This window comes from Biomphalaria glabrata, chromosome 7, assembly GCF_947242115.1.
Source record: "Biomphalaria glabrata chromosome 7, xgBioGlab47.1, whole genome shotgun sequence".
Taxonomy (NCBI): domain Eukaryota; kingdom Metazoa; phylum Mollusca; class Gastropoda; family Planorbidae; genus Biomphalaria; species Biomphalaria glabrata.
Window position 1 is genome coordinate 46,491,895 of NC_074717.1, and position 144,179 is coordinate 46,636,073.

Sequence of the window (144,179 nt, forward strand, 5' to 3'; positions counted from 1 at the left end):
TATATATGTATTTAGTACTAAAAAAAAAAAGGTATTTATTTTAACATAAAATTAAAAAAATCCCATTAAAATGTATGCTGATAAGTTGAAATCACACCTCCAAAAAAAAAAAATTAGAATTCATCTCTCCTAACCATTTAAATGCAACTTTTTAATACATTACAACAAACACAAAAGGATGGCTGCCTGGTCGTGCGGTTTGCACGCTGGACTGTCGTTTGGATTTATCGATGGTCACGGGTTCAAACCCTGCCTGCTCACATCCCCCGTCGTCCTGCGGGAGGTTTGGACTAGGAAGTAAACTATTTTCAACTCCGAAGGAACATCCGAAACATGTAAAACAAACAAACATTTACAAAAGCTTGCAATACAGAAGAATAACGTTTTAAATATATTTGATGTAATTAGATGTTTTTTAAGGATGAAATATATGTAGGCCTTTGTTACTTTATTTTGGAAATAATAAATATTTTGCCAACATCCCACTTAGAACAGAAACAATGTCATTAGCTGTGGTATGTCCACAGAAAATGTAATGAAAGTTATCTTTTAATCAAATAACAACTTAATTGACTGTCATCCCAAAAACCTCAAGCAACCATTTTTTTTTCAAAGATTTATTAAAGATTACAAATGGTTACTATTCCATTTTTTTTTCTTAAATAAGACACATTTTAGAGATGCCTTCATAATGTGTACTCTCTGTGATGGAAATGTACATTCTTAGTTCCTATATGTGTACCCTATTTCATAGATACTAGAGTCATGGTGGGCATTTGAGGTAATGTTTTATTTATTCTTTGATTAACTGAACTTAAATTAAATCCTCCGCATAAACAGAGCCTGTAATATACAGGCCTATTTCTATGTTTAACCCTTAAAGTGCTGAGCTGTTTTACTACGAGTGCATAAAAAATGGAATTACAATTCTGATTTTTAGAGGCTAATCTACCACACGCGTTTAAAGGGTTAATTGACATTTGCTTACTAAATAATGGGGGGGGGGGGTATTATACCTATTTGGTTTTTTTTCCAAGCAGAATTTCTTTTCAACTATATCTATGTATAGTTTCCCTGCCTTTAACGACGGATATAACTTTTTTTTTCGGACTTTTCACAGCTGTGTACGAAATATTTTCGTTATATCTACAGTAGGTCTAGACTGTTGATGTAAGTCGAATCACTAAAATTCACGAACTTTTCTCGTTTGTGTGCGAATTATCTTCGCTGAATCTATCGTAGATCTAGAATCTATAATTGACTATAGATTCTAACTATAAATCACTAAAATTCGCGGACTTTTCACGGCTTCACACTGTAGGCCTACACAGGGTTAGTAATTATCTTCACTAGATTCTAGTGATTTAGCGTAAGTGCCGTAAGTCTAGATCTAAAATTTAGACTAAATTCGCGGCTGTGCGAATTATCTTCACTGACTCTAACGTAAATCTAGAGTTTAGATCTAAGTCACTAATTTCGCGGACTTTTCACGGCTGTGTGCGATTTTATCTTATCTGACTCTACCGTAAATCTAGACTCTATACTCTAGATATAATTAAGTCACTAAATTCGCGGACCTTTCACGGCTGTGTGTGAATTACCGTCACTAGATTCTAGTGATTTAGCGTAAATGTAGAATCTAACGTATTTCTAGAGTTATCTATACATTAGGATTAGATGTCCTTCTTCCCTAGTGCTATTAGAGCATGGAATGGGTTGCCTGAGCTAGCCAGGAAAACCAGTGACTTGGCAGAATTTAAGTCATTGGTTAATATGCATGACTAAATGCATGACGCGTAGGACGTAATCATCTTCTTTTTTGAAGTAACGTCTGTATTATATAAGATAAGATAAGATGTATCGAGATCATTAAATCGACTAAAATTCATGGAGCGTTCAGGTTAGGTGCAAATTATCTTCACTAAATCAAACTCTAGATAGGCTACTATTAGGTATTCTAGATCTAGAGTAGATGATTTACGCAGTTTCCACGCGAAGTCACTTACTGTTACAAAAAGATTTTAGGTGAGGGGGGGGGCGGAGGGGGATGTAGCCTACACATCATGTTGGTAATTGCTCTAATACTCACTACACACTAAATCTAGCGCTGCCTTTAAAAAAAATAATGCCAGTTGAAATGCTTGATTGGTGTAAGCGAAAAAAAACCCCGAAGATTACCGCAGTGATAAATAGCGAAAATAAATATCAGGTATCGAGAGGGGAAAAAAACTAAAGGTCCGGTTGAAAATTCAAGGTTTTTTCGCCTTTTTTTTTACGAAATTTAGGGCTTTTTCAAGGCCTTGAATTTCATTATTAAATTTTCAAGGTGGCCACGAATCCTGATTATCATTAGTAGATTTATTTTAATAGATTAAGTGGAATAGATCTATTGTTCTAGAACTTGAGAATCTACATATTTTTTGGCATCTCGTACAGCACAGCAGACAAATTTACAAAAGCCGTCAAGTCGCAATAGGTTCTGCGTATATGTATACAGTTCACGCCATTCACGGTTCTGCGTATATGTATAGGCCTATAGTTCACGCCATTCACGGTTCTGCGTATATGTATAGGCCCATAGTTCAGCGCGTTGATATAGTTTGACTGTATTACTATTACACACACGAGGGCCTGGTCACTACTACTGTGTAGCGAATGCATAGAATGCTGGGTTCGTGCTTCCTGGAGTAGCCTACTCTTGACACGTGACAAACATGGATACTACAGATTGACTAAGTCCGTTTCAGCAGACAACATTTAAAGTTTTTTTGATAACAATAATAATAATACTACACTCCTTGTCAGTTACACAATAATAATAATAATAATACACTCCTTGTCAGTTACACAATAATAATAATAATACTACACTCCTTGTCAGTTACACAATAACAATAATAATACTACACTCCTTGTCAGTTACACAATAATAATAATACTACACTCCTTGTCAGTTACACAATAATAATAATACTACACTCCTTGTCAGTTACACAACAATAATAATACTACACTCCTTGTCAGTTACACAACAACAATAATAATACTACACTCCTTGTCAGTTACACAACAACAATAATAATACTACACTCCTTGTCAGTTACACAACAACAATAATAATAATACACTCCTTGTCAGTTACACAAGTCTATAATAAACAATCCTATCCGCATAACAGCGGTATCACATATATCCAATACGTTAAACTCTCCAGAGTATATTACAAATCACGTCCGCATCTCAGCGGGTAACACCGTGCAGAATAATACAGAATAACTACTAGAAATACATGTCTCAAAAGACCACTGGCATCAACTGCTCAAAAGTTACTACCTAACTGAAATTACTACTCGACTTTCTAAGTCGCTACTATCCGTCCCGGACCAAAAATACTACTTGACTGCCAGGTCCAAAGGATACCACTTGACTGCCTTGACTGAACTAAAAGTCAACTTTATTCATTCTACTTCCTGTTTTCTACATCAGGAATTCCACGTGTCTTTTAACCTCTTAATATGACGTGAACATTAATTCAGGCAATGTCAACTGAGACTGTGACAATGATGTAGGCGTAGTCATATCACCTCATGGGTACATGTGATTCGTAAAACGTTAAAATACATACTAAACACTGCACTCATCATTAATCTTCTGAATCACTGACATTGTCATTAAAGTAGACTCTATATCTAGATCTGCATTTCAGATCGAATCTAGTTTAGAAATCTAGATTCTATCTTGAGACTAGATTGTCACTAGTCTAAATCTAGCTCTACCTCACGAAAGTCTATTAATTAGGATAGGCCTACATCTAATTTCTAGATTATTTTATATAGAGTCTGTATCTAGATCTATAATAATTCTATAGCTAGTCTAGATCAGACTCAGTAGATCTACTATCTATACAATAATGAATATATTTCTACTTATAGATCTACTTTTCAACGCCAATATAATAATAATAAGGCTTGTCATCGAGTCTGAAGATTTATGAGGATCTCAAATGCAATATTTCCCATCGATATGCAGCCCCAGCTGTAACTTACATATTTCACCACAACCAGCAAGCATAACCATTGTCCGCCTATGGTTGATTAAGATTTTCTTTTCGCCGCCTGCGTCTGTCTTCGGTAGGGGAATTCTTTTTGGTCTCAAATGTGAATTCCGCGGCCTTAGTGAGTGACCTCCAGCTGTCTGTCTCGCTCACCAAAAAAGAGTGCCTTTGGCATACGTTCGTCCCAGTGGTGTAGCAAGGTACCCGTGGGCCCGGGTTCAAGAATATGTTGATCGGTCCCTCCCCCCCCCCCCGACATGACAAAAAATGTGTGTGGCAAATAAATCCAGTAGTTTGTATGTATCAGTACATTTACTAAAAGACATTCCAATGCAAGCTCATGAGCACAGCTGACAGAATTATTGAAGACCATGTTTAAGTATTGTTTAGCAAAGTGCGTAAGTGGCTGCTTTTGTTGAAATAATACATGAAGGCCATTCAGTGGCGTAGGCAGGGAGGGGGGGTCCAAATTAGAAAATACCCCGGGCCCCCACTTGAGGGGTCTCCCAAACGAGTGTAATAATATATTACGCCTTTATCTGTCATCATGTCGAATGTCAAAATGAAGGGGCCCCTAAAGAGGTCAAGCCTGGCGGGCCCCCAAATCCCTAGCTACGTAAGTAATTTAAAGAGTGATGGTGATATTTTATTCCTTAAGAGTATTTGTTCAGTCAATCCTGCAGACTTCTGGTTTTCGCAAATATGAAAATCTACAAATGACTCTCTGGTTGCAATTTCTTTGGGTAGTTCGTCATCATTTTTTTAAAAACAAAGCTAATTTGATAAACTTTTAATTCTCTTTGAATGCTCTCAACCATGATTGAGAAAAAATGGCACAGATTGGATCTCCTTTAGGTGTTTTGCTAAAATTGCTTTGCCCAAGTATATTATCTCGTTTTGAAACTGGGGGTCGAAGTAAGGGGTTGTGTTTTTGTTTTCTTAAGAATGTATGTAGGCCTACTGCTTTAAACATTGTCGTTGTTACTTGTATCACCTAAATGATACTCTTCGCGATGACCAATAAATGAAAGGTTGTTGCATGCTTAAGTTAAAACTAACATTCACTATGCGGTGAATTACTTTCAGTCAGTGATTGGACTTCTTCAATGTGCTCTTTGTTTGCATCACCCCACCCCCCCCCCCCGTTCTCAGTCGTTCATGTTGTCTGTACGTTTGGCAAACTAGTTGATGGACTTAAGTAATTATATATAGCAGGCCAATCTTTTTTTTTTTTTTTTTACGATTCGGTTGTAAAACAAACAACATTGATGCTATCTCGAGGTATAAACCCAAGACCATCAGAACGACTTTCCAGTGCCAGCCATTCAAATGAAAGGCATTATTCAACGATGAATGTAATTATTGCTATATCTTAAAATTTTGTGTTAGGCCTATAAACCTCGTAGTGTTTGTTGTTTTCTGTTAATGCCCATGTCTCAGATCCATATACAATGATAAAGGCACATTCCTCATCCCATATGCTAGGACAAATTTGTACAAATACTTCTTCTTCCCTAGTGCTATTAGAGCATGGAATGGGTTGCCTGAGCTAGCCAGGAAAACCAGTAACTTGGCAGAATTTAAGTCATTGGTTAATATGCAAGACAATGGCCTAGTTAATGCTTAATTACGTTTTTTTTTTAAAAAAGTTATTTAACATTTTTTAATTTATTATCAAAAATACCCCTTTTTGTTTTTACCAATACAGTGTCCAGGAAAATGATCAAACATTTTTTTTTTCTATGCTAGATATCATGACTGGATATAATTCTACCAACTTTTATCGCTATGTAATATGGCTATATGCCCATTATATGAAAAGTTGAAAATACGGTTAGCATTGTTGGCTATGGGATTTTCCAGTTTTTGATAAAGTTTGATAAAGAAATTTCGTAAGTTTAAAAAAAAACGCTTTAGGCCATGTAAGGCCTAATATTCTGCTATTGTACTAAAAATACGCCTATTAGTGTAAAAGTGCATTTGAAGAAACAGTTGTTTCCTAAATATTTTGATTACAATTTTTAAATTCTATTTACTCTATTTACTTCCGTTAAATTTGCTATGTCATTTCTTTCGATTAAAGTAGATCTAAGATCTAGATCTAGTAATTTATCTTCATCTGTTATTCGCTGTAATTCAGCTTTAAAACTCTAAAACTGTTTAATACTAATCCAAACTAGGTAAATATGAACTTTTATGAAGAGTCTGAGCTATAGACCATTAAGATTAGATCTAGTTTTTGTGACTAGAATTAGAAACAAACGCTAAATAATCAGGTTTCTCTTAAGTCTTAAGTAGTTACTCTTAACTGTCTTAACTAATAACTTGTCTTAGTCTTAAACTTAAGTCAAGTTAAGTTATATTTATATATTTTAAGAATTCAATATGCAGAAAAAAAATGCAGATTACAAATTGAAATATAGACTCTATGTATAATTACCGTTATAATGATATAAATAAGGCAATTTCCGCAATGAGCGTCAATATTTACAAACTGCAACATTTGCCAGATAGGCTTGGTTGGTTACCGATAAATTAGATATATACCACTCAAACCAAAAAATAAAATAAAATGAGTTCTCTTTTGTTGCCAACTATAAAATATAGTTCTGAAAAAGTTTGATAGCGTTTGAAAATGTAGATCTATTTTATTTAAACAACCCATACATTTACTAGATCTAGTGCAAATTATAGAGCCAATGTAGATTATTTCTAGATCTAACTTTTTTTTGTAATGATTTTTTTTCTTTACTCTTAAGAATTAATATGTCTTAATAAAAATATAAAATGTTATGGATCTGTCTTTGTGTGTTTTTTTTTAAATTTCTGTTATATATGTTGATGCATTATTTCATTAGCACTTGAACGTGTGTATGGTACACTGGTACTGGTATGTTTATTATTAAAATTGGATTTATTTTTTTTCTTTACAAGAGTACAGTATAGAAGACTTGCGTCAACAGTTACTGGCACAACAATCAATAGTTTCAGATAGATGTAGATAAGCCTTATAGGCTAGTATAGGCCAATTGAGATCTCAACTTTATTTCATTTAAATCGTAATCAAAATATTACTAAATAGATCTATTTAAAATGTAATCATTAGTCTTTATAGATCTAGATGGTCTATTTAAATTCGGTTTTTTCTTTCACACACACACACACACAAATCTAAACCTAGTCTATATCAAATACCGGTACTATGTTATAGATTTATACATTTTTTTTATTGATCTATATCCACTACTGTATGTAAGGGGCAAACTTGGAGATGTCTGACATGGCTAAACACATGTACCCCCATTCGGCTGTTAGGGGTTAGCATGGGCTCAACTAAGGGGCAGTGATGAAACCTGAAAGGGCTTAATTTATGGGCCCCATCTGGTGAACGAACATTGACACAATCAGGTGCCCTTAGGGGTGAGCTTGGGCTCAGATAATGGGCCTGACCATTAAGGGGGCACAGATTGAGAAAGCTAAAAGAGCTGTAACTCATGGTCTCTATTTGGGGGATGAATAATTGGCCCAAACAACAAGGGTTCTTAAGAGTGAGTTTGGGTTCAGATAGGGGGCCCAGATGAATTCAGGATAAAACACATTCAGGGCCAGTAAGAGAGGCGAACATTGAGGGGTCTAAAGGGCTAAACACATGGGACCCATTTAGCGATTAATGTTGGCCCAAAAGGATGCCCTGAAAGGTGAGCCTTGGCTCAGATAGGGGGGTTGGATGAATTCCGCATAAAACCCAGTAAGAGCGTTGAACATTGAGGGACCTGAAAGGGCTAAAAACATAGCCCCCATTTCGGGGGATCATTGTTGTTCAAATGGGGGTCCTTAAAGGGCGATTCTGGGCACTATCATGGGGCCCAGATGGAGCCCTAGTGGAGGTCAGTAAGGAGCAAACTTCAAAGGGCTAAACACAATGGCCCTAATCGAAGGCATACGTTGACCCAAGCAGGCCCTTAGGAGTCAGCTTGGGCTCAGGGGGCCCAGATGAAACCCTTTTAGGGACAGTAAGGGGGCAAACATTGAGAAGCCTAAAAGTGCTATAACTCATATATATGGGCTCCATTTGGGAATGAAAATTGGCCCAAACAACAGGGGTTCTAAATGATGACATGTGACCCATAGATAAGAATTAGTAAACCAATTTAGATCTCGATCTAATAAAAAAAATGTCCCTATATGTGCACATGTTTTGTTTTTTTTTAATTTATAAATTGTAATAAGTTAGAATTTGTATTTAAAGTGCAAAAATTGTACTTACAAGGTACCGATATTATCTTAAACGACTCACCGGGACTAACTAATGCCGCCCCTCCTCCTTTCTCATTCTGGACTGGGAACCAGGCAATGGTGGAGTTACCGACAGTATGGGAAAAGAAGAGACAGATCCTAGTTGCTACGGCACATTAATAATGTAGCTTACGGCATTACGTTAAGTAACTTGTCTCCACTTATTTAAAAAAAAAAGTTTAGCCGGTAGAGGAGATATGTGCAATTTGATACATAAAAATATAGTTTCTGTAATAAATAACATGTCTCCCCATTTTCTACCTACTTATTACCTTTAAATATACGGAACTGTGTCTGGTTTGTGGGCAAATAGTAATTAAGAGCTCGAGGCTGTTACGTGAATTTCAACGGATAGATTTTTAGTGGGCACCTAAAATATAAAGTAAAACTGTGTACAAATTTATTGTAAATCTTGCTTGGGTTTTTTTTTAGATTTCGTGACGAGATTAAGCAATTTAAAAAACATTTTTTTTTTTAAAGGCGGCCTTACATAGACTGAGGGAGAAAATAACTGAAATAGACCCACATGCCAGACAGTGTTTTAAAGTTGAAAAAAAAAAATCATGGATAATTATCACCAATCGTTACCAGCATGCTGGAAAACATGTCTTCTTCGCGCATACTATTTCGATATGTAAACTCATCTAAATAACTCTGAAACAATGCACCGCTTGTTCCGAATTGTCTTTTTAACTTGCGTTTAGCACGCATCCACAAGTTCTCAATATTCTGAGTATGAATCTCGGGGTCCAAAGGGTCTACAAAATTTTGTTGGTGTACAATAACTGAATGGGAATAAATCCCTTGACCAATTTGTTGAATATTTGCATACGCTGCCCAGCCATCTGATATGATATGGCTGCCAGGCAATATGTGCTGCACGATGCATTGTTCAAGTGTTGCTGCTCGGCGGTCTGGAACTTCAACGAGAAAACAGCGTCCACTCTCCCTTTCCACTCCACCGAATACCCAGTGTCCCTCTCGCCATTGGCCACGGTGATATTTTTTATGAAAATATTTCGATTCGTCGATCTCAACCACAATGGGTTCAAAATGTTCATCGACGCCACCGATTATCATAGCATGAGTTTCATTCCATTGTGCACATTCCTCTCTCAAGATATTGCACCAATCTGTAACGATTGATTTACCTATTTGTCCGGCTTCTCGTGACATTTGTAGCTGTGGCATGTCACAAGCCCAGCAATAAATAATGATAATTATTTGTTTGATACTTAAATGGCTGCCTGTAAAAAAAGAGCCGTGTCGCACAGATTTTCGCGTGCCACATTTGTTACAACACCATCGATAAGCGCCAGCACCTTGTATGTAGCGTACTAATGAGCAGTGGTCGTTGCAGTTTTCACAACGTAATCCATTTTTTACAAGCCGTCTTCTAGCACACCACTCTAATACTACATCAGCTTCTAGGTGAGGCAACAACGCTGACAAATTCCAAAACTCATGTCTTACGTCTACTCTGTCCATTATTTCGTTAAGCCCAACTATACTGGTACGAGCAATGGGTCGGCCTGCCATTAGTTAGAAAGTTAATTAGATACAACAAAGTGAAATAGATTTTAAGAAAAAAAATTACTCAGATATTTCTCAAGTAAATCGAAATGAGCAAGGTAGAATATCTTAAGTCAAATTGAAACTCGGATATCGGCGGGTATCGCGCAGGTGAATCAAAATAGATGTGTGAAAATGAAATACAATAAAAAGTGATATAACTCAGATTTCACGCAGGTTAAACAAAATAGCGAGGTCAAAATAAATCCAATGATGAAACAATTGTAAATTTTGAAATAAAAATAGAAGTCCAATATCGAGAAGTTGTGAATGCAAGGTAATGGGGCCCATTCAATGGTGATCATACGAAGCTTGCATATAAAAATTCATTTGAGAATAATTTATTTTAGGTTGTCAATTATTAACTTGTCCCCTTGACAAAACCCAGACTCTCGTCTAACTTGGCATAGAGCATAAACCAGCGTCTCTATTGTTAAGTTTTAATTATTTAGCGCTCGGATGGGCTACCCACGGCAGTACGATACAATAACTTTTCACATCTCCCTCTTTTCCAGGTAGTATACTATCGCCCCTAAGAATCGAAAATAGTGGACAAAGATGTACTTCTTTAGTTTCCTATTCATAGGATAGGTACCCTGACGGCTGACATCCTTTGAAATGTAGATAAATGTGAGAAAACTAATTTTCTAAAATTAACTTTCTTGCTCACATTTCGACCAAAAAAGATTAATTAACAAAGTTGGATCTATATAACAGAGACCCCAAAACAAAAATGCCATCTCCGCATACGTCGCCGCGTTTTGGCCTCTCGCCCATCCTTTGCTATTCAATTCGTCTGGGCCTACCCCGTCACCAAGGGTCAAGTCGATAAATTTCAGTAACTGGACACGCAAGGGTGGACACTTTATTCATTCATCTCACAAGCAACAAAGAGAGGCTCTCTCTATTCCAGAACAACTAGCCAGACCCATTTGAATTAATGGACAGGTATACCACAGGATCTAACCTAAGTGACACCCATACTACATGACACACACATCAATCTTGCTCACAACATAGGAGGGGAGGAATAGGTGGCAGAAAAGGAGAGAATGTACAAAAAGTGGGGTGGTGAAGAGAGTAAGGAGAGAAAGAAAAGTATGGGGGGGGGGGATAGAAATTAGCTAAGATGTCCAGATCAAGAAGGTCAGATAACGAACTGCTAATTGCTGTCTTTGCTTGACCTGAGTTAAGAGGAAGAGGTCGGTTAGGTGTGACCTCGGTGACCTGGTCTTGGTCAAACGAATGTGAAAATGATAGGGGGGGGGGAATTTTTAAAAGCCAGTAACGTCTTGTTATTATTAACCTACTCCTCCATAAATTAGTAAATAGGCTTTTGGAACTAATTCGCGGTACGAAAAGTAATTTTAAAATCACAGAAGAGAAAGCTGCTAGGAGGAGCGTGCATGAGACCCTTTCAAAGAAGTTTCAGGCATCATGGATTACGTTTCTATTCTTTGGAAAAATTAGTGGGGGTGACTGCTAATACCGCCAGAAGTATAGCGAACTGGCATCAAGGGTTATTAGAAAAATTAATTGTCAAGTCAAACGGAATCTCTGTGGCAAGGTGTTAAATAGTGCTCTATCGTGTGCTTCAGTCTCCAACGTGAATTAGTGTCATTTTTACAATGAATTATTCACGGCCCTGAACATCCAACCTTCTTTTCTATTTTAATAAACGGGCCATGCTTTAACAATCAACGTAACATACTTGTTAATGTAACATTAATTAATTTTAAAACAACTTCCCTTCTCTCCCAAGCATACTCTTCATGAGAAAAAGAGTATAAACCCGCTTTACTCTCGTTACGGTACATTCTTTGCCAGGACTAAAATCAGCAGCTTATTATATTTCTTGCATAATGTTTGCGTATTTAAATTTTAAGAGATATTTTTCGAGCTATTTCGACGGCGCTATTTTGTTCACGCTATTTTGTCGGGAAACCGGTCCCGACACATACACGTTCTCATAGTATGAACCTATTCTAGGGTACAATAAAAGTCTTTCGGAAAAATGAAGGGTCGTAATGTAATAAAGATTAATTATGGACACCATACACGAATGGCGAAAAGGGGGGGGGGGGAGCCCCCGAAAACAATCCCATTCATTGCACAAAAAGTAGCTGCGGCCTGCTTTGTGGCCCCATATCGGAGCTTCATCTGGGCACCATTAAGGGCCTGAGTTTGGGCAAACGTTCATCCCATTAATGCCCGTGTGTTTAGCTTTCAGGCCCACATCACTGACCTTATGTAGGTTTATCCGGACTTTATCTGGGCCCTCTAATTGAGCCCAAACTCACCCCTAAGGGCTCCCATTTATCTTCTGAATGGTGTCCATCTGTTTAGCGCTTTAGTCCCCCTCCAAGGTTTGACCCATACTTGCCTTTAATATGGCTTTATCTGGTCCCCTTATTGAGCACAAACTCATCTCTCAATGTTTGCCCTCTTCACTGTCCACACGTAGGTTTCATCAGGGCTTTATCTGGGCCTCCTAAATTAAGCACAGATTCATCCCTAACGGCCCCCATTCATCCTCCAAATAGGCCCATCTCTTTGTCCCCATCACTAGCCCCACGTAGGTTTCATCAGGGCTTTATCTGGGCCCTCCGATTAAAGACAGACTCATCCCTAATGGCTCCCATTCATCCTCCAAGTAAGACCCGTGTTTAGCCCTTTCAGGCCACCCAATGTTTACCCCCATCACTGGCCCCATGTGGGTTTCAGCAGGGTGTTATCTGGGCCCCCTAATTGAGCACAGACTCAATCATTCATCCTCTAAATGGGATCCATTTGATTAACTCTTCAGACCACTCAGTGTTTGGCCCACACTGGCCCCATGATGGTTCCCTCAAGGCTTCTCCTGGGCCTTCTAACTTAGCCCAGGCTCAGCCCTAAGGGCGTCCATTTTGGACCAATGTTCATCCGCCAAATGGGGCCCATATATTTAGCCCTTTCAGACTCAGCCCTTAGGCACCTCATATGGGGCCATGTTCATCCCCAAATGGGGCCCATGTGGTTAGCCCTTTCATGCTCCTTAACATTAGCCTAGTCCCATGAGGGTTTTTATCGGGGCTTCATCTGGGCCCCCTCATTGTGCCTAGACTGGACCAGGGCCCTTTTTGGCTTTCATTAATTGCCCCCAAAGGGCCAATTATCTTTGGCCCTGTTGGGGCCCACAAGTCCTTCCCCTTACAGGCCTCACAAGGGGATTTTCTGAGCCCCCTGACTGAGCTCAGACTCAGCCCTATAGGCGCCTGTTTGAGCCAATGTTCATCCCCCAAATGGGGCCCATGTGGTTAACCCTTACAGCCCGTCAACGTTTGCCCTATACTAGCCCCATTAGGTTTCCATCAGGGCTTCATATGGGCCCCCTGATTGCGCCAGTTTGGGCCAAAGTTCATCCCCGAATGAGGCCCATGTGTATAGCCCTTTCAGACCCCTCAGTGTTTGCCCCACAATGGCTCTATGAGGGTTCCAATAGGGCTTCATCTGAGCCCCCAAACTGAGCCTAGACTCAGCCCTAAGGGTTCCCATTTGGGCTAATGTTCGCCTCCCAAATGGGGCCCATGTGTTAAGCCCTTTCAGGTCCCTCAATGTTAGCCTCAAACTAGCTCTATGAGGGTTCCATCCGGGCTTTATCTGGACCCCCAAACTGAGCCTAGACTCAGCCCTAAGGGTTCCCATTTGGGCTAATGTTCGCCTCCCAAATGGGGCCCATGTGTTTAGCCCTTACAGGCCCCTAAATGTTAGCCCCACACTGGCTCCATGAGGGTTCCAATAGGGCTTCATCTGAGCCCCCGAAATGAGACCAGACTGGGCCCTTAGGGGCCTCATATGGGGCAATGATCATCCACAAATGGGGCCCATGTGTTTAGCCCTTTCAGGCCCCTCAGGCTCCATGAGGGTTCCAATAGGGCTTCATCTGGGCCCCGAGCTGAGACGACCAGACTCAGCCCTTTGGGCCCTCATATGGGGCAATGTTCATCCCCAAATGGGGCCCATGTGGTTAGCCCTTTCATGACCCTTAACATTTGACACATACTAGCCCCATGAGGGTTTCTATCGGGGCTTCATCTGGGCCCCCTCATTGTGCCTAGACTGGACCCTTAAGGGCCCTGTTTGGGCTTTCATTAATTGCCCCCCTTACAGGCCTCACACGGGTTTTACAAGGAGATTTTCTGGGCCCCCTTACTCAGCCCTATAGGCGCCTGTTTGGGCCAATGTTCATTCCCCAAATGGGGCCCATGTGGTTAGTATGAGCTGGCCCAGTTGGGGCCCTTACTGGGCCCAAAATCTTTGCAGCAAAAAACAGGGATCCACTCATCCAGCCTTGAAAGAAAAAAACGATGCTAAATGTTGTCTATTGAGATTTTAATAGGCCCGAAGTCTAAAAGAAATATGATCACTATAATAATGTCCATTTTAAGTAAATGTTGACAGCACCATAAGTTGAAATAAAAATATAATGTCGTATTTTACTAATTTCAACATTATTCTAGACAGACTTACAAGAAATGTTGCAGTAGTCCTAGATTTATTTAAATACAATATTGATCTCAACATTATTTTATTTAAATGGTAATCAAAATATTACTAAATAGATCTATTATAATTTAATCATTAATCTCTATTTAGACCAAGAGGAAGGTGTATTTAAATTCAGTTCTTATCACACACACTAACACACACACACAATCTAAACCTATTATCTAGTCTATATCAAATACTGCCCTCTTACATCTGTCTAGAATAATGTTTTTCCTCATCTAGATCCACTACTGTATGTAATTATTATACTTACAATTTAATGTTGACTTCATTAACATTTGACTAGATAGACGTCCCGGTATGTGTACAGCTATTTAAATTCAATATTAATTTCAACTTTGACTTAGAAATATTACATGTTGACAGCACATTAAATTTTAATCATAGACTATTATGATTTTAATCCAAAAATTCTGCACCTAGACCTAGTCTATATCAAATACAAATGCCACATCTAGATCCACTATTTTTTCTGCAATTATTGTAATTTAGATGTAATTAATAAGAATATATTTATTAATTATATAATAATATAATATTCTCTCCTCCCTCTATTCAAAACTACTGCTAGTAATAGTGTAAATTCTTAGTTGTTTATTCAATCTACATAGTAACTAGAGATGGGAATCGAACCCAACTTTTAAAGTTCGGGTTCGATTCGGTTCGGTCAGATTTAAGTTCGGTTCGGTTCGATGAAGAGTATAGTTCGGGTTCGGTTCGGTCAGGTCTAAAGTTCGGGTTCGGCTCGGTTCGATGTTATAAAATTATGTAATAGCAAAATTAATTTATAAGGTTTAATACAATTTATCAGATAAAACACTTTAAGTTTAATTTTTACATAAAACAAATACTTTGCAACATATAATGCCTATGGGCAATATTTTTTCCAAAATAATGTTGCCTACATACATTTTAAGCAATGTAAAAATTTCTTAATGGAGATAGAATTAAAGATGCGGCAGGTTTTTGCTCAAGTCGGCAAGTGGTTTAATTCTGGGCAAGACTCGGCGCTAAGCGTATTCTAACCTTTTTCTCTTAGTAAGAAGAGATATTTTTTTTAAATGCTAATATCGATGTGCTTTCTTTCAGAACGCACAATTCATCATAATAAAAAAACAAATATTCTTCGTGTAAAGACGTCTCTATCGAGGATTTTTTTTTTCACACATAAGTCGTCACTATAATAAATTGCAATATACGGTAGAAATTCGACTATTCTGAGACAAAAAATGCAGAAGAATCTCAATAGCGGAGATGTTTTAAAATGTTTTCTTCAAAACGTTTTGACCCATATTGTGCATACGCGCCTCGCAAAAAGCAATCTACAGTTGACAAGGTCTTATTAGAAGATAAAATGACATCTCCTACTTAATATATCTTAATTTTTAAACATGTAATTATATACCAATATTCAGATAAGTTACACTGAAAATAAAACTTTTTTTTTCTATGCCCCCTCTCCTTGTTAGTTGGTCGTTGGTTTGTCGCTTACAAACAGCTAGTACAATCGAACCAATATAGGCGTTTTATATTTTTACCGGTAAGGATAGTATAGAGGGACTTCTTATGGTCCGGCAGTTACGCTGGGTAGGGCACGCATCCCGTATGGGAGACGAACGTATGCCAAAGACATTGAGGGACCTTTTTTTTTTGTGAGCTAAAAGGTGGCCGCCATAACAGAGGCGCCCCACGGAAACGCTTCAAAGGCGTCAACTTTGCTTAGCTGACATAGAAGAGAGCACCTGGTTGCATGCGGCCTTAGAACGAGTCAGTTGCAGTTCACTCCCGAAGGCCGCGGGATATACATTTGAGACCAAAAGAAAATCCGCTGCCGAGGACAAACGCAGACGCGAAAAGAAAAACTAAATGGACCACCTGCGGACAGTGGTTATGCTTGCCCTGGATGTGGCAAAATATATAGGTCACATCTGGGACTGCGCAGCCATGGGAAAAACTGCATTCCTCACTAATCTTCGGACTCGAAGACAAGCCTTATAATAACATATAAACTTAATAAACTTTAAAATAAAGTTCCTATGTGAACAACTCAATAAACTGTTATTACAATATTCACATATTTAACTTTTGATAGAGATGTAATATTAATGAATTATACTGATATTTAAACGAAATCTAGGTCTCAAGATTGTCTGCCGTTTCACATTTGCATTACGCTAATTTCATCATACTCAATGCATAAACACAAATCAGTCACTTAACCTCTTCTTATCGCCACCAGACACTACACACACACACACACTCTATGACACCCTTTTTTGTCAGGAAGTTGCGTCTCCCCATCCCCCAATTCAAGCTACTCGCCATCCCCACCCACGGGGGAGGACCCAAAGTTTGAGAAACGCTGCATTAAAAATACTGATGATCAATGATGCAAAACAAAATAATAGTAAAAATATTCAGTGGCGTTGCTAGGAATTTTTCATCATTTGGGAGCCCGGGAGGGGCTGGACCTCTTTGGAGGCCCCTGCATTTTGCGTAATATTGAATATTGTAAAAAACACTCATTTGAGGCTCCCCTCAAGTGGGGGCCCGGGGAGATTTTCCATTTCCCCCCTCCCTCTTCCTTGCTACGCCACTGATAATATTCCAATATGGAATACTTCACAATTTTGTAAAAATAAATCACTCAATAGAAGATAATTAAAATTTATTTTAAACTAGAACACAAATGAACTTATTGTAGATTTATATCTACACTCTCTAAATGGCCAAAACTATTCTTTTCTCAACTAACAGCCATCTCAAATAAAAGTGACAATATTTTAATGTTGACTTTGTACTTACTAGGAACTAGAATTACTAGATCTAGATCTAATTAGAGGGCGCCTATTCAACTCAAAACCAATATTGCAAACAGCCCGCGAAAATTCAAGGGGGGAGCCGGCACATACGGAAAAACCTATGGGAACCCCAGCGCACCGCTTTTTTTTTTCTTTTTAAAGTTTTCAAAATACCCCCCCCCCCCCCCTTTCCCAAGTTTTCAAAGTATAATGGAATCAATAGAATTTAAATAAAATATTTAAGTAATTTTTATTTTTTTTAAAACTAAAAATTAAAAAAAAGGATGTACAAATTGCAAAATTAGTTCGGTTAAGATAAGGAGGGTTCGTTCGGTTCGATTCGTACCAAGCAGTTTCAAAGTTCGGGTTCGGTTCGGTCATAAGTGAGGTTCGAGTTCGGTTCGTTCGGTTCGGGTTCGGTTCGTTTCCCATCTCTAATAGTAACATAGCTATCCGTATTTACGGTCGGTATTTTATATAGGTCTGTGAGCTCTATTATTTCTATTAGTTTTTCTCTCTCTTCCTATCCGTGATTAAAGTCGGTATTTAAAAAACAACTAGGTTATTCCCCCTTTTGATAATGCTTTTGGTCTTGATCCTGCTCCTTGACAACGCAGAAAAATGGCCAGGAGTGTAAATACCGACGCTCAATGCGGATATTGCCATAAATAATATATATTGTCATTGGAAATACGCCATTTTGATTTTGGTTTTAAGGCTTAAAGGTAGTTTCGTATTTCTGACCTACTTTAACCAAAGTCACCTGGTGGTTGGACAACAAAGAGGAGAATGGCCTTGTCTTCCTATGTTTAAATTGCTGATGCTCCTCTATTTTTACGAAATTTTACATTTAGAAACATTTTAAAATATACAGAGTACATCAACGAACTCCATGAATGTTCAAATTATAATTATACGAATGTTTTCATAAAGGGCCAAGAACTGTTTAAGGATGAGTTTAAATTATCAGTGATATTTGCTTTATAGTCATGACAAGCGTCAACACATTGCCGATGATACATTCACATACAGAAGAAGATATTTTTACAAACGTTCTTGTAAGATTTAAAAAAAGGCTTGGTGTAAACTACACAAAACACACACACACACACACACACACACACACACATATATATATATATATATATCCCTATATATGGGATAATATGCATATTAGTTGAAACGTTGTTATTTTCATAAACTTCAGCTATTTTTAACGTTATGTATTTCATATTCCGCTAATTAGTAATACACTGTACACATCGATAACATTAAGAATTATTATTTGTGTTGGATGTTCGTTTTGTGACACATTAACACCCCCCTCCCTCCCATAGATGCTTATAATTCTTTTCATGACTCTCTCCCCCTTCCCTCCACTGCCTGTTGGATAGTTTGTGACACTACACGTTGAGTGTATACTTCTCCTCACTGCCAGCTCATCTGGAGTGATCACCAGGGGCGGACTGGCTATATGGGCAAACGGGCAAATGCCCGGTGGGCCGGTACCAAATGGGCCGGTCTGGTCGCGACCAAAGATTTAAAAAATTCAATGCAGACAACTTAAAAACAAAAGTGACATCAGCAAGACACAAAGGCCCGAATACGTTTTCTTGTTGTTGTTTTTTTTAAATTCTTATTACAATTAATTTTGTTTAAAATTCAACAAGAATATAATTTTAAGAATTACACTATACACTGTACGTATTATCATTTGAAAAACGTTAGACCGTACTTTCTGCTATGCACGAGCGGCATGGCCTTCAACACTACTTTGATGTCTTCGAGACTGTGTTTGGCCTGATCATTTTGCTGGTCGGCATGGGCCTTTGATGGCACCATTTTTGTTTTGCTCCTTCCCTCACCCGTTTTATAATGGTTCCATTGAAAGTTAACGAAAAAGAGGGATGGGAGAGGTTAAGTTAGAAAACATTGATATAGCGCGGCAAAAATAGGCGCTACAATTAGCTCTTTAACAAAACTTAATAGAAGTTAACAAACACATACACACAGCCGCGAAATTGCAAACCACCCAACTTATTCATAGTTCAATATGGGTATAAAGTTCTAGATCTACTTTCTGCGATTTGAAAAGAAAAAGTAAGTTTCTTATTGTTTATTTGTAATAACATAGATCTAAAAATACTACACTTAAGGCTTACAAAAAAAAATATTTAATTAAAACATAAATCTAGATCTAAATCTATACTATATCATTATGATTAAAGGCAAACTTATGCTTAGTATGAAGTCATTAATAATGAAAATTATTACAATAATTAAAATAATTTATATAGCGCTGTCACATCTGATATTTAATGAAAGGAGATTTAGAATCATTTATATTTTAAATAATATATTCATATACAAATCGCGTTTTTGAGAATGTACTAGGACGAAGCAAGAGCTTTTCACATTTAGAAGTACCTCTCTAACCGTTCTGCTTTCTCTTATCTTTTAAAGGAATATATATAGATCTATCTATTTATCTATTTATCTATCTATCTATCTATCTGTCTATATATATATATATTTATATATATATGTATATATAGTTCGTCCATCGTAGTTCGATTATGACAACTTTGTCATCCAGGGGGGCTGAGGGCTTTGCACTGGGGTTTTATGTCTCCTCGTGTGGCTGGTGAGACCTATGTGAGCCCGGAATGTTCGGCCGCACACTAGGCAGGTTATTCCAGCTGGAGCTAGTGTCATTGGCCTTGCTTTTCTTCTCTGGTGTTTTTCTTCTGCCAACATTGTTCTCTTTTTCTCAGCAACCTGTGCGCCGGTTTTCACAGCGCGACGTCATGATGCTCTGTCATGTGCCTCTTTCTCCCAGGTGGCTGTGTCTATGCTGAACGCCTTCAGAGAAGCTTTGAGGGTGTCTCTGAAGCGCTTTCTTTGACCACCTTGCGAGCGCTTTCTTTCGTTTAGTTGGCCATACAATAGTCGTTTAGGGATGCGGTGGTCTTTCATTCTGCATACGTGTCCTGCCCATTGCAGCTGGGACTGCATCAGGATTGTGTGGATGCTTTGTAACCCCGCTCTTTGTAGGACTTGAGTATCTGGTATTTTGTCTTGCCATTTGACATTCAGTATTTTTCACAGACATGTCATGTGGAAGTGATTCAGTTTCTTTGCATGTTAACTGTACACTATCCATGTTTCTGAGGCACAGAGCAATGTAGGGAGGATGACGCTCGATAGACCCCTAGTTTTGTATTTGTTGTGATACCACTTTAAAGGAATGGGTTGCCTGAGTCAGCCAGGAAAACCAATGATTTAGCATATTTTAAGTCACAGATCAACATGCATGACTAGATTGACACGTGAAATGCGTAGGACCTAATTATTTATTTTTTTTTTTTAAGAAACGTCTGTAATCTATAAGTAATACCAAAAAGTTTGAAACTCATTAAGGCTGCTATTGTAGTGTTTATAGTTTTCAGACTACATACATGTATAAATAGAATATATTATATAAGCCTACGAAAGCATACATCCAGTTTTCGATGCGTTATCAAATTTTATATATTTTAATAAAGAATTAGGCTTACACCTATGATAAAACACATGGGCGTAGCCGAGTGGGGAGGAGTTCAAACCATCACCTGCCTCAGATCTCATTGTCTGAAAGGGAAACTTTACTTACTTCCTCAATGCAGTCAACTTAAGCAAACTACTGTCACCAAATTTCATGAGCGTAGCCAATTGGGTTTTGTGGTTTCCCCCCCCCCCTCCAATACAAAACTAGATCATTTTACCATTTTCTACCAGTCGCTGGACTCCAGTGAATAGAAGATTTAGTTTTTGATTTTTTTATCGGAAGAGTAGCGGCTAATTGCACTGTAGATACCTCAAAATATGCATTTTTTAAAAGCTTAAAATAACGGAAATAATGCTTGGATCCGGGGCTTCGCCACGGACACCACTGGGGAGCTTACAGCTGTCCCTTGGCGGTGTGTACTGCCTTTCACTAATTATAGGAAGAGAGTATTCTAGGGTAGAAAAAACGTTTAAAAGAATGAAAGATAAGAATGTAATGAAGATTAATTACATATACACACACTAATATATATATATATATATATATATATATATATATATATATATATATATATATATATATATATATAGGCCTATATATATGATTATATATGAGGGTTAAAATACCCTCCCCCACACCAAAAATATATGACATGCCATTTGTGGGCCGGTTTATATAGTAATGCCCGGGCCGATTTTGATACCCAGTCCGCCCCTGGTGATCACCTACAGTGGGCATGGTCTCTGGCTTCAAATTAGCAGCCCACACTTTTTCTTTCATTCATAAGTTATATATTATAGATATCTCGATCTAGGTCAAGCTTATTCATTGAAAAAATCATAGATTTATTAATCCCAATAATATTTCTTATTACGATTTTGCTGTGTCCAAGGAAGGAGACTGAGCTGAATTCATTATTATTCGTTGGACACCCCCTTATTAAATTTTATTTAGCAGCTAACTGTATAAATGTGATTGGAATGTCTTTCTAAAGATGTTTGGAAGCTTATTTTGATATGCCCATCAGCCTACGATCAAACAGGCTCATAATATAGCCTCCATCCCTTATATGGGTATGAATTGCCGGGGGAGGTTAAAACAACAGCTTAACATACATGGTTACCGAGAATCTAAAAAACTGCCATCTACTTTGGAAAAACGGAACAAAATTACCGTAACTTATCTAAAATTGGACATGCGCAGTCCCGAAACGTCGATTTTCGCTCCTAACATAAAAACAAATGAATTACAAACAAAAAAAAAGCGACCCGTTCATTGAAGGAGAATTCGATGGAGTGTCCAAAATATAAGAACCTACTATAGTAGTAATTTGGTAAACATTCAAATAAAAAAGTTTTAGCAAATCGGGGCTGCTCGAACTTCGCACTTTACTCTATTTAGATATAAGCAATTTAATGTGCGTTTTAGTAGGTATGTCAAATGACATAACAACAATGCATTGCGGCGCGGTGTGAACATTGTCCTCTGCTCATTGGAGTAGGCCTACTAACGATATTAGCCTATTGAAATTGCATGTGTATCATTTTTATCTCTAGTTAGCAAAAAAAAAAAAAAAAAATACATCTTTTTTTATTTTTGTTCAGTAATCTAGATAAATTATTCTTCTACAATTTATTTTTAGTTTCATAAAAATCTGTCATTATTTTTTTTTCTATTAATTTTTTTGTAAGATCAACTGTTTTATTTATAATTAACAAGGCAGTCAATGGCGATAGTTTAAGTTTATGATAACCAGGAATTACCTCAAATTATATGGTTATTAAAAGTGGTGATTGTCTAAAAATATTAAAATCTTACAGATCATTCATATATATGTATGTAGACCTAAAAAAGTAATTGTTTTGTCTTAAAATCTTTTAAAAAATCACTTTCTTTTAAGGTTAACTGAGATCGTTTTTGGCGGCCATTTTTTTCAACATTGTCTAATGTCTATTCTAACCCAGCTGGCAATAGACAAAAAAATAATAAAAATAAAAGAGCTTTAAAAAAAATATTTTCAAGTCCAATAACAATATATAGGGTACTTAATATTGATAGCAATAGTAAGTTGTAAACTTCATCAAATCTCGACCGCTTGCATCCCGACTTTTCTCAGAGCTTTGTGAAGCAATGGATTCAGACTACAAATGTCTCCTGTAACACACCTACGTTCGTTGGCTCTCCAGGGGAAAAGTGTTAAAGGTGTCGTCCAACTCAAGGCTGAGCTGATTTCATTCTTGGAGGCTGAAAAAAAAAAGACTTTGGATTTTCTATTCATGACGATTTATTTGACAAATTAAATTCATTGAATTTAAGTCTTAAAGGACCATTGCAAACCATCATCACTGCATCCTCAAAACTGAAGTCATTTGGTGAAAAATTGTCTTTGTGGCAAAGTAAGATCTCGAAAGGAGTCTTCGACTGCTTTCCTACTTACTATGAATGTGCTTCAAATAAAGAAATTACCCCCGAAATTCTGGACACTTTGACACACTTGCAGTCAGCATTGCAGCATTACTTTCCAACAGTTGGAAGTAATAAATATGGATGGGTCAGTTATCCATTTGGAAACAATGAAGCTACAAATCTGACAACTGAAGAAGCAGAGCAGCTCATTGATTTAAAAAACGATACAGTTCTTAAGTCAAGTTTTGCCGAGAAAAGCCTGGATAAGTTTTGGATTTCAATCAACAAGTTATATCCTGCAATCAGTTTAAAAGCAATCAAAATAATTCTTCCATCTGCATCTTCATGGTTTTGTGAGTTTGGATTTTCAGCATTGACTGAAATCAAATCTAAGACTCAGAAGAAAACACCACCAAAGAACACACCTCCGAAGAGACAAGAAAGCCCTGTTGTCATGCTAAAGAACAGGTTCTCTGTGCTCGCTGATGAGAGCATGGAGACTGAGCAGCATGTCAAAACCAACACTCCGGGAGAACCCGGAGACATCATGTCTGACACAGGTTCTCCTCAGAGAACCCAGCCAGACACCCCAACCTCTACTGAATTAGAGGTTGACCAACTCCCTACGGGGAGAAATCAAATCGGAGAGGATGCCTGAGGTGAGGGAGGAGGAAATAACTTCCGCTCTAACCAGAGGGATCTCCCCTCTCCAGAGAGAAAGAATTCCCTTAAATGGGGGTTGTCCTCCTCTCCATCCAAACCCAAGAATAAAAATATCAAGGTCACTGGAATAAAGGGAAACCCCTCCGGGGGCCTCCCAAGGCCAAATAGCTTCAAGTAGGTCATTTAGAATAAGCCATGGATTCCAGAATTGGACAGTGGAATTGTAGAGGCCCCAAGGCCAATTATGAGGAAATGCAGCTACTGATGGACTCTGAGACTCCTGTAGCTGTCTGCTTACAGGAAACATTTCTGAAAGATAGCATCAGTTTCTGAAGCTACAGTGCTTATAGCAAGAATGTTGAGGATGCAGAGAGAGCATCAGGTGGAGTCTGTATCCTTGTGAAGGATAGCATCCCCCATGAGAGGGTAGAACTACAGACCACACTACAGGCCGTTGCAGCTAGGATAACCCTACACAAAGTTATCACTTGCTGCAGCCTGTATCTACAACCAGGCGCTCCATTAAAACCAACAGACATGGAGGACCTATTGAAACAACTCCCTCGGCCTTATATAATTTTTGGAGATTTCAATGCCCATAACACTATGTGGGGATCCAACAACACTGACACAAGAGGTCGTATGCTGGAGGATATCTTCCTCCAACATGATTTATGCATACTTAATGATGCATCACCGACCTACTTGCACCCAGGAACTGGATCTCCCACGTGCATTGACCTCACCGTATGCGTCCCCGGACTTCTGGACGACTTTAAATGGTCAGTTAGCAACGTACTACGGGGAAGTGATCACTTCCCAATCATTACTAACAATCTCCCCTCATTGGGATGACCTCAACGGTGGAAACTGAATAAGGCCGATTGGCCAAGGACATCACAGAAAATATCCTCAATGAACAGAACCCAGCTGATACCTTTGCTAGCAAGCTACTTAGTATAGCCAGGAAAGTTGTTCCCCTAACCTCCGCAAATCCAAAACGGCCTAGCAAACCATGGTTTGATACAGCTTGCAAAAGTGCTACTGGTGATAGGAAAAAACGACTGACTGCATTTATAAAGAATCCTTTGCAGGAAAACCTAAAGCTATTCAGGATAGCTAGAGCAAAGGCTAGACAAACCATATGGTCAGCCAAAAGGAATTCCTGGAGAAGTTTTGTCGGCAGTCTGGATGCCAAAACTTCTGCTAGAGCGGTTTGGAAGGCAGCAAGGCGAATCAAAGGGAAAGAATCAAATGCAATAGGGCATTTAAAAAACCAAGGACGAACTGTCACGTCCCCCAGAGAAATAGCTGACTGCCTTGCATTCTCAATAGCAGAAAAGTCATCCACTGCAAACTACATGCCAGAGTTCCAAAAAGTCAAAACCAGGGAGGAAAGACACCCCATTGATTTCAGATCAGAGAACAATGGAGACTACAACAAACCGTTCTCGCTTGAGGAACTCGCTGAACAAGTCACATGACACAGCGGCTGGAGAAGATGAAATCCATTACCAGTTCCTCAAGCACCTGCCCGAACCCTCATTGGCAGTCCTGCTAGGGGTCTATAACTGTGTGTGGCAAGCAGGCGCTTTCCCAAACAGCTGGAGGAAAGCCACAGTTATACCGATACCTAAACCGGAAAGAGACGGCTCTGACCCAGCAAACTATCGACCAATGGCACTAACAGGCTGCATCTGCAAAATGCAAAACCATGGAAAGAATGATTATCAGTAGGCTGGTCTGGTACCTGGAGAGGAATAAAGTGATCTCCAACTACCAGTGCGGATTCCGGTAGAGGCAGACAACAACTGACCACCTGGTAAGGCTGGAAGCTTATATTAGAAATGCATTACTCAGAAGAGAACATCTAGTAGCTGTATTCTTCGATATAGAAAAGGCCTATGACACAACCTGGAAACATGGCATTCTACGTGACCTGGAGCTTATGGGGCTTAAGGGACACCTTCCCCGCTTTGTGGGGGAATTCCTGAAAGACCGAAAATTTCAGGTTCGAGTGGGCAACTCCGCTTCTGACACTTATGACCAGGAAATGGGTGTACCCCAGGGCAGCATTCTGTCAGTCACCCTGTTCAACATTAAAATAAACAGCATAGAGTGCTCTTTGTATGTTGATGACTTTGTCATTTTTACTTATGGGAAAAACATGAACACCTTAGAAAGAAAATTACAGTTATGTTTAAACAAAATTCAAAATTGGGCAAATGATAATGGTTTTTAATTTTCTGACTCCAAAACAGTTAGTATGCATTTTTGTAATTTAAGGGGCCTCCACCCAGACCCTGAACTATTTATACACAAAACGAAGATCCCTGTCGTGAAAACTACACATTTTTAGGCCTCACCCTAGATTCCAAATTTAATTTTCTCCCCAACATTAAGGAACTTAAGAAGAAATGCCAAAAGTCATTAAACATACTTAGAGTACTCAGCCGTACGGACTGGGGAGCTGACAGAGATACCTTGCTGCTGCTATATCGGAGTCTAGACTATGGATCCATAATATATGGAGCAGCAAGGAAGTCTTATCTAAAAATACTGGAACCAATACAAAATGCTGCCCTTCGTCTCTGTCTCTGTGAGTTTCGTACATCACCTATTCCAAGTCTCCATGTGGAGGCTGGAGAACTCCCCATGGAAATAAGAATGAAAAAGCTTGCAATGCAGTATATAGTCAAGCTAAAATCCAACCCCACGAACCCTGCTTTCGACTCCATATTTAACCCCACAGAGGTAGAATTATACAATCGAAGGCCTAACGTCATACAGCCGTTGGGCCTTCGAATGAGAGAACCCATCCAAAATTTAACCCCACCCATTGACCAAATCTCTAAAATAGAAACCCCTCAGAATCCTCCTTGGCTTGTGAATAAACCCAAATTTAATTTATCCCTCCTTAATTTCAAAAAAGAAAATACAGACCCAAGCATACTACAAGTCCACTTTAGGGAACTGCGGGAGAGCTACAGAGATTGTGGCACCATCTACACAGACGGATCCAAAATAGATGGAAACAAAACAATCTCCCATAGACTCACCGATGCTGCTCCATCTTTATGGCCGAATTGCATGCAATATCGCTTGCACTTATGGCGTCAAAGCATCCGAAAGGAGGAAAATTATAATCTGCTCTGGCTCCAAATCTGCATTGCAAGCTTTGGGGCAGATGAAGACTGGCATTCCATGGTACATAAGAGCCTGAAGCTGTTGTACCAAATAACAGCCGACCATAGGGATGTCACCTTGATCTGTGTCCCCTCCCATGTGGGCATTGAGGGAAACGAAGCCGCAGACAGAGAAGCAAAGAGAGCCCTAAATCATGTGGTGTCAGGAACCCTAATTCCCTGCTCGGACCTGAGACAAAGTATTGCCTCTGCCACCTATCGAGAGTGGCAGGACCGATGGGAGGCTGAGACTCACAATAAACTCAGGCAGATTGTGGCAGATGTCAGGTGGCGGCCCACATCTAAGGGTCTGACAAGGCGTGGTAGCACGACCATGTCCAGACTTAGGATTGGCCACACCTACATCACATACTCTTTTGTGCTGAAGAGAGAGGAGCCCCCACTTTGTGAGTACTGTGACTGTCGGCTCACTGTGGAACATATCCTCATTGATTGCCCCAGATACCAGGATGTCAGGGAGAAATATTTTAGAGCCACTAACTTAAAAACACTATTCGACAATGTCGACCCTGGGAAGGTACTGGGGTTTATCCGGGAAGTGGGGCTATCTACGAAGATCTGATTTATGAATTTGTGAACATGTACTATTTACATTAGATTTTTACCAAATTATTAAATTTTTACTACCTTTACTATTTTAATTGTGAAGAGACCTTGATTTTAATGATTTAACTGCATAGAATTTAGCCGTTGCTATGTAGAGAGAGAGTAGTCCTTAAGGGACTGCAGGCACGACATGGCCTAAATTGTGCCGATGTGCCTAAAATCAAATCAAATCTTAGTCCTCAAGTTATAAAGCTATTTTCTGTTATCTTTCTTTAAACTAATTATTTAAAAAAAACAAAAAACATTTAATGACTTTACTATTCTTTACAAATATAACTGGTAATAGGGATTTGACCTAATCACAGATGACTAGGAATAGGGTTCCAGCCTATACACAGTTGACTTGGAATAGGGTTTTTGCCTATTCCCAGCTTGAGGGGCCTCTAAAAATATTTCTGCAAATCTTTTGCTTGCAGCTTGTAAAGAAATTTTAAGTGCAATTAATTTTGTCATAATTTCTTTCTATTTTATTTATTAAAGGTACTGGTAATAAAAAAATGGACCATCATCATGATAATATCTCAGCATCTAAAGATGGTGAGTCTTCAAAACTACACATACTAATCAGTCTTCCTCTTGTACTTCTTTATATTACTAAATGTCTTTTTCAATTAGACTGCACTATTCATGAAAACATATAGTCTATCTTCTATATCATATATATATATATATATATATATTTAAATATATTTTTTTGACAAACTATATAATTAACTACTAAGTTTAATAATGCTTATAAATTGCATTTGGATTTTGATTCTTTAGTAGTTCCAGTGAAACAAATATTCATTGGAAGAGGGGGATGATAAATATGAAGGCATGGAAGACTAGCTTCTTAGCAATCACACCTTCACCTATACCTTAGTCTGTTGGACCGTTGGGGCTCCACACAAGACCGTCCTTCTCTGTTCCTCTCTGTCTTTTGCCTTGGACAGAATCTCTCTCAATGGCAGTCCTGTCCATTCCTTTATGTTGTCTTCCCATTGCTTTCTGTCTTGTTCTTTTTTCTGGTATTGTTCCCTTTAGGAAGGTATTTGAAAGCCCAATGGACCATTAAATGGCCAAAGAATTTTACTTTGCATATTTTGACAGTAGTTAGCGTAGGACATATTAATTTATATTCATTGAATAGTTTTGATTATTAAGATGTAAATATACTTAGAATCTTCAATATGTTTATAAATTGTATTAACATTTTTATTCCTTATTATGTTTATTAAAACCAGAATCCAAATCAGGTACCCAGGAGATGGATGATAGAGCTAATGATGTCAGCCAAGGTAATATTTAGGCATTTTCTTAAAGCATCATTTGTTTGTTACAAAATATATCTAATTCTTCTTATGCATTTAATAGATCTTAAAACATTAGTAGAGCCCTATCAAAAACTAAAAACATAATTTTTTTGTATGCTGTGATAAGATCCTTGAGAAGTAAGACAAGGTATTCGAAAATTAATAAAATTAAAAATTAACTCGTACACAAAACAGCTTCCAAATGAGGTTTGTTTTTGCCAATGACATATTAATAATTCTATGAAGTTTATTTTTAATTTTCAGATTGCCATACCAGGCATTGATATTAAAACTATAAATTATTATCAAAGTACACCATTAATAGCATTTGTATTCCAAGTCACTTAATTCTGCATCTTATGGTCCATGTCAGTTGTTTTAGACATTACAGGTACTAAAGGATTAAATGATTAGGGTCATATTAATTTTGAAAAGACATGAATATAGTGCAGATCATAATAAGGACATTAAAAAAATTTGCTCTGAAAAAATTTAAAAAATTGATGATTCGCTCATTTATAAAATAGATTATACATAAATACACACATTCACCTGTGACACTTGCCAATGTCTAGATTTTAGAGGATCCACACATTTTTATTTTGGACACCAAAAAAAAAATTTCTTGTATCAGTTAAAACAAAAACACAAAATAAAATCTATGAACTTGTGGAAGTGCACAAATACAAATACTAAAGTAGATTTTAGTGGTACACAAGATGTGTTTCATACCAAATAAATTAACTATTATTATTGCTTCTGTTTGTTAAACACCTCTTGTTGAAATATGTGAACATTTTCTGTGGCTTTGCCCAATTACTGATAAAACTGGAGAAGGACTTTTGACTTCATTATAGAAACAAAATGGAAATAAAATATCTAAGAGGTTAGGGATAAGACAATGGTACGAATATGAACGGAAAAAAAAAGGATGTCTGCAAAAATGAATTTGAATTTTGGTAACGCGTCTTAATGAATTTTGTTTTCTAGAGCTAACTCTTAACATAGTTATTAGTTGCAACAAAATTTGAGTTGTAACTGAAACACCAAATACACAATGCTGTAAGTAGGAAGTTGTTAGGCTTGATGCATATAAATTAATTTAGGCCAATTTACGGATAGGCTTGCAGGGTCATTAGAATAGACAAGAGGCTCTTAAACTTTTTTCTTTACTCCAGGGATCTCTTTATATAGTTAAAATTCACTCACAGTGGTGTTTATCAAAATTACTCGGTATAATTTTTGCCTTAAATAAAATATTTAAAAAATGACTTGGATAAGTGTTATGATATTTTATGAGTGTATTTAGATTATGTTCGGCTCAATGCTTGTAAATAGCAATCCTAAATCTCCTCGAGAACAAATTTCTATAGCCAGTTACTTTGATTTGTTGACATTCGTTACAGCGCTGAATCCACTTTCATTCAAATAAGAAGACCTCAGAAAGCAGTTAACAACTTCTGCACCAAATTGTGTAAAATTGTTACCTTTCTTCATACAGTACACCCTACGGTCATCTGGGGTCAGTGGATCACAGTTTGAGAACCACTGAAATAGACCTTAAGAAACATTTTTGTCCTTTCAAGTAGTAATCTTATATTTCTGCTCTTCTTGTTCACTTCCCTTAAATTTTCTATTTTCAGTTCTACTACTCTAATTTCATCTTTTTTAAAAACCAAATGTAGTTATGAAATTGAATTTTAACTATATCTATTGTGAAATAAACTAGTTAGTATGAATCTCTTTGAGGACTAGGTGCATCAAAGTGAACAATTTATACTAATATATATGCATAGAAACTATATAAAAGGTTGAAACTTACATTTTTATAGGCTAATCAATAGCAATTTAAATACCAGTAAAAGCACAGTATTGATAGTTTTTTGTTTTTTTTTGTGATTTTTTTTTTTAAAGGAAATGTATAAAAAGTAGATATTATTGCAAAGTTGCTGTAAATGTATTATGTTGCTTGCAGGTTGTTTTTTGTTGTCACATATATATATAACTTGTAAGTCATTACATCTGAGTGGTTGACTGTTCTCTCTAGGAAGCTAGAAGAGAGATTTAAAAATTCCTTTATTCCACTTTCAGTCTGGGTGTTTCAGGCTAATCCGGCACCCAAGAAGTACCTAGGAGCATAATTTATCCAGCACTGATTGTGTAATGTAAAATGTGTTTGCATTTATATTCTAATTATTATATTGTCAAACTGATTTCCATGTGTTTGGACCAAAAAAAAAATAAAAAAATTTATCTTTAGGCTCAGCAAAGGATTATCATGATCATACAAGTATAAAGAAACAAAAACTTGATAGTGAAAGTGAACAAGAAATGGAAAATGACTCAAGCAGCAGGTAAGTTTTCAAATAGAGGGCAATTCTAAATTAATACCAGTATCAGGATTGGCTAGCCGGTGTTTTTTTAACAACCAATCAGATTAATTTGTTATTTTTATAAGATAATTTGTTTGTACTGATTTTTTAACGTGAGCTAGTGTTAGGTGAAAACTTCAACATGCCTGACAGTGAAATTGATGAAAGCAAACTCACTCTCTGCCCTAATCATAATCTGGACAATAAGGTCTACACTAGATCTATGATCTAGATCTAGTAGTTTTGTGATGCTTATCCAAGGTTAACATGGTTTAGAGTTACAGGGACAGAGAACACCTGTAAATATGCCCAAGAGATTAGCACCATGTAGACTGTTTTATGCTTTTTTTTAACCATTACTTTAGTTCTAATGGGTGGGTTACCTCAGTTTACATCAGGACTGTTTGATTCCTTTGATGCGGACACTTCTAACCCATACAACATCCTAAACACCATCCCGAACCAAACTCACCAACCACTAGCCAGATCCACTCCTGTTAAACCTAAATCTACTAAAATTAATACAACAGCCTCACTAAACAAACCTACTAAAGAAGTAATACCAAAATACCTTAAAACCTTAGTTATAAATTTTCAAAGCATTAGGAACAAAACAGCAGACTTAGAAATTTTATTAGAATGTGAGAAACCAGACATAATTGCAGGAACAGAAACTTGGCTGCATCCTGAAATTTATAATGCAGAAATTTTCAATAGTAATTATGAAATTTTTAGAAAAGATAGGGCTGATAATCATGGAGGAGTTCTTTTATCAATAAAAAACACTCTTATAGCAGAAGAAATTACCTTACCTAACTCAAAAAATGTAGAATCAACATTTTGTAAAATTAATACCACCTCAACATCCCTAATAATAGGCAGCATTTACAGACCACCAAATTCTAGTTTAGAATACATGCAGGAACTATGTAATCAGATTACTACACTTAAAGAGACAAATAAAAATGCAGTTTTTTGGATTATGGGTGATTTCAACCTACCTGATATAAATTGGAAAACACTAACCATAGATAAACACCAAAACCTTAAGGACATAAATGAGCTTTTCATAGAAACTTTACACAACCTAAGTTTAGATCAAATCATTAAAAAGCCAACTAGATTAAACAACACATTAGATCTCTTCTTAACCAACAGACCTGGATTAGTAGTTGATTATGAAATTATCCCTGGTCTATCAGACCATGAGATCATAAAAATACACAGTCAGATAAAAGCAGTAGCCAATACAAAACCCAAAAGAAAAATCTTACTCTGGAATAAATGTAACCTAACACAACTACACCAAGCTGCACTAAACTTTCAACAAACATTCTTATTAGAAAAAGACATTAACCAACCAGTCAATGACCTCTGGAATTTCATTAAAAACCATCTTAAAAGCATAATAGAAAATCATATACCAACTAAATACACATCAAACAAAATAAATAAATACTGGTTTAATAATAGACTAAAGAAGCTTTGTAAACAGAAGGAAAACCTCTATAGAAAATTTAAAGAAACTAATGCAGAAAGAGTTTACAAAAAGTATATAAAAATTAAACACTTAACCCAAAAAGTAAGCAGACAGCTGCAGAGTGAATACATAAACAATGTAATATCTAAAGATAACAACAAAAACCTATGGTCATACATTAAGTCTAAGAAAATGGAAACAACAGGCGTAGCGCCATTAAAAGATGAACATAACATAATACATAATGATAATGAAACTAAAGCAAACATTCTAAACAAATACTTTGCATCAGCATTCTCAGCCCCAGGAGACAAAGACATATTACTGAATTTGAACCAAGTAGACAACATAGAAGATATAGTAGTACAAGAAAATGGAATTCAAAAACTATTAGCCAACACCAAACCAAATAAAGCTTCTGGACCTGATGGTATTCCAGCTAGATTACTCAAAGAACTAAGTAATGAGCTAGCCCCAGTGTTCAAAATACTCTTTCAGCCTTCACTTAACCAGGGCAGAGTACCAAAGGACTGGAAAGAAGCTAATGTCACCCCCCTATTTAAAAAAGGAGAAAAATCTGACCCAGAGAACTACAGACCAGTATCACTTACCAGCATCACATGTAAAATCCTAGAACACATAATATGTAGCAACATCATAAACCACTTAGACAAACATAATGTCCTCACACCATACCAACATGGCTTTAGGAAATATAGATCATGTGAAACACAACTAATAGGACTAATTGATGATTTTTCAAAAGGTTTAGATAATAGTGAACAAATAGATGCTATCTTACTAGATTTTTCTAAGGCTTTTGACAAAGTTCACCACCATAGTTTGCTTAAAAAATTAAAATATTTCGGCATTAATGGTCCACTGCATCAGTGGATTAAAGACTTTCTGATAGGGAGAGAACAAACTGTAATAATAAATGGCTCTAAATCAACACCGATAACAGTAAACTCAGGTGTACCTCAAGGTACAGTCTTGGGTCCACTACTATTTTTAATTTACATAAATGATTTACCAAATTGCATTAGTTCAGGAACAAAAGTCAGATTATTTGCAGACGATTGCATAATATATAGAACAATAAAAACAACACAAGACACAGATATTTTACAAAGAGAATTAGATGAATTACAGAAATGGGAATCAAATTGGAGCATGTCTTTCCACCCAGAAAAATGTCAGTTGTTAAGAGTAACAAAAAAACTAAAACAAATTAATTCCACTTATCTTATTCATGGCAAACCAGTATCACAGACTAAAAACGCAAAATACCTAGGTGTTATAATAAATGAAAAACTATCATGGAATCCACATATTGATGAAACTACAAAAAAATCAAACAAAGCATTAGGATTTATTAAAAGAAATTTCTATAAATCAAATAAGAACATAAAACTAAAATGTTACTTAACCTTGGTTAGGCCAATAATAGAATATGCATCCTCCGTTTGGGACCCCTCAACTCAAGAAAACATTAAGAAACTGGAACAGACACAAAATAGAGCAGTGAGATTCATAACAAACGAATATTCACATTTGACTAGAGGAACACCTTTAGTAAAATCACTAAATTTAGAAAGCCTTCAGGACAGAAGGCTCAAAAGTAAAGTAGCAATCATACATAAAACACTGAACCATAATCTTCAAATACAAAAACAAAATTTAATAAAATACTCTGAAAGACACAAAGATAAAGGCACATTCCTCGTCCCATATGCTAGGACAAATTTGTACAAATACTCCTTCTTCCCTAGTGCTATTAGAGCATGGAATGGGTTGCCTGAGCTAGCCAGGAAAACCAGTGACTTGGCAGAATTTAAGTCATTGGTTAATATGCATGACTAAATGCATGACGCGTAGGACGTAATCATCTTCTTTTTTGAAGTAACGTCTGTATTATATAAGATAAGATAAGATAATGTTTGTCAGGGAGCCTAAATAAATGGGTGGCTGACTCTGTGGCCAAAATAAAGGCATTTTATTTCCATGATATTGGAAAAGGGGGGGGGGGGAGGAGAGAAAAGTAGTAGAATAATGTGACAAAAGTGTCTAAAGTGTCCATGAGCCTTGTTTCCCCAAACACAAGTATTAGGACTTTAGGACTTATTCAGGCCTAAACCTTCTTTAAAAACTCTTACATTTTTAATTCTGTTCTGTTTTGAAAAAATGTGTGCATAAATTTTTGTCCCTAAATCAAGCAAATTACCTTAGCTTATTTTAATACATGTTAATATTTTTATTGGATTTTATAAGATTGTATTAGTTTATTCATTTTTCTTCAATAATATATATAGTTTTGTTTATGTAAAGTAATTAGTTTATTTGTTATAAATTTTTTTGTAATAATGTTCAGTTAGTAAAAATTGCTCAGTCTTCTTGGCATCACCACCTTGCAGCAATGCACTTCCAAGCGAACTAACCTCTAGACCATAGACATGTCTAGAAAGCATCCTTCTAATCAACAGTATTTCACCAGTATGCAATTACCACCCTCTTTGGATGATTGTACCCTATTTCCACACAATGAACATGATCTCCAGCTTGCTGTCAATGGATTAATGCCATTTTTGGTTTAACTATAAACCTTTGGAAAAACAGAAGTCACCCAATAAAACCTACACAACCTCCAAAGATCGCTGTGAATGGACACTCCCTTAACACGGTAGACGACTTGATATATCAGGGAAGCATGGTATCAAACGTTAGTGATGAAGCACGTGCATTAAATAATCATGAGAACCTTGAGATATGAGTTATCAAGCTGATGTATGTTGTTAAGTGCAGGCCACATAGCTATTCTTTAACTGTTTGACCACATGAACCTTCCTAGTAAATCATTTATCGTGTGATTCTAGTCTGAGGCTTTTGTGAATATCATTTCTTGATGTGCTCGACTAGTCCTTTATTGTTTACATAGCTTCTTATATCAAATCACTCTAAATGAGTATCTGTCTGGAACAAATTTTGAACACATTATTTTCAAATCATTGGAACTTAAAACAATTATTTATTGTATCCTACAAAACATAAATCCATTTAAAAGTAACCAGTGTAGTCAAAAAATTATTGGTAACTAATTAAGAATTTGTTTGATACCAAAAAAGGGAAATTAATTCTTAAGTAGTCACAGATATGGCTAAAAATGTGTGGGGTTTAGTTTGTCTCCTTAGATAATTGTGTGTGTCATTTCTCCCACACCCATTCTCAGATCAATGAAAAAAATTGGCCAATTAGTCAATTAATTGTTGGTAATTAATTACTTTGTTCGATATCAAAAAGCATATAACTATAACTACTACATTATTGAGATATTTATTGATACATGTTAATTTCTTCCCCTCAGAAAATAATTCAGGCATCTAAAAAATGAGAAAAGAGTTAATGTAAGCTTTTTTCTAATTTTAGTTTTTATTTTCCTTGTAATCTTTGCTTACAGGATCGTCTCTGATGTGGACCGGAAAAAATGTATTCGTTTAAAAGATTATGTAAGTTTTGTTGATTTTTCCATCTAGTAAAGCCATTTACATTAATATTTCTATTAACAACCATCTTTAATAGTTAATTTTTAACCTTGCCCTTTAATAAGATTTGTTGGTGTTTAAGGTATAAACACCCCCCCCCCCCCCCCCCCCCCCCCCCCCCAAAAAAAAAAAAAAAGTACATCAATCAATCTAGTTGTTGGCAAAAAATCAAAATAAGATCCCATCAACTCTTCTCTAAATTTTTTTTTATCTCCTTGGGCAATGGTTGGAGAACCCAGTTCTATCTCTTTTTTGTTTGCTTAAAGAATTTTGTTTTTGGTGGTTTATTTTGAGGCTGATGCTTCACTTAAAGCTGTCATTATTTCTTGCATATTCTGTAGTCTGTTAGATAATAGGGTTATGTCATCAGTGAATTCCTGATCCTACAGCTTTTGTGTGAAAGACCATTGGATTCCTTTCCCTCAGCCAAGTTAGTATTAGAAGGAACTGGTAGTGGTTTGACTCCTAATGTGACTGTGAATTCCTCTAACAGTTTGCCATTGTGGACTACTTGGCTGGTGAAACCATCATTAAAAACAACTCGCACTTGGGCTCCTATTTGAGAAAATTATTCCTAAGAAAGTTATAAAGATTTTAAGCATACAGAAATCACCCTCTTTTTCATAATTTATCATTTTACCATCACAAAGAAGATATAAGACACCATTCACAAAAACAAATAGGCATATTCTTTAAATCATTTGAAAATTGAATCGTTGAACATTATGTAACTAAATATTTTAAATTTAGCATGCAACGCTAAAGAGAAACTTGGGGGGTATGAACGTATATCTAGTATGCTTTCATACAAGTGTTTGCTCTAATTATGTATTGTTTTTTGAAATGCAGAATGTCAAACAAATTTCCTCATGGAAAATAAAGATTATTATTATTATAATTATTAAATTTTTCGATGATTATTATTTTATTTGGTATCAATATCCAGCTAGTTTCTCTCTTAATACTAGGCCTTTTCAAAGTAAACAAATGTTGTATAAAGGGGAGATAGCCATTTGACACATTTTTACACAATTATTCTGAGTCTGGATATTTGGTCAGCACATCCAACCTGTTCTTATTATTCTGTTGTTTTTTTTATAGCTTTTATATAGCGCTACTTTCATACTTTCCTACAGTTTTGGTAGATCCTAAAATGACTCCTGTATACATTAATATAATTTTGTAGGGCCCAAAATATGACAACTGCTTTGTTTACTGTATTAAAAGTATATGACTAACTCTAATAAAGAAGATTGACTAAATCTTACTCTTTATCACCAATTTACAGAGGGCACAAGGGAAGAAACCTTTCAATGCAATTTCTGGTAAGCTCTTTTCCTTTTTTTAAAATAATTTTTCTTTATTGAGAATTACCTTTACCTATCCCTTAGTCTATTTGACCATTGGGGCATCTATTCTTCGACTGTCTTTCTCAATTCCTCTCTGTATTTGCCTTAGAACCTCTTTCAAAGGCAGGCCTGTCCATTCTTTTATGTTTTCCTCCCATCGTTTTCTCTGACTGAGAATATGAAATAAAAAAGTTTGAATACACAAGCTACACATTTTAATGTTTCAGAGTTAACCAAAAAGGGACACATTAGTGCGTTTCAAAAAAAGACAACTTCTGTACCTTTAAATTTTGGATACAAAAGAGGAGTAGATTAACATGGGACATATTTATTTATGATTAACAGTTTTGATTATTCGGATGTAAATATACTTAGAATCTTTAATATATTTATAAATTGTAATAACATTTTTATTCCTTATTATGTTTATTAAAACCAGAATCCAAATCAGGTACCCAGGAGATGGATGATAGAGCTAATGATGTCAGCCAAGGTAATATTTAGGCATTTTCTTAAAGCATCATTTGTTTGTTACAAAATATATCTAATTCTTCTTATGCATTTAATAGATCTTAAAACATTAGTAGAGCCCTATCAAAAACTTAAAACATAATTTTTTTGTATGCTGTGATAAGATCCTGGAGAAGTAAGACAAGGTATTCGAAAATGTGTCTTCCAGAAAGCATGCATTAGATCAGTGATTTCCAAAGTGGTCTATATAGACCCCCATGGGTCTTTGCCTACTTCCAATGGGTCTATGGAAAAAAAAAATTGGGGGGTCTGTGAAATGTCTTTGATACTGGATCTCATCTAAATTTCATTTCCCATTAATGACCATTAATAAAATTAAAAATTAACTCGTACACAAAACAGCTTCCAAATGAGGTTTGTTTTTGCCAATGACATATTAATAATTCTATGAAGTTTATTTTTAATTTTCAGATTGCCATACCAGGCATTGATATTAAAACTAAAAATTATTATCAAAGTACACCATCAATAGCATTTGTATTCCAAGTCACTTAATTCTGCATCTTATGGTCCATGTCAGTTGTTTTAGACATTACAGGTACAAAAGGATTAAATGATTAGGGTCATATTAATTTTGAAAAGACATGAATATAGTGCAGATCATAAAAAGGACATTAAAAAAATTTGCTCTGAAAAAATTTTTTAAATTGATGATTCGCTCATTTGTAAAATAGATTATACATACATACACACATTCACCTGTGACACTTGCCAATGTCTAGATTTTAGAGGATCCACACATTTTTATTTTGGACACCAAAAAAAAAAAATTTCTTGTATCAGTTAAAACAAAAACACAAAATAAAATCTATGAACTTGTGGAAGTGCACAAATACAAATACTAAAGTAGATTTTAGTGGTACACAAGATGTGTTTCATACCAAATAAATTAACTATTATTATTGCTTCTGTTTGTTAAACACCTCTTGTTGAAATATGTGAACATTTTCTGTAGCTTTGCCCAATTACTGATAAAACTGGAGAAGGACTTTTGACTTCATTATAGAAACAAAATGGAAATAAAATATCTAAGAGGTTAGGGATAAGACAATGGTACGAATATGAACGAAAACTTATGCCTTAGATAAAATATTTAAAAAATGACTTGGATAAGTGTTATGATATTTTATGAGTGTATTTAGATTATGTTCGGCTCAATGCTTGTAAATAGCAATCCTAAATCTCCTCGAGAACAAATTTCTATAGCCAGTTACTTTGATTTGTTGACATTCGTTACAGCGCTGAATCCACTTTCATTCAAATAAGAAGACCTCAGAAAGCAGTTAACTTCTGCACCAAATTGTGTAAAATTGTTACCTTTCTTCATACAGTACACCCTACGGTCATCTGGGGTCAGTGGATCACAGTTTGAGAACCACTGAAATAGACCTTAAGAAACATTTTTGTCCTTTCAAGTAGTAATCTTATATTTCTGCTCTTCTTGTTCACTTCCCTTAAATTTTCTATTTTCAGTTCTACTACTCTAATTTCATCTTTTTTAAAAACCAAATGTAGTTATGAAATTGAATTTTAACTATATCTATTGTGAAATAAACTAGTTAGTATGAATCTCTTTGAGGACTAGGTGCATCAAAGTGAACAATTTATACTAATATATATGCATAGAAACTATATAAAAGGTTGAAACTTACATTTTTATAGGCTAATCAATAGCAATTTAAATACCAGTAAAAGCACAGTATTGATAGTTTTTTGTTTTTTTTGTGATTTTTTTTTTTAAAGGAAATGTATAAAAAGTAGATATTATTGCAAAGTTGCTGTAAATGTATTATGTTGCTTGCAGGTTGTTTTTTGTTGTCACATATATATATAACTTGTAAGTCATTACATCTGAGTGGTTGACTGTTCTCTCTAGGAAGCTAGAAGAGAGATTTAAAAATTCCTTTATTCCACTTTCAGTCTGGGTGTTTCAGGCTAATCCGGCACCCAAGAAGTACCTAGGAGCATAATTTATCCAGCACTGATTGTGTAATGTAATATGTGTTTGCATTTATATACTAATTATTATATTGTCAAACTGATTTCCATGTGTTTGGACCAAAAAAAAAATAAAAAAATTTATCTTTAGGCTCAGCAAAGGATTATCATGATCATACAAGTATAAAGAAACAAAAACTTGATAGTGAAAGTGAACAAGAAATGGAAAATGACTCAAGCAGCAGGTAAGTTTTCAAATAGAGGGCAATTCTAAATTAATACCAGTATCAGGATTGGCTAGCCGGTGTTTTTTTAACAACCAATCAGATTAATTTGTTATTTTTATAAGATAATTTGTTTGTACTGATTTTTTAACGTGAGCTAGTGTTAGGTGAAAACTTCAACATGCCTGACAGTGAAATTGATGAAAGCAAACTCACTCTCTGCCCTAATCATAATCTGGACAATAAGGTCTACACTAGATCTATGATCTAGATCTAGTAGTTTTGTGATGCTTATCCAAGGTTAACATGGTTTAGAGTTACAGGGACAGAGAACACCTGTAAATATGCCCAAGAGATTAGCACCATGTAGACTGTTTTATGCTTTTTTTTAACCATTACTTTAGTTCTAATGTTTGTCAGGGAGCCTAAATAAATGGGTGGCTGACTCTGTGGCCAAAATAAAGGCATTTTATTTCCATGATATTGGAAAAGGGGGGGGGGGGGGGGGGGGAGGAGAGAAAAGTAGTAGAATAATGTGACAAAAGTGTCTAAAGTGTCCATGAGCCTTGTTTCCCCAAACACAAGTATTAGGACTTTAGGACTTATTCAGGCCTAAACCTTCTTTAAAAACTCTTACATTTTTAATTCTGTTCTGTTTTGAAAAAATGTGTGCATAAATTTTTGTCCCTAAATCAAGCAAATTACCTTAGCTTATTTTAATACATGTTAATATTTTTATTGGATTTTATAAGATTGTATTAGTTTATTCATTTTTCTTCAATAATATATATAGTTTTGTTTATGTAAAGTAATTAGTTTATTTGTTATAAATTTTTTTGTAATAATGTTCAGTTAGTAAAAATTGCTCAGTCTTCTTGGCATCACCACCTTGCAGCAATGCACTTCCAAGCGAACTAACCTCTAGACCATAGACATGTCTAGAAAGCATCCTTCTAATCAACAGTATTTCACCAGTATGCAATTACCACCCTCTTTGGATGATTGTACCCTATTTCCACACAATGAACATGATCTCCAGCTTGCTGTCAATGGATTAATGCCATTTTTGGTTTAACTATAAACCTTTGGAAAAACAGAAGTCACCCAATAAAACCTACACAACCTCCAAAGATCGCTGTGAATGGACACTCCCTTAACACGGTAGACGACTTGATATATCAGGGAAGCATGGTATCAAACGTTAGTGATGAAGCACGTGCATTAAATAATCATGAGAACCTTGAGATATGAGTTATCAAGCTGATGTATGTTGTTAAGTGCAGGCCACATAGCTATTCTTTAACTGTTTGACCACATGAACCTTCCTAGTAAATCATTTATCGTGTGATTCTAGTCTGAGGCTTTTGTGAATATCATTTCTTGATGTGCTCGACTAGTCCTTTATTGTTTACATAGCTTCTTATATCAAATCACTCTAAATGAGTATCTGTCTGGAACAAATTTTGAACACATTATTTTCAAATCATTGGAACTTAAAACAATTATTTATTGTATCCTACAAAACATAAATCCATTTAAAAGTAACCAGTGTAGTCAAAAAATTATTGGTAACTAATTAAGAATTTGTTTGATACCAAAAAAGGGAAATTAATTCTTAAGTAGTCACAGATATGGCTAAAAATGTGTGGGGTTTAGTTTGTCTCCTTAGATAATTGTGTGTGTCATTTCTCCCACACCCATTCTCAGATCAATGAAAAAAATTGGCCAATTAGTCAATTAATTGTTGGTAATTAATTACTTTGTTCGATATCAAAAAGCATATAACTATAACTACTACATTATTGAGATATTTATTGATACATGTTAATTTCTTCCCCTCAGAAAATAATTCAGGCATCTAAAAAATGAGAAAAGAGTTAATGTAAGCTTTTTTCTAATTTTAGTTTTTATTTTCCTTGTAATCTTTGCTTACAGGATCGTCTCTGATGTGGACCGGAAAAAATGTATTCGTTTAAAAGATTATGTAAGTTTTGTTGATTTTTCCATCTAGTAAAGCCATTTACATTAATATTTCTATTAACAACCATCTTTAATAGTTAATTTTTAACCTTGCCCTTTAATAAGATTTGTTGGTGTTTAAGGTATAAACACCCCCCCCCCCCCCCCCCCCCCCCCCCCCAAAAAAAAAAAAAAGTACATCAATCAATCTAGTTGTTGGCAAAAAATCAAAATAAGATCCCATCAACTCTTCTCTAAATTTTTTTTTATCTCCTTGGGCAATGGTTGGAGAACCCAGTTCTATCTCTTTTTTGTTTGCTTAAAGAATTTTGTTTTTGGTGGTTTATTTTGAGGCTGATGCTTCACTTAAAGCTGTCATTATTTCTTGCATATTCTGTAGTCTGTTAGATAATAGGGTTATGTCATCAGTGAATTCCTGATCCTACAGCTTTTGTGTGAAAGACCATTGGATTCCTTTCCCTCAGCCAAGTTAGTATTAGAAGGAACTGGTAGTGGTTTGACTCCTAATGTGACTGTGAATTCCTCTAACAGTTTGCCATTGTGGACTACTTGGCTGGTGAAACCATCATTAAAAACAACTCGCACTTGGGCTCCTATTTGAGAAAATTATTCCTAAGAAAGTTATAAAGATTTTAAGCATACAGAAATCACCCTCTTTTTCATAATTTATCATTTTACCATCACAAAGAAGATATAAGACACCATTCACAAAAACAAATAGGCATATTCTTTAAATCATTTGAAAATTGAATCGTTGAACATTATGTAACTAAATATTTTAAATTTAGCATGCAACGCTAAAGAGAAACTTGGGGGGTATGAACGTATATCTAGTATGCTTTCATACAAGTGTTTGCTCTAATTATGTATTGTTTTTTGAAATGCAGAATGTCAAACAAATTTCCTCATGGAAAATAAAGATTATTATTATTATAATTATTAAATTTTTCGATGATTATTATTTTATTTGGTATCAATATCCAGCTAGTTTCTCTCTTAATACTAGGCCTTTTCAAAGTAAACAAATGTTGTATAAAGGGGAGATAGCCATTTGACACATTTTTACACAATTATTCTGAGTCTGGATATTTGGTCAGCACATCCAACCTGTTCTTATTATTCTGTTGTTTTTTTTATAGCTTTTATATAGCGCTACTTTCATACTTTCCTACAGTTTTGGTAGATCCTAAAATGACTCCTGTATACATTAATATAATTTTGTAGGGCCCAAAATATGACAACTGCTTTGTTTACTGTATTAAAAGTATATGACTAACTCTAATAAAGAAGATTGACTAAATCTTACTCTTTATCACCAATTTACAGAGGGCACAAGGGAAGAAACCTTTCAATGCAATTTCTGGTAAGCTCTTTTCCTTTTTTTTAAATAATTTTTCTTTATTGAGAATTACCTTACCTTTACCTATCCCTTAGTCTGTTTGACCATTGGGGCACCTATTCTTCGACCGTCTTTCTCCATTCCTCTCTGTATTTGCCTTAGAACCTCTTTCAAAGGCAGGCCTGTCCATTCTTTTATGTTTTCCTCCCATCGTTTTCTCTGACTGAGAATATGAAATAAAAAAGTTTGAATACACAAGCTACACATTTTAATGTTTCAGAGTTAACCAAAAAGGGACACATTAGTGCGTTTCAAAAAAAGACAACTTCTGTACCTTTAAATTTTGGATACAAAAGAGAGGAGTAGATTAACATGGGACATATTTATTTATGATTTAACAGTTTTGATTATTCGGATGTAAATATACTTAGAATCTTTAATATTGTTGTAACTTCAGTGGCGGACTGAAAGGGTTAATGTGTGTGTGGCCTACTGATACACACGACTAAGGCCAATCACACAGGTCAACAGCTGTCGATAGACAAGGGACAGTACTGCTAGTTCACGCAAGTATGACCTTTGTTGTGGTCATGTGATCAAGAGCCTTCACGGTCGAGAGACACAGTGTGTTTACAAAGACAGTTGAGTCCAGAACAGCAAGGCGTAAGGACTGTGGTACCTTTGGTACCTTCAAAAATGTAGCTGTACGAGCTAGAGTGAGACTTGTTAAGTTAGGCAGTCCTATTGTGTTAAAGCATTTGAATTTGATGTAGCCAATCTGAGTTGAATTGGCTGTTGATGTAATTGTCATTAAATCGCCACTTTGTTACTAGAAGCTCTTGTTGTCAAGTTCTTGAGTTAGATGTGCTGTTGTGTTGTTGTTAAGTAGTGTTTGCGGAAGGCCTGGTGGAGAAGATCGTAACACTGGTGTCAGAAGTGGGATTTCTCATGGCTTCTGTGAAACTGCTTGCTGAACTTGATCTAAAAGAATTGAAACAAGAGCTTCGGTGTCGTGGACTGAAATGCTTTGAAAGAAACAAGGAAACCCTAAGAGAACGCCTTCGACAAGACTTGCTGGACGAAGATGAAGACCCCAACTCATATCTGTTCGAAGTACAACCAGATATCAGAGAGCTCATGAACGCCGTGAATGAATGGATGGACTCGTTCCTGGTACAGCTGGGTACGAAGCCGGAAGAGGTCAACGAGCAGGTCTGTACCATAGTTAAACAGATAGGTATCAGTACCTCGCTAAACAACTCTGATGAAACGTTTGTTGCCATATTGAACAAGACAGAGGAACAGATGGCTACCATGTCAAGAGGTATTAGCAATCCGTTACTCAACGGAGACGCTGTTGATGGTAGCGCTGTCTATGGCCGCGATAGCGAGCCTTGCAAGATTGGCTCTCATGACAAGAAGCCTGACATTTGTTGTGACAATGCTGAGCACAGATCTGAGCATGTCAACGTGATTCCTGCCTGCACCCAGGCGTTCAACAAGAAATGCGCCTCACAGGGGGAGTGCGAGCTCCGGAAGACTTTCCAACAAAGTCTTCACCAAACGGACGTTTGTCCTGATACCAGTATCAGCAAGAGAAGCGCTGATGGTGGTGTAACAGATGGATTTGTGCACTTGGAATGTTACCCACGTGCACCACAGACATGTCTTTCAGACACACTTGAAGATTATGCAGTGTTTGACAACCTGGTCTCCTGGGGGCCCACGGTGCATCGAGAAAGCCTGCTGAAGCAACGTATAAGACCAACGGTCCTGATGAACAATGCCATGACATCAAGTGCTTCGCTACTTGCCACGAGGCTGCGATCTGTGGCGACTGAGAGAAAGGCCAGAAAACGTACACGGCTTCCTCTCAACCAAAGGAAGACCAACTGGTGCAGGAGAAAGCGACACACACAGGTTGCACTGCAGATGGCCCCATTGAGGTGGCAATACAAGCCCACTGCCGCTCCCACCGATAGACCCCCACCTGCGTCTATGAACCTTCAACGCCCATGTCGTGAGGTAGATTTTGTCCGGGACGGACAAATCTAAGAAGGGGGCAATGTTGTAACTTCAGTGGCGGACTGAAAGGGTTAATGTGTGTGTGGCCTACTGATACACACGACTAAGGCCAATCACACAGGTCAACAGGTCAATGGCTGTCGATAGACAAGGGACAGTACTGCTAGTTCACGCAAGTATGACCTTTGTTGTGGTCATGTGATCAAGAGCCTTCACGGTCGAGAGACACAGTGTGTTTACAAAGACAGTTGAGTCCAGAACAGCAAGGCGTAAGGACTGTGGTACCTTTGGTACCTTCGAAAATGTAGCTGTACGAGCTAGAGTGAGACTTGTTAAGTTAGGCAGTCCTATTGTGTTAAAGCATTTGAATTTGATGTAGCCAATCTGAGTTGAATTGGCTGTTGATGTAATTGTCATTAAATCGCCACTTTGTTACTAGAAGCTCTTGTTGTCAAGTTCTTGAGTTAGATGTGCTGTTGTGTTGTTGTTAAGTAGTGTTTGCGGAAGGCCTGGTGGAGAAGATCGTAACAATATATTTATAAATTGTAATAACATTTTTATTTCTTATTATGTTTATTAAAACCAGAATCCAAATCAGGTACCCAGGAGATGGATGATAGAGCTAATGATGTCAGCCCAGGTAATATTTAGGCATTTTCTTAAAGCATCATTTGTTTGTTACAAAATATATCTAATTCTTCTTATGCATTTAAATAGATCTTAAAACATTAGTAGAGCCCTATCAAAAACTTAAAACATAATAATTTTTTTGTGTTGTGATATGATCCTAGAGAGGTAACAGACAAGGTATTTGAAAATGTGCCTTCCAGAAAACTTGCATTAGATCAGTGATTTCCAAAGTGGTCTGTATAGACACCACCCCCCGGATCTATTTTTGATAGTGGATCTCATTTTTAAGCATGTCAAGTCTTTAAATATTATTTCCCATTAATGACCATAAAAAAATTAACCCATGCACAATATGATTTCTACCTTAGTTAATCCCTTGAATGTTAACCCTGTTAGTCAAATGATTTTTTTTTTATTTCAAATTTAAACATCTTATTTAAAATAGTTTAATAGTGTCTACATAAAAGTAATATTGTATATGACCGAGTCTAAAAAGAACTGTAGACATTACAATTTGTTTCATTCAGTTCTTGACGAAAATAAGCCATTGTCTATGACTCTATATGCTTTTTATGCCACAAAGTTTTAGGTTATGTCGCTATGAAACTATTTAATCTGGCACATTATTTGAAACAATACCAACATGATAAAATAGATTATAGAGATTTGAAATACTTTCAAACATTCAAAGATAGAGTTCAGAATAGAACAACAGTGGAAAAAAGAGAAAAAGTTATTGAGAAAACTGCACACTGTGGGCAAAAAATTGCTTTTGTGAGCCACTGAAGAGGTTTTAAAACTAGTTTTCCTATATCTGATATCATTTTTTTTAAATTCTCTAAGCAACAAAACAGTTCAAAGATTTAATGGTAAAATAAGTCAAGATACTAAAAGATTTTTATGTAATTATTTGCAAGCGACATACTACAAAAAAAAAAACTGGACTAGTTAACGTCGCCTTATAATATTACATTATAATTATCATATGTTTCCTTTGTTATAAACCATGAAATCCATATAGAAAAGCTCTTTGCCTGAAACTTTTTATCAATTGATCTTTTACACTGAAATATGATAGTCTTGAAAGTTCTGAAAATATTTTTTCTCTTTTCTGAGTTCTTGAACACTAATTATCCAAATTTAAAACAAAAATATAATTAAGCAGTCATCGGACATAATATATTTAATGGACTGTTTCATAAATTTAATGAGGTTATCTTGCAGGCCACGACTAGATGATAACCTAATTGTGATCAAACAAAGTTATAATCTCAGTGTTTCTAATGAGTATATAATAAATGAATCATTAGACAGGATGAATTTTCACAATTTCCATAGTTAAAACAGTCAAACATTTTCTGAAAGGTTTAAATATTAAAACTAACCAAAGTGAAGTCCAATAATGAAATTTTAATAAGAAAGTTACATGTTGTTTATGTTGCTTTTGTTTAGTCAATTCATGTAATGCATATTACATTTTATTTTGCTTCATAAATGCAGGGGGTCTACCTAAAACTGGAAAACATGGCAAGGGGTTTTCACCAGATGTTTTTAGATGGTTTTTGGGTGACATTGGGTTCATATTATAATGCTATATGTATATATAGTTCGTCCATCGTGGTTCGATGATGACCACTTTGTCATCCAGGGGGCTGAGGGCTTTGCACTGGGGTTTTATGCCTCCTCATGTGGTTGGTGAGACCTATGTGAGCCCTGAATGTTCGGCCACACACTGGGCAGGTTTTTCCAGCTGGAGCTAGTGTCGTTTATCTTGCTTTTCTTTTCTGGCATTTTTCTTCTGCCAGCGTTGTTCTTTTTTCCTCAGCAACCTGTGCGCAGGTTTTCACAGCGCGACGCCATGATGCTCTGTCATGTGCCTCTGTCTCCCAGGTGCCAGGGTTTATGCTGAACGCCTTCAGAGAAGCTTTGAGGGTGTCCCTGAAGCGCTTTCTTTGACCACCTTGCGAGCGATTTCCTTCGCTTAGTTGGCCATACAAGAGTCGTTTAGGGATGCAGTTGTTTTCCATTCTGTAGACGCTATATGCTATATGTAGGCATTATCAGGATGCATTCTTTTATGTTTATACCTCTCTCGTAAATGAAGTTTAATACATATAATAACAACACCACATATGTAATACAATACACATTCCTTGAATAATTAGTAATAACTTACTATCTGGTACCAAGCTTAACCACTTTATAAAAACTATATAGTGACTCTTACAATAACTTTCTAAGTGACTACCTTCAATGACTGCCCCTTACTGACTGCTCTTACTGACTGTTATCAAGTAACTTAGCTCAAGGTTAAAAGTGTTCACCTTTAGAAACCATGAATTATGAATTTCACTCATAATATCAAAATAGGCAATCAAGTGGATGGACCCAACAATGAGGAGGTGACAGAGTCTACAGGACAAAAAAGTTTGGAAACCTCTGCATTAGATCCTGGCATAAAGAGTGATGTTTCGCAAAGTGACCCAAGTACCGGGTAAGTTCTCAAATAAAATGTATATTTAAATTGACATTATGTAAGCACCAGTATCAATATATTTGGCAGGAAATGTCATATTAAGCATTACCTATTCCTTATTTAGATGCAATGCAGGTTTCAAATAATGTAATGTGCCAATTTGTTTAAACACATAGTAAAATTTTTTAAAAATATTAAAAGCCTTTCCGTTTACTGTGATTCAGTGTAATACAATTTTATTGTTTAAAAGCGTTGTGGAGTGTAAATTAAAATTCAACATGAACACCTTTTAACTTGCTTCACACTTTACACACTTTCATGAGCTGTAAGAAAACATTCTCAATTTCTAGACTGCTATATTATATATAATAGAATTTCCTGCTTTGTCATATCCTTGCAACTGGACAGGAAATTGATTAGATATGACTTGGCTGGTGATTGCCGTATCAATCTTTTAGAAAAGAATACATGCACACTTAAACAATCAAGAACATTTAGATATGTTTTATCAAGCTGATGGGCATCACGATGTAAGTAATGATAATGATGGGAAATAATGATAAATGCCTAAGCCACATGCAACTTTTTACTATTTAGATACATGTATATAACTGATCACAAGAGACTTGCCCTTATCTAGAAAGTGAGATGTAAGGGCATTTGGCAGTGTCATTTCTTGATATGCTTATTATTATTAAAGCGACTTGAGCTGACCCCATTGTTTTGTTGTATAAAAATAGTATTTTAATCAAGTATTCATATGTTATATTTATTTTTTTGAAAATACAGTCCAAGAGATGTATACAGAGAACAGATATCTCCTAAGGTTAGTTTCACTATTAATATTAGACATGAAACCATCTTAATTAATATTACATGAAAGATCATTTCATTAGTAGTCAATGGACAGTTTCAAATTTCATTGCTTAAATGCTAAAGACGGTGTGAAAGTAAGTATATGTAACATGAAGCTCTTCAAAATCGACTCTAGCAGCTGGGAAATATAGTGCAAATTTAATGCTTATAGCTGACAGTGGGAAGAGGCTTGCAGCATAGGTGACATTGTAGTCATTTGGTCTTAGGACAGGGGACTCCAGAACACGAGACTGTGTTAGTATAATGAGTTAGATTTTGTTTACAAATATTATTACTAAAGTCTAGTACTTTTATTTCAACTTGTATCAACTGGATATTTTCTATATTGTAGATAAAGTTATATTTAGTTTTATTCACAAGGAAGTTATTTCAAGCTTTATTAAATAGGATATAATAGGCATACAACATTTCAGTTGGTTAACAACAGTTGCCCAATCTCATTTGTGGACCTATGGTGGGAGGTGCATGTGAGAGAAGGTTTTCCATGCTGCCTATGGGCGCTCAGTAAACACAACTCTGCTTGAGTCGAGTCTCGAACCTCGAGCCTCGTTTATAGGTAACCAAGCCTAGGTCAAGCGTACCTAGCCTTTTGGCCACACATCCCACTAGATTGTTTTTTGTCGTGCTCAATCTAGGAGTGGTGTCCACCATCATATTCTTGTACCAGGGTCTATGAGCATCTTGCTATGCAACTGTCTTGGATTATCCTTAACTCGAGTCCTTATGTACTTTGTTGTGCTAGGATATTATTTAAATAGTGCAAGTGCCATCTACTGATTATCTCCCCAACTAAACTTGATAGTGTGCACTTCTTATTGAAATTTAATAACTCTTGAAGCTATTAATAGAATTTTTTAGGCCGTAATACATTACCCCTATCTGCATTAATTTTGTAGTATAAGTTTTTAGATCTTAAAGCATGACCCCATTAGGCATTTATACAGTTTTGGTAGATCCTAAAATGACTATTGTATACATTAATACAATTTTGTTTGGCCCAAAACATGACAACTGCTTTGTTTACTGTATTAAAAGTATATGACTAACTCTAATAAAGAAGATTGACTAAATCTTACTCTTTATCACCAATTTACAGAGGGCACAAGGGAAGAAACCTTTCAATGCAATTTCTGGTAAGCTCTTTTCCTTTTTTTCTTTTGACATATTTTTTATAAATTTTTCTTTATTGCGATTTACCTTACCTTACCTTTACCTATCCCTTAGTTTGTTGGACCATTGGGGCACCATGCAAGATTTGTTGATAATCTTTCTCCATTCCTGTCTTTTGCCTTAGTTAGATTTTCAATGGCAGTCCTGTCCATCACTTTCTGTCTGCTTCTTTTTCTTTTTCCTGGTACTGTTCCCTTAAGGAAGGTCTTTGTAAGCGAAGAGGACCTTTGAAATGGCCATAGAAATTTACTTTGCATATTTTGACAGTAGTAAGCAGATTATCGTGGGGTTCATGCTGTACTAATCCTGTCTCTCATCGCTTTGTTTGTGATGTCGTCGTTGTATGTGATAGCTAGGATGTTCCTGTGGCATCTCAGTTCCTTGCTAGGATCCTCCTCTCTAGAGAAGAAATGGTTGTTTCCACCAAGTGTTTTGACTGGAGAAATGATAATTTTTACTGCATGACTCTGCTTACATATGGAATAACTTGTTGTCATATATATAAATTTAATATGTCATTTAACATCTGTAAAGATCTATCAAATAGCTCATAAATAAAATCCATATATTTATGTCTTCAACAATTGCAGACTCTTTGGCCCATCAGGGAGAGCAAATTCCACCCACTGATCAGGCTGTAAGCTTTCATCAAGCCCTGGCTATAATAAAAAAAAACAGAAATGGAAAAGTGGTTTGAGTGCTCGGACAAGTCTCAAAAAGCCAGTGTAGTCTGGGAGCGCATGAGGCGCCCTGACCTCACTTCCCCATGGTGGAGGCTGTCCAGGCCTGAGCAAGCTATTATAGCACAGTGCAGGGCAGGCCACTGTCCCGTTGGCTCATATTTCTCGCGACTATGGCCAAATTTTGATTCATGGTGCCCCTGCTGCGGGGAAGAAGAGGAAACTGTGCCTCATATTCTGTTTGACTGCCCCAGACTTGCTGATCTCCGTCTCGACAGGTCTGGGAAACCCGAAATTCTGGACCTATATGGCGACATTTATGCACTACGCAAGACAGTAGGGTTTCTGTCCAGGGCTTTTGCAAGAGAGGATTTGAGCCTCTCAAGCCCTCACTCAAATGGAGTTTGATGATGATGATGTCTTCAACAAATACTCCTAACCTATTTTATTTTACATTTAATTATTTAATTAACGTAAAAAAAAAGGCCATGTCTTTATTTAACCCTAAACAAATTTTCCACACAGTCAGGTATAAATTGAAATATTAAATAATTTAAAATAAACTCAAGTCTAGGTTAAGTTCAACCTCGGAATTTCCTATGACGTAGCAGACACCTGCCTGTTGATAAATTAAAGTTCTGTATTTGAATTGAAAAGGATCTTCATTTATTGAATCTCTAGGATAGTATTTAGATCTAAAGATATACATCTATATAATCCCCGGCATGTCACAGTAGCTTCTTGTAACATCTGACATCTCAAAAAAGAGTCTACAACTTTAGTACTTCTCAGCACTATCAATGAATTAGCACTTCAAGCACCTTTAACAATCAAGAGAAGAAAACCTAGCATACACACTTAATTTGATTGAACACAAACATTTAATCCACAGTCTCTATATTTTGGCATCAGTAAACTCAGATTTTAATTCTTTATTAATATTAACTAAATTTTAAGATCCCCAGGCATAGCCCCTCACATGTAATCATAAAAAAGTTTTCAAATTATGCATTAAAATGAACACAAAACAATAAAAGTTTGAACACACTTATTTTTCCTACAGAAGTCACAGTCCTGAGAGAGGATAGTGAAAGCCAGAGTCATCTGAAAACAATCAGGCCAGGGATCAGCTTCGCTACAGTGAATGCCCGGACTATGAGTAAGATTGGGAAGACAGAGCAAATGGCAGCTTTGATGAGAAAGAACAACTGGGACATCTTAGCAATCAGTGAGACAAGATGGCCTGGTTCCGGATTGATAAAACTGGATTTGGGTGAACTAGTTTTATACTCAGGACATGAGGATAAGTTTACACACAGCCAGGGAGTAGCCCTGATGCTGTCTAAGCAGGCTCAGAGATCAATTATTGAATGGAAACTGCATGGATCACGGATAATATTAGCTTCATTCCGCACAGTGAAGAAGAACTTATACTTTGTCCAATGCTACGCCCCAACAAACAAAAATAAAGAGACGGACGATTTTTACAATAGACTGACTACGATCTTACGTGGCATACCAAAAAATGACTACCTCATCTTAATGGGCGATTTCAATGCTAAGGTTGGCAGTGACAACAGTGGATATGAAGAGGTCATGGGAAAACATGGAATAGGTGAGATGAATGAAAATGGAAAGAGATTTGCAGACTTGTGTGCCACATTCAACTTAGTGATTGGAGGAACTGTCTTCTCACACAAACGAATACACAAAGCAACATGGATATCACCAGGCCAATCAACAGAGAACCAAATAGACCATATCTGTATTCGGAAGAAGTGCCGTCGATTTCTTCAGGATGTATGTGTAAATCCTGGAGCAGACGTTGCTTCAGATCATCATCCTCTGTGCGCCAAGCTAAAACTGACACTGAAGCAGACAAGTGGGCCCAGCCCACTCTACAATCTGCTGAAAGGCTCAAAAAAACAGGAAGAGGACAAAGTCGCCTTAACTAAAATTTGGCAGCTCCTAAAAGAGCTGGGAAAAGTAAAGACAGAACAGGACTGGCTGAAAGGGAAAGAAACAGTAACCTCCATATGCCTAAAAATCCTGGATCCCAATATATGCCTCCCCAAGGAGTGGATTGGAGAAGGAACTAAACAAAAGATCGAGGAAAGAAATGAGAAGCTAGCAAAAGTTAACAGAAGTAAAACATTGGAAGCAAAAAGGGAAGCACAAAAAGAATATACTGAAATAGATAAGACTATCAATCATAGCATGAGAACAGACAAGCAGAACTACATTGACACAGTAGAAGCAGCCCTTCAGAACTGTATCAAAGACCGGGTTCCTAAACAATGCAGTCACCTTAGGGCCTCCAATTAGTGGGGGCAGCACAAAGGTGAAATTTGGATCAATTTCGAAACTGGGATCAATTTTTAGAAGACCCTTGTTACTTCCTTTTGGTGAAAATGTGTAAACTTTATTTCAAGTCTTGATTTCTTTGTTTAAGCTCTTGCAACCATATCTACTCTAGATTGCTCTATATGAATTTCAATTAGTTATTAGCTTAGATTTAGATACATGTATGGTTTTAATAAATTGCATAATTTTATTATTTCAGTGTTTATTATTTGTTTGTATTACATTTTTCAAATTCACTTTGCCTAGGGCCTCCAGCCTTTACTTTTGACATCATACAATTTAAAGACAAAACAAACAAAAAATGCTAAAATCTTTATTTAAAATCTTTATTTGTTTTTTTAAAAAAACTACATCAACAGTGGAAGATGGACGCAAGACAATTTTTAAAAGTAGACAAATTTAACAACACAATGTTCTCCTACAAATAGTTGTAAGATTCTTCGCTACTTCTTCAGCAATATACCTGACACCACAAAAAAAGGGAGTTTCGGACAGATGGATCTCGTCAGCCTAGTAAAGCAATTCATCTAGGAGAGGGGTACTCTTACTTTAAACCCGGATGCCTTGCGGAACTAAGGCTTCAGGAGTACAGCAATAAAAATGAACACATTTAAAAATTTAGGCATCAACAATAAAATACTATAAACAAAAACTCTTAATTACACAATAACTCTTAATTACAAAAGAATATATTCTTGACAATAAACCTTCTTAAAACAAGAATTTGTAACAAGGTTTAGAATGTGTGACCGAGAGGCCAAAATCTATTTGACCTAACAAGACAGCATGAAAACTTTCTACCAGATACCGCCTCCCCCCACTGATCCACAAGAGATTGGACACTAGCGCACAGAGCATGCTTAACATTGAAATATGCCATATAAAAAAAAGGGGAACAATTTAAATTTTGTAATTTGCATACAAATTAAAAGTGAAATTTCATGGAATGATTAAAAAGTTAGCTTGCAATCTTTCCTCGGCAAAGATTTCTTGACATTAGGGCAATGTCTTTGATTCCCAAGAGGACTACATCCTGAATATCACATTATCAAGTCTCCTAGAGACCCGAATAAAGGCAATCAGGTCAGTGACATATATGCATCACATACAGAACTGCAGCAGAGGTCATTGCAACACATTTATGTGGAGGTCATAAAAGTTAATGACAGGTTCACTCAATCATACATAAAAGTTGGAGTGGCTGCACATTTATGTAGAGAGATTAATTAGGTCAGTGACTGGCAAGTTTGTGTATCACACACAAAAACTTCAGTGGAGGTCACAGCAACACATTTATGCAGAGGTCAGTTAGGTCAAAGACTTGTTTATGAATCACACTTATGTAGAGGTCATGGCAACACATTTATGTAGAGAGGTCAATTAGGTCAGTGAGACTAACTTGTTTATGTATCTACATAATAACACCAGTGGAGATCATTTATCACATATATATCACATATATGCAAAGAGGTCACTTGTGTCAGTGACACAAACGAGCAACAAAGTCTATTTATAGAAGTCACAGCGGCACAGTTAGTCCCTATTGGTGATAGAAAAGTTGAGCATTCTGTTGTCGACAAAATTAAAGATGGGAAAACCAAACTGATCTAAATGCTGCCGCTGCATCTGGCCTGGACACATGGCAGTCATAAACTGAAATGGGGGGTTAGGATGGAAGAGCACTTTGATTTTATTTTCATCATCAACATAGTTTTCTTTCACACATGCATTAACAGCCGTTTTATTCGTAGTGATCTCCCACCGAGAGCTTCCGGCTTGGCAGGTGACCCGTGTCAGAGCAGGGTAAACATCATCAGCGAAGAGAGCTTTCATAGAGCCTACGATTTTACACTCTGGGTGTCGGCTAAATCCAAGCCCTGTTGAAGTTTTCAGGTCGTAGGACCTGCACCAACCTTCCTTGTCCAGCAAAAAAAGGATGTCTCCTTTAGTCAAGACGTTGACCCCTGACTCTATAGTACAGTCAATTTCAAAGGCATCACTAGACCTTGTCTCGGCATTATAGATATTGACAAACTGGACTGAGATGAACTTTTTGAGCATCATTGAGCTAGCCTTTACAGTGATTAGAGTATCTCCGTTGACTGTCCACTTTGTGATGGGTTCATCGAGGTGGCTATTTTTAACTGATGCTACCAATGTGAAAGTTTTCAACGTAGGATTCAGCTCGTAAAAATTTTGCACCGTGTAGAAAGAACGACATGGCATGAGCTTGCGACTCATCGACAGCACAATGAGTCTGCTGCCTACAACTATTGGGACCACGCTTTTGACAGGACAATCGTTGTGGTCCATAAATAATTTTTCTCCATCAAGGTGATGCCACTGTCTGTCAGAAAGACGAAACTCCAATGCACTTGCCTTATGAACACTGTAAGGGGAAGAAAAAAAAGTGATAAGAAATCAATAAAAAATAAACCAACAAAATAAACAATAAACCAAATAAAAAATGAATCATTATTTAGTGAAAAGACAGTGAGGTGTGGTGGTCGAGTGGTACAGTGCCTGGCCTCCAAACCATGGGATCATTTGAATCCTGGTGAAGACCTGGGATTTTTCAAGGATGCGGCTGAGTTCACCCAACTGACAATGAAGTCAAGATGGTTGATCATTGTGCTGGCCACATGACATCCTCATAAACAGATAAAAACAGATGAGCAACCTATATGTTCCCATTGATCACAAGGTCTGAAAAGGTACCTAGCTGAGAGATAATGCTGGAGTTATTTCAAATGATTAATTAGAGTTTTCCTTAAGGTCCAAAGAAAAGAGATCACTAGTTTCTAGGATTGAAGCTCCAATTAGTGCTGATAAAATTTTAATAAGCCTGGGATACTTTATTTTAAATTAGACTAAAGAGAGAGAGAAAGATCCTAAAAGACCTGCAGATTTCAACTCAGGACCATTCTCGATAAAGCGAAATAATCTTCCACCCAGCCAGAACACCCGTAAATGACCATAACTAGTTTTGTAAATGTGTTAAAAAGAAATTTTATCTATGATTTTGGATTTCTCGACTGAGGATTGTTTTCTTTAATTTGTGTTAGTGAATTGAGATATTGATTTGGAGATTGTGACATTTCTTTTTACCGGGGTAATTGATTGATCATAGCTGGATTGTGCTTCTGCATTCAGAGAGATACCAGAGATCTGAGAATCGGTGAGTTATTTTCTTTAGTTCAATCCCACGTGTTAGCAATACCGTATTAAAGGAATCAAAGATGGTCTTGCTTAGGTTAATATTGTTAAGACATGGGATTGAACTAAAGAAAACGACTCACCGATTCCCAGGATCGATGGTTTCTCTCCGACTGCGGAAGCAAACTCCTAACTCAAGTTTCTTAACAGGTTTACACACTAGCTAAGGTCATTAACGCCCAACAGCATAAACAAAAATCAGCCTACTTTGCATGTGGAAAAAATGGTTAGTCGGGGAGGAACAGGGTTACAACATTATTGCATTAGAGTCAGAGATGGTCTCTTCCCACATGCTAGGACAAATTTGTACAAATACTCCTTCTTCCCTAGTGCTATTAGAGCATGGAATGGGTTGCCTAAGCTAGCCAGGAAAACCAGTGACTTGGCAGAATTTAAGTCATTGGTTAATATGCATGACTAAATGCATGGTGTGTAGGACGTAATCATCTTCTTTTTGAAGTAACGTCTGTATTATATAAGATAAGATAATAATTGTAACTATATGATATATTATTTATTTTTTTGAAGTAACATCTGTATTAAATAAGATAAGAAAGATTTATTTTGTTCCCAACGTTCTAAAGAGAAATACAAGTGATCATTATCAATCACTCATCTAATTGTATGTAGCCCCATATATGAACTTTAAAAAAAAATTTACCTAAAAAGATAAACGCAATCATTCCAAAAGGCCATTCTCCAGGAATGTTTTTCTAGCATAACTCCTGTAATGGGGAAGTCAATTTGGCATACTTGTCGCCAGGTTTTCATTTCTATGTCATAAAAAGCCAAATCTAATTGTGGCAACTTTAACAATGGCCTCGAATTACCTTTTTCTGAAATGAAAAATAATATAAATATGAATTCAGTTAAACATTCATTGCCTTATACTAGTATCCAGAGTTTAGGTGAGAAAAATTAGAACAAAATGTGTTTTCAAAGCAAAAAAAAAAAGTTATTGAACAAGTCAAGTATAGGTCTCAATCATGTACCTACCAGCTTCAATGGCCATTAATTGAGAAGCCATCTTTCCTGAAGGTGCCAACACAACAAGTATATTGCTCAGACGATGACTTCCTGAAAGCAACTCCATTGATTTTGGTAGACAAGACTGAGTTGTTAAGTTATTTAAACTTGGAGAGTCGTTAGATGTCAATGGGGTGCTCTCTCTGGTCAATGAGCTTTGGTCTGCGTTCAAACTTTGTACTGTAGTGCCTGACCTATGTAGATCGACAGAACCATTTATTTCCTGGACTGGACTTTGAGTGCCTGTAGCGGGAAGTACTCTATCCTTGCCAGCAGAGTTAGTGTCTTCATCAGGCACAGTTTTGCATGACTGTCTACTGCATTTGGTTTCATGATGGCATACACAACACTCTTCTCTGTCAGCACAAACTTGAGATTCTTTATCAACCAAACCTTGTAGCCTGTTTTCTACCCAGTTCACCAAACAGATCATTGCCTGCAGGCTGCTGTTCTCTTGAGTGTTTTTCCACGCCCTGACAGAGTCCAGCAATAAGCTTCTCCACTTGTCCAAGGGGACATCGACCATGCTGTCAAGCCAATACTTCACACTGTGGAAAGAATGACTCAGTTTGTATTGGATTTCCCTCTTCAGACCTTCCTGTAGGTTCATGTCCAGTAATCTTGTTAGTCTCACTTGAACATTCTTCAAGAAAAAATCAAGTACCTGGAAATGAAAAATAATGATATTTTAAATACACACTTAAATCAATCCATTGTTTGTTTTCTATATTTGTGATGTTCGTTCAGTATTGAAGATTATCACATCCTATCCCTAATTCCCACCAGACAGCAGGGTTTGAACCCGGGACCCATCAAGACACCAGTCCAGAGCACATACCACACAACCAGGCAGTCATCCCATCATTTAATCAGTGTCCAAAACAGTTTTTTTTTTATCACTAAGTTTATATTTTAATGAAATCTTACATTCACAATTTTTTTGTTATTTTTGTATTAACTCTGAAGTCAACTATGAATTTAAAAAAAAAAAATTTTTTGTTCTTTTATATAATTGTACAAAATGTTAAAAATTCAGGTCAATAGTAAAAATAAAAATAACGTAATAGATGAGCCCCACGAAACACTTCAAAGACCAGCTTAGGCGCCAACTTGCCTTGGCTGACATAGAAGAGAGCACCTAGTTGTATGCGGCCTCAGAATGAGACAGCCGGAGGTCACTCACAAAGGCCACAGGATACACATTTGAGACCAAAAGAAAATCCGCTGCAGAGGACAGGCGCTGACGGTGAAAAGAAAATCTAAAGCGACCACCTGCGGACAATGGTTATGCTTGCCCTGGGTGTGGCAAAATAAGTAGGCCACTGCTGGGGCTGCGCAGCCATGGGCAATACTGCATTCTTCACTAATCTTCGGACTCAAAGACAAGCCTTATGATTATTATTATCAATAAATTGATGCTTCAGAGGCGCGGATGCTAAGTGAATAATGCTTGGCTTCTGAACAAGGGGTCCCTGGTTCAAGTCCTAGTGAAGACTGGGATTTTTAAATTTCGGGATCTTTAGTGTGCCTTTAAGTCCACCCAGCTCTAATGGGTACCTGACAATAGTTGGGGAAAAGTAAAGGCAGTTGATCGTTGTGCTGGCCTCATGTCCCATCATCTGTCACGTAGACCGCAAGGTCTGAAAGGAACACTTTACTTTTTTTTACTTTCTTAAATTGATGCTTCACTAATGCATTCAATAAAATTATGGGTTGGGGAAAAAATGGAAAGAAATGTATTATTCAAATTAGTTTTCAAAGTAAAAGTAGCTGACTGTGATACAGGTCACATGACTTGCTCCTCATTAATCCGGTTATATGTAATCAAATTAATTTGAGCTTCAAGTTTCTAAGTTTTTATAAGATGATTTTATTGGTCGAAACTAAAAGAAATTCTGTTGGATTACAATTTTTTATCTCAGGCATAACAATAACATCTTATCTTATAAAATACAGAGGTTACTTCAAAAAAGAAGATGATTACGTCCTACGCGTCATGCATTTAGTCATGCATATTAACCAATGACTTAAATTCTGCCAAGTCACTGGTTTTCCTGGCTAGCTCTGAAAGACACAAAGATAAAGGCACATTCCTCGTCCCATATGCTAGGACAAATTTGTACAAATACCGGTACTCCTTCTTCCCTAATGCTATTAGAGCATGGAATGGGTTGCCTGAGCTAGCCAGGAAAACCAGTGACATAGCAGAATTTAAGTCATTCGTTAATATGCATGACTAATTGCCAGAGCAATTTCATGATGACTGTTGTTGATTATAGTTTTTAAAGGTCTAGTCTACTATATTTTTTTTTATTATTATTATAATTATAGCTTTTATATAGCGCTACTTTCATGCTTATAGCATGCTCAGAGCACTATTTTCCAATCTCATTTGTGGACCAGTGGGGAAGGGGGTATCTGGAAGAAGGTTTTTAAATGCTGCTTTTAGGCACTCAGTAAACACAACTCTGCTCGAGTCGGGTGTCGAACCTCGAGCCCCCATTATAGGTAGCCAAGCCAAGTTCAAGCATACTTAGCCTTTCGACCACGCATTAAGATTATGAACTTTCTTTATTGTTTTTTTTATTGTGAAGATGTTAAAATCTTGAACTCATAAGTTTTTATTATAAAGATGTGAAAGATTTTAGACTAAATCCTTACATTACAATTGACATCTGCAATCCCTTAATCTTTGGACTATGACTTAAACATTAAACTATTAAAAGTACTAGTAACTGCCTAATGACTTACATGGACTGGATTACTGTGATGTAGTATGTTGTACTTTAGAAGTGCATCCACGACTTCTGCACTAGATTCCAGAAGTTCTGGCTGGTAGATAAAATAATCGTGAAAGCGATACCATAGCAACCACTTTGTTGAGCTGAGGAGTTTCTTCTGTAGATTACAAAATGTCAGTGTGAATGTCCAAGAGATACAGCGCAGACATGAGATGTGATAAAATGTAAACATTAAAGACATCCCAACAAGATACTTCCATTATCCTTTACAACCAAACCATGACATATTATTTCAGAGTTTCATTTCAAGTTTAATTGTAAGTTTTAAATGTTTTGCATGTTTCATCAGTACCTTTAGATTTGAAGATATTTATATCCTAAAAAAAAACTCCCCCAGGATGATGAAGGATGGCAGCGGGCAGGGTTCTAACCTGGGACCACCAAATAACGGTCTAGGGTGCATTACACATGACCAGGCAGCCATATTTATCTGGAACAATGCTGCCCTTTTGTCATATCAACACTGCCATCCTCAAAGCTAATTTTTTTATACCCGCATACGTTTTAATTCCTTAAAACCTCATTTTGAATAATGTCCCTTTATTAAACATTTGGAATTTCTTTTAACATTTTTTTAATAAGGATTTTTTAAAGCAAGTTTTTTTTTAATTTTCAATACTTTCTTTAGTTTTCAGCAATAGTATCATGGATAATAAGCTCAAGATTTCCAATTATGTGTTTTAAATGTGTTATTTCTAGTCCACAGTTAGTAAATTTTCATTTTTAACTGATCTATAATCCCAAAACTAATTTATATTTTGGTTTAAAAAAGGATTCTATTGTGTTATGTAAAGCACAACCCTTAAACTCTATACCAAATGTAACTTTTTCTGATTAAAAAAAAAAAGAGATATTGAAGTTAGTGCACTACCAATGAGCAAAACAAATAATTCTGAACATGGAAAATAATTACAGAGAGAAAGAGTAAATGTCCTGGCAGAAAGATATTATGAGCTATGAAGAGTTTGACTTTTATACTTCAATTCTTTTATATGCTCATTCTGAGATCTCCGATTAAAAAAAAAAAAGATCTGAGGTCCAGTACGAATAGAATCACCCAGAAAAAAAGGCATTGCAGATAATAAACAGACTATAACAAAATTTTAACATCCCAACTTACAGAATTTAAGTTATACTGCACAGAAAGCTGAAAGTAGGCTACAGCAGTGTAAAAATTTAAGGTGTTAACCATGTATGTCTCAACACATCTGCGCAGGCTGTCACACATAAAGTAATCCACCAGTTTCAGCACACTGTCTAGGTAGCTGGTATCCAGATCTATTTCATTGGTGTAGAAGCTGCGTATGACCATCTCAACGTACTTTGGCTCACAGCCTACATGTGTCAGGTCGATGCTAAATGGCTCAGAGGATTGGTCAAAGTTGAAACTGGTTTGAAAGTATTCACAGCATGCTGCAAGAACACATCTGCAGAAAAAAAAAATTATTTCAAATATGATGGAATTAAAATGTGTGCATAGTTTATAAAACATTTTTTTAAAAAATATATTATCTCCGAAGAAAACTTTTTAAAAAGTTGAACACATTTTCACAGTAAAAGCTAGGATAGAAATATAAAGTAACATTTCAGCTATGGACAGATAGGATAAGGTATTTGAATAAATTAAGACATCACATGGCAACAGGTTTGAAAACAAGGCTACAAGGGATAAGAAAAGTTGCAAAGGATGTGATGAGGCAATAGGTCTGTAGATGACAGATGACACATTGGTGGAGGTGACTAGACTTTGTAATTAAGCCCCAAATAATGCAGAGTTTACCTTTCAAACCAAGCCTGTGTCAACCGGCTAGGCTGAGTCACTTTTACCTATCCCTTAGTCTGTTGGATGGTTGAGACACCATGCAAGATTTGTCGACTGTCTTTCTCCATTCCTCTCTGTCTTTTGCCGTAGAACCTCTTTCAATAGCAGGCCCATTCATTCATTTATGTTCTCTTCTCATCGTTTTCTCTGTATTCCTCTTCTTCAGGTACTGTTTCCTGAAGGAAGGTCTTTGCAAGCCCCGAAGACCTTGAAATACGGCCATAGATTTTTAGCTTGCTTTTGTTTACAATAGTTAGCAGGTCATCATAGGGTCCAATCGCTGCAATAACCCTGTCTCTAATCTCTTGGTTTGTGATGCGGTCTTTAAATGTGATACCTAGGATCCTTCTGTAGCCTCTCAAATCCCTTGCTAGGATCCTCCTCTGTAGTTCTGCAGTCAGCGTCCAAGAATCACAAGCATATAAGAATGTGGCCATGACCAGGGAGCGCATCAGTCTGATTATTTTAAGTTTTGAAAGTGCTGCTGTGGACGGGCCAGTAGTTCAGGTTTCATTCCCTCATCTGACACAATAGCTCCGAGGTATTTCACCCCCAAATCTGATGCCACTTTTAAAGCCCTGTTGGCTATTGGTCATAATTTGTTTTGTTTTTTTCAGCATTTATTTGCATTACTTAAGCTGCGGAAGTCTTGTCTATGCGCACCACCAAGTCAGTTAGTTCTTCTTCTGTCCCTGCTATGCCATTTATGTTATCAGTGAAGCGCAAGTTAGTAATTTCTTCTTTCTCCAATTCTTACAGTACCTTGAGAGCAACTTCCATTACCCTTTCAAGGAAAATATTGAAAAGTGTTGGTGAAAGTAGGCAGCCTTGTCTTACCCTAACTGTGGTTTTAAATAATGCAGAGTTTACCTTTCAAAGGACAAGCGCATCCCGAAAGTCATCCTCTGTGGACTACTCGCGACTGGCACAAGAAAAACTGGTCGCCCCCACCTCCGTTACATAGATGTAAAATGTGACCTCAAATCAGTGAACATCAATACTGACAATTGGGAAGACATAGCTCTAGCCCGCAACAGATGGAGAGAGACAGTGACCAAGAAATCTATGGACAGTGAAAGTACATTGGTCTCAGGAAGAAAAACGTACAATCTGAAAAACGGCCAGCTCCTCTACCACCAAAGCAAAAGCCACCTTAACCTGCGCTATCTGTGGACGGGAGTGTCTCTCCAAAATAGGGCTCCACAGCCACACGAGGAAGTTTGCTCTGAGATGAACCATAGTCGTTCTACGACTGAAGGAGGCCAATGGAACCTTTCAAACCAAACCTGTGTCAACAAGCTAGGTCAAGTCACTAGTACTAGGTAAATGTTCCAAGTACAAAAACTAAATACAAAATCGGCAGAAGTGTAGAGACCACTACACTCTTTATTACTGGTAGGAATGATATTACTTGACCATCTCCTTTCTTCACTTCTTTATGGCTACAGGTTTACAACATAAACTACAACATAAAATATGAAATAAACTACAACATGAAACTCTTACTTGTGTGCTTTGATCTCATGGTCATAAACAAAAATAGAGAAGTCACAGTATTTCCCTTGTTCCTGCATCTGAGCTAGCTTCGAAACCAAGTTGCTGGTGGCCTCAAAGTCTACCTGAACAATCATGTCTATCTGTTACACTGAAAACTCTGTGGGCAGACAAAAACTTTAAACTCATGTAAAAGAGAGCATTACTTCTTAATATTTTAAACTCATATAATAGGGGTGATAGATGAGTGGTTTCTTATAAAGCTCTTGGGGTCTTGGGTTTGAATTTCAGGGAAGACTGGAATTTTGAATTTTGGGATATTTAGGACACTCCTTTGTCCATCCAACTCTAATGGGTACACCTGAAATTATTTGGGGAAACTAAAGGCAGTTGGTCAACGCACTGGCCACATAACACCTTCATAACTGTTGGTGACAGAAACAGATGATCTTTATATTGTTATAAACCTGGTGGTGGCACAGATGGGGGTAGTGGTGTGAGTGTAGTCAGCCGACGCAAATCGCCCCAGGCCAGCGCTAGACGAGCGGTCAACCGTGACGAGTTACGACAATCGGCCGAGACGAGTTAACAACATGAAGGTTCGAGTAAGATCGGCGTCGTGAACAGAGCGAGCTCAGGAGCGTCCCAGAATGGTCGAGCGACGTTCTGTCCGGTTCTAGAAGGCCAGTAGGGACCCTATATAAAGAGCGGAGGTGTCGCAGTCAAGACGGTTCAGAAAGCGGGTTCACGACAGGAGTTCAGAACACGGTCGACTACAGCACAGTTCAACGGTGTGGTTCTGTACGGAGCATTAAGACGGTTCAGAAAGCGGGTTCACGACAGGAGTTCAGAACACGGTCGACTACAGCACAGTTCAACGGTGTGGTTCTGTACGGAGCATTACGACGGTTCAGTGCGGAGTACTGTCAAGTACAGTTGAGACGAACGGCGTCTTGATCTTGGTCTGTGATCGAGTCCGACACAACGAGCCCAAGTGTGTGAAGTCAGTCCCGAACTGTTGAACCCAGTGCAAGCCCGGAACGAGACGGAGAGGCCAGTGCAAGACTTGATACGGCGGAACGGTGTTATCGGAGAGATATTTGTTATCGCAGAGCTATTAGTACTGTTCTACGTGCTGCCAATTGTACAGTATTGGCTGTTATTTATGTACATTAAACCTTTACGTTATTTTGGAGCCCTGACTTGTCAAGTTCTTTATGTTGGTGGTGTATTGTGCAGTTTGCAGAGAGCCTGGATAGTGAGATTCGTAACAATATATCAGACCTGCCTACCAAAAAAAGTGCAAATGCGTAACGCTGATGGTCAAAATGCGTATTTTGGCACCAGAAAGCATAACACTTACGAAATCCACTATTTTGACATATATATATATAATATTAGATCTAGATGTCATGATTAGATCTACAATCTAAATCTAGATCAATACGACAATAGGGATGATATCTAGACTAGATCTGGATCTATGTCTATATAATGAATTTGAATATAATCTACTCTAGATCTGGGTTCGAGAGTGTTACCGATGCCGTGGATCCGCTACAAACGTAGGTCTGCTCCAAACTTTCGTAGGCTTACCTTCATCCTTGATCTATTCTATACTAAGACTAAGAATCTAGTCTAGATCTAGACTAGATGGTAGTAGATGTTATCGATCTAGATCTAGACAATCTAAATCATACTACAACTAAATTGGATCTAGTAATGTAGAGAATCATGACATAACGTAATGAGTCTAAATGACTAGCTAGATCTATTCCTGTATAACAAGTTATCTAGATTCTAGATCTAGATTAGATATCTACAATGTCACTCAATGTGTTTTGAATCAATAGCACTTTGATATTTTTTTCTATACAAATGAATACGGGAATCAGGGATTCAACATAATTAATTTGTACTAATGAACTTACAAAAAAAAAAGTCACATTGGTGTATCAGCTAACTGACGGTACCAACCTGGTACCAACCCGCCACTCCCTCACTCTCGCGTTCTTCATTTCTAGACTAAATCTAATTGCTTTTAAGAACCAATCAACGTATAAACCTGGACACAATGTGTTCCCCCACCTTTTCTGCCCCCCCCCCCAACAGGACGGCTTAGCGTGACCTCCGTGACCGCTCGTAAGCTAGTCAAGAGAGGGGGGAAAAAAAGGATACGAAATGCGTAATGCGGCGGGTTAAATGCATATTTGCGTACTGACGGTCATTTTGGGGAGATTTTGCGTAACGAATACGCATTTTGCATAACGGTAGGCAGGTCTGATATATAGACAAGATAAAAGATACCAGCATTGCCAACAAAAAGTCACATGGGTATAATTTTTAGAGAACTAATAATTTAGTCAATATAAGAATGCCTTTACTGCATGAATCATGATGCATCACTGAGTAGTAAGATGATAACAATAATAACATGATCAAACAATGAACAATGAAATTAGATTTTATTAGAAAGAACTCTTAAACTCTAGAATATTATCATAATATGATCTATATCTACAGAGTACATAGAGTATTATAATTAATACTAGTGATATATCTAAAATCTAAATCGTGTGACTAGTACTGACTGTAGTAGTATGTTATAGTATGTTATAGTATAGTATAGTGAGTATAGTAGTTACTAGTATACTGAGTATAGTGTATAGTATGTAAAATTAGAGAATTAGACTAATTACTTTAATTAGTTACTATTAGACTAATTTATAGAAGATCAACTTAGTAGACTTAGTTTTACTTATACTCGTATAACTTATAGTTATAGCTATAGTCACACTATAGTGTATAGATTCTATTTCTGATTAAAAAAAAGTATATTCTAAAAGACTAGGACTAGGTTACAACATACTCTAATTCTAATACTAATGGCATGGACTGGACCAGCCATGGAAGTCATGGCACCTAAACTAAGACGACTAAGCAGTCCTAGGTCCTAGACTGACCTAGAGTCCTCTTAGAGACTAATACTAATACTACTAGAATAGTAATAGTAATAGTATAAGTATAATATAAAATATAGACATATAGTCTATATTTTATACTATACTAGTCTTGTCTAGTAGTAATATACTATATACTCAGAGTAATACTAGATCTAGTAATAGTCAACTGAGACGACTGCTGAATGACTGAGTCAACTAAGTGCGTGAATGTCACATGTGACTTACTGAAGTCGTGAAGTCCAGTGAAGTTACTCAGTCTCAACTTCTCTGAAGTTTGAACTAGATCTAGTAACTACTACTTAGCTACTAGTCTAGATGCTAGTAGATCTAGTAATCTAGTTTGAAGACTCACTCCACTCTGACCACTCAGAGGCAGTGTGTCACTCACTGTGAAGATTGGATTTTTTTATAAATTATTGTTATTTAATTTATAGATCTAGTAATACAATAAATTATTTAACTTTAACTATTTCATTATTGTTCTACATCTAGATTCTGTCTAGATATACTATAATTATAACTTATATAGACTCTAACTCTAATCTAGAATCTAATTATTGTTCGTTGTAACTGCAAGCTACTCTTACTCTAATCTGGAGCTAGAAAGATTATCTATAAAAAAAAAATGTGTTCGTACCCAATCAGAGTAATCTCCCATGGAATAAAAATTGTACAGACCTATATAGATGAATAAACGTATATATCTTATAGATCTATATAAGTCATGGAAAATCTCTGTCTCTAGTCTTTCCTCAGTCTGTCTGGTCAGTGTAATAAAACGAACACAAATCAGTGATCCGTTCTAGAATAATTACTAAATCTAAAAAAAATATTCAAGCTGATTTTATTTCCCAAGAGACTAACCGAATAATAAATATTGCTTCATGCTCAAGAAATCCTATTTTTATAAATAAACGATTGCATCATTAACCAAGTAATGATCAATAAATGTATAATTATAGGCTTTCCTTGTTATATTTATTTTCTCATTCTCACTATGTAGCAGAGTGGCGCAGCGGAAGCGTGCTGGGCCCATAACCCAGAGGTCCGTGGATCGAAACCACGCTCTGCTAATTTATTTTATACTTTTAAATATTAATTTACATTTTTTAAAAATTATTTGTGTAAGAATCCAAATTAAGATATGCGACCGATATGGAAAAGTAAAAGCAATGTGAGGACAGAACAAAACATGTCACCTCAGATAAAATTTAATTTTTAAATCTGTAGCCTATATATATTTTTTTTTATAAGAAGAAAATAAGTTATCAGCCTCGTTACAATAACACATTATAAAGCTAAGTATTTGCAAATCCATTTTTTTTTTATAATGAGTTTATCTAAATAAAACAGAGATAGGACAAGTTTTAGACATCTGCTCAACCCTTCCAGCGAAGACAGTATCTCAACACATTTCAGATCCTATAGATCTATAAACTTTATAAAATGTTGATTTAAAGGACATCTTTTGGAAAAAATCACTAAAACAAGTCAAAAGTCCTATCTGCACGCAAAGTTGTCAAGCCCAAATGTTACAATCAAGGATAAAGGCTTAAAGGCTGGATTAAGAGTTGTCATCATTGTTATGTATTAATGATTTACATTTATTTATTTATTTATTACATTTTTTTTTTTTTATATAGGCCTATCCTATATTTACAAGATCACCGGGAAACCAACAACTACTACGAATAAAAAATCTTGAGACTCTGAAAGAACTCTCTTTGCTGAAATGTGAAGCACTGATGCTTGGATCACTGAAACAGTTACAAAGACTACATAAAGTCTACATAAAGTGGTATTGGGGTTTATCGTGATAGTGATGTTTGGCCTTGAATGGACAAACTTGAGACTAGAGGCAGTGGCAATGAATGAATGATAAAAGAAAGAAATAATTATAGAAAGAAATCGGAAGGCGGATTTTGTATTATTAAGTTACCTGTACAAAGGAGAATAAACACCGAAACAAAGGCCATTAATATTAAAATAATTATTTAATGACCACAAAAACAGCGAATGTCCGAATCCATGTAATGTCCGAAATAAATAAACTACTACTTCCGTGCCATGGCGGGAAGTTGTTGTATTGTATGTATGTGAGTAAAATGGCTCAAACTTGCATAGATTCCTTTTTTGCTAAGAAGAAAAAAAATGTGCCCAGTCATCCGTCAAAAAGGCGAAAAATTGAATTGATGGGGACAGATAATGATAAGTGCTCCAAATCAACAGCTGATCTAGATCTAGATACTAAGCATGGGAAATCTAGATCTATTACAATCAAGCCAGCTGCAGATCCAGATGTCACTGAAGACAGTGAAGTGACTGATGACAACACTAGATCTAAGTCTAGATCTAGGTCTAGATCTAATGTATTGACTATTACATCTAAATCTAGTACTATAACCGATAAGATTACATCTGTTTGGGATGATCAAGTTGACAATGCATATATTACACCAAGAAAGCGACCACTGCCTGATGTAGAATTAAATAATGAACATGGACATGAAAATATCATGACAAGAAAAAAAAAAACACTAGTTAAAACTAAAAGACTAACATCTGATAATCATCCTGCCAAGACGATTCATGTTGATGCATTTTTTTCAGCTAAAAAGAAGTTGGAACTCGTTGAGAAAGAAGTACAAGTAGATACAGAACAAAAGGTACACATTACTGACATTAGATTGTATTATTGTTAGTTTAAACAAGCCTTAATTTTAAAGTAAAGCCATAGTGAGATTGGACCAAAAGCGCTCTGAGCATGCTATAAGCATGAAAGTAGCTCTATATAAAAGCTATAATAATAATAATAGTGAAGTGCCATAGCCATGTGCCATGGCATATTGAACACTCCAGATTTGTCTCTCTCATAAGCCCATATTGAGAACACCTCATCATATTTTTTTTCACGTCTTTAATTAGGTGGCCCACTTTTACTTTTATATTGTACGTTTTTTTAGTATATTACTTACTAATATTAGTATATTATATAAAAATTGCACATTTTGCTATATTTCTAATAGTGCCAATACAATTATATTCTAGTTATAAATGTGTTTGTAGAGATGCAGACAAGATTTCTTCCTGGGGTCACAGTCCACTAGTAGTTACTCGCTAGTATCAAAATATGATAGTATTGAAAGTCCTTTTTCACCTCCTCGGGAAGAAGGAGGGTAGGTTGCAGTTATTGGTGATTTTTAAACCCCATTATCAGCCAGCTTATTAGGCTTTGGGAAACATGTAACACTGCTTATTACTATTCACTGAACAGATTATTGTTAGGACATATAAATATGGGATTCAAAAAAAAAAAACTCACTAATTCCCCAGTCACCATTATCAATCTGATTGCAGAATTCTTCTTTCACAATTCAGTTGTAATGGGTCAATATTCCCAGAGTACTTTTACAATGCTCCAAATCGAATTCATATATTAAATATATATTTATATACATTGATCACAAAAACAAATCTACAATCTCTACTATGGAGAAATTAAACTAATGTCCCTAATACACTTACTGAGGTCATTTATGCCCTCCAAGACAAACAAAAATCACACTAGTTTGCACATGGAAAAATTGGTTATTAATTTATTAATAGGGGAACAGGTTTACAACAAGATAAATAATAAAATGTGGGGGGAATATTCTCCAAGTTTGACATTATAGATCGAAATTCTTTCCATCAGATCAATAATACTCAAACTAAGGCCCGGGTGCCACTGGTCATATTCAGCTAGTATATAAATATATATACATTTAGTTTGGTATTTATTTTCACACAATGTGTATTCATTTTTGTTAAATTTTAAACAATGAACATTTAGAAATGCAGCAGCAATGGGTTAACTATGGCTGCCTGGTCGTGCGTTATGTGCGCTGCACTGATGTTCTGTGGTCTTGGGTTCATATGTTGCCCGCTGCCATACCCTGTTGCCCTGCTGGATGTTTAGGGTAGGAAGTTGATTATCTTCAAGTCTGAAGGAACATCTGAAACATTTTACAACATAAATACTCCTTTCTAAGTTTCTATCCTTGATCCCAATGGAAGTTTTAATTTACTCTTGGAATGATTTTATTTTTCAGACATTTTGATATCTTAACTCTTTCTCTCCGTAATTATTTTTCCACGCTTCGATGGAATTATTCATTTTGCGCATTACTATTTCACTCCCCTGTTATGATTGGGCTTCAATAGCTTTGTCGTTTGTTATCAGAAAATTGTTTTATTTGGTATAGAATCAAAGGAGAATGCATGCTCTTTTTATATAACACAAAATAAAGTTTATAAAATTAAACATTTAATGTTATCGTCAATTAGGAGAGAAGGAGTTAAAGTATTAGCATTCTACTTAAAAGCTTTTTAGTTGTTTTGAAATGAAGTAGAGATAGCTTGAAATATTTAACACTATTCCCACAGGATGAAAGTGATCAAGAAGTGGCTGAGACACTGTCTTCCGAGAAAAAAGAATTGGTAAACTTAATCTCAGTCATCCCAACCCCGATGGATAAAGTGTCCCCATTGCCCCCATCCCCCGTTGAAGATCTTCAAGAAAAGAGTCAGCTTGAGACAATCACTTCTGACAATCTCAAGGGAGATAACCCGCCAGCAACAACCACACCCAAAGATTTGCCTAAGAGAAACAACTGTCCTTTGAAGCTCTCAAAAATGGTGAGTGTTTTAGGCCAGCGACTTTTTACAAAGCTTATATCAACTCACTCTATCTGTCTGGCCAAAAGTTTGTACACATTATTTCTCCAACACCCAATCTCGAATCAAGCCGAAATTTTGCACAATTATTTCTTTTACCTGACAACACAAGAATCAATTTAAAAAATTAACTAATTAGTTAATTAACTTTTGGTAATAAATTACTTTGTTTTAGTATCTCAAACAAGGTAAAGAAATAGTACTTGACTGAAGTGGTAGTTTAAGCTGAATTAGTCTCCTTTCCAAGTTCTTGACTGAAGTGGTGGTATAAGCTGAATTAGTTCCCTTTATAGATTATCGTCTGAGGCTTATTACACATTTAAAATTACAAACTGATACACTTAATTTAAGCTTTTTTTTTTTTGCTTGTTTTAAAATTACTCTTCTATAGTGCATTTTTCGTGTTGTAGCATGCTCAGTGAACTCTGGTCCAACCTATCTAGGAGAAGGTTTCCGTGCTGCCTTTAGATGCTCAGCAAACACAACTCAGCGTTAAGATTCACACTTGAGTTCCCTTGCTAGGTAGCTGAGTGATTTATACTACATTAGTTTCCAATACATTTTTCATTGCCCTATCATCAAGTTAGTTTTAAGACTTGAGGTACTGATAATTATAGTACTATTGATTTAGCTTTGTCATCAGTATGACATCACAATTTTTAAAAAAATGTAGAAAACTTTTAATTGCCTTAACTTGAATAAAGACTAGCAGCATGGATAATACTTTTGCTTAAGTTGAAAAGGGATTCAGACTTTAAACTGGCCAATGCATGTTTCTTGGATTTGCAATACACTTTGTTACATTGAATCACTAAATTTGGTGAAGCTAATGTGTTTGTTCATGCTACACACTGTGTTCAAGCTTACTAGTTCATGAATCTTTGTTCTGTTGTCTATGTTTTAATATTTAATTTCTAAAAGAATACATAGATTCTGTATTTTATGATGGATGAATAGTCTTTACTTAATGGACTATTTCCTGTCTTTAAGATTTCTGAATGAAAAAAAAAGTGTGTTGAGGCAGCAAAGCTCTAGACAGTGATTGAGTTGTTGTTTTTTTTTTTTTTTTCGTTTGGATTTTCAATTAAATGAGTTGATTATATTTTTAGTAAAAAAAAAAATTTTTTCATCATACCCCGTTCTTTCAGAAATCAGAAGCCATAAAAAATAAGCTGAAACAAAGTGGTCAAATGTCACAATTAAAGGGAAAATTGGAGGAATTGAAAAGTTTAATTGACAAAAATAAAACAGTTGTCTCGCAAGCTGTCAGCCATGATGTGGAAGTGGAGGCACAAGACATGAAACCCGAACGAACCAGGTCTGCTGTCATTTATATTTATAAAGCTTTTTTTTTCAGTTACAGTCTTTAATATTAAATATATCTTTTTTCTTTTTTTTTTTTATCAGCTCTATGTATAAACAAATCTGACTAGTGTATATTAATTAATTTTCTTTCAGCACATTGCCAGCCTACCAGAGATTTGAGTATCTAACGGAGCCTGGCACTCCCACGCTGACCCTCCCTTACACATACAAAACCCTCGAAGGAGTGCATCAGTCAGTGGAACAGGTTGTTAGCATGTTGCACAACCGCTCAGAGATCTGTACATTTAGCAAGCTACAAACAGCTGTACAAAACATCACTAGGAAGTAAGACTAGAAGTATTAAAATGGACTGTACTTGCATACATATTAAAATTGACTACTTGTATATATATATTAAAATTGACTATACTTTTATATATATATTAAAATTGACTGTACTTGATATATATATATATATTAAAATTGACTGTACTTTGAATATTGAGTGTTTAATCCTCAGCAAAATTTTAACTATTACGTTTTTTCTTGTGTGTGCTCTACCAGGCTGACACATAATATTTTTTTATATTGACACTTAATTTGCATCCTTATTATTTTTTTTTTTCTAAACATGTTGTTTTTTTTTAAATGTGTTGGCTGGCAGCAATGTAAGTCTACACACCTTATGGTTGCATTGTTGATCAGTTTTAGACTAAATACATAACCAGTTTGTGCCAAATTAGATGTTTTATGCCTTGATTTTTTTTTTTTTTTTTTTAAATAGACCCCCATATTATGCCAAACATAACTCAATGTTGTTGTTAGTACCCAAACGTAGGTTAAAGTATAAGACAGGTTGAAAAATGTGTAAAGATTTAATATATAGAAATAAAATGATAGCTTCTAAGGAAAACTTAAAGTAGAAAATTTACCCCTTGTGAGCCATAGGGTAGCGATGTAAAAGTCATCTGTTTCTATGGCCGTCAGTTAGCTAGGGTGTCATGTGGCCAGCACAACAATCAACCGTCTTTACTGTCCCCAACTAATATCTCAGGTACCCATTAGAATTGGGTGGACTTAGGAGCCTCCTAAAATCACGGAATTCCAAATCCCAGTCTTAACCAAGATTCAAACCAGATATCCTTCAGTTGGGAAGCAAATCACTGTACCCTTTAGCCACCTCAAAAATAAAAAATGTTGGATGTTTAAGCCACAAGGCTTTTGTTAAGGTCAAACTAAAAAAGTCAAAAGCTAGCCTTTTGTTAAAACATATCCACCAATGTTGACTATCAAATCATAAAATGCCCTGTTTTACATAAACCTGGGAAGTCTGAAAGAGGAGAAAAGAGGGTAAAGAATGTGTGTATGTGTGTGACTGTGAGACAGAACATGTGTAAAAAATGTGTGTATGAGTGTGACAGAACATGGGTAAAGAATGTGTGTGTGTGACTGTCTTATTAAAGGTTGGAAGAGAGTAGAAGGGAACATTGGCCTTAATCTCAATTAACAGAAATTTGTATTTATACATTATATGCTGAGAGATGGTATCTAACTGATGTAGTATTTTCTAAAGCTATCATTGTGTCTTTCAGAAACTTTGAGATGAAGGCCTTGGGCCAGATTAAAACAATTGTACCTGATGATTACATTTATAGACAAGAGAAAAACATTCCTCAATATGGGATGCAACTCTCATCAAATTATCAACTTACTGTGGAACCAAATCTGCAAGTTGAAGGTTAGTGTCTGATATGTTGGTTATGCTGTTGTTTTTTTTCAATTGTTCAGCACAGTTATACAGTATGTTGGTTATGCTGGGTTGTTGTTTTTTTTTTTTTTGTTTTTTTTTTTTCAGCTGTTCAGCACAGCCATACAGCATGTTGGTTATGCTGGGTTGTGGTGGTGTCTGATATAAATAAAATTGAAATTTGTTTTGCTGTCTAGGATTACTTTTATGTATTAAGTTGTTTCAAAACTGAATGGCTTCAAGACAGTTTTTCTTTTCCTTTTTGTAATGCATTTCAATATTATATACAAATTTTAAAAAAAATGGATGGTGTTCATTAACGACTAACATATCATTAACATAAATATTATTGAACACCATTATTTATTTTGTATATATTTATATGCTGCTCTAGCCTTGGTACAGTCCAGATTAGTTGATATGATTTTTTCAAAAATTTAAAACATATTATTTTTATGTTAACATTTTTACAAAATAATTGTCCTCAAAAAGTTCATTATCTAATTAACACCTGATTTCCTATGCCTGTCTTTAAATAATTAGTAGTATTGTCAATGTAAACCAGCAATCAGGACATTAGATCTTACTACCTAATGAATACATCAAATCACTATTTATTTTTCGTATGCATTGTTTCAGATTCTACGGGTCCACTCACTGCTGAAGGAAAACCAATGTTTTCTGCCTCACTGTTATTAAAGCGTCAAAACGTATTTAAAAAAAGACTGCTTGCTTATTTGAAAGAACATCACAAGGTAATCTTTTGTTTGACCTCTTGATATAAATTTTGCCCGTCTTTACTAGAATCAAATCTGATATAACGCTTATCATCACTATATTTTTTTTCTATTTCCAACAGAAATTTTTGGCCTCTCTCAAAATCCCGTTGAACGTTCCAGACGATAAAATAACTCGCTGGCATCCGTTGTTTCAACTTGACAAAGTGCCAGAGGTGATCCCTGCTGAACTGCCCAAACCTCCTGAAGTCAAAGTCTACCATTCGGCTAAAGATGTCTTAGAGAAACAGAGAGGAAGACTAAATCCTTTGGTAAGGTCTCAATGGTATTTTTTGTCGTGTATAATCTGTTTCATGTGTGGAACATCAATATTCTTTCTATTGTCTTGATGTACCTTGGGTTCTTAACATGTTGTTCTGTGTGCTTGAGACTTAGGAGGAGCTTGAGTCATAATTAAGTGTGTTATGACATGATTAGGAATTAGTTATTTGTTTCGGGAATAGGGCAAAGTTTTACTTAGCGACGATGACGTAAAGTTGGTTAAAAAACAAGAACGCTCTAAGTGACGCTACAAAGAAGACGCTTCGTATAGAGCAGTAGAATAGATATACGGATTTACGGACATAGCTGACATCGGACGATTCCCTTCGTGATTATTAAATATATTTGTGGAACAACATCAGCGCCGACTACATATGTTGATTGTTTCGGCTTTTCGCCGGTGTTACTGAAGTAGTTTGAGTTCAGTGTTACTTCCAGTCAGACGTAGATCTACACTAGTTATATTTCAAAGAAGCAACACCGCGCGGAAGCCTTAACAGTGTCACAAGTATTAAAATGCACTGGGCAATGCACTAATTTATTGAAATAAATAACTTGACAGGTAGTCCAGCCATAAACTAGAAGACATGTGTCATGCACAATTAAACAATAACTTCAAGAATAAAATGACATCTCCTTATTCTGAAAAAAAAATTATAGTTATATGCAGTACTCAACACAAATGCCTTCATTAGAAAAATATATGTCCTGCCTCTCTGAGGACCAAGTTGCAACTCCTAAAATATCATGCTATTTCTCACCAAGAGCTTTGTTTTTTTGTGCAAAAGACATGTTTAATGGTAAGTGACTAAAAAGTCACTATGAGTCTCGAGGCTGTAACAATATGTACCAACAGTGTTTGTCTCAGTAATCTACTATTATTCTAGTAAATTTGTAGTGGTGTCTAAGCTAATATGGTAATGTCACATTGTCAGTAATTTGAGTTTATTTTTTGGTTATTGAAGTCGTTCCATGCAGGATGGCTGCCTGGTCGTGCGGTTTGCGCGCTGGACTGTCATTCAGATTTATTGATGGTCCCGGGTTCAAACCCTGCCCGCTCCCATCCCCCGTCGTCCTGCGGGAGGTTTGGACTAGGAAGTAATTATCTTCAACTCTGAAGGAACATCCGAAACATGTAAAACATTTTATATCAATTTTTCTTAAATCAGGTGGAAAAAGCTTTGTCAAAAGTTGTTGCTGATAGTGAAAAAGAAGGTACCACCAAGAGTCAAACTAACAATGTAGAATGTTCTGCTTCCACATCCAGTAACCAGACTACTGCCACAATGAAAGGCATTCCTCCAGCTTTGCTTGCCAAGGTGGTTCAATTAGCTTTTGTTTGTTATTTGTTTCTTAATCTCTCCATATTTTTAACATTTTCTCAAAATCATTAGCGGCTGTGACAAAGGATATATTTACTTTAGTTGGCCCTGTATTTGCCTTGTGATTTTTTTATACATTTTCACATGCCCATCTAATATAATAAGAAAAGGCACACAAGTCTAACTACAAATGAAGTTAAATTTGACTTTAAATATATATATATATAAAAGAATCATTTTAAAAACATATAGAATTAACAGGATAGGAAATGGAATGTAAGAGACTTTTAAATTAATATTGTAATCTATCCAAAATTAACTTTCATTATGAAGTTAATTCAACAAAATCTGAAACAATAGCTAAAAAAATATTTTTTTATTTCTTACAGGTGATCTCAAATTAAGTTCAAGCAAATAAAAAATTGTAATTTGATTTGAAGTTGAATTCTTTATAGCATCTTATTTTAATATTCAAACCATCTTATTGATATTTTCTATGCAAACTTTCTGCGTATCAACTCTACATTTTTGCTTACAGATTCGAGCCAAGGAAGCTCAGAGGATGGAGGAAGCTCTTACCAGAAAGCCAGAAGAAGATACAAAAATTAAAATCATGAACAAATTACCAGAAATCATTAGAACTCTCAGAGCGTATCCTTTCATTTGTAATTTACTTATGCTGTCACTTTCTTTACAAAAATCTTTTCACACGACTTTTTCCCCTTTTGTGTTCAATGTAAAGATTTAAGGCCCTATTTTTCTGTGATGAACTGTGCAGAGGTTTGGTTTCCACTTCAGGCAATTCACATAGAGCTTGTCTAGCATTGTGGTGTTTTAATAGCTCGACTAGGCCTATTGAGACAGTGTGCAAGTTTGGGGGTTTAGTTGGCTTGCGTTGGTGCTAGCCTGCAAAGTCATATGTTTTCTTGGGTTTTATTTTCATTCTGAAACTTGTGTTGCTTTTGGTTTCCACTTCAGGCAATTCACATAGAGCTTGTCTAGCATTGTGGTGTTTTAATAGCTCGACTGTGAATATAGAGACAGTGTGCAAGTTTGGGGGTTTAGTTGGCTTGCGTTGGTGCTAGCCTGCAAAGTCATATGTTTTCTTGGGTTTTATTTTCATTCTGAAACTTGTGTTGCTTCCTCCTACTGTGTCTTGTTCTTATGCCTAAAAACTATGCATTGATCATGATGTAAATTAGTTTTTCAGAATTTGGGTGAGTGCTAAGAAATTTTGCTTGTGCTTACTTTCTAGGACTTTGTTTATTATTCCTGAAACTTCTACAAGGGTGTCTTGTTCGGGCCTCTTGATAAAGAATGCAGTTTTGAAGGACGTGGTCGACATTCTCTGGTGACACTCCACATGGGCAGATATCACTGGTTCCAATTTTGAGCTTCCGCAACTTATGTCGTCTCTTATCTTATCTTATATAATACAGACGTTACTTCAAAAAAGAAGATGATTACGTCCTACGACGTATCATTCTGTTGTGTCCAGTTCTGAGGCGAAAGATTAAATGTTGATCTTGTTGGGATAGCTTATAATAGGCGTCATCTTCCTTGTGTTTTGGATGAAGGCTTGTCCATTTCTCATGTATTCTATACGCTATTAATGTCTTTATTTCTTCTGGGTAGAGCGCCATGTTTAATTGTGTGTTTGTTCTCCCACACCTGGCAAGTGTGTCAGCCTTCTCATTTCCTTCTCGTTAAGTATATGCTGCTTTCCATAGAATAATCCCTTTTTTTTTTTTTTTTTTTTTTTTTTTTTTTTTTTTTTTTTTGCTAAAACATTTCCATTTGTTTGCTGCTTCATCTTCTTGGATTAGTGTGAGATCCATTGATGCACATTTACCTTTTAGATTACAAAGTGCTGTCTTGATTAAGTGTTAATGGGACAGATTGGTCAGGAAGACTATTTAAAAACTTAATAAACTGAGTTGTTCAAATCCTATGTTCTATGCGATAGCCCAAGCCAGCTGCTTCGCATGAAACATCCCTGAATACTCTCTGACCTGGTTAGTTTTTTGGTTGATCGCCTTCTCAAAAATGCATTACTACTGTTCTATAATCCATATTTTCAAAAGTGTTAGCAGTTATGAATATGTTGGCCTTAACCGAAGACTCTCAGCTTATTTGTGACAGAAAAAAAAATGGCTCTACCTTTGGACCAAGTCTACAAGAAAATAGAAGAAAATTATAAATATGGCATGTCCCTAAGTAAGAATACTTTCAATGGACTAATTATTTTCATTTTGCAAGATAGCCATTTCATTTGAGAGAGATAATTTTACAAGATAGCCATTTTATTTGAAGGAGATTTTACTTGACATGCTACATTTATATAACTTGTGATTACTGGAACTCTTTGTTTAGACGTAGTCATTTCTGAAACTTGTTTATACCAGTACCAACTTTGTATTATGTTATTATTATTATTATTATAGCTTTTATATAGCGCTATTTTCATGCTTATAGCATTCTCAGAGCGCTTTTGGTCCAATCTCATTTGTGGACCAGTGGGGGGGGGGGGGTATCTAGGAGTTGGTTTTCTGTGCTGCCTTTAGGCGCTCAGTAAATACAACTCTGCCCGAGTCGGGTGTCGAACCTCGAGCCCCATTCTAGGTAGCCAAGTTCAAGTGCACTTGGCCTCTCGACCACACTTCCCATGTATTATGTACCATAAGACACATTGATGTAAAGTTGGTGGAGAATCCCATGCATCTTTTTTTCTTCTTCATTCACATTTTTTTTTTTTTTGGAGGGTTGAGATCAATAATCCTGTTGAGTTCAACCATGTAGTTGTTTCCTGATCAGTTCTCCTTATAATTTTTTTTTGTTTTCTATATGAGGGTCTCACAGCCAGAGTAAATCTGGGCCTCTCACTCATAGAGTATGCAGTTTTTGCTTTCTCACTCATAGAGTATGCAGTTTTTGCTTAACACTTTCAGGGTGCCAGTAGTAAATCCAATCCATAAGTGAATCCGTGGGGCATTAACATTTATTCTTACCAAAAAAATAAGATGCTAGTATTAAACTCTCCTATGAAAACAGCAAGTGAGATTACTGTTGGGTTGACACAATTTTTTATTTCACATCCCAAGAGATGTCTCTTTGTAACCTAAGAACGAGTGCCCTCTTTTTGCTGGGGAGAAGCCTCGGGGTTAAATTTGTGAGTGCTGGGGCTGCCAAATTGTCAGCAGCTGCCTCTCTTCCATGCTGACCGGATCTGAAGGGATAAAACGCCACCTCAGTTTGGGGTCGTGTGACTTCAGGACTCCACCTACAGGGCTCAAAAACCTGATTTTCAGTTAGGGTTTACTCCCTTAGCGTTAGACCTGACTAGGACACGCTAAGCAATGCCACTATTAGCTTTAAGCTAGGAGTTTGGTCTGTGTGCAGCATGGCTTGTCTGCACTTTTTACATACCATGACTGCCTCACATCTTGGGTTTTGCATTCTTCAAGTATCTGTCTAGTATTTAACCCTCTATTAAAGTCTGAATTCTCCCCCCCCCCCCCCCCCCTTTTTTTTTTTCTTCTTTAGAATCCTAGGTATGTCTTGGGGTGTGTTCCTGAGATAAAAAAAATAGTATGATTCCGTCATTCTTTATCATTACTTTTTTTATAAATTATCTGTATTGAAAATAAAAAATTTTCCTTGCAGAAGATGTTGAGAATCATATGAACATGCTAAAAGAACTGGCCCCAGAACTTGTATCCGTCGTCGAGATCAAGTGCGGGAAATACATGAAGTTGGATAAGAATGTGGATGTCCAGGCCGTCATAAGTAAAATTTTAAACTTGAGCAAAGCCCAATGTTAAGATATATTTTTAAATGATTGTGACTTTGACATTATTTGATGACAAAGACAGAATTTTATAATTGTATTTTTTTTTTTTGTTTTTGATACAGAATTCATATAAAAATCCAGAAAATTTTTAAAGCTTGGATAGCTAGTTTTTAGAAATGCTTTTTATTTACGCTTTCAATTTCAAAATGATTGAATTTTTAGAAGTGTGGTAAGTTTTTAATTATTTTTTCTTTATTTACAACAATTGATATCAAAGTGAACAAATTCTTAAATGTTGTACGGGTATGTAACAGAAAGATATATATACTTTTTTACTTCCTTTAATCTATGCAGCATGTAAAGTTTCAAGTTTTGTCTTTCTCAGGGTTACCATAATTAAGTATTCTTGTGTTGTCAGACTTCAGATGTAGTTAATGTCAATAGTAGGCAAGTTGACACACTGGACTAATTGTTTCTTTTTAAAAAGTTAGATGTGACTAAAAGCCGACTAGATTTTTATAGCCATAAGAAATGCTGCACACTAGAGTTACTATCCTCCAGTCTTATCCAAATGTTAGTAATGAGAAACTGTGGGGCACACTTGACTTAGTCAAAATGTTTACTAAAAAAGTATAAGCCTTTCCATTGTTTAGAAATAATATATATATGTCAGTGTTGACCTGTTTAGAAATAATATATATATGTCAGTGTTGACCATCTCTCTAAATTCCTCTTTGTCATTTGTCAGGATGAGAATCTCTCTTCCATTGACTGGCCAGTCCATTTTTTTTAACAAGTCTTCCCATTGCTTCTTTTGTCTGCCTCTTCTTCTTTTTCCCTGATACTGTTCCCTGTAGAAAGATCCTAGTGAGCCCCAGTGGATCTCACAATATGGCCCTCTCCCTTTCAAGCTGACAATACTGTAAAGGATTGAACAGTATCATTGGAACAAACTTAGTAACAGATCTATATATACAATCATTCAAACACCAAACTATTTTCAAACATTTTAATAATATCAAACAAGTCATTCAATAATGAGATGCTATATACATATCAATGGTTACATATTTCAAATTCAACCACAGCTTGGCTAGAGTTTATCAGGCTGTACAAGTATAATGTTAATCAATGTGTGTATGTCTGTTAATTAGTTTGGCAAAGTGCAATGGAACCACCTTGTTAGTGTCATCATTTTATCATTTATCGTACTAGTTCCACAGCTTTTTCATTTTGGATATTCTCTGCCCAACGTTTCATGCTTTGGTTTAAAAATATTTTTTTTCATGTCAGATAAAGATGTTTGTTGTCATTTTTAGAAAAATTTATCAACAGTACCTGATCCATCATACTTATACTTAGTGTACTTATTTTTGATAATAAAAATGTTTTTGGATTTTGGAATAAATTAGAGTTGTTTGGTGTGTATTTGTAGTCTACTATGTATTTTGTTGTTTTATGTATGTACTAGACATATGTTACCCGCGACCCGCGGGTCTTTATTTGCGCATTACTGTCGATATAGTCACTGAGAGTGTTTTGTAAACAATTAAACGAAATAATAATGTAATAAGTAAAGCGAATGTGTCAATGTAAAAATAGTGTGAATGAAGCTATCAAATCAAAATAGCTAATAGGCTTAATTAAATTCATTTTTTTTTTCAAATTAAAACATTTGTTTGTAGGCCTACATATATTTGATTAAAATTTGAGATGAATAGACTAAATTTTGTATGTTCATGTGTATAAAGTATAAAGTAGATCTTGAGGTAGACGTAGGGTCTAAATCTACACTAATCTAGAGTTCTGTGCTGCGCATGCGTGACCTTTTTTCATGAAAAAATTTATATAGGCCTATCTCAACACGGCTACGCAGCTTTAGCGAACAGCGAACGAATGTATTAAAAATGCTTTAGAAAAACAAATTTGAATGTTAATTTGATTAAAATATGAAATGAATGGACAATAATTAGTATGTTTATGTGTTAAAGCATAAAACTATCTTTGCGAAAAGAAGTTTTATCATCTTAGAGTTCAATAAGAGTTTTATTAGACCTAGGCCTAGGAATAGACTCAGTAGAGAGATGTGTTAATGTGTAACCATTTGGTAATGTCTAATGAAAGAATGTTCGCCAGGAAATCTGTAGTCACAGATATTCGGAACTAATTTATGTAAAAAATGCTTTTAAATAATCTAGTGGATTGGATTTAGATGTATGTTAAACGTAGCTAATGATCCTTTCACGTTATTTCTCTTTCGCTACGAAAATAAAATTAGGTTTGCGAAAATGGGTTTACCCGAAGTTGATACATTCTTATCTATTAAAAACGAAAAGAGCGATAGCTTTGTTAAATGAATGGGATTATAAAGTGAACAATTAAACGAAATTATATTTAGTACGCGATTCATGAATGAATATATGGGAAAGGACCAATGGCGAACGCTTTTGTGCCAGTTTTTAGTTTAAAATTTATAACTCCGCAATGGCTAAACTTATTTAAAAAATGAAAACATCTGCGGAATCCTCAGCTATTGGGCGATAAAACTAAATTTGACTCTTTGTTCCAAATCAGCTATTAAATTTATTATTCAAGTCAACTTACGGTAGGGGTCGGACCTAATCAGCGAACGCAATTTTCGCGGGAGTCATAATGAGCGAAAGGCCGTAAAAAATAGCGAAATAGCATGTTAAAATATAGGAAATTATGCTTCAATTAATTCTATCATTTAACTTCTTCCATGAAGCATTATAACTATTGTCCTCCTTGTTGCATTAGGCCTAATTTTTTTTTCACTTTTCTTGTGCTCCACATCTCCTTTCTCTGCTTGGAACTGATGTCTATATATAGCCTACGAAACTTGCGATCAAATATTTTTAAAAGAAAGAACTACAAAATTCTATCTCGCCTCCTCCCTATAGGCTAGTCCACGTCGTTTTACTCTCCATTTCATAAACTCTCGTTACTGCGACTATTTTTTTTAAGAACACATGTTCAGTGCACTTAATCACCAACAACTCGATCTCCACCCCCCCCCACACACACACACACACATATACACACACGCGCGCTGATTGACCCAAAGGCAGATCCCGAATGCGATGAATTGATGATATATGGGAGGCAGATCTACAACAGCTTGGGTTTCGGGCATGGAGACGAAAGGCTCAGGAGAGATCTTGTAACTTTATACATGTATATTATATGATAATTCTTTATATAGTTCGCATTTTTTCCGCTCCCGAGATCGAATATTTTCTCCTGGAAAACTCTTGGAAATCTCCTGAAATCCTAATCTCAGAATGGTGGGGGAACCCTGTGAAAATGAATTCTGATCTTTTAAACATTTATACACATATTAATATCATTAATTAGTAACAAGAGGTTAACCAGCCAGTTAAAAAAAGGAGGACGGCAAAACAGAGGTCACCCCCACCCCCGTATAAGCTGTATAGGCCTAAGCGCTGTTAAGATCAATTGAAGCGTCATTTCACCCTCACTGCCACAGAGGAAAGTAACTGCCAGCATATGACATCTGAGAGACTGTTGGAGAGCTGCGAGTCAAACATTTTAGACGGAGAGAAAATGCGGGAAAATATGCTGGTCGTAACTGGGCGTAGTCATGTGAAACACGTACTGCACTCATCCTTAATCTTCGAAATCGAAGACATTGGGTTAAGGTTAAAAATAGGCCTATTATTTTAATATTTCAGTTAACAAACAATAACAATAGATAAGACAAAAAGAAAAACAGATTAAATCAGTCATTAAGTTATAATTAAATGGCTTTTAAAGCTTATTATAGGGGCTTTCGCTGAATAGGTTTTCAGTTAAAAAGGTCATTTTACGCGAACACCCCATAATATATTTTTTTCAACGGAATAAATAGCCTTAGCTATTATAGTTAACTATTTCCTCACCTATTTACAAGTACAATATGCAAATCTTTTTCGGCCAATGTCCATTGGTGCTTTAAAATCGCCTTAAGTTCGGACCTATTCTCGTTTATCCGGAAACGTTTTGAGAATGAAATTTCCATACATGTCAACTTTGACCTTCAGCTATGCTTTATTTTATGAGGGAAAACGAAAGTGAATATGTGGGAAATGTAGAAAAATGGAGTCTTTGTAATACCATTTTATTAGTTCTGCAGTTACTTTTGAAATAAATAAGAATGGATAAAAATTACGGGGAGGTGTTCGCTTTATATGCCATTTCGCTGATGGGCCTTTCCTATAGATCTAGGCCTATCTCAACTCGGCTTCGCAGCTTTCGTAAATGAATGTAGCTTTAGAAAACCAAATTTGAATGTTTATTTGATCAAAATATGAAATGAATGGACTTTAATTAATATGTTTATGTGTTAAAGTATAAAACTATCCGTGCGAAGAGAAGTTTTATCATCTTAGAGTTGAATTAGAGTTTTAGATCTAGGGATGGGATTATAAAGTAAACAATTAAACGAATTAATATTTAGTACGCGATTCATTACGGAATTGTCTAATGAAAGAATGTTCGTCAGGAAATCTGTAATCACAGATATAAGGAACTAATTAATGTAAAAAATGCTTTTGAAACACAAAATTGAAGGTTAATTTTATTATATAATGAAATTAATGGATCTTCTTTTGTATTTTCATGTGTCAAAGTAAAAAAACTATCTGCGCAAAGTGTATTTCTTAAAATTAGATCTAGGTCTAAATCCTTTCTATCTTTTCTCATGTCAACATTGTAGACATGGCCTAGATCCATAAAATACTATAGCTGTAATAGAGTCGGACAACTTTATTTTTTTTAAGGGTCTTAAGTTTGTTTTAGGGCTACAATACATACACTACGGTCTAAGTTGGTACCCAAGGAACATTCCTGCCTAGTTTTATCAAGATTGGTCAAGCGGTTTTGATGTCTATAAGTAACATACATACATACATACATACCCCTCACATTCTACTTTATAATATAGATAGTGTTATGACATGAGTAGGATTTAGTTATTTGTTTCGGGAATAAGGGGAAAGTTTTACTTAGCGACAAGTCACGTGACAGATCTTTAAAAAAACGAGAATTCTCTAAGTGAATGCCACAAAGAAGACGCTTCGTGGAGAGCAGTAGAATAGATATACGGATTTACGGACATAGCTGACATCGGGCGATTCCCTTCTTGATTATTAAATATATTTGTAGAACAACATCAGCGTCGACTACATATTTTGATTGTTTCGGCTTTTCGCCGGTGTTACTGAAGTAGTTTTGAGTTCGGTGTTACTTCCACGTAGATCTACACTAGATATATTTCCAAGAAGCAACACCGCGCGGAAGCCTTAACAATAGAAATCAACTCGTTGGCCACATCGAGAACACTCGAGATCGACCGGATATCGGTTTGAAAATGTTTCATTATCGAAAACTCAATTTCGGCTCGAATGTTTTTATGAATGAAAATTGCCCAAGTGACGTCAAAGGAAGAAGGAAAAAAAACTGGCACCGTTTAGTCGCTGGCTTACTGCAGTACACTAAAACATTTCTTTGCATACATGAACACATTTTAATGAATCAAGAGTTAACATTTGCGCACCATCTTATTGTAGGCTCTATTAGCTTAGTCAACAAAGTAAAAGCTACCTACACGGGTTTCCGCAATTCAAGTGTAAACAATTTTTAAAGCACTCAATTTAACTAATCGTACATCGGTATTATTTCTCGTAGTTCTATAATAAATCAATCTATTTAATTAAGTGTTTGTAAGAGTCTGTGCATTATTAAAATACAAAATAAACACGGAGAAAATGTATGCAATCCATAGTAATACTTTTATAGTGAGTACCCTTTTTACAAAGCTTACTCACTCTGTGTCTGGCCAAAAGTTTGTACACGTTATTTCTCCGACACCCTATCTGGGATCAAGCTGAAATTCAGCACAATTATTTCTTTTACATGCCAACATAAAAATCAATTTTTACAAATTTTACCAATTAGTTAATTAACTATTGAGTAACTATAAATTACTTTGTTGGTATAAGCTGAAATAGTCCCCTTTATGTTAGATCACTAAATAACAAAATGGACGAACTTGATTGTTGCTGCAGACATTTCTACCAATTATCTTATCTTCTTCTTATCTTATATAATACAGACGTTACTTCAAAAAAGAAGATGATTACGTCCTACGCGTCATGCATTTAGTCATGCATATTAACCAATGACTTAAATTCTGCCAAGTCACTGGTTTTCCTGGCTAGCTCAGGCAACCCATTCCATGCTCTAATAGCACTAGGGAAGAAGGAGTATTTGTACAAATTTGTCCTAGCATATGGGACGAGGAATGTGCCTTTATCTTTGTGTCTTTCAGAGTATTTTATTAAATTTTGTATTTTTGTATTCCGTGAAAGCTCGCTAATCTGTCTCACTGAAACATGGCTAAATGAAATTATTCCCGACACATCAGTAGACTTTGATACGTTTCTTTTGTACAGATCAGACAGGACAACGTATAGTGGCAAAACAAGAGGGGGAGGACTGGTCATTTATGTCAATAAACAGTACTGCTGTGTCAAGAATATTTCAATCAAAACTAAAGTGTGTACGACCGATATTGAACTACTTTGTAACAATCGTCCGGCTATACTACCTGTCGAGAGAGTTTACACAATTTTACGTCATACTTGTGCATATACCACCCACAGCCAACACAGAGAAAGCAGCAAAACATTTACTAGACATTGTATATTTAGTTATGACATAAAGTTCTGATGCTGCCCAACACTTGCCAACACATAGTCTATATGTTGATTGTCCTACAAGGCACGATAAAACCTTGGACATGTGTTATAGCAACATAAAAATGGCCTACACATCTCGATCGTCATTTCCCATCGAAGAGTCGGACCACACATGATCCAATATCTTACACCCACGTACAAACCAGTTTTAAAAACAACAAAACCCGAAGTACAGTCCATCCAGCCACGGTCTGATGACGCTGTTTTGCAGCTACAAAGTTGTCTGAAGCAGATTGGGACATGTTTGTAAACAACTGCCCAGACAGATGAACTTAACACAACTGTTAATTTGTACATAACATAATTATATCAAAGAAGAAAATTAAAAACATTCAGTAATAATAGACCCTGGATGACCAACATTAAAAATTAACATTCTGTCATCATCGAGAAGTACATAGAAGTCTATTTATAAAGCGCTGGTTATGAGTGTGTATGTGTTTTTCGTGTGTGAATGTTGTTCGTATGTGCATCTATATCGTGCATCTATATTGTTATTGTACAGTAGTTACGCTGAGGTTGTCAATTGTAGTCAAACTGAATTTCCATTTCTTTGGATCAATAAACTTATTGTTACGTTTCTCTCTCTCCCTACTCAGGTTTTCTGTAAACACTGCTAAACACAACACAACACATCAACACATCAAGAACTTGACAACAAGGCTCCAAATAATCTGGTACTTTAATAATGAGTGAATAAGTAGATAACAGCCAATACTAGACAATTGGCATCAAACACATCAACAACTAAAATTTCACTCTGTACATCACCGCACAAAACTCTACTGTCTCTCTTTCTGGACTTGTACATCAACACCTGAGGACTCAACCAGGACCGACTTCATGGCCGACTAACAGTCCCGGTCTCGACGCTCTCGGGTCTTGAACTGCCGCTTTCCTACACACTGTGTCACTCGTACACGCAGGCTTTCGATCACATGACCATAACATTGGTCATATTTGCGTGTAATCGTGTAATCGTAGTACTGTCCCTTGTCCATGGCCCCGCTGACCCGAGTGATTCACGTGTGTGAGCTGAGCCTATAGTTAACCCTTTTGCGCCGCCAATAAGATCATAACATTATCTTATCTTTATATAAGCCTGCTTAGTGAACACGAACATGGAGTAGAAACAATAGATAACTATACAATCTTCCATGTTCATAGACTCTACGCTAGCAGAGTGGTTACCGTGTTGGCTTGAGAAGTTCGAATTCAGGTCGTTCCCTTTAAAAAAAAAAATACATTTAAAAAGCGATCACCCAGTTACCCCGTTTTTTCTCCCCCTTTCCATCTGGTCAAGACAAGAGATAAGGTAGTGAGAATGCTTAAAGTAGAAATAGCGCTAAACAAAAAAAAAAAAAAATGGTAAAAATATTTATAATCCTACATATTGTCAATGTTCTTGTAATTCTTACTGTACGAATGTGTATTTCAATGCTCACTGCCAAATGTAACCAAGTCATGAAGATAACCTTGATGGCATTTATAAAGACAGAATGAAGATTCAGAATGCCTATTCTTTTTTTCTTTTCTTTTTCACGGAAATATAACTTGTTTATTGAAAATATTAATAAAATACAGGCACAGTTCTGGCAAATGAACTATCCAATAACAATTAATATTTAAAAGCACACATCAGCTGCTCGGAGAGGGCGGGGACTGCTGTGTGGGCGACATCGTTCCGACCATAGACAATGCCCAGAATGCCACTTCTTTTTTTTTCTTTTCTTTTTCACGGAAATATAACTTGTTTATTGAAAATATTAGTAAAATCAGTGGCCTAACTAAGGGGGGGGGGGATGGGGGGGGGAGAATTTTAAAATCCCCCCGGGCCCCCACCTAGGGGGGGCCCCCAAATGGGTGTCCGAAATTTATTTGTAAATACATAAATTAATATATTTGATTGACAAATAGTGTCAACGGGTGTCTTTTTTAAATCAACATTTATGGATTAAATTTATCACAAAGACTAAACCTAGATATTTTAAAAATATTTTTGCCGCAGAGATCAGTTTTTAAAGATAATTGTATATTTCCATCTTGGACTTTGTATCCACGAATAAAACTGCATGATATACAGCGAATTCCAGGTATCTAGTTACGTTTACTAATAATAGATCTAAATTGCTAGTATTATATGGCTACACTAATTAACCTTGAAGCAAAATTTACAGAATCGAGTATAACTAAAAGTTATTCTTAACAATGCTAAAAGTGTCCATTTTTCGGGTTTGGCGTCTATAATTTCAGAATTAAACTTCACACTCGAGTTATTACCCCTTTATTCATCTTCCCTCAATCCAATGGAAACTCTCTCTTTTTATTTACATGTAATGATCTAGTCCTTTTGCTTTCGCACAAAACATAAACAAAAAATAATGACGTAACATCATATAATATTAATACATCCTTCCTATTGAAGTTATTATCACACCCTTCCTTTTAAAGTTCTTAATAGTGATATCTTCTAGCAGGGCCGGCCCTAGCATTTGCGGGGCCCTATGCGAAACGGATCGCGCGGGGCCTAGTCTGGGTAGGGATAAGCATAATGTCAAAATTATTTTTTTTTAATTAGAAAATAGGCCTACTTTCGTCTTTGCAATGAATTTTTATCAAATGAAAGCTCGCAATGCCACTTTTTATTTATTGGCACCCCAAAACGTCAATTTCGTCTATTCTTCAGGAGATTTGAATAAATTCAAAAAAAGTTCAGGACTTTATCGTATATTTTGCCTTTTCATGAGATTTCATGGAGGCCCTGAAAAATCAGGAGGTCGCGAAAACCCTGTTATTTTATATACGTTATAATTTTTTAATTTAATAATGTACACTTGGAATTAGCGCGGGGCCTATGAAAGCGCGGCGCCCACTGCGACCGGCACTGTCTACTAGGAACTTTAACAATTCGTCCACTTCTGGTTGTCTTGACTGAACAAGTTCTCTAGACGTTGGTCTATAACTGTCTGTTTCATTTGTTGCAACAGTTTGCAGTTCATTGTCTTCATCGGTATCATAGTACCCAGAGATGTCTTCATCGAAACTCTTATTGAAAAAGCGTTGATTTCTTCTGTATGTTTTTCCATTGTTTGTCTTTATGATGTAAGATCTGGGTGCTGAATGTTTTTTTATGACAACTGCTTTCTGCCATGTTTGACCTAGACGAACTCTCCGACAGAATAATCTTTAGGTAGTCTTGCTTTTGCATCGTATTTCACTTAGCTTTTCATCTGTCGTTCGTTGAGTAATGTCTCTACATTTTCAGCTACCAATGGTTTAAATAGTTTGTGATCAATTGGAATGATTCCCTGAGTCTTCTACTCGTCAGCAGTTGTGATAGTGAATACGGCAGTCCACTTATCGGAGTATTTCTATACTCGAGCATAACGAGATATGGATCTTTCCCACTTTTGTATACCCTGAATCCTTTTGCTTTCGCACAAAACATAAACAACCAACAATGACGTAATGCCATATAATATTAGCACAGAATCGTCTTCATGCAGTGGAAAATTAAGAATTTTTTGCCTATCTGGAATTCTGGTCAAAGCTCCTGTGCCCAATTAATATAGTTCGGAAGAAACTACAAAAGTCTGGACTGCATATACGGGAATCTGCTAAAGAAATTAGTACCCTTTCATGCTTTCTGCAAAATGATGAGAAACTGACAAAAACCCAATCCATCGAAAAAGCAAAAGAAGGTAGTGAATACTATGGATTCCCTGTAATCAAAACAACCATATGAAAGAAAAGACTTGATGGGAAGTTGAGTTCTAATGTAGGACTGTCAATACAACTGCATTTCAAACGTGTTGTGACAGAAGTGCTGGACAGATTTCATATGGAGATGAAGGGCAGATTCCAAATGCTGGAAAGAAAATGGATACCTTTGGGTTTCTTCTTGAACCAAGACACCTGTTAGAAGACACGCTTGTGACAAACTGTGCTACTTTTCCTGTTTGTATGATGAAATAAATGGAAAATCGCTTTTTCAATGATGTCATTGATGCACGAGCACTTTTCATCAACAAACCAGTAATACAATCACCAATAGACATATTGAGGAAACAGGCTTCATATGGGAATTACGTGTGCTCAGACTTTGCAACCTCCTCCGAATACTGCTAACTCAATAGGCTACTTCCATTACGACATTAAGTCATGTGAGAGATCATTCTCAAAGCTCAAGCTCATCAAAAAGTATCTCAGGAGCACAATGACGCAAGAAAGGCTTATCATGGTTTTAATGTCAGTCAAGTCACAAATACTAGAAAGTATCGATGTAGTTGATGTTATAGATGTCTTTGCTGCACAGAATGCACGACGTGAAGCGATATCAATTTAGATTTGTCACTTGTGCATTATTTAACTAATAAACAACGGTATTATTCATTAAAAGAGTCTTGATGATTACTTTTTGTTAAGTTTACTGATATACTGAACCAATTTGATTTGGGGCTTATATATTTTTGCGTACATTATCCCATGTCATATGTCGAATGTCAAAATGCAAGGGGCCCCCAAAGAGGTCAATCCCCCCGGGGCCCCAAATCCCCAGTTACGCCCCTGAGTAAAATACAGGCACAGTTCTGGCAAATGAACTATCCAGTATCAATTAATATTTAAAGCACACATCAGCTGCTCGGAGGGGGGGGGACTGCTGTGTGGGCGACATCGTTCCAACCATATACAATGCCCAGGCTTATATCACACTCAGTTCGAGATAAACCATAGTCGTTTTACGACAGAAGGAGGCCAATAATAAAAGCTCAATATCTCATAGACTGAATAATAGCTATACAGAAATAATTAGACCAATAATAAAAGCTCAATATCCCATAGACTGAATAGTAGCTATACAGAAATAATTAGACCAATAATAAAAGCTCAATATCTCATAGACTGAATAGTAGCTATACAGAAATAATTAGACCAATAATAAAAGCTCAATATCTCATAGACTGAATAGTAGCTATACAGAAATAATTAGACCAATAATAAAAGCTCAATATCCCATAGACTGAATAATAGCTATACAGAAATAATTAGACCAATAATAAAAGCTCAATATCCCATAGACTGAATAATAGCTATACAGAAATAATTAGACCAATAATAACAGCTCAATATCCCATAGACTGAATAATAGCTATACAGAAATAATTAGACCAATAATAATAGCTCAATATCCCATAGACTGAATAATAGCTATACAGAAATAATTAGACCAATAATAATAGCTCAATATCCCATAGACTGAATAATAGCTATACAGAAATAATTAGACCAATAATAAAAGCTCAATATCCCTTAGACTGAATAATAGCTATACAGAAATAATTAGACCAATAATAACAGCTCAATATCCCATAGACTGAATACTAGCTATACAGAAATAATTAGACCAATAATAACAGCTCAATATCCCATAGACTGAATAATAGCTATACAGAAATAATTGGACCAATAATAAAAGCTCAATATCCCATAGACTGAATACTAGCTCTACAGAAATAATTAGAGTCTATACTTCAACTGTTAGAACTAAAATCCAACTGTCCTGGACTGGGAACAAAAAAACAGTTTTACTATGGGTTACATTCCATTTAAAAAAAAAAAAAACACATCACAAAGTAGAACAATCCAAAACAAAAACAATCTTGAAGTCAACAACCTGAATTGTCCCCCTTCTCCTCTAAAGTTAACAGGAGACCCCAGGCTGATCAGAACTCAGTCCTGACACATAGGCTATTTATTATTGTTAGTCTAGATCTATTACACATTTAAATACATGACTAATCCAAACTAATTGATACACAGGGGGCTTAGACGCGATTGGTACAGGATCATCAATACCTATATCTCCTAACTCTCTAATTAATTCTTCAGTAAAATTAAGTTGGCCATATCTTGTGGGTCTTTTCAACTCAGGTACATCTTTACTTTTATCCCTCCAGTCTTGAAAAAGAGTTAATATAAGCTTTTTTTTTTTTTAGCATTTTGCTTGTTACAGTGCAACTGTCATTCTTTTAGCCTTCACAGAGCGCTAAGGTCCAATCTTTTTGGTGGAGGAGGGGGGGGGGGTACCTGTAAACATAACTCTGCTCGAGTCGGGATTTAAATGTATTGTGGCTTAGTAAACAAAGAGATGGTATCTATAAATCTGAAATGTCAAGTTTGCTTTTCAAATCTAATGACTAACCATTTCCAGTTTAGATAGCTTAGAATAGGCCTAATTAACATAGTCGGATAGTCCTACCAGTTTAAATAGCTTAGAATAATTAACATAGTCCATCCAGTGGATAGCTTAGAATAGGCATAATTAACAAGGTCCTACCAGTTTAAATAGCTTAGAATAATTAAAGGTGGTCGGCGTGTGTACCACGGAAACGTTTCTATAGAATACTAACGCAATGTTTTCAAGTCTCTTAGGAAAAAAATGTACCATTTTACTTTGTTACCCCATAACGTCAAGATTTTGCATCACTTAATGTTTCGTACAAAGCCATAATGAATATACTAATTGCAATTTTAAAAGTCTGAACGTAACCTTATTCTTCTTATCTTATATAATACAGACGTTACTTCAAAAAAGAAGATGATTACGTCCTACGCGTCATGCATTTAGTCATGCATATTAACCAATGACTTAAACTCTGCCAAGTCACTGGTTTTCCTGGCTAGCTCAGGCAACCCATCCCATGCTCTAATAGCACTAGGGAAGAAGGAGTACTTATTGGGAAGTTACAATGCAAAGACTTTCTTCCAAGCCAATAATTGTATGCAAAAAAATGTAAAACGACACGACGTGAGCTGTGGTTTTTCTACACTGTTGGTGGACTTAGAGACTTTCTATTCTAATCACCATTTACAATTACATTTAGAAGTAACACAAAAACAACTCTTCAGATTAATTGTCTTTACCCGATCGTTCATTTTCTTAATTACAAAAAAAATATTTCCAAAATGACTTCGGGTATATATTCTTCCTTAAGAATTTATTAAACTGTGGATAGGTCACCTGGTACTGTGACTTAACAGATTTGAGGCGTTAGTACTTGTTTAATACCCGGTAATTTAAAGTTACCCTCACTTAGAGGTTAAAATCTGGCTTCTTTTTTTCCCTCAACATAACATATATATTTTACGTCTTTATCTGTGTGTAGTCGCTGAATGAACTTTCTATGTTGTTTCTGTTGTGTTGTCTGTATATGAAAAAAGAGTCCTTGTAATCACAACAAATTTCCATAAGGATCAATAAAGCAGGCGTTACTTCAAAAAAGAAGATGGTTGCATCCTATGCGTGTTATAAGGCCAATCAAGTCAGGCATGTCAACCAATTTCTGCAGTCATTGGCTTTATAAACAAGCTTGTGGTCCTTCATAACCACAAAAATTAACTTGTCATTTTCAAATCTTGATTTTTTTTTTTAAAGTTGTACTATTGTTTATAACTTGAAGAATTGAAAGAAAACACAAGAGTCAGTTCTCCAAATAAATAATTTAATTCTGTCCACACATGACATTCAACATCAAAGATTATATACTTCATAATACTATACAACTTGAGGGAAATACTCAATTTTATTTTCACAGAGGTAAATCAACAATCATACTTTACATTCCAAGTAGAAGTCACATTGTGTCACTAATGTCTTAATAAGAACAGAGATGTACACAAGTCTTCATTGAACCCCTTGAAGCAGTGTCTGGTCAATTCATTCTATTAATAGATTTAATACTCACTTCCAAGACTCAGACCACCAGACAGGTATAGAGATGTAGCCAGACAGCTATAGAGATCTAGCTAGACAGCTATAGAGATCTAGCACTATATTAGGTTCTATTGAGCTGTTTAACAACTATGTGGATGAGTGCAAAATAATAGATGAGCAACTGGTGAGATTCTGATTCTACAAAGCAGTGGTTCAACTAGTTACTGACAGGAGAGAGATGAAATGGTTCAACTAGTTACTGACAGGAGAGAGATGAAATGGTTCAACTAGTTACTGACAGGAGAGAGATGAAATGGTTCAACTAGTTACTGACAAGAGAGAAATGAAATGGTTCAACTAGTTACTGACAGGAGAGAGATGAAATGGTTCAACTAGTTACTGTCAGGAGAGAGATGAAATGGTTCAACTAGTTACTGTCAGGAGAGAGATGAAATGGTTCAACTAGTTACTGACAGGAGAGATGAAATGGTTCATCTAGTTACTGACAGGAGAGAGATGAAATGGTTCAACTAGTTACTGACAGGAGAGATGAAATGGTTCAACTAGTTACTGACAAGAGAGAGATGAAATGGTTCAACTAGTTACTGACAGGAGAGAGATGAAATGGTTCAACTAGTTACTGACAGGAGAGAGATGAAATGGTTCAACTAGTTACTGACAGGAGAGAGATGAAGTGGTTCAACTAGTTACTGACAGGAGAGAGATGAAATGGTTCAACTAGTTACTGTCAGGAGAGAGATGAAATGGTTCAACTAGTTACTGTCAGGAGAGAGATGAAATGGTTCAACTAGTTACTGTCAGGAGAGAGATGAAATGGTTCAACTAGTTATTGACAGGAGAGAGATGAAATGGTTCAACTAGTTACTGTCAGGAGAGAGATGAAATGGTTCAACTAGTTACTGACATGAGAGAGATGAAATGGTTCAACTAGTTATTGACAGGATAGAGATGAAATGGTTCAACTAGTTACTGACAGCAGAGAGATGAAATGGTTCAACTAGTTACTGACAGGAGAGAGATGAAATGGTTCAACTAGTTACTGACAGCAGAGAGATGAAATGGTTCAACTAGTTACTGACAGCAGAGAGATGAAATGGTTCAACTAGTTACTGACAGGAAAGAGATGAAATGGTTCAACTAGTTACTGACAGAAGAGATGACACTTCACAATAGCAATGTAATGAAAGTCTAGCTTGTAAACTTCCAAGAAAAATATTTAGAACAAAAACATTTCAAGAGCTTGATTCCACCCAGCAAGTACAGGTACACAGACTCAAACCCACAACCTTCTCATCAACCACCTTAGAAATGACATAGAAGAAGAAAAAAAACCTGACAGCCCAAAATTTGAAAAGGAATTTATCCATCTAGAGATCTTGATGGTAAAGCCAGACGATAACTGATGTATGGTGCTTTTGGTACACACTTTTAATCAGCACACATTATGTGAATACCAAATCCTGGCTGTACTAGTGTACCTCCTGGCTGTACTAGTGTATGTGCTACTGAAACAACTGAATTTCTTTTTTTATTTTGCATAATAACGTTGGCACTAAATATCTGATAGAAAGATGTAGCAAAATTAACAAAAAGTTAAAGTAATCTGGTGATTAATGAACTTTGATTCATTATTATCAACAATATCTGAATACCCACAGATTACCAACTGAGATTACTAACATTTAATTGCAGGATTTCCTTTCTCTACTAGCACTATACAGACTATTGTATATGTGTCATTAAGAAGTATAATGTTCATTGTCAATCTCTTAAATATAGAATAGAAAGGTGTAGCACCATTAAAGTAAAGTAAACAAGAAGTTTGATAATGTTTATTGACTATCTGTCTACTGTCTGGCTACCTTTGGGTAAGCCAAGATTATCACTAAGTACTGGTAGTGAGTTCTGAGTGACAATCCTGTAGTTTTCAACATCTCAAAGTCTGGATGAATAAAATGCCACCACAACATATAACAACAGATCCGTTTCTATTAAAACCAGCTCAACATGAACAACAAGGCTAATGATGAACGCGTTGAGAAGAGGCTCCAGACACAGTGTAGGGAAGACAACCCAGACATCAATCCAACCCAACTTTCCTATCACAAGATCAATGAAAATAAACATTCTAAACAAGACCTGAAAGACAAGATCAATACACTCTCCTACATTAAAAGAATGACCACTCAAGCCCCATGTTAACATTTCAAAATATTTACAGTCAAGATACTAAATTAGATTACATTCATGCACATGTAATGGTTTGTCATCATCAAATACACAGTACTTAAAAGGAGTATTGAAACAAATAAAAGTCAATGGCCCACATCATGCTAGTAACAAATAGAAAAATATTGTATAAGTTCTTACCAAGATACTTATTTCAGGGGACAGGCTTGAGAAATAAAAGTTGTAGACTAATCACCAATTATACAAGGCACTACGACTAAGCTGAAAATATGGTCTGCAGAAAATCAACACTCCTTATTACAATTCTATAGGGAGACTGTAACATTTATAAAATGTTCAAATCTTTTGAGTCCCAAGTCTGTTTTATGCAAATGTCACAAATTATTTTAATGTTAATTAAAACCTTAGGTAAATATATAGCCTGCTTTTGACATTTTTCTTTATTCCTGAACCTAACAAAAACTTGCAACTGGACTACATGAGACTTTTCTTGATTTCATACTTTATGGAGAGGTCTGATGAAGCGCATTATAAATTCTTTGACCTCTTTAGGACCATCTGCTATTTTTACTGTCTGCAAATAATAATCTGATAGGCTTGTTCAATCTTTGATACCGTACCAATGAAACTTTTTTTCTCTTCTCTATGGAACAATTCTTTGTTGTATATTCTTGAAAGGCCATTATATTTCCCATCTTCAAACATTTAATTTCTTAGCCTTGAAGTGTACGAGTCAAAATATAGATTTACAAAATGGCATGAAATGAAATATAATCATTCAAAACTATTTGAACTTAACTGCTATGTGATCGGATAGATTACTAAAGACTTTCAAACCCCACCTCTCCCTCTGTAAAAAGTAAAGTAAAGTTCCCCTTTCAGACCTTGTGGTCTATAGGGCAGATGATGTAAAGGTCATCTGTTTATGCGACCTGCGGTTTACGAGAGTGTCATGTGGCCAGCACAACGACCAACCGTGTTTACTTTTCCCCAACTAATGTCAGGTACCCATTAGAGCTGGGTAGACTCAGAGCCGCCCAAAGATCCCGAAATTTAAAAAATCTCAGGTCTTCACCAGGATTTGAACCCGGGAACTCTGGTTCAAAAGCCAAGCGCTTTACCGCTCAGCCACCACACCCCCTTTCCCCCATGTAAAGTTTGTATTTTTAAGCAACTTCATCATGTTTCTCACCAAAGATGCTATTTTAGATCAGTCTTGCTAGTCAAGCCACAATTTTAAGATAAACCAAACTCTAGAAAAAAAAAAAGTAAGGTTACCCTTTTAGACCTTGTGGCAGATGATGTTAAGGTCATCCCTTTCTTTAGCCAACGGTTTAGGAGTAGGGTGTCATGTGGCCAGCAAAACCACCAAACACCTTTACTTTCCCCCCAACTAAAGTCAGGTACCCATTTCAGTCGGGTGGACTCGGGAGAGGCACCCTAAGAATTCAAAATTCCAGTCTTAGCGAGATTTGAGCCCTGGATCCCTCGCTTGTAAGTCATGCTCTTAACCCCTTAGCCGCCGTGTCCCCAAACTAAACTGTAATAGAATGAAATCACTGCTTACAACTGGCATCAAACTATTAAGCTATTTCAGGAGGACGCACGACTAGAACAAATTTTCAAAACAGAATGAAAAGTTTGGGCTTTCAAATATCAAACAGAAAGAGAGGGGGTCAAAGCACTGCGATGATGTGCAAACCAGCTACTGTGCAGTGGTCAATCAAGTGTTACACACTAACTCACAAAGATAACATACACAATGTCCACAAGTCTATTACAGAATGTGAGTTGGGCATGAAACATTTACACTCACTGTCTCTCAATGTCCTAATGAAAGAGCATGATAATTACATTCAACATTTATATACATCTATATACAATGTCAGAAGAAGTAACATTAAAATGTAAAATTTTTCTCATTACTAATATAGGCTTCAATTGTCCTTTGACATTCAGTTGATGTCCACCTCTCCAGTAGTAGGTTACATTCAGTCTCATTGGTCAGTTCCATTTTGGTTCGATGGTGACTCCGAATTAAAAGTTTTGTAGCTTCAAGAGCCTGGAAAAGTCATATATCAACCATTAAAACTGTTCTAATGCCTAAGTAACAAGATTGTTGGGCCTAATCTTAATATAAACAAGGCAATAACAAGTCTTGTGTTACATTTACTTAAAAAATGCATGTCTTGTATGTTAGATTTGTGCATGTTTATACGGGCGGACTGACATCATCCAGCTATTTTGCTATCAAGTCAATATGTGACAACAATTAAAGCTAATTTTTGTCCTGTCTGTCATTCTATTTGCTATTTATTTTTAAACAAGGTCCAAGTTTAAGTTATATACAAACAACTATCTCAGGTTCTGGCTATCAACAATTAAAAGACATGAGTCAGGGTCCAAAGATTTTTTTTTTTACACAGAAGTTTTATAGTCAGAGTGGACTTTACACTTGAAGTACCACTTCCCTCCCTTTATTGTTACATTAACTTAGAAAAACTATCTACAACCCAATGTTAGAAAATGTTAACAAGATGTAACCACGATTCATTCTAAATAATGTCAACATAAAAACTTCAATGTCATATCAGAAAACTGACCTTGGCTGAACAATTGGCCATGTTTTGAGTTCTAGGGATGACTTCTTGCATCATGAGAGTGGGCCAGAAGACTTGAGAGACTAATCCCTGCTGGTAGGCCTCCATGGCTGTAATCTTTCTACCTCCATATAGTAGCTCATTGGCCTAGAGTCAACAACTTTTTATGGTCAATAGTGTGTAAAAGAGACTATTAATTAACTGAGCACACTCTAGGCAAGGATATGTAAACTTGGATATCAAGAACAAACATTAAATGTAATCAATAGAATGGATCAATGTTATTAAGAATTTTGAAAAGTATTCTAACCACGTGGGCATTTGACTACATGTGGACAATGTTATTAGGATGTTATTTTTTTTTTGTGTGTAATATGTTGAAACACAACATATTTGTTCTGAATCTAAAGAAATATGATACAGTTAAAATTCATTTTCTGTGACACAGGGCTATGCTAAAATTGTGAAGAGATCAAGTTGATTTGATCTAGTGGATTCTGTGCTCCAATGTAAATGTAACACAAACGTACTAAAGAATATAGCACAGAAATACAGTATACCCATATCCCTGAATTACAATATTTGTTGAATTCTTTAATGTAATATATGAGTTTAAATTGAGTTTTTAAAAATTTTTGCATTATTTTTCTTTCTTTACAGATTTGTGCGATGTTAATGTGGGAACAACAGATCATCATTATCTACATCCATTCATTACAACTTGATATCGACAGAATTCTAGTGAAACATTTCATCCCAAAGACCCGGCGGGACACAAACCCACACTCCTCAACTTAGGGAACTGCTTTGCATTCTAAATCATTTTAAATACAAAGCCTATAATTACTGATTTACAAGTTTTATATAAAGGAAATTGAAATGATGGTCTTTAGTTTACATATCATTGCCCTACAACTGAAGCACTACATGTTTTCTGTAAACTTTCTGTTAAAGGAAACAAAGAAAACAAAATCAAACGGTACTCACTGAAGGCAGTCCTACAGTTAAAGGGAGTGTGAATGAGGAACAACCTTCTGGTGTTTGAGAAAGCTGGGAGTAAGGGAAATGGAAAGAAGCTTTATCACTGGCATAGACCACATCACATAGAGCGAGCAGCGACACACCCAGTCCTACGACAGCACCCGACACAGCGGCTATGATAGGCTTAGGGAATGTAATGAAGGTTTTGGTCACTTCTCTGAAATGTAAACAGATTAGGTCTCAATAAACATACATTATCTTATCTAGACATTACTTCAAAGAAAATAGTTCTTGTTTTTAGATATATATTTATATATATACTTCTCTGAAATGTAAACAGATTAGGTCTCAATAAACATACATTATCTTATCTAGACATTACTTCAAAGAAAATAGTTCTTGTTTTTAGATATATATTTATATATATACTTCTCTAAAATGTAAACAAATTAGGTCTCAATAAATATACATTATCTTATCTAGACATTACTTCAAAGAAAATAGTTCTGTGCTATGCAACAGCAGCATTTGTTTTTAGATATATATTTATATATATAGAGAGAGAGGGAGATAGACAAATAGGATGTATAAAATTCTTGAGTTATTACAGGCGCCTTAAACAAAAACAGAAATAGACTGAGCAGTATATAAAATAATAAGTTTTAAAACAAGTTTGCAACACATTTCATCAAATCTTATTTATAAATAAAGTTGTTAGAAGGTGCCTGTACAATGATGAACATTAATCTTAAACTTCCTAGTTTCAGAGATATATGAAAAGTACATGACTTCATGAATCAAATCAACACCATACGTTTTTTTTAAATTATATCATAGTATGTAATGTGAAAAACTCATTAATAACTTTGGTACATTCTTCCGCCCATAGGTAGAAATTAGCATTGCTTTTTACATTGTTTGGGTCATCAGTTGGTATAGATTATTATTTCATTTGATCATAACATGTGACCAACTTAGAATGTTTATATTTTGAAGAAGTATTGTAGTGACCTAGTTTCGTTTAGAGAGTATGTTAGTTTTGCAGATAAATATATTGTGTATTGTTTTTTTAGCTATGGTAAAAGTAGTGACCTAGTCAGGCAGATGAATGACAGCGGAATAGACGCAGATGGGAGAACAATATTGCGATAGGTTAGAGAAGGTTGAAAGTGTTAGAGACGGATAAGTAACGGTGGATAAGTAAGTGAGACATACATCCCATTTGTGAATAAATGCATCAATTGTACTCTGAACTCTTGATCAAGTCTATCTTGTTAATGGTAATGTTCTTTGGCTAGGTTAGAGGTGTCGATGAAATAGTATTGGATTTGAACAGCACACAAGATACTAGCCAGAACAGTATATTATATTGTTCATGAAAGATAATTACCTTATTGCGTCCGTCATTTGCCGTGCTGCCATTTTACGATCTCCAGAGACTAAGAAATGAAGATCAGTACCAGAACAGAAAACATTGCCTAAACTTGAGAACAAAACTAAGTGGCTGTCATCGTACTTGGCAGAGTTCAAAGCAGAGACAATTTCTTGGATGACCTGTGACATTCAGGACAAACTTTTGAGACAAATAAGACTTGTAAGGAGACATGGAAGAGAAATAACAGAGCAAAGGGCACAAAATAAATATCATTGTCATTATAGCTCAATTGTGTATATAATTATAATAATAATAATGGCAATGTCTTTGATTCTGAAGATTAAAGATGCGCACAGTGATTCACATAACTGCAGACCCTGCATATTTTCCCCACATCTTGTCTGCTGGCGGACTAAAAAGTTTTCTTTCTGTCTTTAATAATGGCTTTTCTTTGAGTCTCAAATGTTTGCCCTGCAGCCTTTATGAGAGCTCACCAACTGTCTCTTTCGGAGACTTTATCATTTAACTAAGCTTACTTAACTTAGCATCCCTAAAGAGTTTATCTCTCTGAGCATGACAGTTCTTAAAGAGGAATGTTTGCATTCAATCTACTAAAACATAGTTCAAACAGAAACAATTAATTGTCAATATAATTACATAAACTTGTACAATGAAACTTTAGCTGCTCAATGTTTTCCCCCATGGTTGTTATGTTTCTCATTTTGATATTTGTTACACAGCAATGTGTATCGATAATTGACTGAATGTCCTACCTGAGGATTCAAAGCATTCTGCATGACGGTCTGCGTGTTCAACCATATCTGGGTATAACGTAAGCACTTTTTGACAACTATCTGCTTATAACGGAATGCACACTCTGTCGACCTGACGCTGGTCCTCCTCTCCACAGATTCACCTCCGAAGGAGCTGGACAAAGTCGTACTGAAGAGGCTACCCCCAGCTCCACTGCTACTGCTGCAGTCACTGCCGCTAGCTCCATTTTTAACCTTCTTGTCATTCTTGTGCCCAGGGTGCAACTGTTCAGGGAGACAGTCTAATAGAGATTTATAAGAGAGAGATCCAGCATTGATAGTTTGCTCATTAACCAGGGGCTCTTCTGCAGCAACGGGATATGAAGATGGTACATCTGCCAGATAGGTTTCTGTAAGAATAAATATAGATATAACCAAGATTTTGTGAGTGGAAATGGATTACTAAAAAAAAAATACATCAATTATCATAGCCCGCACATATAGCCAAATGAAATGTTATGTGGTGTACCTTGCCACAAACATGTAAACAGAAAGTTTAGACGCTTCAAGTTTCTACATAGAAGAGTAACTTAATGAAAAGGAAATAATTTGTTTCCGGTAGGTGTACATTATTGAACATTTGGTTTCAAACCTATGTTTAAGGAGACGAGCTTATTCCGAAAATCAGTATGTTCAGTTCATAAATTTCAAACTTCATGTTCAGTCTACTTTTGTGAAATTATTATTGAATTTGAATTCTTGAGTGGATTGTTGTTCAATCTTTTCATGGTGTATGCTTGGAGAAACAAAATCATCCAAAGTTTACTTTTGAACAAGGAAATGGTCATATTATGTTCAAATCATAACAATAGTTTGCCAGTTGGAGATCATTGAACAAACGATGAATGTAAACGTTTATTGTTTAAGATAAATGAAGACAAACTAACCAACCAAATGTCCAAAAGTCATGGTTACATAAGTTAAAGTCATGGTTACATAAGTCAAAGTCATGGTTACATAACTTAGCAAGTTAAACTTAATACCTATGACATAAGGATAAACAATTCTTATAATGACACCAGCTTACCAGAAGCTTCGGGTGAGATTTGGTCTGGCAAAGAATGGCCCTGAAGTACTGACGGATCCATTCTATCGCTACTGCCAATCATGTGTTTGACTGAAGTGAAGAAAGGGGGAGGAGACGCAGAACGTAGCAACCCTGTACAGATGTGAATACTAGTCAAATATTCAAGTGAACAATGAAGATAATAGAATTGCACATAGCAATTCGATTACTCTTATGTGATACATTCTATCATGTCATATGAACTTTATTAAATAATGTTTCTTTACTAGTTGTCTATAAGACTTAACTCTTTCTCTTCGTTGATTGGACCTCATTAAATTAAATTAATGTTTAATTTTATAAACTTGACTGCGTTATATAAAAAGAGCATGCATTCCCCTATAATTCTATACCAGATACAACATTTTCTGATAACAAACAACAAAGCTATTGAAGCTTAATCATAACAGGGTAAGGAAATAGTAATGAGCAAAATGAAGAATTCCTTCGAAACGTGGAAAAATAGTAACGGAGAGAAAGAGTTAAACTAAATAAAGATTTATATTCATTTAGAAAAGCTGAAATCACCTGATTTTGACAACCAATCTTTAGATTTTTTCTTGGAATCTATTAGACTTAAACTTTTTCTCTTCCTTGCAAATTTTTTCAACTTATCTTTACCAAGCCCTGATTTGGAGTTCTGATTGTGAATCACAGATGATGTAGATTTGGATGAGTTTGTTTTCTCCTTAGCACCACTCTTCCTTAAACTGAGTTTAGTTTTGGATAGTCTATTCTTTATTTTGCTTGTATCACAGTCAGGATTTAGAGAGTAGAGAATGTCATCATCACTTTCAACGTCGCCACTATTGATATGAGACTCTCTGCTCTTGCTCAACTCTTTTAGAGGTAATGATTCTAAGCTACAATTTTGTCCATTCAAATTTAGTGAGTCATCATTATTGACGTGTTCTTTCAACTGTAATGCTTGATCACTCCGAACTTGTTCATTTGAAAGTACGAACTCTGTAATGCTATTTTTACCTTTTGAAGGCGACGATTCCCTTCTGAGGCGCCTTTTTAAAGGTTCTGATTCGGTTTGACTGTCAATTCTATTTTTTATTACTTTAGGCTTTTTCCTTGTAACAAATTCAGATTTTCTGTTTTTACTAAGTTTTGGGATGATTTGAATTTTCTTAGAGCTTCTAAGTTCATTCTCAGTTAATTTCCTTTTTTTCGCTTTTTTAAGGGATTCATGTACAACAATGTTATTTAAAATTGCTGAAACCTGAGTGTTGATAGATCGATTCTCTGTGGACTGTACAATATTTTCTGTGTTTGGCAAACTTTTGGTTTTAGAAACTAAGTTTAGTTTCCTCACTTTTACTGGCCTTGCTGTATTGTTGTCACCAACCAATAATTTCTTTTGTCTAAGGGATTTAATTCTCTTGACAGACTTGACCTTAGTGCCCATTAAGTCAGAGCTTAGATTTTTGGAATCAAATTTTTGTTCAGGAACATTTGGAACAATGTTTTGTAAAACTGATTCAGTTTTGTTCCTTGAGGATTTATTAGCTTGCTTAAAAAGCTTTATGAGCGGTTTGCAAGATTTTAAATTTTTGTAAGGCTCCCATGAATCATGCTCAGATGAGAATCCTCTCCAGCGTACAAGAAAGAGTGATTGAGAGCCCACAATTTTCTTGCCGAGAATCTGCTCCACCTGTAAACAACAAAATCATTTGCATTACAATCTATGGTGGGTAAAAAATGGTTTGTGCACTACACAAGACCATAAAAAGAGTACATACAAGGTTTGTAAAGGGAAAAGTATCAAGGGTGAATACTCCCTTTATTTCTAGGGAATACAGTTTGACGATATCACAGGAATGCATCGGGGAGTAACACACAGTGATCCCTCGTTTCAGAGCAATGTACAGATTAATCAACTGTCTCTACTTTGGAGAAATAGTTTTTAAAAAGATACACTTTCTTTGTTTCACACCATTCAGAGAGATACACATAGACACGTTCTCAATTTCAGAACAATACACTTTTTTAGAGAAATACACATATAGTATAGACATTTTCTCCATTTCAAAACAATACACTTTTTTAGAGAGATACACATAGGACATAGACACTTTCTCCATTTCAGAACAATACTTTTTTAGAGAGATACACATAGACACTTTCTCCATTTCAGAACAATACTTTTTAGAGAGATACACATAGACACTTTCTCCATTTCAGAACAATACACTTTTCTAGAGAGATACACATAGACACTTCCTCCATTTCAGAACAATTGAACAAAACACTTTTGTTTAGAGAGATACACTTACAAAACTAGAAACTTTCTTAATTTCAGAAAAATAAAATTACAAAAACACACTTTCTCCATTTCACAACAATACACAAAAAGACACTTTTTCCATTTTAGTGCAATGCACTTTTCAAAGAAATTGGCTTTTTTATTTGATAAGAGGATGTCATTTTAAGGCAATACACTTTTCAATAAGGATTTTGCCAATCTTTCCAATAAATATATTTAGATGTTTTTGTGTACATCTTTGATCACTTTTTTAGTCTTAGTCCTAACATACTCTATTTCAGTGTAAGTGTAAGTCTTCTTCTTACCCTGGACTTGGTCTAATTTATCATTATGTATTATTATATCATGACATATAAAAATATGCTTATAAAAAATATATATTTTTTTATAGAATATAGATCTATGTCTATTTCCAGGTCCATGTCTAGAATAGATCTAATTCTTTTTTACAGGGATAGAGGAAAATGTTCTAATTATATACACTAATATTATTTAATATAGCCTACACATCTTCAATAGATGACAATAGTCTAGAAGATTATAAATAATAAATTGTTACTATTATATAACTATAAAAATAATTAATGACTATAATTAATATAAATATAAATTATAATTAATAGATCTAGAATAATCTAGAATCTAGATAGTCTAGATCTAATTACTAATTTATAGTAATTTCTAATCTAGAGTGACCGTGTAGAGTCATATTCATGGATCTAGTCAATTTCTAGTCTATGTCAATGTCTAGAACTTGCAACTTCAATCAAGTCCAAATTATTTAATTTTTAAATCTAGCTTTAGAATTTAGATCTAGATTTACCAAAATCATTTAGTCTAATATAGATCTAGATCTTTAAACTGATGTTGGATAAGATTAAATATCTTTATTGTGCTAGGCTAGCCCACTTTTAATAATTCTTTTTAGACATCGAGTCTAGTTTATTTGCATTGAGCCCATTGGTTAAAAAATTTGGCACGACAAAATCAGAATCAAGACTCATTTTTAGTTTTATTTCTGGCTAAACACTGTGCGTGTAAGATAGACTATTTAGATCTAGACAAGATTCTAAATGAATTGTATTTTTAGTGATACATAAAAAATGCGTGCGTTTTTTTATGTCTAATAAAATCGTTAGTTTTAATTAGATCTAGATCGAATAGAGTAATTAAGTAACTACAAAGTCAAGATCTACCTCGTATAGTCGATCTTCCGCCATGTCGACAATACAATCGTGGTCCTAAATTCTAAACACGGCAGCGTAAATTTCGACCGATAGGTGGCGTAATACCTTTCTTAATGAAAATACTGGGGCTCTTTAAAAAATAATTTTATAGCTCTAGATCTAATAACCTCATTTATATAGATCTATTTTGTTAGCTGATAATCTAGACTCTATATAGTTCAAGATATATTTGCAGTTTATATTTTTAATTAAAATTCAAGGATATAGATTGCTTTAAAAGTACAACAAATCCACTCGCAAATGCTACGAAATTGTTAAGTTTTGCCCCCTGTTAAACTTTAAAACACGTGCTTCGGATATAAAACTCTGTAGAGAATATTGGAGAAGACATTGTTTTCTTTTACCTCACACGTTTCCAATAGTTCTACAAGCGTTTCTATATCAATCCCTGATATATATTTTCTAAATCCTGTTCGCCATCGTCAGTGCAGGATTAAGACATACTCTTAGGCCACCTAAACTACAGCTTAGGGCTCTCGCTTTCGTGAGGAATAAAAAAAAATACGAATAATAACAATAATTATAAGTTAGAGATGTATTATTTCCTTATTTACGTACTGGACTTAAAGTGCCTTATATCTCAAATAGTTTAGCTTATCTTATAAATTACAGACTTCATAAGAGAAGATTATTACGTCATACGTGAACTGGTGTCAAGACTCATTTTCTCTCTAATATATGTATGTGTCATGCTAAATGTACACAAGTCCTGGGCAATACCATAATGACACATACAATAATATCTGCTATTGGATCCTTGAACATGGCCGCTACAAAGACTCCTTTTAAAAATGGAGTATCAATGTCTATCCAAGCAAGTGGATACTGAAAAGTTTGTCCATCTATTAATTTTAAAGTGAAAAACCCATCTATCTTCTGACTTTCTTCTATCAAACTTTCTCGGACCCCAATTATGCTCGCCCCTGTATCTCGTAGGACAGATACCCTTCGATCTCCTAAAAATCCCTCAACTTTTTTCAATCCACCAACTGATTTATCTTTATAATCTAGAATATTATATGTATCAGTGTGACATGAAAACAATCCCACTTGTTGCCCCCTTTCTGGTAATACTCTTAGTCATTGCTGTGTTGGACCTCTATTCTCATTTATCTTTACCCGACACCATCGAGCAATGTGTCCGCCCTTTCCACATCTATAGCATATCACTTGTGTACCCTCTGTGTTTATATTATTCGGGCGACGACTGTTAGATTGACCAGTGGCACCAAAAGCTACATATGGGATATCGTTACTAGTTACTTCCCTTTACAACATGTGTGGAGCCTTTCGTGGCAAAATATCTTTCAGGGCCTCAGAAGATAGCACACTGTAAAGTCTGTCTCTCATTATAAGGTCAATTATACCGTCTACTGTCATTGGGGTTTGTGATGTTTTAAGCCAGTTGTCAAATGTCCTTTTCAAATGGACATAAAAATCTTTCATATCGTCCGTCTTTGGGGAAAGTTCATGCCACAGTGTTCGGCAGGCTTCTTCTGTGAGTTGGGCTTGTTTTAGGAGCTCCCCCTTAACAAAATCATAGTCAGTGTTATGTATCAGTTTTGTTTGTATCATAAACAATTTTAGTTTTTCATTTAACTTGTGAGTGAGGACAAGTGGCCATCTTGTCTTGGGTATGTCGTTAGCAGTAGCAGTCGTTTCGAACAGTTCTAAGCAGAATAACAAATCCTCGTTGTCTGTCATGCATTTCAGGTTTTTGTCTAACTGTTTACTCTGTTGGGGGTTGTCGTTAACTGTCATGTCTTTCTTATCCATTTTATGTTGTCTTGCTAGTTGTTTGTCCTCCATCTCTCTTATATGTCTTCTCTCCTCCGCTTCCCTTGCCAGTCTATCTAAGTCAATTTTCTGTTGGGCCTCTATAAATTTCTTTAACGTTTTGCCCTTAAAACCCAAACATCTGAGCCTGGCTACTATCTCCTCAAATGGACGAGGTATAAACTCTGACATTTTCCTAGAGCAGTGTCCTTTATTACAATATTACCTCACAAAATGATATACATACAAAAACAATTAAAGCAAAATTAAAATAATACTAATACCTCTGCTCCTACTTATGTTGTTCAACTGGTACTCCAACAGGTTAAAGACAATAGTCCAAGGTTATCCAATAATGTGATTTCTCTGAGTCTATTTCAGGTAGATAATCCAACAGGTAATCCCAACATGGCTTTATACCTACGCGCGGTACCGTTACTTGGAATGTATCACAAAAGTTAAATTCATATAAGTATTATATCCAGCAGTAGCTTCTTCAGTATAATCCAAATAGAATGTACCACAAAAGTTAAATTCATATAAGTATGAGATCCAGCAGCAGCTTCTTCAGTATAATCCAAATAGAATGTACCACAAAAGTTAAATTCATATAAGTATGAGATCCAGCAGCAGCTTCTTCAGTATAATCCAAGGAATGAGCGTATTGGTAATCCAATTATGAGGAACGAAATTGGCCATGCATATACACTTATGTTTAGACGTACGAAGGGGTGCTACTATTACTTGCTAATAGTGAACACATTCGGCATGTTAAATCATTATTATTAGATAGTAACAGCCTAAAATACAGACGACGAGTTTCCGCTCCTTATGGACTTGAACTCTTTCATTAGTACACACTCGGAGATATGCGCTGTCTGGGTGCAGCAGATACTTCAGGTTACTGTACTCAGAGATATGCGCTGTCTTGGTGCAGCAGATACTTCAGGTTACTATACTCAGAGATATGCGCTGTCTGGGTGCAGCAGATACTTCAGGTTACTGTACTCAGAGATATGCGCTGTCTGGGTGCAGCAGATACTTCAGGTTACTGTACTCAGAGATATGCGCTGTCTGGGTGCAGCAGATACTTCAGGTTACTGTACTCAGAGATATGCGCTGTCTGGGTGCAGCAGATACTTCAGGTTACTGTACTCAGAGATATGCGCTGTCTGGGTGCAGCAGATACTTCAGGTTACTGTACTCAGAGATATGCGCTGTCTGGGTGCAGCAGATACTTCAGGTTACTGTACTCAGAGATATGCGCTGTCTGGGTGCAGCAGATACTTCAGGTTACTGTACTTAGAGATATGCGCTGTCTGGGTGCAGCAGATACTTCAGGTTACTGTACTCAGAGATATGCGCTGTCTGGGTGCAGCAGATACTTCAGGTTACTGTACTTAGAGATATATGCTGTCTGGATACAGCAGATACTTCACTGGAGATTGATGCATCCATCGCATGTAGTTGTTTTGGACAGGCCCCCAAAATGTCAAGACTCATTTTCTCTCTAATATATGTATGTGTCATGCTAAATGTACACAAGTCCTGGGCAATACCATAATGACACATACAACGATAAAATAAGATTCAGAATGCCACTTTACCGACATATAACATGTTTAATTACATTATTTGCACTATAATACTGAGTCTACACTTAGACTATATATATCCAAAAAAGTCCAACTGTCCTGGACTAGGAACAAAAAACACACTGCCTTATCATGGGTTACATTATGTTAAACCAAACATCTCACCAAAATAAAAACAACCCAAAACAATAAGAGTTTTGAAATCAACAACCTGAATTGCCCCCCTTCTCCTCTACAGTAAACAGGAGACCCAGGCTGACCAGAACTCAGTCCTGACAACTGGCGTAGGGGGCTTAGGCCCATCTTTACCTATCCTTTAGTCTGTTGGACCGTTGGGGCACCATGCTAGATTTGTCGACCGCCTTTCTCCATTCCTCTCTATCTTTTGCATTAGAACCTCTTTCAATGGTAGGCCCGTCCATTCTTAGATTTAGTCTCCCCGTCGCTTTCTCTGTCTGCCTATAATCTATGTGTTTAATTTAGTCATGCATGTTAATAAGGGACTTAAAATGCTAAGTCGTAATTTTTTTCCAGCTGATTCAGGCTGCACCAGGCAACCCAATTCCAAGCTGTAATGACACTAGTGAAGAAGGAGAACTTTTACGATTTTGTCCTAGCATAGGGAACAAGAACTGTGCCTTTATCTTTATGTCTGAGTATTTTATTAGGTTGTGATTTAATGATTTTGTATTTGTAAGTTATCTTTAGTTTTTTATGTTTTATTGCTTCTTTACTTATGAGCTTTCCGCCCTGAAGGGTCTCTAAATTGAGTGATTTACAAAGCTTATATCAACTCACTCTGTCTGTCAGGTAAAAAATGTATAGGCCCTACAAGTTATTTCCTCGACACCCATTATCAGATCAACTTCACACAATTATTCATTGACATAGACAAGACATGAATCAATAAAAAAAAAAACAGTAATTAGTTAGACAATTAAGGAAAGGAAAGATTATGCCGCTGTGAAAGAAGTTTTGCTGGGACAATTTGGCTTCACAAACCATGAATACAGAAAGAAACAACACCACTGCCGAATGACGATCCACGGGTATTCGTCACCAACATGTCAATGTTGACCACTGCGAAAATCTGAGAAAACACATCATCTTGGACTCAGTGCTAGAAGCATACAACAATAATGTTAGAATATAGGTCACGGAACGAGAGCCATAGACCATCAACCACTTGATCTCGCAGTTGCGACAGTATAAAGCTGCTCACCACAATAAAGTAGGCTATTAGCAAGACAGAATACGGGTGTTGCATCCGCTTTTATGGCTAGCAACAATCCTAGAAAGCGAAGTGTCACTCATCCATATAGAAGAAAGAAAGATAGAGAAAAGAGCCCAACAAATACTTACAAAGAATACAGAATGAACCGACAGAAAGTTCAATGTCAAATTTGTTTAAAAGTTGGAACAACAAAGATAGAGAAAAGAGCCCAACAAACGCTTACAAAGACAAACAATACAGAATGAATCAACAGAAAGTTCAAAGTCAAATTTGTTGGAAAAAAACAAAGCACATTACATTGACTTGCTTCCACAATCGGCGCAATAAAAGTTGAAACAACAGACCGAGAGATCAAGCTTTTGCTGCCTCTAAAAATCTATCCAGGCTTCGAGGGAGAGCCGATGACAAACGAGCTGTATGATACACGCGCAACCGCAATTTTAGTCGCACAAGAATATGTCAAACCACAAGAAAACACCGGAAGTAGACAAGGATGCATTAGTTACACTGGCCAATCAACAACTCATTTGGTCGCACATGTAAACAAACACACGCCATTCATCAGTGGTTGGCATGATGCGTTAGTACACGATAATAAACCAGATAACGTCGATCCTATTATTGGATGTAGGCTATCAAGGTCGCAAAACCATGTACATAAGATCTTATCTTATCTTATATAATACAGACGTTACTTCAAAAAAAGAAGATGATTACGTCCTACGCGTCATGCATTTAGTCATGCATATTAACCAATGACTTAAACTCTGCCAAGTCATTGGTTTTCCTGGCTAGCTCAGGCAACCCATTCCATGCTCTAATAGCACTAGGGAAGAAGGAGTATTTGTACAAATTTGTCCTAGCATATGGGACGAGGAATGTGCCTTTAAACAAGATTTAAGCAAGCGGAAAGCATATTACTCCCATAAATGTTATATGGTTACAACAAGAGCTCAGGCGAAAGCACAGCAAGTACTGTTAAGGCTTCCGCGCGGTGTTGATTCTTGGAAATATATCTAGTGTAGATCTGACTGGAAGTAACGCTGAACTAGAAGCGTCTTCTTTTAGCGTCATTTAGATCGTTCTTGTTTTTTAACCAACTTTACGTCATCGTCGCTAAGTAAAACTTTACCCTATTCCCGAAACAAATAACTAATTCCTAATCATGTCATAACAGTACACAATTTACAAACTAGAAGAAGGATAAAAAAAGACAAGATACAATTTCGTTCAAAGATGAAAATGAAGATACAAAAACATTAAAAACAACAAAATAATGAATGATAATCAAGTAAACAAGTCGAATGAAAACTTCACAGAAAGTCAAGAACCACTACAAATTAAAACAGAAACGTTTATCGATGAACAGATGAATGATCCAGATCTAAGAAAACTTATAGATAGTGAAGCCTCGACAAGACGTGGTTTAATCAAGATAGACGAAGACGGTGTCTATGTGAGAAATTCAACAGTTGCTAATTCCAAGAATATAGAACAACAATTTTAAAGCTTGCACATGACATCCCAATCGCTGGACACATGGGTGTACGGTGTGAAAAAGAACATTGAATAGAATCTTGAATGAAATCTACTGGCCTATAAGTGCTCAAGAAGTCAAGACCTATATAAAATCAAGCCCCGATTAAAACAACAGATTTAAGTGAAATGCCATTTGAGAAGATAGCTGTAGATATAATTGGACCCATGCCTGTAATATCCGGTAGAGGTCCTCGCTACATATTGACAGTAGTCATCATCATCATCATCATCAAACTCCATTAGAGTGAGGGCTTGAGAGGCTCAAATCCTCTCTTGCAAAAACCCTGGACAGAAACCCTGCTGTCTTGCGTAGTGCATAAATGTCGCCATACGGGTCGAGAATTTTGGGTTTCCCAGACCTGTCGAGACGGACAGTAGTAGACCTGTGTACACCTGTGTACACGTTTTCCAGGAGCAATACCGTTAAAATGAATTTCTTCTGAAGATGTGGGAGACGCACTCCTGACAATAAGTGAAGCGAATCCTTCCGGGGCGCCGCTCGGCAGGCGACCTGATTACATTGTGACATAATCAGCATTTGTTTCCTATTATTCCTTTCTTATTGTGTTTCAGGGAATAAAAGTGTTTCTTGTTTTATGGACTATTTTATTATTGTGCATGTTAAAAACTAGTGTTTCAGTGGATAGCATGAATAATATGATCGTCAATGAATCTATGTACACAACCGCCATCTTGAAAACAAATACAGCATACAACAAACCACCATGAGCCCGGCAACACACAGACCTAACGAAACAAACGAGGCCGTAGAGGAGGAGTTCGAGTCAAAAGCAGGAAAAGAGGACAAAGGGTCTATCTGCCTTATATTGTCTTGGCAATGTTAGATCACTAAATAACAAAATGGACGAACTTGATTGTTGCTGCAGACATGTCTACCAATTCCGTGAAAGCTCGCTAATCTGTCTGACTGAAACATGGTTAAATGAAAGTATTCCCGACACATCAATAGACTTGGATGCGTTTCTTTTGTACAGATCAGACAGAACAACGGATAGAGGCAAAACAAGAGGAGGAGGACTGGCCATTTATGTCAATAAACAGTATTGTTGTGTCAACAATATCTCAATCAAAACTAAAGTGTGTACGACCGATATTGAACTACTATGTAACAATCTCAGGCTATAATATACTACCTGCCGAGAAAGTTTACACAATTTTACGTCATACTTGTGTATATACCACCCACAACCAACACAGAGAAAGCAACAGAACATATAATAGACATTGTATATGACGCTGGGACGAAAAGCCCTGATGCTGTCCGACTAGTTATGGGAGATTTCAATCATCTTTCGTTAGCTCAACATTTGCCAACATATAGTCAATATGTGGATTGTCCTACAAGGCACGATAAAACCTTGAACATGTGTTATAGCAACATACAAATGGCCTACACATCTCGATCGCAATTCCCCATCGGAGAGTCGGACCACACAATGATCCATCTTACACCCACGTACAAACCGGTTTTTAAAACAACGTTTTAAAACAACAAAACCCGAAATACAGTCCATCCAGTCATGGTCTGACGACGCTGTTATTACAACTACAAAGCAGTCTGGAGCAAACAGATTGGGACATGTTTGTAAACAACTGCCCTGACATAGATGAACTTACCACAATCGTTAATTCGTACATCCAGTTCTGTGAAAGCATGATTGTACCAAAGAAGAAAATTAAAACATTCAGTAATAATAGACCCTGGATAACCAAAGCGATTCTATACAAGAAAAGAATGTTCAATAGCAGTTCTTCTGACTTCAACTCAGCCAAAAAAAGCCCTTAAAAAGAAATTATTTGAAGGAAAGGAAAGATTCAAGGAAAAAATTGAATGCTCTTTCAAGAAAAATAACTCTATGGTTTGAAACACATTACTGGCTACGTACCAAAGCGCGAACAAATGTGCGTCGCTGACTATCACAAATTTGCCAATGAATTAAATGATTTCTACAGCCGATTTGACTGCCACAACTTCGAGAAAGACCACCATGATTTATTGGCATCATTTAAAAAGAGCAATATAATCCAGTCTCAAGAACTTTAGTAAAAAAGAAGTTACTAAAATATTTAAACAAGTAAACACCGCTTAAGCTTCGGGACCTGTCAAATTAAATGGCAAACTTGTAAAACTAAGGGTGGAACAACTGGCTTATATCTTTTGTGCCATCTTCAACAAGTCCTGGCAAACGCACAAAATACCTTCCATTTGGAAGACGTCTGAAATAATTCCAGTAGCCAAAAAGAAGATCATTGCTTCCAACAACGATCTACGTCCCGTAGCACTTACATCAATTGCAATGAAGTGCCTGGAGAAAATGATTTTAAAACATCTACTGAAAGAAGCCGAAACACGTCTTGACCCGCACCAGTTCGCTTACGAACCGTCAAAAAGTACAGAAGATGCAATACTATTTATGCTGAATTGTCTATACCATCATCTTGATACTCAGAGACACTACGCCAGAGTAGACTTTTCATCCGCATTCAACCCATCCAACCACATCGCATGAAATAAAAACTATCTGAATTGAACGTTAGCAAAAACATACAAGCTTGGATTCTAAACTTTCTCATCAAACGCCCACAATATGTAAAAGTGAACGGTCATGTGTCAGGCACGAGAGAACTTAGCACTGGAGCGTCGCAGGGGTGCGTCCTGTCACCAGTATTATATACCATATACACAAATGACATTCAGAGCTCATCAGCTGACACTCCCATCATAAAATTTGCTGACGACACAGCAATCATTGGCCTTATTGCAGGGGACGAAAATATGTACCATTCAACAATTAACACCTTTTACCAATGGTGTATAGATAACTTTCTAATTTTAAATGTTCAGAAAACTAAAGAAATGATTATTGATTTTAGGAAAAACAAAGACCATATTGCAGAAATTCAGATAAATAACCAACCCATAGAACAAGTACAAGAATATAAATATCTAGGAACAACCATCAACAACAAACTAAAATGGGGTGAACACTGTCAAAACATGTACAAGAAAATTCACCAGTGACTCTTCTATCTCAGAAAGCTAAGAAAATTTAACATCGACAAAACAATAATCAAACTCTTCTACACAGCAACTATCAGCAGTCTAATCAACTTTGCCATCACCTGCTGGTATGGTAATACTTCACTGGCACAAAGACATAGACTTAATAGAGTAATTAAAAAAGCATCGTATATATCTCAAATACAGCTACCATCTCTTGAAGAGCTATTTCAAGAAAGATGCTTTTCCAAAACACTCACGATTCTTATAGACAACCTGCACCCATTAAACCACTGTTACATAAGATATGAACGAAGTGGTCGTCTCCTTTTCATTAGGACTAAAACAGAAAGATTTTAAAACTCCTTTATCCCACTATCGGTCAGTGTTACAAGATCAGCTGTCGTGATCGAGAAGTATATAGAAGTCAAACTCATAAAGCGCTGGTTGTGAATGTGTATGTGTTTCGTGAGTGAATGTTGTTCGAATTTTCATCCATATTGTTTTTGTAAAGTAGTTACGCTGAGGTTGTCAATTGTAGTCAAACTGAATTTCCATTTGATTGGATCAATAAAATTATCTTATCTTCTTATCTTTTCAAGAACAGGTTTTCCCCGCACCATACTGAGTGACCAGGAAACACAATTTAGATCTAACTAATTCGCTCAGTTTTGCAGGACTCTTAATATTAAGCAACAGTTCAGTGCGAGGTTCCACCCTGTTGAATGTTGAACACAAAGTATCACAAGGTAACTCAACAGATTGGGACAAGCTGATCAATCCAATACTGTTTGCTTACAGAGAAGTGCCACACTCAACAACTGGCTTCTCACCATTTGAAATGCTCTATGGTTCGTCTATACAGAGACTTACAGGTTTAAAGAAACATAGAGCGTGATGTATTAACAGAATACAATCTTGTCATCTAAACAAGACAGAATATCACTGAAGCATTTAAAACAGTAAAGAGCAAATAAAGAAAGAGAAACCTGAATTATTGAAGAAAAAAAACTGAATCAACGGCGAAAGTTGAGAAGTCTACAAGTTGGTGATAATGTTATGGTCCTGTTACCTGAAAAAAAAACACAACAAACAAACAAAAAAAACAGCTGTTTATAAAATGGGAGGGCCCATTCCAAGTCACAAAGGTTATTTCTAAAGTTGACTACAGCACAAACATCATAGGTCAAGATAAAGCGTTCCACACCAATATACTGAAGCAGTACATGTCTAGACCATTTACTCTATCAACAAATGCTGAACGAGGCACACAACGAGAGAGTCATCAGAGGCGGACTGGGTGTTAAGATCTGCCCGGGCATTTCTATAAAATCCGGCCATCAAATTTTTTATCATTTCAGGAACATCCACTTCTACGTCTACCAGTCCTCAAAATCATTTTTGTTAAGTTTGAAAATCTATCGATAACTGAACGCATGCTTACAATGGACTCTGTATCTTTATAAGAAATATTAGCCTTATGTTTGCTTTTTAATCGCTAAGTGTGAATGCCTTAAAAGGATGAAGCCTACCAGTATCAAAATGTACTCCCCTCCCCCTGAGAGGACAGTGAGGACCGGAGAAACGAGAGGGAGCATGTGTCAATGTCTGGAGGAGAGAAAGATGATTGTTGATACGATACGGGTGGGTGATTGTGAGACACGAGTGTGAGACACGAGACAATAAAAGTGTCTAGGTGGTGTGTTTGAACAGGTACATATGAAAAAGTACGGGTGGAGAACAAAAAAGGTATTTTAGGCCTGACTGTGATTGGTTAGTTGGAACTTTGAGCTTGTAGAGAGAGTTAGTTAGAACTTTGAGCTTGTAGAGAGAGTTAGTTAGAACTTGGAGCTTGTAGAGAGAGTTAATTAGAACTTGGAGCTTGTTGAGAGTTAGTTAGTTAGAGCTTGGAACTTGTAGAGCGTTAGTTAGTTAGAACTTGAAGCTTGTAGAGAGAGTTAGTTAGAACTTGGAGCTTGTAGAGAGAGTGAGTTAGAACTTGGAGCTTGTAGAGAGTTAATTAGACCTTGGAGCTTGTAGAGAGAGTTAGTTAGAACTTGGAGCTTGTAGAGAGAGTGAGTTAGAACTTGGAGCTTGTAGAGAGTTAATTAGACCTTGGAGCTTGTAGAGAGAGTTAGTTAGAACTTAGAGCTTGTAGAGAGAGTTAGTTAGAACTTGGAGCTTGCAGAGAGAGTTAATTAGAACTTGGAGCTTGTTGAGAGAGTTAATTAGAACTTGGAGCTTGTTGAGAGTTAGTTAGTTAGAGCTTGGAACTTGTAGAGCGTTAGTTAGTTAGAACTTGCAGCTTGTAGAGAGAGTTAGTTAGAACTTGGAGCTTGTAGAGAGAGTGAGTTAGAACTTGGAGCTTGTAGAGAGTTAATTAGACCTTGGAGCTTGTAGAGAGAGTTAGTTAGAACTTAGAGCTTGTAGAGAGAGTTAGTTAGAACTTGGAGCTTGCAGAGAGAGTTAATTAGAACTTGGAGCTTGTAGAGACTTAGAGCTTAGAGCTTGTAGTTAGAATAAGAAGAGTAAGAACTTGGATTTGAAAATTTTTAGCCGGATGCCCTTGTAGAGAGAGTGGGTTAGAACTTGAAACTTGTATAAGACAGAGTTAGTTAGAACTTTGAGTTTGTATAGAGAGTTAGTTAGTTAGAACTTGGAGCCTGTAGAGTTAGTTAGAATTCGGAGAGTTAAAGTACAACTAGAACTTGTAGTGAGAAGTGAGAGTTTGTAGGACGAATGGTAGAAAGTTTGTAGAAGTTCGATTTATGAAGTTAATAGAGTTGTATTGTAAAGTATTTGTATAATAAATATATTGAAACTGATACATAGTGATGGGAACTAAACTAACTTTTAAAAGTTAAACTAAAACTAAATATGTTTCAGCACCTAGCTTCACTTCTATATTTACGTTCACAGCTCAATTGCTCATACCCACTGAAGCTTCTATATGTAATGTGTTTATGTTGTCCACTTGTCATTATGAGAGATACACAATTAAATAGAGCCATTGTTTGTCTAATACATGCCTAACGGCTGTCTGTGTCGGCTCTATCGAAGTTGTTGGTAAACGGATGTGGCGAGGTGGGGGGGGGGGGGGGGAGCTAGGTAAGGCATGTGACAATTGACCACTGGGGTGGTAATTTGCATACGAGTGAAATGACTCTGGACCAGAAGAATGTTTTTTTTTTTGGACATTCCGATGGTCTAGTCGCTTAGTGCGTTATCGCTAGGCGGTGTTGTCGTTTCCAGGGCCACTGATTCGAGCCTTAGTAGGCGCAGTCCCTTATTTTCGTCGCACATTATTCACTACGTTCTCTTATTTAAAAACTTGGTCCCTGGTGCTGCTGTTTTCAACTAAAATAAAGTAGTTAAACTAAAAGTTTATCATGAATTTCAAAAGACAGTTAAACTAAACGAAATTAATTAAACTGTAACAAACTTATCATAACTTTTTTTTTTTTTTTTGGGGGGGGGGGGGTATGTGTGCTTGTATTTTTGCCTTCAATTAAAACCTTTAGAAAAGAATGGTACTCTTTTTATTTTAATTATATTAACTTATTATATAATGAAAATTTTTAATTACTTATACCGGTAAAGTTTAAAATCTCATTAAATAACACTTGATTAGAGGTTAAAAATTAGATCTAGTAACCAATACGTGTGAATTATGATAACTTACAAATAAAAACATTTAAAAAAAAAAAAAGCCCACAAAAGAGGCAAGATGGCCCATAAAAGAGGCACATAAAGCCCAAAAAAGAGGCCTAAGGCCCAAGGATTCCTATGATGATAAAGCTAAAACTGAATAGCGCAAATTCTGAGGTTTCCTTTTTTAAGAAAGAAAAAAAAAAAGAAAACAAAAAAAAACCAATAAAATAGAAACGAAATAGTTGGAGTTTTAAGAAACATTTGACCTGTATAACTATTTTATAGTGTAAAATACATGCTGGACTAACCATGCCGATGTGCTATTTTTTTTCTTTTTTGTCTGACCACTAAAAATACAACTAACACTATTGCATAACTGTTATACGCGCAAGGGAAAAAAAACAGGGTGGTCTTGCCATTATGGACTGCACACTCAGTACACTATATAGGCCTACACGTGTACGTCTATCTGGCCAGGTTGTTAAAATCAGTCGGACACACCGTCTATTTACTTTCTGGGCTGGGAGGGTGTGTATAACTATTTTAGTGTAAAGAACATGCTTGACTAGCCATGCCTCGTCTGACCACTCCACTCCTAACCCTAACCTTAAGCAAACACTATTGCGTAACGCGGAATGAAAAAAAAATGCAGGGTAGTCTTGTATTATCATCGACCACACACGTACAGTACACTAGGCCTACATGTGTATGTCTAGCTGACCAGGTTGTTAAAATCAGTTGCACATAGTCTATTTACTTTATGGTCAAGAGAGGGTGTGGATTAAGTTTTATTTTTCTTGAGTTGGTTATCCTAATGCTTTAAGATCTATAGGCCTATAAGCCTAACGGTCGATTCTTAGATCTCAATAATAAGTCTTAGACTATAAAACGGGTGTACTTGATGTTCCTGCAGTTAAAAAATTATTGTTTGCCGCAATGAATTGATCAAAACCACTAACTATAATATTACCTAACTCCCAATATAAACACCACCACGTCGGAACTATCACATCAATAATATTGCATAGAAGACTAAATAGTTGTTAACTGCATCCTATTTTGGATAATCAAAGTTATTGATATCACATGACCAGAAAACAGAGTTGTGTGTTTCAACCCTGACCACGTGTTGAAAAGTTGTACAAATTTTAATTAAACTTTTAAGTTAGTAACTAAAAAAAATTAATTAAACTACGATAAACCTTTTTTTTTTTCTAGTTAAACAATGGCCTTAACTAATTTTTTTTTTTAAGTTTCTAACTTTTTAGTTGTAAAAATTTTTGTTTTACATGTTTCGGATGTTCCTTCAGAGTTGAAGATAGTTTACTTCCTAGTCCAAACCTCCCGCAGGACGACGGGGGATGGGAGCGGGCAGGGTTTGAACCCTCGACCGTCGATAAATCCGAACGACAGTCCAGCGCGCAAACCGCACGACCAGGCAGCCATCCCATCACTACTGATACAACGTACACTTGCCCTTGCATAGAAATCATCAACGGTTAAAAAGAACTCGCATCATAGCACTCTAGTTAAATGTAAATGTTCGTTTGTTATAAATCTCATGGCTCTATTTTGCGTCTTTTCTAGTTTTTGTTTACTTGATTGGTTTGCTAAGACAAATTCATGTTATACTTCTTGTTCCTTAGTGTCTAGTTTGGATTAGTCATGTAATAAAATTTGTAATAGATCTAGTTCTAGATCACAAGAATAAATATGTGCGATTAGAAATATTTTTTTACCTATTGTTTTTGTTAAGCACTTATTTCATGCTTTTCTTGCGACCGCAGCTGTGTATCAAGGATTGGCCTCTTTAGTCACACAAGAAGTTGCAAAGGGAAAAGATTGTCTCTAGTGACGTAAAATAACACGGTAATTTCATCCTTTTAACTTTCCAATACGCTATGATCCTATCACTTACCTGGACCTGTTGGGAAAACGGATAATCGGTTTTTAAAAGCGTTTATAATGAAAAAAAAAAGGGGGTCGGGTACGACCTGAATTCGAACTCAAGGCTCAGGCCTCCTCAAGCAGACATACTAACCACTTTGATAGTGAGGTGCTTATTACTATAGAAGATTGTAAAGTTATGTATTGTTTGTTTCAAACTAACTTTAAATCGGCGACCTACAAAGATGACTAATTCAGTTATATCACAACTTCCGTCAAGTACAGTTTCCTTGCTCGGGATATCCAACAAAAAATTATTAAATAACCAAAAGTTAATTAACTAATTGGTTAAACTTTTTTTTTATTGATTCTTGTGTTGTCAGGTTAAAAGAAAAATTGTGCTAAATTTCAGCTTGATCCGAAATTGTCTGTCGGAGAAATAACGTGTACAAACTTTTTTTTTACCAGACATAGCGAGATGATAAAAGCTTTGCAATAAATACATAAAAGTGAAAACTTTCATTTGAAAAACGATGGGGAAGGTCTCATAGAAGCAATAATTCCTCTTGAAACACTAATTATTGAAATATGATAACGTTACGAAAGCCATGAATATGCAGTGGCGTAGCTAGGATTTATGATGCCCGGTGCGGCTTATCCATATGACAAATCTTATATGCCTTATTTCTAGCAAAACTATCAATATTTTTATCAAAGTATTTTTTTTTCCCCAGCACTTGTATAACGTGAAAAAATTGCAAAATTAGTGAGTCGTAAATTTGATATTCCTGATCGCAAATAATTCTTGATAAATTTTAGTTTTTGAAAACCTGTTCTCAAATGTAGCCACACTTACCGCAATTATCAAAAAATGTGAATCAAGATCAAGATGCCTCATCAAGTCGTTATTTTTGTTTAATATATGTATTTTTCATTGTTTTATCAATATTATGACGTGGCTAAATTTGTTTATTTACGTTTGGTGAATAAGGTCCATTGATTAAATAGGTCACACATTGTGTAAGGTGACCAGATATTTTGGGAGTGGGACACATGTCGATCATATGGGGCGTAAAAAGAACAGGCTCACATATGTTTAGAGGTTATTACAGTACATCACTTTGTACACATTACAACTTAGATTATCACAATGTACACACAACAACTTAGACGTCTGTACAATACATTACAGTGTATACAGACAACAACGTAGACGTTATTAGGCCTACACTACATCACAATGTACATAGCCTACACAATTTAAATAATCATAATGTACATACATAGCCTACACAACTTAAATAATCATAATGTACATACATAGCCTACACAACTTAAATAATCATAATGTACATACATAGCCTACACAACTTAAATAATCATAATGTACATACATAGCCTACACAACTTAAATAATCATAATGTACATACATAGCCTACACAACTTAAATAATTATAATGTACACACATAACAACTTGGACCTTAGTACGATGCATCACAATACACACACAATTTACACACAGTGTAGGCCTAAAAAACACAATAATTTAAATGATTGCAGGCTTTCTGAAACGTTTTCCGAGATTGATCATCTTTCTATGCGATCCACCTGAAAGCGTTAACCTGTTGAACAGGCCGGAGGCCGCTTCTCTCTCTGATTTTTGTAAAAGTTTAAGATTATAGCTGCTACATCGTAGTTACTAACCAACTCACGCCATCCAAATAGTAAGTCGCATGCGTACTTCTTTGAGGAGGAACCTTTTCAAGTTTTTCATGCTTTGAACCAATTCGTCAAAAAAAAAACAAAAAAAAACCAACAGGCACGCTCACATCCGTGAACGCTGTCAAAAAACCTGGCCATTACTAGCCTGCTTTTTTTTTTTACTTTCTTCATTATTTTAGGGATCAAACCTTTTAGTAACGTATGCTTAACATTTGATTGAAAACTGTTATTATGGAAAACTTTATGATCATCACCATCATCAAACTCCATTTGAGAGGCTCAAATCCTCTCTTGCAAAAGCCCTGGACAGAAACCCTGCTGTCTTGCGTATGATATGTCACCATACAGGTCGAGAATTTTTAGTTTCCCGGACCTGTCGAGGCGGAGATCAGCAAGTCTGGGGCAGTCAAACAGAATATGAGGCACAGTTTCCTCTTCCTCCCCGCAGCGGGGGCACCGTGAATCAAAATTTGGCCATATCCGTGAGAAATATGAGCCAACAGGACAGTGGCCTGTCCTGCACTGTGCTATAATAGCTTGCTTAGGCCTGGACAGCCTCCACCACGGGGAAGTGCGGTCAGGACGCCTCACGCGTTCCCAAACTCTACGGGCTTTTTGGGACTTGTCCCAGCACTCAAACCACTTTTCCATTTCTGTGTTTTGAATTATAACCAGGGCATAATGAAAACTTACAGCCTGTTCAGTTGGTGGAATTTGCCCTCCCTGGTGGGCCAAGGAGTCTGCAATAGTGTTGCCAGTCCCACCTATGTGACTCGGAACCCACTGCATTATTACAGGGGTTCCATAGCGCTGCTTTATGTTGTGTGAGGCCATGATGACAGTGTCGATATTGGGGGGGCCATGGTCTAGGGCTTTGCAAAGCCTGTAGTACAGATTTTGAGTCAGTGACCACAACAATCTGCCCTCCAATGTCCCTTGCCGAGTTGAGAGTCAATGACCTTTAAGGCTTCACAGACTAAAAGGGTCACTTTATGATAGACAAAAGTACCTTTATCGGCTGCGAAAAGATCCAGGCCTATCTATTAAGTATTTAGATCTAGATCTAAATGTTGAAGAAGTACCTCAATTGAAGCTTACTGGATCAAGAAAGATTTGAAAATAAAAGCGAGACATTGATCGATTTTTTTCTTTTAAAAGCGGGACATTAGCCGTCCCGCCCGGAATTTTAATGAAAAGTGTGACAGACGTTCAAAGGGGGATTGGCAATGTCCCCCCTAAGTCGAGACTTCTGGTCACCTTACCATTGTCTAATTTGTCCTTATGGTCCAACATAAAACTGCTTTAGAATGGATATTATAGAAACCTTGGATGGCATCAGAGCTTAGACCAAATCCTCTTCTGTTTTCCTAGTGCTATTAGAGTATGGAATGGGTTGCCTGAACCAGCCAGGAAAACCAATGACTTGGCAGACTTTACGTCATTGGTTAACATGCATGACTAGATTGACCTAGTAACACGCGTAGGACGTAGGCCTATATAATCATCTTCCTTTTTAACTTTTTAAAGTAACGTCTGTATTTTATAAGATCAGATTTCTTCGAGTTTCAAAATTAAGAAATCAAAGAGAAAAATCATTTTAATAATAATAATAATAGATTAATAATAAGGCTTGTCTTCGAGTCCGAAGATTAATGAGGACTGCAGTATTTCACTATATTTTCTATATTTAGATGTAGACTACAATAGATATTCAAACTTTGTTTTATTATTTTTTTCCCTGCTACATCCGATCCTACTTTTATACGTACACAAGTGACTCCATTTCCTTTCTCCTTTCAAGTCAGTCAAAATCCAAACATGGCCGTTCTGACGCCATGTCGAGGGTCTTGAATATGTTGAACTAAAACGTGTGGCATTCCTGATGTTGGCCCATACAAAATCCCGTTTTGACTTTGAAAGAAATAAATTGCAATTCAGAAAATATTTTTGTCGTTCAAAGAAAGCCTCAAATGAGTTTTGGGGCTTTCGCCTTCATGTGTATGGAGTAATATGAATTTGGACCCGCTTTCTTTTGCGTTATCTGAAATAAGTTATACGATAGCCAATTTAACAAAGAAAAATTACAAACAAAGTGTTGCTGCTATAACAAGTGTAAGTATTACAAGGAAGGTCTAGATTTAGGCAATCTTTTTTTTTCTATCTAGATCTAAAATCTAGGACTTTAATTTTCACAAATCGTCTCTCTTCTTGAAATTCGAATTATTAAAAAAAGATTGTTTTTTTCAAAAGCCAAGCTGTTGTGAGACAGTAACTTAGAACTAGAAGTACAAGTAATATTATAAAGATATTCAGTGATAGACAGTAATGTGTAGAACCTCTAGATATTAAAAATGTAATCTGAGTATGGCTGTAGAGTAGAGATCTGATGCTCTTCTTGCTGGAGTCTTTGACTTATTTAACTTATTACTAATATTAGATTTATGATTTAGATTTTAGAGATCTAGATTGTAGATCTAGCTGGTGACCATGACCATTGAGTTCATAATCATAGTCATAGACAATGTGTTTTAAATTTTCATGTCCAAAATCGGTTTAGTTTCATGTTGTGTTTGATGATAAAATTGTCTTTTTCTTTATTTTAAATGTATATATTTATTGTTGATGTGTTCAATCAAATGAGGAATTAAATTTCTACTACTACTACTACATTTAGTCAATTTAGATGATAGATCTAAAAATCTAGTAGATCCACTAGAGGGTAAATATATATTTGTCTTGAATATTTCTGTCTTTTTTATCTGAATGTTGAAATCAAATGATTTTACAGAATTTAGTTTATAGCAGACGCAAATCTATTTTTTTAAAAAGATTTTAAAAATTAAAATCACTGTATAATTCCTAATAAAATGTATCTGACAAAATGTGAACGATTGATGATTTATCTATCAGACTATTTGACTTAGTCCTAGTCCTTTTGACTCCCAGTGGATCATAGTCATAGAGCTGCAACAGCGTTTCGCCATCAGACTCTGATCTGGGCAATTCCCCTCAGAAAGATCCTTGTCCATCCTGCGGTCTTTGCCTCTTGGTCTTCTGACCTTTTCTCTTCCTCTGCGGTTTCCAGTTTAAAAAGAGTTTAAAAGTACTTGGGTGTTCAGGAAAGGAGTAGTGTTTGTGTATATATTCAATAGGATGTTTAATTAACTTTTTCAAAAGTTATTCCTCATCTAGCCTGATCTATTTGGTAAAGGGAAAAGCTGGTCACTTTACAACTTATTAAACAGTTTAATTTACATTTAAGAAGTTAACTCTCCTGTAGTGTTATATGGATCAGTTTTCTTTTACACTGATTTTAGAAGAGACTATCTTTCTTTCAGTGACTGTATTGGTCATTCAGTTTTGGGTTATTAGTGATAGAGGGTTGGTTTAACCAAATGTTACACTGCTAATTACAGCTTCAATCATTATATATTTCAAATGGTAAGGTATTAAATAATATAGTATTTTACTTTCACAGCTTGTCAACCAGTACGGTGCTGAAGCCGATAGGCATCTCTTCAGGTGCCTTTTTTCACATATCGACTTCAGTGGAGATGGTAAAAGCAGTGGCAAAGACTTGTATCAGGTAGAAATGTCAGATGTACTGTTATTATTTTAGAAAGTTGAAAGTATTGTCTAGCTAGAAATAAAATTAATCCTGCCTCTTTTCATTTGACTATTTCAGATCCAATACTTGAGTCAAGAATTTAGTGCTCTGCTGACCAAACCAAACTTTATTTCTATTCTTTGTTATTCTATTGATAATCCTCTTCAACAACAAAATGTAAGTAGTTTAAGCTGTACTCACAGTCAGCTATATCTGTTCAATTGATAGCATTTGACTGACCTATGGCTAACATTCCTTCCGATTGTTTCAGAGCCTCAAGCCATCAGCACATCTGTTTTCACAAATAAGTCGTGTCTTACGTTTGACTAGGGTACAGGAAGTTGCAGTTGGGTTAGCTCTCCTCAGCTCTTCCAAAGCAGATATTGTTAACTTTGCACTTCAGTTTGCAAAGCAGAAGTTGCCTGAGCTTATCAGATCTTACGTGGATGTGGGTAAGTTTCTTGAATCCAATCTGGTACAACCAAAGTTACTCGTTCTTCCACTGATGGAAACATGCCATCTTAAAGTGTTTCACTTTTTATTTACATCGTAAGTACACTTAAATGTAACAAAAACATTTTTGAGCTTATCATAAATATGCCATTTTTTTTTATTTTCTAGATACAGGTCGTCAGGAGGGTGGACTCCAAGACTCTGATATTGAGATACTTCACCTTCTGCTGTCCCATCTAGTAACAGAAAGAGACCAACTTGGTATTGCTCAAGAGACTTTAGACACCTTCTTAAAAACTGTCCGTCGAGGTACAGAATTTTAAAACATTTTTTTATGTTTTGAAATTGTTATAGACCGGGCTAAAAATCCGTCATTTGTTTACTATACTATATATCAATTTGCAAGGGTTATCAATCGGTATCGCCAAAATGCCAAATTTTTGTCCCTGTCAATACTTATTAGATTCTATCAAGCAACAATTTCTATTTAAAAAAAAAAGCTCAATAAATCACTAACTATGCACGCAATTAACTCTTTGATTCTGGAATTATTTTCCACGTTTGAACAGAATTAATTTTTTTGGCCATTTGGAGTGAAAAGAATGCTTTGATTAAACTTGTATAACTTTTTTGTTTTTTTTATTTTAAAATGATATTTTTAATATAGAATTATGCCCTTTTTATATAGCACAAAGCAATTATTCTAAAACAAATTTTTTTTATATTAATGTTTTAAAATTAAAAATAAAAACTTACTGATTGCGAAAAAGCCTCCAGGATCTAGATCTAGACCTGACCTTAGAAAAAAATGTATGGTCCATATTGAAAAAAAATTTTTTTAATCATATTTATCCATATTGTCGCAAAATTTTATATAGAAAACACATCTTAAACACATAAAATGGAAATTTTGAGCTAATTATCCATGTTACTACTATTGGAAAAATGAAAATTGACCACCTTGGACCAGTCAACACCTCTGGGTCTATACTAGATCTAGGAAATATAGCTGGATAAAACCAACGATGTGAGTGTCCTTCCGTAGTCAAAGAGTTTAAGCTGGAATTAGATTTGATAGAAAAAAAGAACTTTTCCTTATAAAAAATCTGAATAATGAGCTAGCACTAGTGGTTGGTAGCTTTAGTGTATAGGCTTGTTTGGTTTGAGATAAGTGTTTTAGTTTTGTAATGACCATTGACCTTATACTTCTACTTTGAGTTTTAAGTATATCATTTCATGGAGTAAACATATTCATTGTTTTTTATCGTTCTAGAATTTCCCAGAGAAAGAGTTCCAGCAATTATAAGTCCTTTTGTCTATCCAACTCTAGAGGACATAGCTGGGAAAAAACTCAGAGATTTGGGAACCATGAAAAAGAACATGGTAATGTACTATTTTAATCTGGATTTACAACTTGCTTTAAATGCTTTGGTGACGTTATATATTCCCTAGTGAATAGTGGCCTTACAGAAGCCTTTATGTATTCTAGTTTGAACGGCGGCCTGATGTAAGCATTAGTTTTAATTGTTTGATTTGTTTTATTTTCTAGACTGATATAAGTATTGCTGATTTAATGCTAGAAAGTGGATATGGTTGCACCAACAGGTATATTTTGTTTCTAGTGTATCTGAATAATTAATGTGAAGTAAAGTTTAAATACTCTTTGAGGGCATTGTCTAACCTCACTATCATTTCACAAAAAAAAATGTCCTTTTGTCTACTTGTTTAAATACAATCATTAAATACCTTGAATCAATACAACTGTCAATCCTAATTTCTCATGTTAGGTTAGTAAGGTAATCTTATTATTTGCATGTCAGATGTTAATGTACAAACATTGTCTCTAAAATAGTGTTGAAGAATGCCGAAGCCTTTTCAATCTATGTGGAGCAAGGGAAGTTACATCTGTTGCTGTTGCCCGCACCTTAGGAATGATGGCCCGCACGCCAACAACCCTCGGGGACCATGTGCAACAGGTTAGTTTAAGTTTGCATACTATCACCTAATAAGTTATCTTTTTAAAAACCAGTAGGTGCTATTACCTGCCATGTTTGGCTTGCTTGCTTCCTAATTATCTTGATTTTGTTACATTTGATCAGCAGACTGATCGTCCGGAGATTCCTGGAGTGTCAACATGGAATGTGGATGTCTTTTTCCAAATAATCAAAGAAATGGTAGGTTGGTTTTTGTTTCCTTCATGCCCTCTTCTAGCTAGGAAAGGAAGTTTCATCGGCTCATTCAGTTTTCTATAATTGTCATCTGTTTAGTAAGTTACAGAAATGACATTATTTATAGTTCATGTAAGCCATTAACATTTTCTGATATTGAAATAATAACAAGTTGAAAAGTGAACCATGTTGGCTATTTAAGATGTGTTGGTCATACTTATAGCTGGACATGAGAAATGTGTAGATTACACTAAGTGGGATATGTGTAGACTATACTTATACTTAAGGAGAGTTTAGAAATGGTTAGGCTTTGTAAAGCTAGACATGTAAAAAGTTGGACACACTGCTGCCTTAATTTCCATGTATTTGCACTGAAATGATGAATGTGAAGGATTGAGGTATATTTATGGATTTAATTTGTTCTTCACTTTCTACTTTCAAATTTTTAAAATCATTTTTTTTTAAATTTTGTTCTTTCTGTGCAGAATCCACATCTTAATTGGCGAGAAGTTGTGACAAGCTTAGATTATCCAAAATTTATTGTTTCCAGTAAGAAAGGTTTACGGCTACTAATACAAGCTATACATCGAGGGCTTGGCCAGGAACCTTTCCCCATTGATCTGATCTACAAACCATGGAACAATACTGAAGGACAGGTAACAATCTCGACAAGATATTTTGTTTTTATTGTTCGTGTAACTCTTAAATCTTAATTGTAGCATTAGTTAGAAATGAATGAATCGGTTTGAATATTCTGTTTGTAGAGTATAACAACTACAAATTTCAAGCTCTTTTGTTGTTGAAATTAATTTTAACTCTGTTGTCTAGAACATGTTCCAAACTTATTTTTTTTCAGTTGTCATTTTTAACTCAAGCATTGAAATACCCAGATGTGTTTTGTCTTGCTGATTTTAAAGGTGACACCCCTTCAGTAACGATAGACATTCTTAAGTCTGCACCAAATGAAGATGATAGAGAAATTTCAACCTGGTAAATAGATCTAGTTGTTCGTTTTAATTAGACAGTCAATCTGTGAACTCCACCATATGTTTAATGTCTGTAATGTCTTCTCTCCAGGAAATGTCTGAGTCTGATTGAAACACTGCTGCGTCTATCTGACAATGGACACCATGCCCAAGTGTTTGAGTTGTTTAAAGCTCCTATTGCCAAGTGCCCAGACATTCTGGTGTTGGCCTTACTTCAAATAACTGTAAATAAGGTTTTCATAATTAAACACAAATCTATTTTTTATGTAAGAGAAAGATTTGTATTCAGTCCATTATTGTTCTATCAAACTTTCCTCAGCCGACTGTGAACAGAATGAAACAAGAAATCATCTCGTCATTAATGCCAGTCTTTCTTGGACAACATAGTAACTCAGCTGTCATTCTTCATTATGCTTGGCACCATCAGGTACACCACAGTTTTCTATTTTAACCCAACATAAACTCATCACAGATTGATCCACTACTTAACTTTGTACCTGTGAGAATTAGTTTGATCCATTGTATAAATTTGTACCTGTTAGGATCAGTTTGATCCATTGTATAAATTTGTACCTGTTAGGATCAGTTTGATCCATTGTATAAATTTGTACCTGTTAGGATCAGTTTGATCCATTGTATAAATTTGTATTTGATAGGGTCACTCCAGCAGTATCAGGACTTTAATAATGCACTCCATGGCTGAGTGGTATATGAGAGGAGAACCACATGATCAAGTTCGGCTTTCACGCATTTTGGATGTTGCCCAGGATCTAAAAGTAATTATATACTTGTTAAAAACATTTGTTTAGTTCTTTTTGTAAAGAAAAGAAACTTTGAGGTATTTTTCTTGCCAAAACGTCATTAATTTGTAAAAAATAAAGAAAAACATACTCAATTCTATGTTGATAACTTTAATTTCAGGCTCTCTCTATGTTGCTCAACGCATCTCCATATGCATTTGTTATTGACCTTGCTTGCTTGGCCTCAAGACGAGAGTATCTGAAGCTAGACAAATGGCTGAATGACAAAATTACAGACCATAAGGTATTAAATCTCTTGATTGGTTAACTAACTACTTCACTAACCTTTTTTCATCTCTTTTTTTGCTCATTAGCTTAGAATTTAGTAATGTGGCTAGAAAAAACAAAAAAAAAATTTTTTTAAAAGTCTTCAAATTTAACAATGTTGTTGTTTTTCTTTTCAAAGGAGTCGTTCATCCAGGCTTGTGTTACTTTCTTAAAACGTCGCTGCCCTCAGTTGATGGGTTTACCTGTCAAAGAAGAACAGCCTCAGGCCCGCAGTCAGCAGTTACCATCAGAGACTGTCTTTACGATGTTAAACTGCTTGAGAGTCTGGACCATGTGAGCAATTTTTAAAAATAAAATACATTACTGCTGGGTTTGTATTTGTAGCTCTTATTTTGATACAATAAATTTGTGTGTACATGTATGTTTTTTGTTGCTTACACTCTCTCTACCATGGTATTACAACTGTATTACAGGCATCTCAACCCAGAACTTGCTGATGCTATCAATACAATGCTCAACAATGCTAGTGTATATCTAACTAAAGCCAGAGCTGCACCTGCTGGTCCCATGCAAGCTTTAGGGCACAAACAACCTCAATTTCCAGCTCAGAATATAGTCAACCAGGTAACAAACATCTCTTTGTATCAACTTGCTTTTTTTTTTGCCACTTAAAAGATGCATTCATTTTTTTTGTACTTAGCATGTATTGAAATAAGATTTTTATGTGACATATTGAATGTGCAAACTTATTGTTGGTTATTAATAAAAAAAAATTTACTTTGCTTTAACTGCAGCTGGATAATTTGAACAACATAGGTGGAGTGCTTAGTCAGCCAGGCCCTGTGGGGCCCCCAGGGGCTCAAAACTTACCACAAGCCATAGCCAGCCTATCTTTGGGCCCTCCAGGATCTCCGTCAAAGTCATTCCAACCGATGTCTCAACCTAATGCGGCGGGCATGAACTTTAACCCAATGATGAACAATCAAATGTCGAGTAAGTTATCACTGACTTAAGACATATTTGGCGACTTTTAGATTTTATATCCCATCAGTTAATAAATAGTTTCAATAAATCGTAGGCTATGTTTAGACATAATCAGTGTTTACTTAAGGTATTATGCTCAGTGCATATCTTGTCAAACACTGGTTAATTTAGCATCTTTACTTCAAACAAACTTCTTTGATTGCTGTGTTCAAATTAGTTATTTATTTTGCTTACCCAGCTGGCTTAGGAATGCAAGCACCAATGACTCAGGCAATAGGACCTGGTCCAACTAGTGCAGGTCCTGGACCAAGGCCGCCTGTTAGTAATTTAGCAGCACTCGGTCCAGCTAATACATCAACACCAAAACTAGGATTGCCAATAAGTCAGGAAAGGCTCGGGAACCGAACTGGTAAGACTATTTAAGTCAGAACATTTGTAGAATATGTCCTATTACAATTTGTTATTCAATTTTCTTTCTTTGCCTTATTAAATGTTGTTTTAGTTAACGGAACTTAAATAAAAATAATGCGCGTTGAGCTAGTTAAAGTGTAAGAAGCATTTCTTTTTTGAATGTTCAGTATTAATGAAGTTGCTTGTAATCTACTTGTAGCTTTTCAGTTTATTATTTACTTGTTTATTATTTACTTTATTCATTTATCATTTACTTTATTCATTTTTCAAAGTTGTGTCTATGCCATAGTAAAATTATCTAGCAGACTCATCCAATCTGTCTTGTTCATTAAAGGACTGGCGTTTGCTAGAAAGAAAACAAATAGAAAAGACATGTGGGTGGCACACTGTAAAATAAAATAAGTAGTGTTAGAAATGCATCCATCTGTCATTGACAAGCAAACTGAGAGATCATGAATCTCATTGGAGTGAAGTGAGAGTATAGTTAGGCCTCTTCTCTGCAACTTTTAGACTTGTATATAGTAATACTTTTGAAGAGCAAGTCTTCAATGCTCATTGTGCTGTTGACATATCTTTTGTGGAACACCTCTCAGCCTGAATCTAAATCTCAAATTAAAAATGTCTAGTCTAGATTTGGGATTCGAATTTGAGCTCCCTCTGTTTATGCCACTCAAGTCACACATCCTACATCCATAGTCTAGCAGTAGTGCTACACTGCCCCATTTTTTTTTTGTTATCGCTTAAATGCATTTAGTTCTGGCCAGTAATTGACAAGTTCATTGGGGATAACATTTATATTGAATTTTGTTCTGAATGCACCAATCCACTAATAATGTGTCTGTCTACAGTCCAATCAGGCAATCCTGCTAGTGATATGTCCAACATATTCCCTGAAATGACCCAAACTTTTAGCAAAGAAGTTGAAGATAAGGCCAACACATATTTCCAACAGATTTATAACCAACCACCAGCTCCCACCATGAGCATTGATGAAGTTCTAGCCATGCTGAAAAATTTTAAAGACTCCATGGACAAAACAAATAGGGTAAGAGAGTGTAGCCTGGAATGGCACTTGTCTGACAAGAGGAACTTTGACTAGCTTTGCATACTTACTATAAACATGATAAGTCAAAGTTGTCTGTGTTTTACTTCATGCAGGATGTATTTGCATGTATGCTAAGAAACCTGTTTGAAGAGTACAGATTTTTCCCTCAGTATCCAGACAGAGAACTTAAAATAACAGCCCAGTTGTTTGGTGGGATTATAGAACAGAATATTGTGACGTAAGTAGCCTGCCTAATTGATATCTTCTTACATAAATTAAATACTAAATGTAATTTCTGTGTACATGTATTAGTTACTGTTACTTTGTTCCAGGTACTGGACACTTGGTATAGCCCTGAGGTATATTCTAGAAGCTTTACGGAAACAACCAAATACAAATATGTACCATTTTGGAATGAATTCCTTGGAAAGGTTTAAAACTAAGTAAGAACTGTTGTTTTGTTTTTTTTAATTCAAAATTTTAATTTCCTTAGGCTAGTATTAGTGTCAAGTCTATGAGGTTACAATTTCTGATTGTACTTGTATGTTAAATTGATCAATGTCTCTAGTATGTAAAATGACATTTGTTCTCAGGTTAAAAGAGTATCCACAATATTGTCAACACTTGGCCCAAATACCTCACTTCATGCAGCTACCTGCACATCTGATTGAGGTATTTAATCTTAATCATTTCATTTTTCTAATGCTGTTAACTAAGAAAATGTAGTCATAGCTCTTTCTCTTCTAATTAACGATACCATCGTTGATTTGATCCCATTAAATTAAATTTTTTGTTTTTATAAACTTTAATTTGTGTTGTATAAAAAGAGCATGTATTCTCCTAAAATTCTATACCAAAAGTAACATTTTCTAATTACAAACAAAAAATGTTATTGAAGTTAAATGCTAACTAGGTAGAATATTCAAATGTGAAAATGAACAATTCTGTCTGAACATGGTAAATTGTTAAGCTGCTATTAGGACATGAAAATAAAACAACTAATCTTGAAATGACTTACTAATCTTTTGTAGGTAGGTAGGTCTTAATGTTCTTGATGAATGTTCATGTGGTTCATTGGGCAGCAGGTTCCAAACCTTTTTGTCCATGTACCGAAAAAGCTAGTACCTTTCCTTTATTTCTACTATATATTGCTATAAATCTTTAAACAAATCCTTTGTTAAAACTCCTTAGTAATCAATAGTTTCATTTTTGTTTGTATGTGTTAGTACGTGGAGTATGGAGCAAGGTCTCAAGAACCTCCACACCCACAAATGCCTCACGGCATGATGAGTGAACTCAGTGGTCGGCCCATGACCCCAGTCTCCTTGTTGCCTGGCCTTGTTCGTCCACCACCAAATGACAATAGCTCAAATGTGCCACCGCCATCACTTACTGCAGGGCCGTCTCTACCAGCATCCACCCCGCAGACTACTGTACCCACCCAGTCTACGGCTGCACCTATTGCAGCCCCCACCAGAGGAGCCACCTTTGCAAAAGTAAGTAGTGACATAATGGATGTAGCTTTTTACAAAGCTTGTATCAACTCATTCAGTCTGTTTGTCTGGTAAAAAGTTTGTACATGTGGGTTCTTTCACACCCTTTTTCGGATTAAGTTGAAATTTCACACAATTATTTCTTTTACCTGACAACACAAAGAAAAATTAACCAGTTAGTTAATTAACTATTGGTAAAATTATTTTGTTTGGTATCTCAAACAAGGGAAAAAGTTGTATAAGCTGAATAAGCTTTATTTTAAAAAGTGCTTTTAAAAATTTTGTTGTTTATTTTGATGTGAAGATATCAGATGTGGTAGATATTTACTAATCTTTGTTCTGGTATTGTTTTAGCCTTCCATTGCCACTGCTACCAATATAGACACACTTCTAGCTGGTCAAGGGAACAATGATGTCATGGTGCCTTCAGAGGCTATTCAAGACAAAGTATTTTTCATCTTTAACAATTTGTCGCTGGCTAATATGAACCAAAAGGTAATGAGGTCGATGTTGTGCTGTTTCTTGTCTATAATAATGTTTAGGTGTTGTTTTTTTTAGCACATATTGTTTATAGTGTCTAGAAAAGAGAAACCTTGAGATGTATGGAAAAAGATAACGTAAAGCTAATCTGTTTAGATGGCTGTCATGTGAATATGCCCAGCGACTGACAGACTTAACTTCCCCAACGTATATCAGGTACCCACAAGAGCTGTGTAGATTCAGGCTGGTCCTAAAATTTCATCTTAACCAGGATTACACCTCCACCCCCACCCCGATTTGGAAGCCAAGCACTTAACCACCATGCCCTATTAAGAAGCAGTTAAAAGTAAACTTTGTTCTCAACTCATTTGAGTAGAAAAAAAGAAAGATGATTTTAAGAATTTGATTGCTTACAACATGCAATTAATTTAATACCCAATGAAGTTAGTCTTAAATCACTACTTAAAACGTATCTTTTGGAAATGAGTTGATGAGAATTATGCACAACATATATATATATAATATATATATATAATATATATATATATATGTATTTATATATATATATATATATATATATATATATATATATATAATATTCAATCATTTCACTATTTTTATATTCTACTTGTTAATGTTGCGTATGATTTCACAGGCTGAAGAACTGAAAGAAGTAATGGGCACTGATTACATCTCGTGGGTGGCTCAATACTTGGTCATGAAGCGAGCCAGTATAGAGCCCAATTTCCACACGCTGTACTCCAACTTTGTTGATGTCCTGGGCATTGAGTCTTTGACATCTAAAGTGATCACAGAAACTTTTAGAAATATCAAAGTAAGTCTTGACTTTTTATTCAGTGACTAGTATGGAGTGGTTAATAGGTACAGGAGACTTTTCTTGTTTTTTGTAAAGTGACCTAACAAGTTCATTCCAATGTGTTTATTATCACATTTATTTGAGTAACTGATTATTAGGAAAAGAAGAAGAATATCATTATGTGGTATCATTCATAGATGCATTATTTTGTATTCAGGTATTACTACGCAGTGACAAAGGTGTGGCCAATTTTTCTGATCGTACATTGCTGAAGAATCTGGGTCATTGGCTTGGCATGTTAACGCTGGCTAAGTGCAAACCTATATTAACAATGGTTGGTTTACTATTTAAAATTGTGTATGTGTGTGTTAGTTAGATCAGATAAGTATTCATTTCTAGATATTATAAATAGGTTAATTGATATTTTTAATGAGCCATTCATTGGAATACTTTGTACCTCAGCCTGTAATAATGTTTGCTTGTTCCCAGGACTTGAATCTTAAAGCTCTCATCTATGAAGCCTACCAGAAAGGCAATCAAGAGCTCTTGTATGTAGTTCCTTTCTCAGCCAAAGTTTTAGAATCTTGTGCAAAAAGCAAGGTACTTTGTTCAGTTAATCTTTGACAAGCTTTCTTCTTAAACTTAACACTCAAATTTTTTTTTAAGATTAGGCCAGGGCAAGATTTTCATTTCGAAATACCTGAAATACAATGATCTCCAAATATTTAATTGTAGCATTTATTTGATTAAATATTATTTAAATTAAAAGAGGAAATACTAATCTGTTTTGATACATGCATAGTTTAATTAGAAAACAAGTCTGCACCTAGTCTGTTGGCTGGCAGCTCTGAAAGGAATGCTCATGTGTTTCAGATTTTCTGTAAACCCAATCCCTGGACTCTGTCTATAATGAATGTTCTTGCTGAGCTTCACCAAGAGCCAGACCTGAAGCTCAACCTCAAGTTTGAGATTGAAGTTCTGTGTAAAACTTTAAATATTGATATAGCAACAGAGTTGAAGCCTACCAAATACTTGAGGGATCCAACCAAGATGGCTGTGTTAGAACATCAACTGTCACCAGTTAAACCTCCAGAAGATCCAGTTTCAGCTACTAGTAAGTCTAGCCTAATGGGCATACTGTATTCTGTCTTTAGTTCATCATAATGTCTGAGAACAAACTCTATAAATATTTTTTTCAAAGGAATTCATTTCTCATTGCTCTCTTTAGTGCCTCAGCAGCCTACAGTATTAACAATGCCACCAATGGCAGGGATGCCACCAATACATAACCTGCCAGTACTACCACCTCCGCCTCCGAATATTCCACCCCCACCTGCCGTTGTCCCATTGTCTGCTGGTCCGGGAGCTGGTGTGCTGCCGCTGCAACCAAAGTTTAGCATTCATGACATCAACACCAACACCAGTCTGGCAGCCTTCTTACAGCAGCATTTTGTGATCAATGAACAGGTATTTTAATTTTGTCTCTGGTTTGACTCAAATGCATGTCTCTTATTAAACTTGTTGACTTGATCTAACCATGTTATGGTTGTCTTTATGAAGGTGTTGTATATACAAGCCAACATTTCCCTGAGAAACAGTGTGATTGGAGCCATTGAGAGTACAATGCAGGACTTTGTTGTTCCTATTACTGAGAGAGCTATCAAAGTAGCTGTAGCCACTACTGAACAGATAGTCAAAAAGGTATTGTCAGACATTATCAGTGATATACTTCTTTTTTTTTTTTACTAGAACAGGACTTCAAGAATAACTATAGAATATAGTAAATCTGAACAACTAATAAAAAATAATTCTCTTGAGTTCAGTATCAGTTTTTCATTTCATCTAGGTTCAGAATTTCAGCTTATTCTAAAAGAATTTCTCTATAATCTTCAGGATTTTGCTTTAGATGCCGATGAGATTCGAATGAGAAATGCTGCTCAGGCTATGGCAAGAAATGTGTGCGCTGGTCTGGCGTTGATCACTTCTAGGGAGCCAATGGTGCAACAATTGAAGCATGCAATACAGTCTGCACTGGCTAGTAACATCCGTGGGGTAAATAGCCTTTAGAACCATGCTCAGTAACCAAACTGTTTAGTTTTGTTGTTATTACATAATACTTATAATTATGTTAATGACTATTATATGACTCATTGTGCCTGTTCCAGCAAAACCCAGCCCAGTTGAAAGGTATTGAAGACTCTGCAGTTATCTTGGCCAATGACAATGTAGAAATCTGTGCCAATTATATCCAGAAACTGGCTGTAGAGAGAGTTGGAGGTGAAATGGACAAAAAACTGGCTCCTGTAAGTTAAGCTAGTTCAGAAATGTTTCATTGACTTGTTAAAATGAATGCTTTGTTTGAAATGCTCGCAGTTGTTTTAATTTTTCCTCATGCTGTTTTGTTCAGGAATATGAAGCTCGTAAAATTACCAGACAAGAAGGTCGCCGCTATTATGACCCTCAAGTTTTAACTTACCAAAATGACCGTGTCCCTGATCAGATAAGCCTCAAGGTAGGTGCAAACATTGTTGTCAGTCTCGTAGCGTAATTTGAGTCATTGGTGAGTTTCTTATAGCATTGCTTGTTAATCTCCAGGTGGGCTCTATAACTTCTCAACAAATGGCTGTGTATGATGAATTTGCTCGCCATCTTCCTGGGTTCCAGCCACTGACAGACATCATGCTGCCATCTGGTGCTCGACAGACATCAACTGTAAGTGATCGTCTGAGTTTAAACATCTAGTCAGTTTTGAGGTTGGAATCAAGTGTTTGAAAACACTGGAACTGGATGTTTTTCTTTGCTAGGTCAGAAAATACAAGTAGAGGCTGAACTGGACAAAGCCTTAGGAGGCCTGCATGCTGTTGAGCACTTCAGTCTGCTACATCTACTCATCCCTCAGAATAGTTTCATTTTCTATGTGCAATTGATCTTAGATGCTTGTAGGCAGTTTGCCTTGACCTTAAATGTGGCCTTGACCTAATGACTACTTGTGTGAAAGTGTCATTAGGTTCAAAGCTCTCATTTATTCCCTTTGTATTATAAGCTTTCCCTGACCTTAGATTTGGGATCAAATTTCTACTTGTGTGTATGTTTATAGATGAAATGTATAATAAATGTTTATTTTCATTTAATCCTTGTTTGTACATTTTATTTTAAAATTGCTCTAACGTCGCAATACTGAGTATTTTAAAACGTATGGCCATATCACAAGATCCTCAGGGATCTCAGGAATAAGAGGCAGAGAAGGGGATGGGAAGACAACATTAAAGAAAGGACTGGACTGTCATTGAAAGAGATTCTATTCAAGGCAAACAAAACAGCACAAGACTGAGGTGGTGACACAATTCAAGCACAAAACTGAGGTGGTGACACAATTTAAGCACAATACTGAGGTGGTGACACAATTCAAGCACAAAACTGAGGTGGTGACACAATTCAAGCACAAGACTGAGATGGTGACACAATTCAAGCACAAGACTGAGGTGGTGACACAATTCAAGCACATGACTGAGGTGGTGACACAAATCAAGCACAAGACTGAGGTGGTGACACAATTCAAGCACAAGACTGAGGTGGTGACACAATTCAAGCACAAGACTGAGGTGGTGACACAAATCAAGCACAAGACTGAGATGGTGACACAAATCAAGCACAAGACTGAGGTGGTGACACAATTCAAGCACAAGACTGAGGTGGTGACACAAATCAAGCACAAGACTGAGGTGGTGACACAAATCAAGCACAAGACTTAGGTGGTGACACAATTCAAGCACAAAACTGAGGTGGTGACACAATTCAAGCACAAAACTGAGGTGGTGACACAATTCAAGCACAAAACTGAGGTGGTGACACAAATCAAGCACAAGAATCGAATTGATTTTAAGGACTTGGACTTATCTTCCTGCACCTTTAGGCGCATACGACAGCAAGATCTTTTTTTTAACAGAGATTGGTCACAAGCGACTTCAACATCCTCTTTTTAGTTAGTGCCTACAGATTTTAGATCTTCAAAGAAGGTGTGAGCCATGTTAAATGTGGATGGCCCTATTTTTGCTTTCATCTTTTGGCCTCCCAAGATTAAAAATTGTATTATTATGGAAGTGCACTATAGTTAGAAGCAGAATTAAGGGACTATGAAAATGCCAGATATGATTGTCTTTATTTATGTTGTGTATAAGAGTTGTCATATTGTTAACCGATTTTATCTGTGTGTGTGTGTGTTGGCTAGATGAGCAGTCAAGAAGAATTGAGCCATTTGTATGAGAAAATGGTCCAGGAGATAGACAACCACATGCACATGATGGCCAACCCTGCTGTATTTATTCCACACCTCCAGCAGTTGATGCAGGCTATTAATGTAGCCCGTAATACTTTAGACAAGAACACTGCTACTCAGCTGGTGCAGAAGGTAAATAGAAAACTTTTGCATTTGTCAACGTAATCTTAAGAAATCTACTAGAAACACTTTTGTGGTGGTAAGCTTCAATGTAGCAAAAAAAAAATTCTTTTTTTTTTTTTAGGCTATTGAAGGACTATCTGAACAGTATACTTTAACTACAATGGCCGATGGTGAAACACTGCTGAGATTTAGAGAATGCCATTTGTTAGTTTTGAAGACTTTTGCAGAACATAGAGCTTTTGGTATGCCGTGGGTCAGTAAAGAAGTCACAAGGTACATTTGAGACATTTTACATTTGTAATATATTAAGAGTAAGTGTGTACATGAGTAACATTTACCTGTGCTTTTGTACTAATGATGAATCTAGAATTTAACAGCCCCCACAATAATTTTGTGTTCTAGATGTTTGATGCAAAGTAGAGAAGATAATCGCTACAATCTGGATGTGGTTGAGTTGCTGATACGTAATGGCTTTGTAATGATGCCTCAGTATGATTTGTATCTTGCCTCTTTAATGGAGAACGGACTGAATCAGATTGGGATCAATTTCACCACACAATTAATGCAGCGACTCTGTGTTGATGACAAGTCAAGAGCACCACAACAGATTTTCTCTGAGGTTAGTTAACTGAATTAGAACAGGTGATAGTTTTATACTACTTCTTCCCGTTTGCCGTTAGAGCATGAAATGGTTGGCCTGAATCAGCCAGGAAAACCATCCATTAACCATTAAGTCTCTAATTGACATGAATAACACAGATATGCATGCGACATAATTATCTTCTAAATTTTAGGCATGCCTAATTTACAAGATAAGATTCTGTCAACAAATAAGTATGTATTGTATGGATGTACAAATGTATTGCATACTGTGTCGTATTTCAGTCGGACTTCACCAACAGCATAGAAGCTCTAAGTATGATTGGCTCCCGCTCACGTCAGACTCAACCAGAGAGTTTGCCTGCTCTCATTGAGTCGCTGCGGGTTACCAACACTTCTGCTGACTCTTCAAGTCTAATGGACCGTGTTCATGGCAGTGTGACCTCCATGATGCAGACAGGCATCACACAGGCTAGGGAATTTGATGACCCAGCTGGTCTTCATGAGAAAACAGAGTATTTGCTACGGGAATGGGTCAACATGTACCACTCTCCTCAAGCTGGACGAGACAGTTTCAAGGCATTTAATGCTTTTGTCCAACAGGTGAATAGACTTTATTATATATATTTTTTAAATTTATATTGACTTGTTTTGTTATCCTTCTGGTTTTTTTTTATATATTTTTCTGTTGTAATTTAGTTATGTTTTTATTTTCTCTTTATCTATGATAAATGTTGTGTGTACAAGTCGCACTTAGGAGTTTCTTAACTTTTCACTCGTCTAGTTTTTGTTTGTTTCTTGGAAATTTATTTCTTTTTGTAGATCGGTTAGTTTTAACTTTGTTTGAAATCATGTTTTACATGTCAGAAGGTTCAGATCAGTAATCCTATGTCTGAGATGAACCGCACTGTGGTTTCCAGGTGTGGCAGTTCTCCTTATAGTTTTTTTTCTATAGGATGGTTTGGTAATTCTGCAGGATTTCAAGGGGCAGCCATC

At 36.0% G+C, this 144,179-nt stretch overlaps 5 protein-coding genes and 1 non-coding gene across 13 annotated transcripts in view; 4 read left to right on the top strand and 2 right to left on the bottom strand.

The window, feature by feature from the left end:
• The first annotated feature begins 6,102 nt into the window (after positions 1–6,102).
• Positions 6,103–54,160, top strand: LOC106080223 (craniofacial development protein 2-like). 3 transcript variants are annotated; one of them, XM_056035531.1, is made up of 15 exons: positions 6,103–6,234; positions 28,180–28,236; positions 28,926–28,979; positions 31,255–31,348; positions 36,301–36,349; positions 37,674–37,710; positions 38,174–38,227; positions 40,355–40,448; positions 42,363–42,411; positions 43,734–43,770; positions 46,358–46,411; positions 48,772–48,895; positions 49,667–49,703; positions 50,850–50,886; positions 52,667–54,160. In XM_056035531.1, the coding sequence occupies exons 2-15, from the start codon at positions 28,197–28,199 to the stop codon at positions 53,926–53,928; spliced, it is 2,022 nt and encodes a 673-aa protein (XP_055891506.1). In that variant the 5' UTR covers positions 6,103–6,234; positions 28,180–28,196; the 3' UTR covers positions 53,929–54,160. The 3 variants fall into 3 exon arrangements, with proteins under 3 accessions (XP_055891506.1, XP_055891508.1, XP_055891507.1); XM_056035533.1 differs by lacking the exon at positions 52,667–54,160 and adding an exon at positions 51,514–52,658; XM_056035532.1 differs by lacking the exons at positions 43,734–43,770; positions 46,358–46,411; positions 48,772–48,895; positions 49,667–49,703.
• A 119-nt stretch (positions 54,161–54,279) lies between these two features.
• LOC106080224 (uncharacterized) lies at positions 54,280–68,157 on the bottom strand. 3 transcript variants are annotated; one of them, XM_056035529.1, is made up of 7 exons: positions 67,927–68,157; positions 64,339–64,486; positions 62,131–62,437; positions 60,961–61,107; positions 58,180–58,873; positions 57,845–58,019; positions 54,280–56,356 (listed from the first exon to the last, which is right to left on the bottom strand). In XM_056035529.1, exons 2-7 carry the CDS (start codon positions 64,461–64,463, stop codon positions 55,501–55,503), a joined length of 2,304 nt encoding a protein of 767 aa, XP_055891504.1. In that variant the 5' UTR covers positions 64,464–64,486; positions 67,927–68,157; the 3' UTR covers positions 54,280–55,500. The 3 variants fall into 3 exon arrangements, with proteins under 3 accessions (XP_055891504.1, XP_055891505.1, XP_055891503.1); XM_056035530.1 differs by lacking the exon at positions 67,927–68,157 and adding an exon at positions 67,877–67,900; XM_056035528.1 differs by lacking the exon at positions 67,927–68,157 and adding an exon at positions 67,515–67,870.
• Positions 68,158–68,290: 133 nt separating this feature from the next.
• Positions 68,291–68,362, top strand: Trnam-cau (transfer RNA methionine (anticodon CAU)). Its single transcript has one exon. It is a non-coding gene; the product is annotated as a tRNA-Met (tRNA).
• A 985-nt stretch (positions 68,363–69,347) lies between these two features.
• On the top strand, positions 69,348–82,635 carry LOC106064702 (DNA replication factor Cdt1-like). The gene is made up of 11 exons (XM_056036337.1): positions 69,348–69,955; positions 71,715–71,966; positions 73,154–73,323; positions 73,464–73,655; positions 74,903–75,048; positions 75,697–75,812; positions 75,917–76,105; positions 77,285–77,434; positions 77,976–78,088; positions 79,566–79,654; positions 81,101–82,635. Exons 1-11 carry the CDS (start codon positions 69,380–69,382, stop codon positions 81,256–81,258), a joined length of 2,151 nt encoding a protein of 716 aa, XP_055892312.1. The 5' UTR covers positions 69,348–69,379; the 3' UTR covers positions 81,259–82,635.
• A 12,852-nt stretch (positions 82,636–95,487) lies between these two features.
• On the bottom strand, positions 95,488–108,293 carry LOC106080270 (testis-specific chromodomain protein Y 2-like). Of its 2 annotated transcripts, none has more exons than XM_056035939.1 (8): positions 108,234–108,293; positions 105,294–106,425; positions 104,727–104,858; positions 103,661–104,049; positions 102,903–103,066; positions 101,519–101,729; positions 100,535–100,678; positions 95,488–99,993 (listed from the first exon to the last, which is right to left on the bottom strand). In XM_056035939.1, exons 1-8 carry the CDS (start codon positions 108,255–108,257, stop codon positions 99,832–99,834), a joined length of 2,358 nt encoding a protein of 785 aa, XP_055891914.1. In that variant the 5' UTR covers positions 108,258–108,293; the 3' UTR covers positions 95,488–99,831. The 2 variants fall into 2 exon arrangements, with proteins under 2 accessions (XP_055891914.1, XP_055891915.1); XM_056035940.1 differs by lacking the exon at positions 108,234–108,293 and adding an exon at positions 107,861–107,990.
• An 18,203-nt stretch (positions 108,294–126,496) lies between these two features.
• Positions 126,497–144,179, top strand: part of LOC106074697 (CCR4-NOT transcription complex subunit 1-like) — a 25,346-nt gene continuing 7,663 nt past the window's right edge. For 2 of the 3 annotated variants that reach the window (XM_056034796.1, XM_056034794.1), the window contains exons 1-39: positions 126,497–126,824; positions 128,191–128,298; positions 128,398–128,496; positions 128,591–128,771; positions 128,941–129,081; positions 130,046–130,155; positions 130,322–130,377; positions 130,625–130,748; positions 130,872–130,946; positions 131,426–131,596; positions 131,797–131,930; positions 132,018–132,150; positions 132,246–132,353; positions 132,583–132,702; positions 132,848–132,970; positions 133,133–133,287; positions 133,428–133,578; positions 133,749–133,947; positions 134,177–134,347; positions 135,198–135,394; positions 135,508–135,632; positions 135,727–135,837; positions 135,988–136,066; positions 136,621–136,890; positions 137,242–137,382; positions 138,023–138,202; positions 138,402–138,518; positions 138,674–138,784; positions 139,058–139,298; positions 139,413–139,651; positions 139,745–139,885; positions 140,078–140,236; positions 140,350–140,487; positions 140,592–140,696; positions 140,780–140,896; positions 142,413–142,592; positions 142,705–142,856; positions 142,986–143,202; positions 143,469–143,786. In XM_056034796.1, coding sequence (XP_055890771.1) covers positions 126,723–126,824; positions 128,191–128,298; positions 128,398–128,496; positions 128,591–128,771; positions 128,941–129,081; positions 130,046–130,155; positions 130,322–130,377; positions 130,625–130,748; positions 130,872–130,946; positions 131,426–131,596; positions 131,797–131,930; positions 132,018–132,150; positions 132,246–132,353; positions 132,583–132,702; positions 132,848–132,970; positions 133,133–133,287; positions 133,428–133,578; positions 133,749–133,947; positions 134,177–134,347; positions 135,198–135,394; positions 135,508–135,632; positions 135,727–135,837; positions 135,988–136,066; positions 136,621–136,890; positions 137,242–137,382; positions 138,023–138,202; positions 138,402–138,518; positions 138,674–138,784; positions 139,058–139,298; positions 139,413–139,651; positions 139,745–139,885; positions 140,078–140,236; positions 140,350–140,487; positions 140,592–140,696; positions 140,780–140,896; positions 142,413–142,592; positions 142,705–142,856; positions 142,986–143,202; positions 143,469–143,786 — 5,799 coding nt within the window. In that variant the 5' untranslated portion in view covers positions 126,497–126,722. The remainder of the gene's footprint in view (positions 126,825–128,190; positions 128,299–128,397; positions 128,497–128,590; positions 128,772–128,940; positions 129,082–130,045; positions 130,156–130,321; positions 130,378–130,624; positions 130,749–130,871; positions 130,947–131,425; positions 131,597–131,796; positions 131,931–132,017; positions 132,151–132,245; positions 132,354–132,582; positions 132,703–132,847; positions 132,971–133,132; positions 133,288–133,427; positions 133,579–133,748; positions 133,948–134,176; positions 134,348–135,197; positions 135,395–135,507; positions 135,633–135,726; positions 135,838–135,987; positions 136,067–136,620; positions 136,891–137,241; positions 137,383–138,022; positions 138,203–138,401; positions 138,519–138,673; positions 138,785–139,057; positions 139,299–139,412; positions 139,652–139,744; positions 139,886–140,077; positions 140,237–140,349; positions 140,488–140,591; positions 140,697–140,779; positions 140,897–142,412; positions 142,593–142,704; positions 142,857–142,985; positions 143,203–143,468; positions 143,787–144,179) is intronic. The other variant, XM_056034795.1, reaches the window with a different exon arrangement.

Excerpts from the sequence above, each read along its gene's own strand:
- LOC106080223 (XM_056035531.1), top strand. The coding sequence starts at position 28,197 with ATGGACCATCATCATGATAATATCTCAGCATCTAAAGATG. Across the intron at positions 28,980-31,254 it reads AGCTAATGATGTCAGCCAAG|GCTCAGCAAAGGATTATCAT; the intron begins GTAATATTTAGG and ends ATTTATCTTTAG. Across the intron at positions 38,228-40,354 it reads AGCTAATGATGTCAGCCAAG|GCTCAGCAAAGGATTATCAT; the intron begins GTAATATTTAGG and ends ATTTATCTTTAG.
- LOC106080224 (XM_056035529.1), bottom strand. The coding sequence starts at position 64,463 with ATGATTGTTCAGGTAGACTTTGAGGCCACCAGCAACTTGGTTTCGAAG. Across the intron at positions 61,108-62,130 it reads TGCAGTATAACTTAAATTCT|AAGAAACTCCTCAGCTCAAC; the intron begins GTAAGTTGGGAT and ends TGTAATCTACAG. Across the intron at positions 58,020-58,179 it reads ATTAATGGCCATTGAAGCTG|AAAAAGGTAATTCGAGGCCA; the intron begins GTAGGTACATGA and ends TTTTCATTTCAG.
- LOC106064702 (XM_056036337.1), top strand. The coding sequence starts at position 69,380 with ATGTATGTGAGTAAAATGGCTCAAACTTGCATAGATTCCTTTTTTGCT. Across the intron at positions 69,956-71,714 it reads AAGTAGATACAGAACAAAAG|GATGAAAGTGATCAAGAAGT; the intron begins GTACACATTACT and ends CTATTCCCACAG. Across the intron at positions 71,967-73,153 it reads CTTTGAAGCTCTCAAAAATG|AAATCAGAAGCCATAAAAAA; the intron begins GTGAGTGTTTTA and ends CCGTTCTTTCAG.
- LOC106080270 (XM_056035939.1), bottom strand. The coding sequence starts at position 108,257 with ATGGCGGAAGATCGACTATACGAG. Across the intron at positions 101,730-102,902 it reads CAAATGACGGACGCAATAAG|AGAAGTGACCAAAACCTTCA; the intron begins GTAATTATCTTT and ends TTTACATTTCAG. Across the intron at positions 99,994-100,534 it reads TGGCCAATTGTTCAGCCAAG|GCTCTTGAAGCTACAAAACT; the intron begins GTCAGTTTTCTG and ends TGACTTTTCCAG.